Genomic DNA, 144,179 nt, shown 5'->3' on the forward strand with positions numbered 1-144,179 from the left:
TTTACTACAGTGATGTATGTGGAAATAAAACTGTAAAAGTGCAGAGATATTAATGTAATTAGCTATAAAAAGAATTATACTGTAATACTGTTTTTCTATTTGGGTTTACTATACAAGTGTATTATGTCACTGTTTCTGTAATGCAGAGAAAGTTAGTCAGTACCTGGTGGAGCAGTTAGCAGATAACACACCTAGTAGCTCTTGTAACCTGCTGTTTCTGTGTTTTGCAGTGCATACACAAAAATAAATATGTTGCACCGGAGATGAGTTGGCCCATCATTTTCAGCAGTGTAACACTTTCCCATCTACCTTGTTTGGGCTGGACTTTTAGGGCGTTTGAAACTGACTCTGGTTTGTTTGTTTGATTGAGAAGGTGTGAAAAGCGGTTTGCTTGTGGCGAGAGTGTGATGTGGTCTTGATCTGAACCAGCTATCAGATAAAATCCTTTCTTTTCAGCGAAACTGCTGATAAGGTGCAGCTAATTCTGACATATTAGCCAGATAATGCTAATGACCGCAGATATGAAGTAATGCTGTCTCTGCTGCTCCATGCTGTTTACACGCGAGGTGTGTGCTGCATTCACCACTTGCAGCTGTACATGTGCGCTGCATGTCCTAATGCATCACACAGATGTATGGATGTATGGACACAAATGCTCAGACTGGGAATTAATTTATAACTATAACAGTAGATTAACCCTTATTTATAAACAGAAATAAAACAAATCTGAGGAGAATCTTCTACACTTATTCGGTTGTGTGATGCTCATGCCGGCGAAGGGGACAGACAGAGAGCTAGGATTTGCCACAACACCTGGCAAAGCAACATGCCAAACACATAATACTTTACAAACCAATTAATGTGAAGCCTAAAGAGACGCATTCTATGTAGCTGATGATGACTGAATGTAATAAAGTTATGTAGTCCACTCACTAAACTGCAGTGTGAAACCAAAACTAAATGGACCAAATATACTTACCTTGGTGCGGACTCTGGACCAGACGCCCTAAGACATTACTATACCAGTCCTACATCCAGTAGCCCTTCATTTTCTAAATGCACACTCTGGTGGGTTATTCCAGCAGGACATTGCATGTCCACATTCTCCTGCTGTCGTAAGAGCTTGCCTTGAAGACGCTATGATAGATAGATGGACAGACCTATATTTGAAAATGTGTCGGATGCTATTTGACACACTATCAACTATCAATCATTGCCACAAAATCTGCAGAGATATTCAAGGTGCATGGTTTTATTAGGAACCTCATCATTACACATTATTTCCATATGTGTAGCTTAATAAACATAAACAACATACCCATATTAGTCTAAATACAGTATTTAACCATTTATCATTCCTGTAAACATCTAGCTTTTTTCCGAATAGCACTGCAATCTGACTCTTCCTACTACATGCAAATATTTTATATACCTTTTTTTTTTTTACATAAATAACACCACAATAAAGTAGTCCACCGACCTGACCATACCCTACCATCCGTGAAGATATATACTATACCATTACATAATACCTCACTGAGCTGACATGCAGAGATGCATGTCTCAAAGAATCATTCCTCTTGAAGACAATGTTATAGCAACATCTACAGCAGCAGCCAAGAGATTCTAGAAGCAGCCGTCCAATGCAATGACTCATAAAAGTGGAGCGCTGTTTGTCATGGCAATCAAAGCTCAGAGGTGAAGAATGCGTACATTCTGGTCTACATGGACACTGACTACAGCCTTTTGAGTACGGAGAAAAGGTCTGTTTGGGGAAGGAAGTCAACAACCTGGATAATGATGCTCCAGGAAGTGAATTGGACAACTCTGACACATGAAGGATGGACCACTCATCGAATTTGGTACACATCTGTTCAGGTAATTACTAGTTTTCACAGTTCGCTCTCTAATTATTCACACTCTAGGCTACAAAAAAGGAATTTAATCTCAGACAGATGTAGGAACAGAGATAGAGACCGGAAAATCCAAAACAAAAAGTGTAATCAGCACAGTAACAGCTGGAATCTAAGCCTCAAGCAATTCATGGATTTCATAATGGAATTCTTAACCCTGTTTACATCTTTATGTGACTAGTATTTGGGTTGTGTTCTGATAATATTACCTAGTCGTACTGAAATCCAGTTCATGTGTAGTATAAAATGTGCAAATTCTCTTAATGCACAGCTATTATTACTGGTGTTTTGTTTATACTGGGAGACTCTGGCAGATTCATGGTTAAAAAAGCATAGCAAGTGCAAGTGCCCTCTAGAGTGGCAAAAAAAGAGACAAAGTGCCCTCATTGGCTGCCTTCTCCCTGCCAAAATCAAGTGAACGTTAGGGTGCACATTCTTGCAAAAAATTGTGATGATGTGCCCTGTAGATTATGAATAATTTGATTCTGTGTGTTAATGAGTGCCCATATATGGGTGTCCTTCTGCCCTTCAAATAGAAAAGGCCCTTGACTCTGTCAAAGCTGATGATTAAGTGCCCAGTTAGTTGCTTCTCTCATGGTGAAGCGTAGTTTTTTAAAAGCTGGTAGAGCTCTAGTTGTTTATTTTTCACCCCTGCCCTTTAAACAATGCAACTCTGATACTAGTGGGATGGATTTTAGTAGTTGAATGTGTCTTGGAGACACGGATGTGTGTGTTTACACATCTATAACATTTGGCTCAAATGTGTTTCATACCACCTCCTGAAGTGGCTTGAAGTGATGGGATTTGTATCTGTTTTTAATGTGTCATGAGTATGTTTACACTTGCATGATAATGTGACTTGGCTTTATCCAGTTATAATTTATGAGATGCATAAAGTGATCAGGTGTAAATGGTTTAACTAATTTGCGTAAGATGTGCTCAGAAGCTACCAGTAAACCAAGAGATAACACATCATATAACAGAATCTCTTTGCAAAGCTGCCATATGTTTCAATAATATAACATAAATTGGAAATCAGATAAATAAGGTATATGTCCTTGACAAGTATGCTCTGAATAATTTAAAAACCCCTGTCATTATCAAATAAAAAATTACAATTCTAGTTTAAAAAACAATATACATTTAAATTTACATGAAAATTTATGTCATTATGTACTCTTGTTTGTGCCAACATGCCAGGCTAATGCTAAAGGTGGAAAAGAACAGAGAGTGAAATAATGTTCATGTCAATTCATGTGCTCTTTTCAAACTGCTCCATAAACTTGGGAAAGCCCTGCCTTCAATTCTAGCCAGATGCCACAAGTAACGATCATTACCACCCACTGCACTGTCCACTAAGTGCAGTAATGCCTTCTATAAAGTATTCACATTACACTGTGAAATGGAAGGTGCCATACATCTGGCACCCACGTTGCTTTGACATGATATGACAATATGCATACTGCTATCCCAGGACTTTTGGTATGTCAGTGTATTGTGATCAAATATATTTTTTCATATCACCCATTCATACAGTGCCTGGCCAAAAAAAGCAAATGATGTGGTGTTGCTGCAGTTGGTCAGGTCTAGGTTCAGTAACAGATTTGCTGAAAGAATGAGGTCAGCTGACTACCTGAATATACTAAATATAGACCAGGTTATTCCATTAAGGATTTTTTTCTTCCTTGATGGTACGGACATATTCCAAGATTCCAGGATTCATGGGGCTGGAATTGTGAGAGAGTGATTCAGGGAGCATGAGATCATCATTTTCACACATGGATTGTTTAGACCTTAACCTCATTGAGAATCATTGGGATGTGCTGGAGAAGGCTTTGTGCAGTGGTCAGACTCTACCATCAGTGTACACAGAGTACAATTTTATATGGCTTAAAGTACAATTGAATATAAAGTGAATAACGAGTTTATCATTAAACACAAATCAAATGTTGCCTCCTTTTCAGGCTATGGATTTATGGAACAGGCTTCATCACCACAGCCAGCACATTACTAAGAACAGTAATCCAAAGACATAGCATTTGTAATTCTGGATCTGTAAACGCTCAAGCACTCAAGTGATGTTTACAAGGCATGTGGGTGTGTTCCTGTATATTCCAGCTGCTGTGTATGTGTGTTGCGTCTCGGCTGGACGCTTCAATAATTCACACTTCTAAAGAGATCAGTCTTATTTCGCTGCGCTGCCGCTTCACGTGTCGCAGTTTAGTCGAGAACAAGATAACAAACCTAGAAATAGAGATACGGACTGTAAACATACATAAAGAGGATTGTTCACACTGCCGGAAGAGGAAACAAGTCTCCTGACTTGTGATAGACTGATAGTAACTGACAGTAGAAGAGTGAGTTTTGTTCTTTTTTTCTAGACCTAGGTCTTTAAAGGCTATTGGTTAACACCCTCAGGATTTTATACAAGGCCTGCAGGCTCTGTAAGTTGCGGAAGCTGTAACGAAAACTTCTGACATGGAAAGTGCTGTTGGGAACTAATAGGCAAACAGCACTGCACCATTTTCCTTGCTTCATTAAATCTATATCACTATAATGTGACACTTACAGTGGCTCAGGGAGTCCACTCCTCCATTTTGATTATGGTGGCAAACCACAAGAGACAATTTTTTACCTGCCTTACCTTGAATGAACCGGGTCGAACTCTTGCTGCTTGCGTCCTTGTTGTCACTTGACATTTACTGCATGTACAGACTCAGTTAAGATAAGCATTTAAGAGATGCTACTGTATTTCCACAGTGCTGTAACTCAATGCCTAAAATGCTAGGGAGGAAGAGCGAAGGCCTAATAAAGTTATCATTCAGGACATGGATCAATATGAGTCATTGCAAAACAAGACATGAGGCCATTACCTGAAAGAGGTAACTTGTGTGTTAGGGGACCGCGGTAATTAGAAAGACTGCTTATATGAGTAAGCAATATGCCTCTACGTCCTCTCTCACTTCAAACAGAGCCATCTGCTCTGCAGAAACATTAGTTTTAAAAAACCTAAAGAAAGGAAAGTTGCAAAGGTCTGTGGGTGATCAATGTGTCTACAAGAAATTTGATAAAGCTCTTTTTTGGTAAAACGTCTTTTGGAAACTGAACACAACTGCTTCAAAAGAAATGGGTCACATATAATATAATGGAGTAAAAGAACTGCATTAAAAATAAAGATATGTATCACTCTGTTTTTGGCTTCATCAAGGTCTTCTGTTCATTTAGGTATCTATCATCCATTTATCTTAAAATAATGAGAGGAACAAAACTCATGCTGAAAAGTGTATTTCATTTGCAGGAAGTAAATATGTTTTAAAAGATGCATTTGATAACATTTCACTACTAACGTCAACTGAGACAGTGGTGAGTATCTAGTCAGCAGTCTATATAGCAAACACTTGCATGATGGGTGGGTGAAGTTTGTCATTTGTTGCAGATTATGAATTTTGTTTTATGTCTTTACTATAGTTACTATTTGTAGGGTTTGTGTACTGCTTAATTTTGCATATGATAATAGAAATAAATCTTCTGCTATCTGCTATGTTGTGCTATGCTCTCTTCATGTTGGAAATGACCTCAGAGAAGCCCGCCAGGAGATGTCACTGTGGTGTGAGACCTTAGGCCATGGCACGTCTGAAGCGGCAGCGAAAGCACTCTGTTAAGTCGTGGATTTTCAGCAGTGGATCTTTTTCATTTTACAGCAAAAGCACCCTTAGATCTAAGAATAGGAAACCTGATATATTGTACGTAACAGTAGGAGAGTAAGAATACAGAATATTCTGTTCTATTGCTCAGTATGAGCCTCTCAATTTGATATACCCAAGCTGGACCAATTACCGATTATATTGCAAGGAATACAATATATCAGGGGTATTCAACTAGAATTCACTATGGTCCAGTTAGAGAAAATTTTGCCAGGCCAAGGTCCGGACCGTCGCTATTTTTAACTTTTAGTGTTATGATTCAGTATTATATACTGTATTATATACAGTATTATATACTGTATACTGAAAGACAAAACAAAATACACATACTAGTATATTTCAACAATATGTATTGTTTTAAAATTTAAATAAATTACATTATGAACCTATCATTAAATAAATGAACTTATCGAGTCTATTAATGTGAATCTGTATGTTAGCTTTGTTTCAAAATGCTTTATTTATTCTATTTAATTTTATTTATATTAGATTTGCGCCTGCCTGTCATGATTATTACATGAATGACAAATCATACAATGTGTGGAGAAATGTTTGTTGAACTTGACCAAAATATCAGCTTTTTTAAAAAAAAAACAGCAGTTTTATTTTATTTAATATTATTACTGTATCAGACTTTATTATGTAGTGTGTAAAACTAATGTGGGAAGTTGCCAATGCTTTTTGTCCCGTGGGGGTAGCCTTAGTTTTGAGGTAGGGTTGTTTTGGGATTAAAGAGAGCGCGTCTGCGAGCGAGGGAGGGAGGGTTTTTTTTTCTTGCTGAGTTCTGATCAGGTGGAGTAAAGTGGAATATTTTGCACTGTTGTCTCGGTTGTTTCTTTTTAATTCCTCCAAGTAACACCGCTAGGTTACATTACTGTTAATATGTTTTTATTAAGGTAGTATTTTTATTTATTTTTCTGGTGCGCACCATCTGTATTAGCTTTTCTCGCTTTATTCTCCGACTTCTCACCGCCTGTCTCAATGCCCGCGTGGCTCCGCGCGGCTCCTCGCGCTCGCATCTGCACAGCAGATGAGGGCGTTTGGTGATTTTACAGCACATGCGATTGGTCTGTGTGCTTACTGCGCTGCACGTAAACCATAAAGACAATAAACGTTCCGCCGCTTTAAATGAATACGGTCAGAATTAAATCCTTCTCTCTAGTTTCGGTTTGGGTCCGGATCGGACAACGTCTGGGTCCGGACACGGACCGCGGTCCGCCAGTTGGTGACCTCTGCAATATATAATAAAACGAGTAAGATCTCTGAAGTCCTCCCATTTCTTGTTTAGTGGAAAAAAACAACACAAAATCAAGAGCTGAATCTTTTTACCTCAGACTCAAGAGCAGAAAGAAAATATTATCAGCAAATATTATTCTGCTGCATCTCCCAAATAAAAATAGAAGAAACCTTCTTAACTTCCAATGAAAATGTGCTAAAAACAATATTCCATGTATTTTTAGAATTTTTTATGAGATTTTGACACAATGTGAAGAACAACTACCAGATTTACATTAAGTCAAAAACACAAAAACGTTGTGGAGATGTGGATCAAGTTTTAGTTAGACCTGGGCTCACATTTAAGCCTGTAGTTAGGGCATTTTTATAAAATATTTGATTTTTTCAAATGCTTTAATGAACTGAAAAATGTAAAATATGAACACTTTTTATAGAACTCTTTTATACTTTTTTACAAGAATAATTATTCAAACTATCATTTTGAGGATTATTACCCCCCTCCATTGTTTCTGCTACATAAATTTTGTATTGTATGAAATTTAACCGCAACTACACTGGTCTTGCATTGGTTTATGCAGATCCAATATTTTGACATTACTACATTTCATAAAAGACAAACAAAAGCTAAGGCTACATTACCTCAGCTAGCATTACTATACAAGCCTTTTTAGCTCGAAAACAGACAGTTTGTTAAGAGATAGTAAGTTGAGAAATTTGTTACCAAGCATGATAAATAATGCTGAACATTGACAAAAACTAGACAACATTTATGTAAATTGAGATGTATATGCTTATATTAAGCATACAAATCTGTCCAGCGGGCTAAGATTTTTTTGAAGAAGCAATAACAAAATTTAAAAATGCGTAAAATAAAAAACATATTTTTTTGGCTTAAACCCAAAACACCCATCTCAGTTGGGGTTAGGTCAGGGGATTGTGAAGGACAAACACTTTCTTACTTGCTTATTATGTAATTCCATATGTGTCTCTTAATTTTGATGACGTCTTTATAAAATATTATTTTGCAATGATGAAAGTAGCCTAAATTAAATAATGAAATTAAGAAAAACGTTGAATGTGAGAAGGTGTGTCAAAACTTTTGAGTGGTACTATACATCATGAGTTTTTGACTAAGATTAGACTAAAAGAATTCTGTACTGATGAAAATCTTCTTTAATAGAATAATCTATTTTAATATCTAAGCTTCTATAAAAGCAGCTTCTGTATCAGTGTTAGGAAACTGCAGGGGGTCTGGCTCTCGCGTTGTGGGCGTAATGAACGCCATAATCCACGCGTGGGCGTTCAAATTCGCCGAAATTAAAGACGTGATAAATGCCACAAAAACGCCAGGAAATAAACTTTTTTTTCCCTTTTTTTGTTTCTCTCTTGAATGAACGATGAGTGCGAGTGAGTGGACGCACGTCGGGCTGCGACTGATTCGAGTCGTTCGGGTCACGTGACCGAATCTCGGTCTCTCTTTCTCACGCGCGCGCTCTCTCTCTGCCTCTCTGAGGAGGAGGTCTGTCTGTGTGTGTGGAGAGCAGAGGGGTCTTCAGCCAGGACTCGGAGGACCGGGGAGGAACGTTCAGGAGTCACCCTGTTCAGCCTGGGCAGACAGACACTCTCAGCTCTGGCAGAAGAGCGGATGTGGGAAGACGGAGGCTTTTAAAACAACAGCGGTTTTTCGTTTTCATTTTGGAGAGCTCGGTTCCAAAGCGCTGGAAAGTGCTGCTTTTTTCACCTCTCTTTCTAACCAACACTCACACAACACAGTACAGCCCAACTGCTGCTGCTTTTTCTCCGCCTCCCTGTCTGGAACAGTTCGGCATAACAACAGCTTTCTTAATAGGTCTCCACATTTCCTGAAAAAAGTGGACTTTACACATGATGAAGAGGATGTTTGCTTCGTTTGAGTCTTGACGCTCTGTGAAGCCTGCTGAGGGGAAAAAGCTGACAGCTAGCTAGTTAAGCTAGGTTAACTAACCTAACTATAACCTAGCTAGCTAACACTGGTTAGTTGGGTTATTCTGGTGGGTTAGCTAGCTAGTTAGCTTGGTAAACTAGCTAGTTACTAGCTAACTAACCTAGCCATCTCAAATTCTATAGGATATTTCTGCTTTAAATTCGTGTAAAGCGGCGTTTGTGTTTCTACAGTGTCTACGCTCCTGGATTTTTGGCCAACTTTACACGGACTGTAACCTGACTAGCTGTAACTAATTAGTTTCTCTCTTTGTTTGGACATTTTTTCACCTTGGCTTTTCTCACAAAAATGATGACAATTTGCTGTGTTTTTCGTGACCACTTTGTACGACTTGGCTCGGTGGCGTTATAGAGGTTTTCTGAGCCTGGCTGCTCAAAAAAATAAAACAACACCATTACGATAGGTTAGTTAGCTAACCTAACGTTAGGTTATCGTAGCTAACTTACTAGCGCTAGCTTCGTTTACCTCAGGGCTGCTGCGCGGGAAAGCACCTACCGGTACGCGCGCGACCGAAACACGCGCATTGTTGATTTTTGAATTGTTTGGTGGCTGTAACGGTTTTTTTTGGCTCGCGGACGGACTCGTAGCCTTGCTTTACAGCGTACGAGTTCGCTGCTTCTCTCGTTTCTGTCGCTGGCCGGGTGAAGACGGGCATATCCAGCGATGTGTGGATTATGTGAAGCGGGCACATGGTTAGGAGACGCGTGGGTATCGAGTGCTCGTCGGTGCCTGTAACTTTTCTCCCCTGTAGGCACGCTCTCTGCTCGTGGGAGGAGGATATTTGGCAGCCGGCCTCTTTGTCCCGGTCGCCTCTCGCCGGATTGCTATAGCCAGCTATCCTCGTAATGAACGCGAAAGCCGCCGGCGAAGTTCCCCCGACTGTAATGTTGTGTTGAGGTGATTTGTGTTGCTCTGAATCCACCACGAGACTGAAGACACTGCTGCTATTCCCGCTGGATCGCCGGATAAAACAGTGTTGTGGAGCTGCTCACTATTAGCTGTTTCGAAAACGGGATTTAACTACTGGGGGACTTACGATGTCATTTGCACGCTCCTGCTTGGGAACTCTGCTGGTGCTGCTGCTGTGTGCATTCATTTCAGAGGGTAAGTAACGTTAGTTAACCTATTTAACATATTGGCTAAATAGCAAACTAGCCTCTATTACACTGTTTCACTTTTACCTCTTCTGTTTTGCCAGCCAACTAGCTCTGTGTGCCCAGTTCGTAAATGTGTATGTAGGGTGACAGATTTCCCATTTTGACTGCTGCAGTGCTTTTAATCCTGATTGGTACCACACAGACAGACCCACACACCAAATCACACACACGGAGAATCATACAGACACACACGCGAAAAGCTGATGAAGATGCTACTTAACTATAATGACAGCATGGCAGTTTTACACTTAAATACACGTAGAGCTCACTCTGGCTCACTCATGTTCATTCAGAAATGAACATGTGTGCATGCATCCTATAATATGTGTTGATCCAGCGTGATGACTGCGGTTGTGCTGTGGACGGACGCTGCGTGTACACTTCACATTTCAAGCACAGCAACTAACTCTCCCCACAAGGTGGGAGCACCACTGTGTGAAGGCTAAGGGCTGCTGCACTGTCATTAAGAATACAGAATACCTACCCTACAAGCAAAAAGTTTAAACTACATGCAGTACTATAAACAACATGCCCACATACAATAGTCAAAACTAGCTTAATGCAGTATTCTAAATTACATAGCTGTTACATGACTGCATGCAACAGACTAAATTTCATTACTACACAGTATTGCAATAGTAAAACAAAATAACTACATCTTTACTACATGACTAAATGCGCTAGTCTAAAGGACACAACTACATGCAGTAATCTAGACTATATGCAACAGTACAACCTGCATGCAATAGTCTGAATTACATGACATGCAATAAGCTAAATGACATGCTAGGTTAAACTACATGCAAATTGTCTAAACTTCATGTAATAGGCCATATTATGTGACTACATGCAAAAAAGTACATGCAATAGTACTTTAAATTAAATACTACATTATATTGTCCAAATAGCAAGCAGTAACCTAAGCTGTAACTACTTGCAAAAATCTAAACAGCCTGTATAAGTTAAACTACAGTTAATTTGTTTGAACTACATGCAATACTCTACATTACATGACAACATTCAATTGTGCAAACTGCATGCAGTGATGCTGGCAGTTATTGGATATTTGTCACAGTATGTTGGGTCTGTAATTAGAGATTGAGACAGTTATTTTAACCCACAATGTTGCCATCACAAATGTGCCAGGCAGCACAGTTTTCTTGCGTAGGGGAAAATCAATATAGACATACTCAAATTGTTTATTTCAATGCTTGAGATGCCTTTTTATCGATCAGGCTGGGTTTTAAGTCAAGATGAATTGATAATTGGGTCACTTCAGTTGTTTTCATGGAGGCACATTAATATACATTAATGTACTAACATGTCATTGGCGGTCTCCTATCTGAAACATGTTTATAACTCCATTATACACAAAACTATACATACATTTTAAATTCCTGTACACATTTTATGACCTCCAACCATTCAAGCTTATTGTTTGCAGCTTTTTAAAATAAAAAACACACTTGTCAGTGTTTGTCATACAAAAATAATCAGTATGGGTTTACTCAGATTTTCATTTACATGGTTGAGAGACCGTTTAAGCAATCAAGTTGGCTCTCAGTATGAAAGTAATCGATGCACACAACTTTTCACTTGTTTTCATGGAAGCAAAACCTAATCCCTTTAATGCACCAACATTTTATTGGTGATTTTACCTTTGAGACTTGTTTAGAAATGTGGAAGTATGTACTAATACTTGTAGCCTTACTTGGGAGAGTTTTACCATTAAGTGTTTATGTATATTTGAGGAGAGTACTTCTTGTTTGATTGAGAGGAGATGTTGCTTGCCTTAGTCACTCCTGAAACTTGCTCTGAACAAGGCTGCCAGACAGTTGACATCTCATTTACATTGCCATTTAGCGAAATGCGTTAAGAAATAAGATCTAAGCATACTCTTTGATATACTCTCTGATAAGGTCATTATAGCAAATATGCTGATACATCTGATACATGATCACCTTGGTACATTAAATGTGCTTAGTTTTATTTTGCACATGTAGAACAGGAGTAAGTGATATATGTTTATTTTGAATTCAATCTAGAAATTCAATGTCATTTCTGAAACATGATATGATGCTGTTACTGTTTCTAAAATGCTAGGCCTGTTCTTTTGGTTTCTTACTTGAACTGGCCTGCAGTTGTTTTTTTAGCTCACAATAACAATGAACTTATAAAATATGCCCTATCTTGTTACACTGACGGTCACTGGCACTGGGGATGATGTGGCTTTGAACTGTTCTCTTGAAGTCTCCTTCAATTCCATCCCTTGGCTGACATTTTTCTCTGAAATCATAAAAGAACAAAAGGGAGCTTTATTAGGGAGAACAACGTATCCCTTCTTTCCTAAAGGGAACTGTCAAATGACTTGACGGTTGTATATGTATCTGAGTATGGCTGATATGAAAGGCATAATAAACGATGCTTGTAAGAAGATTAAATATGAATCTGACATTGGACTGAGTTTCATTGAATGTATTGCAGAAAAAATCATATACTGTTCATCCCTTTTAGAGTTTTAGAGCTATTTAGAGTATTGTACCTTAAATATTATTTGAGGTCATATACTGCATCTAAATATTAGTAATAGTAGTAATTTTGGACACCTCAAAATTAATGTGGTTGTATGTGCTTTAAGTTATATAAAAAAAAGGCATTTGCTAAGATGACAATTATATAAACATTAGTGCTGATACAGTAAGATTTTATTTTCAATTGAGGAATTAGTTTATATTTATTTCCCAACCTTTTGGTTTACTGGCCAGAAAAAAGTGTACACACATTTGTACAATAATAGTTTGTTATATTGTGAGGCTATTGAGGCTAGTGTTTTTTTGTGCAGCTCAATCCGTATTCATATAATCAAAGGATCTGCTAATCTAGTCTTTGAGGTCCTGTGCTTTTAAGTGAGGGCAGTAGTCATTTACTGGTAACAACACACCATCATAGGTTTAGTCCTTTAGCAGTGCAGGCAGCAACCGTCTGGACTGACTCACTCATCATTCTAGTTTATATGTCACATGTCAGGTGCTGTCCAGTTAAGGCAAGCATGCTTTGACAAAGATGCTGCTCCTCTGGATCCACATTTGTAATCTAGGCAGCTTTTATAGGTGCTTGATGTTAATACACTGAGGCAGGAAATTGGGCTAGGACAAGTACAACTCCTCCACTTTCTGTAATGACAGCCTTTTGCGGTGACAGACAGGCACCAGCCGAAAAGATCAAGGCATGAGTAAACATTGAAACATCAACAAACCTGAGACGACTTGTGCTCTCTAGGGATGGCTTGTTTGTTAATCCGCATGCCGTTGCACCTGTGCAGAGCTCTCTGCTTTAGCATTCCGAGTTGCTTTTCCTCCTCCACAAAACCAAATCATCTGGAAAGGAGTAGCTTTGTTGTGTTCTTGTGTTTTATTTATTAGTCTTGCAACCTGCAGACACGGCTGGTATTTAGCATCAGCAAAGCTCTGCTGACTAGATAGTAGAACCCCTTTGGGTGGCCTGCTCCCAGTGACAACCAAGCCTGTAATTATATCTAGCAGCACTACTGATTGAGTTGTGAGATTTTATTTTTGTCAGTCTTATTGCTGGACAGGTAGGTAGATGCTCTCAGCCAAGTGTTATATATTGCAAGAGAGGTTGCCGGAGAATGCTTTTCAAAAAGGAATTTCTTGCTTACATGCAAAAAATGTTTTGTGTGTTAAAGTATCACTATTTTGCTTGCACAAATAGTTACATTATGTTTATTTAGATTTCACTGAATGGTGGCTCATCTTTCTTAAAGGACTCTGTTAACCATAAGCATAATTCAGTCCCTTAAATTAGGATAATGTACAAATTGGCATTTCTAGCTTCTGGACTCCCCCCTGCAGTCAGGAAATGCGAATTGTGATTTAAGCAAACACAAAATGTTGCGCAGTCCACATACATTTCCAGACAACTGAAGATACACAGCTGTAACAAACTGTGAAAGAACTGTGTTGTTACACTATCCTGCATGCTTTACTAGCATTACATATACATATAGATTACATAGGTTACATAGAGATAGATTCTTGTGCATTCAGAGCCCTGTGAAGCAATGGCAGATACTGTTCTCTCTATTTTAGTCTACCTAATGTAGCTGTAACTTATACTTAAACCCTCATTGTCCTGTTTTCAGTTGTTTAACTTTGATCAGTTTTGCCTACCTTCAATTGTTTACAGACACGTAAACAGATAGAGCAAAGACAGAGGCTTACAATCAAATACAACATTTAGTAGTGTTTTTAAGTAGATGGGGTGCAAGGTATTGTGTAATAATGATGCTTGCATGGTGCTGTTAATGATTTACAAGTAATGTCTAATAATGAATAGTGTATGAGCTGGAAGAACTCATTAGGCCATTTTCATTTTTATTTAGCTACAGTAACAGCAGCTCCATGCTGTGGAGCAAGCAGGAGATCATGAAGCAGTGATGTTAGCAGGCACTAGCTGTAGCCCTGTGCATGCTGCCCATGATTTGCATTGAAAGAAATCTTTGGAGTGCTGGTTCCCTCAGACATAGCGTGACTGGAGACCCCCCACTAAAGGCTCAAGGGCTTAATGGCCTTTCTTCTGAAAGTGTGCTCAGAAAGTTGTTTACATGCATTGCACATTGGCTTTTGAATAGGCGACCTTCTTATCACAATTGCTGCGATTCTTAAGTACACCAAGGATGAATGCATCTGCTAGTGTTCTTTTGCATCAGTAGAAATTGGGCCTAATGGCTTTCGATGGGTGTACTCTACCATCGTTAAAAATGCCCTCCTTTTGAGTTTTAAGTTGACCTCATGTCATGCAAGATAAATGGGCTCTCTGCAGGCAACTTGTCTGACCCATCTGTCTACACATCAAGCCTGTGAGAAGAGTAGGGAGCTGCTGTGCCCCTCATGCTGTTTTGTTTTTGGTACCCACCATGTGCATTGTAACTCAGTATTTCACAAAAAGCCATCCAGTTACTCCAGAATAACGCCAGGCATTGCAGTACACATCAGTCTGGATTCACTGACGGGAAGATTGTAGACGTCTAGCAGATTGTTTTTAGTTTGTTTGAACGTATTGTCTGCACCACTCTTTTAACGGTTTGGTGTACATTGCTCAAGCCATTGCTTGAGCTTTAATAAGACTAGCTATGATGAAATGGCTGACTCAGGAGGTTCTAACCTTAATTTTCCGCTCTTGTTTCTACTCTGCTGCTATATACCCTCCAGCAGCATGGGATTAGTATCTTGACAAAAGAGATGCTTATTAATAAGAAAATTGTCTTTAGCTGCAGGAAAATGATAAAAGCAGTTGAGAGATTTTTGTTAGTCTGCAAAAACTCTGTAAGGCTAGTAATTAGAAAGACCAGAAGAGTTTGCCGGAATAGGAATGCAAACAGATTAGCTTGAAAAAACGCCTCTTCCCTTTTTGGGTAGAACTATCATTATCCCCCTCAACATCAAAGGTGTAACTGCTTTTAACTCTTGAGTGTCTTAAGATAATAAGCAAAATGGAAAGTCGATAGTGATGGTCTCTGTAAGGGTCACTAAAGATTTGGAAATGTATTTTTTTTTTTTTTCTGAATGGCTTTAAATTTGCTTTGAATTACCATCGTCCACTGGATATGTTGCCTCTTCTTGAGAAACTGGCCTCTGTTTACTGCAGTGGAAGCTGAAGAAATATAGCCAGATTTTTGCCCCCAGCACTCTTTGGCTGTTCGTGCAGTGATGTCCATCTCTCCTGTTTCCATGTCTCATTTGACAAATCTATGTGTGGGGTGGTGGGTTTTAGATTTATTTAATTTCTTTCATTTCTAACATGAGTTTTTGTGTTTGCTGCACTGCAGTAGACCCCCTGCTTGGCATGTGCAGTTCATCACCCAAGTCAGCCCAGGCTTCTCATTAACATGGGAGATTGGTAGGGCCTGCAGTCCAGATATTCAAATCAGCTGTCTCTGCTCTACAGGAAGCAGGTAGGGTGCAAATAAGGCAAATGTGGTCCTCCTTTGCTATTATCCTTAATATTCGATAGGAGTTGATGGTGGCCACCAGAGTAGAGTGGGTCAGTGTGGCCTCAACAGTTGGCATGACTCATTAGTGAGGCTACTGGGCTCTCAGACAGTCTGCTTGGCTGCATTTGAAAATCCCCAAGCTCACACCAGTGACTGATAGTGTGGCGCTCGGTGCCAGTGAGTGCCAGGCCCACACAGGAAATGTGTGGAGTGTGACTGGGCGAGTGTATTGATGGCCACGCAACCTCATGCAACAGTATCTGTTGTGGGTTGGCGATATTATGCAATTCAGAAAAAGATTATTTCCTTTATAGATACAGAGCTAGTTTTTTTATATAACAAGCATGTGTTGCTTTTTTCTCACAAAATACTAGTGTTGCATGTGGGCTACGTAAACAGTTTACTGCTCTTCTTATGCAGAGGTGTGTAGAATTTTATAAGACTATATTAAACTGTTTTTTCAGTTGATTAGCTTCACAAGACAAACAATGACACTTTACAAGCTCATACAATGCCAAAGAAAGATCTTTATTCCAGCTGTGCTTTGCCATGATTGCAGTGCTTTCAGTGCAGGCAATATTTGTTTGCCTTTTTTATTCTTTATTTCACGCCACAATCCTAAAAGATATACAGTCATAAAAAACGCTTGATAAAGGCTACTCTTGACTGTCATTCACTGATAGCCGTGTTTGCATTTCTTTAAGACTATTTGTTTTGGAGTGGCCAAGATATACGAGAATTTGAAGCATGAAAATGGAATTGTTGCCTTGTAGGTAAAGCATAAGCTTATCCTTGTATGAGGAACACAGTTCTAGTCCACAATGACATTATGAGTTGGTTTCCTGGACAAGGATTAGGCCTAGTCTCAGACTATATTTTCTATATTTTCTAAAATGTTTATTCAGAGGACTAGGCCAAGACTAGACTTAATTCCTGTGTGGGAAATCGCCACTAAAAGTCTAACCCAGAGACAGTGGAGCATTACTTTAATCTGATGATTTGAGATTAAGATGCTTATGCACCTCAAACCCATCAAAGACACATTTTGACAAGTACGGTGCTACCCATCACATCATTCCAATTGTGTAAGTTCTTACATCCCTATTTAGGATAATTGCCTGTGATATGGCCATTCTCAGAGTTGAAAGATGAAGTACAGGGATTTGCTCATAGATTAACCCAGAGCTTTTTTGTACCTGAAGAAGTGCCTTAAAATCAATATTGTTCAAAGTAGGTGTCAGCAAACATGAAGCACATGACTTTGAATATGCATTTGAATGCAGTTTTTTAAAATGTCATAGTCTGTATTGGAATCCTTTAAATTCTTTAAACCAAGCAAAGTACTGACTTACACATTTTGATGCAAAACAACTTTTTTTAACCTGCTGCCGAGATGCTCTTTCCAGAGTACCTTTGCGACTTTGAACATTTCCCTCATCTTCGTGATGGTTCATCCTTAACTGTGACCCAACTAGTGTTCTCTCCCTATTTGTTGATGTACAAATGTATTCGCATTCTGTAACACTCCAGGTGCTTTGTATTGTGAAGCCAGAGCTCTGGATGGGCGATTTATCTGTTTATCCGAGTCATATTTCCCAGTGCCGGAGTGTCAGAATCTACCGTCTGCTTCACAGCGCCATTCAAAGCACTGCAGGAATGCCTGGCAACAGCGGGAGCTTGGGAAGCACAGAGATCTGTCAGCAGACAATACAGCTTGTGAAAACTCCTCTGATGCATTGCCATGCACATACTGGCAAGTGCAGCTGAAGACAAAAACTGGGGAAAATTAAGCTTGTACATTATTACCCAAGCTACTTGCTAAACCTTCTGCTGTATCTCATCTTCACCTATATATTGAGGTTGGAAATGCTTATGACTGTGATTTAATAAATAGACAGAACAATCCATGGACTTGTCTGCTGACAGGGTTGGGGGGATGGTGAAGAAAAGATGAAGCGCCTTCACGAAAAATGTCTTGCCAGGGAAGGACAGTCTTCAGCATTATGAGCCATTTTTATTGTTGAGTAAAGATGTGGCAGTTCCGAGATTGTGACACCTCCTCTGGTAGAAACGGATTAACCCGAGACAAGCATGTTGCTGGGGTGAGGGATGAGGAGTCCAAATCCCTGAAATAAGCACTAGCACCCCTGGGAAATCAAACTCACACAGCCACTGCAAGGGCACCACATGCCTACAACTCGGAACCACAGTAAATCACACATCATACTCTTTATCAGGAAATATTTTCTCCAAACCTGCCATCCAAATCACACTTACTTTTACCAAATGTAAACACACACACACGCAAACTCTCTTGCTTGCGCTCTTGCAGTTTGTCTCTTTTACACTTTTCATACGTATACTTGTATTAGTGTATGTGAGTTTCCTATTGAAATTTGTCAGATACTATGTTGGCTAGGTTGTGCTTTGATAACCTCTCTTGTTAGAAGTTAATATTTTACCCATTTAAAGTCTGTTTCAAGATAAAATTGCAGGTTTGGGTAAATTTATTTTCTTTTTTTCTTATTGTACAAATCTTTTTCCCCCTGAATTCAAAGATCCAACATGCCTTGATATTAATAATGCACTGTGTATCCAATTGGGGAGGGAAATAAATTATATTGGCCAGATATATTCCTTTGGTAGATATGTGATGAAACATAAGAACAGTGCATATTTTTCTTTTGCATCAGAAAGCTAACAACCTGCTTGGTCTGCAATTTGAACATTGCACACACACAGAAATATTGCAAATGCTGAAACTATAAATTGTGTAGCCCCAGCATGGATACTTCTGGGTAGGATTTGTGAAGCACACTGTCAGATTTATCATGAACAAATCTGTGCTCTGTATTTCACCAGTATTGCTGTCCTCTCAATGTAGAATGGGCGGTCCAAAAATGCTCCTGACCAATGCAAGGCTCAACCCTCTCTTTGAGTCTGAGCAACCTGCTCAGCTAAAACTTAACCTGAAGAGCTAATACTAATCTATGACCTGCTGCCCATGAGTACTCTGCCCTTTTGCCTCTGTGTGCTGCTACCCCACAACCAAATGCATCAATGTGCTACTCTAACAACTTGAGCTTGTCTTTATATTGACTGGCAACTTCATTGTAAATATCAGTAAAGCCTAACATTCAGAATTCTGGTTGTTAGTCTGCCAGTAACAAGCTGAGGAGGATTTTATTTTTCCCAAATGCTTTCATGCATACATGTTTAGTTTCACATGCAAGTCATGAAGCACACCAAGGTGATTAAACAATATAGTTAAAAATCTTAATATGATTTGCTTAGATTAAGCATTGTGACAAACGTCTGCCATTCAGACATACTTGACTTTCTTAAGAAGGGTTTTAGATTATGTTGACAGAGAATGGCTTTAAATAGGGCTCAGTCAGACAGTCAGAGAAGATGGTCATTCTGCAGGTTCAGTCAAAAACAACATATCACTGCTTTATTGTACAGTAATGAAGCTGCCTGTATTTCTTTTTATCCATGTGTTTGGTTTTTGTTTTGTGCTTTTGTGGTACTGTCACTTTTTTGTACATATTAGATTGATACTAAGACTAAATTTTATAGAATGCATGGCTCTGGTTTGGTCCATCTTGGAGGTTAAACAGATATATCATTGGTCTATATTATGCGTGCGCTCAGTAGCATGTTGATTTTGGTTGGTGTTACTCAGGCTATGTGTGAAAATACAGTGACTTAAGGATATGGAATTGATAATGATGCGTATCAGTGCAAATTTAGGCTATTTAGGCTTATATAAGAAAAACAATATATGGCTGTAAAGAAACAGAAAGCTGTTGATCTGTTGTTAGTGTACCATACACTTCAAACAAGACTGATACCCTCTGGGCAAAAGTGTGAGGCCAAACCTCACACTGTGTACTTGGCCTCCTGACCTTTACATCTCTGAAGATTCAGATTCACAGAGATGGGTTCTTTTTAGAACATTATTCCTCCTCCAAAATGTTAATTATTACTGGCTGTCCAAGGCTGTGCACTCGACCACTATGGAATTTATTGACATCCCATGCCAATTACTTAAATATGCACAAGTTAGATCCAGTGCTGCCAAACATCTTGTTTGGTAAAATAACATTTCCCTACCCCAATGTGTTGACCTTTTGTTTGTCCTGTACATTCATGAATTTTTAATCCTTTTTTTTTTTCTTAAGTCAGTCAGAACGCTGTGTGTTTTGTTTTATGTTCGTTTGAAGCTGTGCTTGGATCTTACAAGCCACAATGACTTTTTTCTCTTGTGTAGAAGCTTGGGTAGAAGGCATACAGCTAAACATAATCCGAAGTGATGTCTCCAGTCCATTTCTTGCCAAAAAGTCCCCTCAAAAAGGCACGCTTCACCCAGATGCAGCTAATGATGTGGAAAACATGGCTGAATTGATTGAGTTAAGGCTGGCAGTTGTGCTGGAGTGCTTTGTTTTACTTGCCAAAGCCTGAAAATCCTTGTGTGTTGTGAGACTATTTGAAGCAAGACATTTTTGGGTAGTTGTACTGTAATCATAAGGAAGCTTCAGGGGAGATGGACGTTATAAAACAAGCCGTGCATTGCAATAGTGCTAATGGTGGGCATGATCAGACATTAACAGGTACCTAAATTCTCTCTGACTCCACCTTCAGCACAAATTTGATAAATCAAAAAAAGTGGGAGGAGTAGTCATGGAGGGGCACTGGGTGATATATGGGTTTTACGGGTGGGGCAAAAAGAAGAGCTGGTTGTGCTGAGCACTGTGCCTCTGATAGGGGTGAGAAGCAGCTAGTTAGACCTCAAGATGAGGGGCAGAGTTATTGACTGGCTGATTTGCATGTTGTAAGTGTCTGTACCAAAGTACACAGAAACATCATCCTCCCATATAGCACAGCTAAATCTGTAAGGGCGCTGCAGAGGTGGAAATGACTGGCTCACCAATGTCTTTTGAAGTTGGACGTGCTTGTATGCACTCCCTCTGATAAGTGTTGTTTGCAGATGAGGTCTAATGTTCTGCTGACATATTATTGCACCCTGGCTCATGTAACAGCTCCTTGAAGTGGCTCACTCCATGGCGACTCCTGACACACGTATACACTCATGTACACTTTTTCCTTCTCTTTCTCCCTCCCTCTCTCTCGTAAGCCTTCCACCTCCGCATGTCTTAACTTGACAGCAGAAGGAGCAGTAGCAGCAGTAGCCTAACAGTTGAGTCTCAGAACTATCAAATCTGTTTTTATTTATTTATTTTTGGAACACTGTTGTGCCAGATATTACTGAAACCAAATCATCTCTCCCTTTGTCACCTGTGCACACACAGGCCTGTCATGATAATTACTTTATTGACTTACAGTAAACAGACATGACCATGACCATTTTTCCTGACCTCAGTGTTGCCCATTGGGTTTACTGGCGTATATTTTAGCCAGTTGGCCTGTTCTGTTGCCTGGTCTACTCTCTGTCAGAGGTGTGGACGCTCTGTGAGCAGACAGCAACATCTATCGAGTAGGAAGAGAGTGCAGTGCCCACAGGTACCTGGGCATTATTAATGGTGCCTCCATACACACAAAGTAGACTGTGATGGGTAGTGGTGAAATTTATGTTACCCCTGCCCTCCCACTGTATTTCAGTGCAAGACAAACAGAAACCACTTTTGCTTTATGGCGTGTGTGTGTGTGTTGCCTCCTAATCAAGCAGCATGAAAAGATTCTGGTCAGTCATGCAGAACTCGTGGCTTAGATTATAGCCAGTGTAACAGTCCGGTAGCATGCGAAACATGACGTAACAAGGCCATATTTTAGTTTAATTTAACAAAACTTGCCTATTGTGTGACACTTGTCAACATCCTTAACTGACTGGGCGCTACACTTCTGCACTTCTGAGTTCTGTCTTTTGTATTCTGCTATCATTAATTCTCAGTTATAGATAATGTCTAGAAAATGTAATTTCGTCATTTGCGATGCATTTAGGAATCGAAAATTTATATACAGATTATATACAGATTAAATACAGATTCTATAATTATAATAATGTGTTTTTCATGTCTTTTTTTCTGCATTTTTTATAGCTTTTGTTTACAGTATCACAATATATCACAACATATTGAATTACAACCACTGTATTGTGATACATCATATTGCCAAGTTCTTGCCAATACGCAGCCCTAGAAAATATGTTATAATCCTTTTAGCTAGTAGCTGTTTTTCCAAAAGACTTGAGCCTAATTGAGTCGAATGATTGTGGAGAACCCATTACCTCAGTATGTTGACATTATTTTTAAACAATGGTTTCATTGTATTGGTTTTATTTGTGTAGGACATTTTTAAAATTCTAATTCTACTGTCTGAATATGCTCTGTAATAGTATAAACCCATTACTTTGCTATTATATTATTAGTATATCAGTGACACAAAATGGTCTTAAAATGGGGCACCGAGTGGTACAGCGGTCTAAAGCGCTGCCGCTATGAGCAGGAGGTCGCAGGATTGAACCTCATGCAGCTTTGCCATCAGCTGCCGGTGCTCAGAGGGAGCAAAATACTAGTGATAGGGGGAGTCCTAATGATTGGTAGGTTATTTGCTGAGCAAATTTTGGGAGACAATTGGGTAAATAAAAAAAAAGGTCTTAAAATAACAATAAAAAGTTAATCACAAATATTTCTGGGACAATATATCATCGAACAAAATGTTCATGACAGGTCTGTGCACACCTCAACAATAATCTCTTTCTGTGTGTTTGTCCCCCAGTTTAATATAATTTTTACCCCTGCTGAGTAGTATTTTCAGCTGCTGTACTCCGTCATGACTTTATCAAACAGCTAGACATGAGAGGATAAGCAGCAAGGTACATTTATCATCCCGCACCTGGAAAGCCGAGCTTGGCCGATAATGTAATTTGTTAAGTTGTAATTGCTGCACCTGGGGACCGTTCTCCCTTATTAACATTGTCTTTCACAGGTGTTTCATCATTTTTTTTTCTCCTACGCAGGAAAAACCCAACGAGGCGCTGTCAAGCCCACACGAATCCCTCACTCGTGACCCTCCTGAAATTCAAGTAGTTTCACTGTCTGTGCTCTCCTGTAGACAAAATAGCTTTTATTTGAAGATAGAAGGTTGTGGGAAATGTTCTCCCGCCGAGTGCACGTAGCCATAGATACGGTACTGGAATGTCTCAAGTGTGTGGAGCAGAGGGGGAGCTGCCAAAAAAATTCTTTACACAGTGTTAATGAGCGAATAATGTTCAGCTCCTTTCAGATATACGCTTCCTTTGTCTTTAAGGCTTAAAAAGAGGGTAATATTGTTTACTGAATAGATTTAGTGATGCATTGTGCTTCTTCTATGCATGCCGAGGAAGAAATGAGGTGATGCATGCTGTATCATAGACACTGAATGGTTAAAGTATACTGGCATGCTCTAGCCTCTCTCATGGGGTCTGTGTTCAGCTGCCTCCGGGTCTATGGTAGCTAGCAGATGCATGAACTCATCTGTGCAGCTGGGATATCTTCAGAAGTGTGTTTAAAAAAAATAAAAAGTAATGTGTTCTACAAGTTGCCAGTAATTGCTTTCAAGCGGATGTCATCTGTAGCGCAAATCAAAGTTGGAAGCTGCACAGCCTGCAATTTAAATAGAAATGCATAGAAATGAAAGGTCTCCTTCCAGACAAAACTAATGCCTTGTCATCTGTAAGTTATTTTTCCTCTCTTGCACAAGGACTCTTTACCATTAGTATAATTATGAACCCCTTAATTGAAAGTGTAGGAGTTGCGTTATGCATATGAGTGATCAGTCAGGCACTTTCTTTTTGTTCTTTTTTGCTTAATTGGCTTCAAGTGTTTTGATGGTGCTATATAGAGTTTGTATTGATCTGACTTAAAGTTATAACTGTTATAACTGTATAATCAGAATGGTAGTGCTGCTGAAATCTTTCTCCCCACTGATGGTGTGAGCTATCAAAAGCAGCAACCTTGATCAGCTTGTTCATAACTTCTAGGTTGTAGCTGATGATTTGAGTCAATGTGTAAGAGATGGCTGAAGAACCAGATTGTACAATACTGTGGCTCTTCAGGACTGGAGCTGTCCATCACTTAGCATTCTGTATACATACACCAATTTAGTCATTGGGTAGAAGACATTTAGTACTATTTGATCATGCAAAAGGTGATGCGAACGTGAAATGAATGTTGTAATAATTTTAAACTAACAAATTATTAATATATCTTAAAAATAATTAAGGTAGATATTTGAACATTTTAGAACAAATGATTTGGACAGGTGTGAACTTGTTTCAAGATGTAAATATAAATAATAAATATAATAAAACTGAATAGGATCATTTGCAACAGGTAATTAATAACATTTTAACATTTTATAGGGTATTATATATATATATATATATATATATATATATATATATATTTTTTTTTTTTTTTTTTTTTTTTTTTGATGAGTAAATAGTTTGTAGGCTTGTCATGATAACTTTTTTTTTTTTTTGGTTTTGACAATGTATTGCCCCAATTCTTTTGGCAGTATATACCGCTAGTATAAAGATAATATTATAGCATAATAAAACAATCGCACCCTTTTAAAGACCAAACTTAATTCTAAAACCATTCATGCTAAAATAACCTATTGATATACAAATTAAACAAACATCAACATACTGGCTCATTTGTGTTTATGGTGTCCTCTTGCTAAAAAACAGAGTTACATACTAACAAACACAGTTGTTGTCTTCTCATGCTGACTGCATAAACAGTGTTGCAGTACACATACATGCAATTTGTAGATTGATTGGTAAAATTCACTTTGAAAGGTGTGCGATTTGTGATTTCATTTTGTAGTAACTGTCCAAACTCAGCTATCAGTAAACTGGGTAATTTAATTACATGAGAGTCTTTAATTCAAGCTGCGAGTTGTGACACCTATATTTAACCTGCAAAAAAAAACAAGACAGTTATGTATGAGACAATCTGAGAAGCTGCTTAGGCATTGATTGGTTGTACTAATAAATCAACATTATTTTGAACAGTAAGATTAGTTTTGAACCAGGAGAGTTGCATTAAAATGCTCATCACATAATCACCGGAATGTTTTTATTGAATAAGTCAAACTGTCAATCGTGTCAATTATTATGAAAATGAAAATTTAAAAAGTGAGTTTTTTTCCCCATCATCAAGACCTGCTGTTTTGTCTGTAATGCCTAGAATGCTAGAAGGTTGTTTATATTTTATCTTACTGGAGGTGACTTTGCTTGTTTTGTAGTTAGCATTCATCTGTACAGAGCGTAGTGGTGTATAAAATCCTGTTCTGATCATGTGTGATCTGTGTATAGGGATTAGCTGTGAGGTGTTTATTTCCTGAGCTCAGGCCACTCTTTCTCTTTTTTCTGCCCTACCGCTCTCTCTCCCTGTGTGAGGCACTCCGATCTCTTCCGCTGTTTACGGCTGTGCTTCAGAGGCAGTGTAAGCCCACCCTTCACCCTACAGTCACTGCTTGTCCTAGATTTATTGCTCACTCTCTCTACCTCTGTCTTCCTCGCTTTCTTGCTCTCCTTCTCAAATCCCACTCCTTTGCCCTCCCATAGCACTGCTTTTCTCATCTTCATTTGCTGCGTATTCACAGGCCTGCCATGATTTGTAAACAAAGTGATGTGATAAGGCTGAATGAAAACAGTCCCTCACTATGTATTTTAATGGCTGACTGTTTAAGACGTTTTAGTCTCATGGCACTTATTAAAACTGGCAAGATGCCTAGCTCTCACATCAGTTTCCCTTCTGCTTTGCTGTGTGACTGCAAAAGAGTATATATAAATATATATTTCTATATTAATGCCTGGTTACGCAAGCATGAATCTATATCTGAGATTTCATGCTGATGGTGAGATAGAGAGGAAATGGAAAAGGAGTGGAAATAAGAAGCACAGACTGCCTTCCAGCATGGGGGCTGGATTCTTTTTTCTTCCTCTTTTTGTGCAGTGCTTTCCAAACAGCCTGTTTACTGCATCGTAACGTCCCAGTGAACACGAGTACATCTTGAGCTCTTTACCAGCCAAAACTGTACATTTGTCATCACAAGGCAGTGACAGCCGAAAGGCTTTGACAAGGACGGGAGCAAATTCCAGCTGGAGAAAGCAGACACAGAAATAACCACTTTCCAAAAAATACCCACATCAGGTATTAAGGTCAAACTGCCTTTTGCAGTTCTTTTCTTAGTTGACTTCCCATTTATTCCTCATGCTTCCCTGCACTGCTTCCCAGAAGAGTCTACACATCATGAATGGGTTAGTCCTGGGAATAATATGTCAAAAAATTTGGTTGAATACTTTGTGTTGCTCACTACAAAGTGTGAAAATCCTTTCCCTCTTTTCTATCTTTTCTATTCACGAGGGAGGTTCATCACAAAGACAAATTTTCCAAACTCTAAAAATACCAGGAGTGCAATTTTTTTCTATTTTTCGTAGTAAAACACTTCATCTCAGATATTTTGATCGCAGCTTGAGTACTGTTACAGTTGTCAAAAGGAGAACATTAAGCAATTATGGTTTGTTTTAAAATAAAACAAAAGTGCCCCCTCTTTAGAGGTGCTGTAAAACATTGTTTCAGTTTAGTTTCTCCCAACAGAATATGAGCAACAAATCTGATACAACCAAATATCCTGTTCCACATTACTACACCAGTTTTTCTTTTTCCAGGTGGTGTTCCATTTTTAGTCAACTCTTAGGAAGTGGTTTTGCTTCATACAAAACACACGTTCAAGCCATCTTAATGCGTCCTAATGTGATGTCCTTTGTGATGCTTTTACTGTTGGTTTTCTTGTATAGTTGTTGGATGGATATTTTGTTATACCTCAAGATGGAACAGTTGAGAAAAGTCCCCTTGAGCTTTTCCCAGCCTTGCTCTAATGTCTTGCAACCATATAACTATCTAAGATTGTGAGAGACAGAAAAGTGTTAATGTTAAAAGTGGGTGAGCATTTTTAAGAATCTGTTACGATTCTGAAAATGTGAAGAATAGGTACACCATGAATCACTATGTTCAGTTCAGTGAGTTGAACTTCACACTGGATATGGTAACTTTATCAACAGCATACAGTTAACTTGCAGTTACAGGTTACTAGGGCTGGGGCGACGCGTCGACATAATCGACGTCATCGATTACGAAAATACATCGATTTGCATAACGTGCGTCGGCGCGTCGTAAATATGATCAGAACTATGTTAATTAACACGGTAACATAGAAGCATAGAACTATTATTTAATTAAAATGATTTTTAAGAACAGCTAAACACAGTTCTGCAAGTCAAACGCGGAGGAGATCACGTGCGAGAGAGAGAGACACACACACACACACACATAGAGAGAGAGAGAGAGAGAGAGAGAGAGAGAGAGAGAGAGAGAGAGAGAGAGAGATTCGCTTGTTCTGGTGAGAGCTCATATTCTAGTCCCATACATAATTCTGCAGCTCCCTCAGTGTTTTCTGCCGTATTTTGCGGCTAGCGCGAGCGCTTACAACTGACACAGCGGACCGCGAGGTGCCGCCGCGTTTGTGCCGAATCCGACTCTCTGCTGAATCTGACTCCCGCTTCGCGGACAGAATCGGCACAACACCCCCTCTGTAGAACTGCGGTAGTGAAAACAGCGCTTATAAATAAATTAGTTTAGTTTCACTTTCAGTTTTCGTTATTTTCGTTATTTTTTTTTTAAATAAAATATAATAAAAAAACAGACGCCTACATCTCGGACTATTTTCTGGAGCCCGGGTCGGATTTCGGGTCGGACCTCGGGTCATGTCGGGTTCGGGCAGAGAATCTAAGCTCTAGAGAGCATGGACTCCGGAGAGCAATCTCCAGCTACAAAAAAACGCCAGCGGGCATCTAAAGTTTGGGAGCATTTCACGCAAAAGGGCAACAATGTGGTCCTCTGCCATATGTGCAAAAGGAGCACTTGAAGCGCAAACATCCAGGAGCACTATGTCAACAGGGTCACACAGTAAGTTACCGTTTACATCAGGGTCTCCGCGGGTGTCCTTAAAAAGACTTAAGGCTGTCTACCAAAGGTTTTAAACCTGCCACAGGCAGAAATTATACATTTTTGGTTTATATTTGTGCATGGCATTTCGCAGTTTCCAGAAACAGTAGCATTATTCATAAGTTCAGGTGTTTAGCTAAGCTAGCTGCGCTGCGGTGTTACACCGTTTTCTGTCACCGTCGGAATTTTGTGACCAGTGCTCACGGTTATGAGCGTTCATTGGCAAAACGGAAGCTTTCTATACCTACACCTTACCCTCAGCCCTAAACTTAACCGTTTTGGCCAGTCGGGGTAAACATTAGAAACGAACACGTTTCGAATCGGCCAGTGCACCGGTCTGCTGAGAACTACTTGCCCGTGGTCACAAAATCTAGCGGTCACAGAAAACAGTGCAACACACGGTTGTGGTGTATGGGAGCTTATCCATTTTTAGCGTTATAGATCTAAACGTGTTGTACATGTAAGTGATTATAAGTGTGGGGTTTGGTTTAGTAGGCTTGTGTTGTTGTTGTTGTTGTTATTATATATAAATATAGTAATTTATCGTTTGCTTTAAAACGTAAAATAACAATTATTTAAATATGTTTCTCAATAAATAGATTAGTCGACTAATCGAAAAAAATAATCGTTAGAATAATCGTTTAAAAAATAATCGTTAGGGACAGCCCTACAGGTTACACAGTTATAAAAATATTGTAATGAGGTTATGTAGCTTTTATCCTGATGAAGTCAGATAAATGACTATAGTGAATAAAGTGAATATAACCTGATTAAGATGACGTAGATATGGAGTAAAAGTTAAAGAAGATAAAAGTGTTTAAAAAGTTTTAAAAGTGTTTTCACCACCAGTAGAAGTGTAAAGGCTATTTTATGTATTGATATACATCAAGGTAATGTTTATGATTATCATTTTACTTATATATGCTCTGTGATAAACTCACTCTGTGATAAACTGCCATCATTTGGACTAAGGATAGTTTTATAATCAGTTGTTATAGTATTGCAAGATTGCTGCATTAGAGCAGGCCTCCTGAAGTGTGTCTGTTAGGAAATTTGATTTGATCTGTTGGAAAGTAATCCCCCAATCCCAGTAGGAGAGCAAGCTTACTTATTGTACTCTGGGTTACAAAACGTAATGTTTGAAGTTATAAAATCAACAATCCTGACCGCTGATATAACATGATCTTCAGTGACTGCACGGTCACTGTGTCAAAGAACGTGTTTACCTAACATTCATTGTAGGAAAGATTACAAATGAATATAATACACTCAGAGCCCTACTAACTTGTTTATTTACACACTGTTTTATCTCTCTGACCCTCTGCCACGCACGAACATGTTGGTTCTCCAAGACAAAGTTCAGCAACCCTGCATTACAGCGGCATTACTAAGCTGCTCAGGATGTCTAATCTTGCATCTGGAGTAGGGATGATACAATATCAGAATTTTATTACCACTGAAATTCTACAAATAAACAACAATAAAACATTTAAGCAAGAACACTTATTTAATCTTCCCCAGTAAGGAGATTGAGATGGAGCCTTTGGCTAGTAAATATATAATTGTCAGGTGCGGGTGCAGGGAGGACGCGGAGGCGGACGCAAATGCAAACAAAATGGGATTTATTAACGAAAAACAAATACAAAATACACAGGGAACTACCGCAAACAGGACTGAGGAAACTGGGGAAAACATGGAGCACTGACAGACGATAAACGTACAAGGATCGACACCGGGGAAATGGAACACGGACCTTAAATAGAGGTGCACACACACAGGAAACACCTGGGACGAAGGGGCGGAGCTACAAATGAACACAGGTGAGTGGAAAAACACTGGGAATGAAACACAGACCTGAGAATAACACAGACATGAGAAGCAGACAGACAAAAGACCTGACAATAATCTCCTGTTTAAGTTATAAAAGACAGGATTTATTTAAAACTAAATAAAGTTGCCCCTTACCAAAAAAACCAAACTAAAGGAACAAAAAAGCACATAGCACATGATACCAAAACAAAAAATTAGTATTATAAAAACAGTAGCATTTAGCCATTTAACTTGTTTGGCACAACATTTGTCACAACAGTGGTACACAGTCTGGACATTTAAAATAACCTGAATTAATAAGAAAAAGAGTACTACTCAACACAACATGATAATATCATTGGTTATGAGCCATTGCAGCATTTGTCCAAATAATCTGTTTGCCTTTCAAACTCAATTTACAAACGATTACGGTAACACTTCAGTTTTGACAATTTTGATGAAATTTGCTCACCTTGAAATCTGTGTACGGATCTGGCTGTCATTAGATAAGTTTGAAGCATTTCTTATCTTCGTTCTAAATGCTCTGTAACACCATTTGGATACTGATCACTTGTCATCCATCTCAGCTCCAGATGCTATTTCGCATGTTGTTGTTGGTCACTGGCCTTCTTCTTCTTCTTGACACTACACATGTAGATTTTTTATGATGCCCCAGTCTAGAAATATCCTGTCACATTTTTCCAATGTTATAAACTTGGTACCAATTTATCATTTCATATGATGTCCCAAATCTGAAGCAAAACATTTACACTAATTTTGATTTGCTTTCTCACTGTTGGACCTCCTACATTTCATTGTTTGCATGCCCAGAATTGAAAGTTCTTCTCTAGAGTGTGCCCTGGAGTGGAGACTGTAGTTACACTGGCCATGATCAGAGAGGGAATGACAGCAATAATTACTAAGGTTTACTACCACCCAGGGGTGAATGGGAGGGGACTGCTGTTAACAAGCCTCCTCCAAGCCCCTTTTTCTTGCAGTCTGAGTGAAAATGCTGTGGAACCCACATGGAGGACTTTCCATTTATCTGTGCAGGCTAGACTTCATGCTCTTTTTGAAGCAGGAAAGAGTCAGAAGTGATGTGCCCCCTCCACAACCTTCTCCTTTCTCTCTCTCTCAGCCCGGGCCTAATTGGATTGTAAAACAAAGGCTGAAGGAATAAAACAATGTGCCGCTCATGGTCACAGCTCCTCTGAACCTATAAACCTCAAAGACCAATGAGTTGTTTTAAGGTAGCTGTGAAATATTATCGTTGAGAAGATTAGATAGTATCTGCAGTACAAGTAACGTGCTGATAATGACAGAGTATGGAGTGATGTCTTCCATGAAGAAGTTCTTTGAATCAGCCCGAGATCCACTTAGGATTTTTCAGTGTTTTTTTTATTCTTGTTATAAATGAACCATTCGCCATATAGTGCACTACATAAGTCATGAAAGGATAGATTCTACACTGACATGCAACTTGTTAATGGGACAGAAATTAAAAAGCTATTGTTTCCCATAGCTTTTGCAATGGGTCTCCTGCCTCCTACATTGAATGTGGATGTGATTCTGCCATTTTTTAATCACATACTATTTTAGCCATGCTAGACTGCTGTCTGTTATTGTCATTACCACCCACAGCACTGTCCACTGTGGAAGGTTACACCTTCTACTATGTACAGAAGTTGTCCTGGTTCTACATAGGACCCTAACCTTGAAGAACCCCCTGTCAAATGCTTTTTGTACCATGTGAAAATCATATAATGCCAATCTGGAGCCCTAGATGTGCGCTGATGTAACCTAAACATGTCAGGTGGAATCAAGGAGCCTGGCTAATGTTTACTGTGCGAGTCTGTCGACGGAAGCCACTGCCGTTGCAGCAGAGCAAATTTATTCCTGCAGTTACCCCAGAGCAGCTGCATGACGCGAGCTTTCTGCTGCACATAGAGGAAAAAAAAAACCTCTGCTGAGATTGTTGTTGCTGATGTGCTTGTCTCTTGGTAGTTTAGTATACGCCACGACTGTTGACATGTTTTTTTTCTTCTGACAGCCCTTGCTTGGAAGAAAGTGCTTTTATTGAACTTGGCGACTCTTTGTCACCCTCATGAGCCTTCATTCTTGCTGTTGAAACTGTCCAGTAGGGGTGGGAATCGTTTACTATCTCACGATTCGATTCGATTCCGATTTTGGGGGCCACGATTCGATTCAAAATCGATTTTTGATTCAAAACGATTTGAATTATAAAAATTTCTGCTTCTGGCTTATGAATCTTATTGAAAAAAAACCCTCCATAATATACACTGGTCCTGGAGCAGGTAATGTGTTACAAAAACAATAAAATGTGCAGGAATGTGGGTCCTCAGTGACAGAGGAATCACTGGGATATCACAATGACGTTAATGAACAATAAATAAATAATAAATAACACTGCTTTATTACCAGGCTACTAGCGGTGGTGTGTAGGTGACGCTGCTGGGCTGATGTGATGATAGCAGTGGAGCGCTAAAGTTCAGGAGCAGCTGCTGATTAACTAGTTAATTTAAGGTGGTTGTATTTCTTCAGAAAGGGGGCAGGAGGTGGAGAAATTAATTCATATTGTCCATTCCTTAATTCCTCTGTGATGGGGAGCTGAAATTAGCTCTGATTAGCTTATTGTATTTTTCCGTTCCGCCTTAAATGCTGCAGCCCGCTGCCACCTGTAGCGTTATTTAAGGTGGAACTGGAAAGTTAGCTAGTTAGCTAGCTAACAGTTACTGAAACTAACTACTAGCGATCTTTTTTATGCTTGTTATGAAGCATTCTGCCATAAAACATTGAAACTACACGTTAATCTAATGTAATATAGTGCTTGTTCTGCCATCTTACCGGTGATTCTCAAACACCTACGCTCTGTGTGTGTCTGGAAGATCTCCGTTTGAAAGGACAAGCGCTATCCCCAGGGTTGCCAGGTCCAACAAAAATACCCAGCCCAAAATCAGTCTAAAACCCGCCCCTCAGAATCGATTTTGGGACATTTTAAATCGATTCTGAATCGTAGTAAATGAGAATCAAGATTCTTATGTGAATCGATTTTTTGGCACACCTCTACTGTCCAGGTAACACGAGTCACCCCACGCCACCCCCCTTTTCTCCTGTTCCCCGCGCTCTGACTGGGACACATCCCACGCTGCCTTTTTCACAGGTGAAATAAAGATGTGAACGCACTATAAGCAAAGCTTCTTGTTTTAGCGGCTACAAAAATTCTGAAAATGTTTTTTTCTGTTATGTTTGTTTATTATAGATTCCACATTAGCTAATGAGTTCAGCTTCTGATTTGCATGGTTTTAGGTGAGCTTTACATTTTAATTTGGCCGTTCATTACATTTTATTACATCATATATACAGCAGGGAAAAAATAGGGCCATCCTGAGGTTGTTAAAACTGCCTGTATTGTTCTAATTAACATGCATACATACATAAGCACAAAAACATGTACACAACATTATTGTCTAATCCACCATGAGTTCATGATTTTAAATAAGATCTTAACAACAGAATATCTATGACATATTGTTTATTTTCAGACGTTTAAATTAAATCAAAGGGGGAGAGGACAGTGAGAGAGAAAATAAACAGGATTAAAAAGAGAAAAAAACGAGTGAAGGAATCACTCCCTGCACATGAAGCACTAGGGCTGTGTCAAAAATTAATAACATGATGTAACAATTAATACCACTTCATGTAACAAGCAAAAGGATGTTCTTATAGTTGGTTATATTTTTTATTTTATTGCGAAACTTGCAAAGTGTTCCTTAAACATAAAATATAAAGTAGTAATATACTTTTTCCTTTACTTTTTAACTGAACTTATATTGTGCAAGTTAGGGCAACAACTTTTATATCAGTGGGTCTTAATCCTGGTCCTGTGTCTACCTGACACCCTGCACATTTTCCAGACTTCCTCTGCTTTAACTCAGCCCTGCTACTCTGACAGGATTTATTAATTAATTAACGAATTAATTAATCAGTACATCTTGATGCATCTTTTCCTTCTATAGAGGATTTAATTTTCCTTATTGCAAGATTACTTGGTACTTTTAAAGTAAAGTATGTGTAAGGATCTATAATAAAGTATGCTATTTAATAGGCTCTTTATCTAATTCTGTTTACTAAAAAATACAGTTATTTCAATTAATTAAATGATTAATACAAAAACCTAGGATTTATGTTGTTAGGGAAATATTAAAATGAGCTACAAGGAAAGCAAAATCAAGAAGGTGATTAGCATAGCCGTTATGCCAAAAGCATACTTGTTAGCAGGTCTAAATTGATTCAAAAATCAAAAATTGCCCCCCACCCCTAACGCTAACGCTTAGCAGTGTTTGCAGATTAAAAACATGTTGTGTCTCGTAAGGAGTTAAGTTATGAAAACTTAAAGTGGTATTCACAACGAAACTCATCCTGCTTTTAACATGGAGTTCAAAGCAGTAAATGCTATGATGTGGCACATCAGTTGTCTTGTTTTGAGTGTGTGTGTGTGTGTGTGTGAAAGAGTATGCTATAGACCAGTGTGGAGACTGTTGTTGGAGACTTTGCTCTCCTTGCACAATGTGTTCACTTTTCTACCTTTGCATGTCACCCAGGCAACAAAACAGCTGTTGTACTTTGCAACGGTATAGACGATAGAGCGCAATACTAAACAATAGACATTTTCTATCGTTATAATGAAATATTTTATGATATCAGACAGCCCTACGCAGCATTGAGAGAAAGCGAGTTGAAAAAAAGAAGGAGGCGGGGTGACGGAAACAGACACGACAACTACATAGGAATACACTTAAACCCAAACTCAACTTCCCAAAATGCCTTGCAAATGCAAAGGCTTACATCTTAATGTTTCTGGAAAGCACACATACTAATGCGATTAGCAAGTTTACCCTAATGACATGTACTGTGTGTTCTTTGTGTGCACTAGTACATTCATAATGAAATATATAGAGATTGTAAATGAGTGGAATATTTACTGCTTTGGGTGTTTAAACCTGGATCCTCTGTTTTGTTGTTATGCATGTTTTTCTCTCTGCTGTGAACTCTAATCAGTCCAAGTCTCTTTGAAGTCAGTAGATTTTGGAATTGTGTATTGCTGCTGTTTGAAAACCAAGCACATATGTAAATATTTTGGGGCTTTTTTGTTTGTTTTGTAATCTGTTTTTTAATGATATACAGAATTTAATATTTGTGAGAAAAACAAACGCAGTGTTTTGCTGTTTGTTACAGCAGCACTGAGGTGTTGCAACACAAAACCTCACGAGGGGAAATCACTTTCAAAGCAGCACAGTTGTGTTTAGTTTAGTATGCCGTTTTGTGCCAAAAAAGCCAGTATCATGGCAGCATGTCATGGTGGCAGATGTGTTGTGAATTCTGACATATCAAAGATGCAACTGGTTTTGACTGGGCCGAGTCTAATTATATACCCTGTACAAAAAGCAAACAAGAAAAGCATTACAAATCTTTTATGCAGCAGCAAATATGAGATACTTTTATATGCAATGTTTCAAGCTTATGACGTATACTTTTATACCCTAAAAAGTTAACCTGGAAAAACACAAAATGCATTTTGTCGCTGTCCATTGAAAAAAGTATCTGCCTTTTTGTTCATTTTTAGTTTTCTAAACTAGACAGACTGTTTCAAAATTTCTTGATGAGTGTATCAATATAAACTCTCCAAAATAACCTGAAATAAACTATTTTTGTATTGATTTCCACTGAAATTCAGGAAGGTTTTTATCTCTCTCCGGAAACATTTTGGTCTGTGTATTAGTATCGATAATATCCACTTTATGCACAGAAAAATCACATTTTATGCAGTTTAAAATTAGTAGACTCCCCTTCAAATGAATGTATTCAGCTGGAGCAGAGGAACATGAACCTGTTGGCACAGTGCCTAATGCCAGGTGTGGATTAGAAGTGTTTATAGACCCCATTTTTTGAGCTGTGGAACAGTGGATATGTATTCTGTGGAATGATGGGCTTGGGATGGGTTGTTTAGTTTGGGATGAGATGGGACATGAGTGCTCTTGTTGCTGACTGGAATCAAATCCTCACAGCAATGCTCCAAAGTCTACCCCAAAGTAGAAAGCCTTTTCTGAATAGTAGAGAAATCAAATGATTTTTAGTCGTTCAGTCGAAAGAACTAATGCATGAGCAAGTGTTCCAATACCTTTGTCCATATATTGTATGCACATGCATACCTTATTGAATACTAGAAGTAATAAAACCAGTAAAGCCAAATTGCAATTCAATAAGACTTGGGTAAGTTCATAGATTTGAAGTCACAATAATTCATAGTCTAATGTGCTTTTCCCCCGTACATCCCCGTGCCCTTTATGTCAAACCCCTCAGACTCTCTGCCCACCTGTATGACCCTGCTCCCCTCAGTGAACTGCTTGTTGTCTCATTACACCAAACCTATCGTTAGCATGTTCTGTCTTCCTCTGCATTGTAAATGAGTAAACCAGTTCTTGTTATGGGTACGCTCTCTAGGAGGCCCTCCTTGAAGGTCTAGGATACACACCAGCTACAATGTTCCTGCTGTGCTCAGTCTACTCAGTTTTGATGACCCCTCCGACCTGTCTGCTCAACCAGCAATTATTTCATCTCAAATAATGAACTTGTGACCCTACAGGCCTTGTTTTGTACACATCCTACCCTTGCACAGTTTCAGCTTAATGTATTCAGACCAGTAGTTTGCAGCTGGAGTTTCCTTAAATTTAAATTGTGTTCTCAAACTTTTACTACACGTTGTGAATAGGGGGATCTTTATTTTCTCCCAGAACTGTAGTATGCTCTCACAAACTTTTTTTGTGTAGTTGTAAGTTTTAAGATTTGCTTTGGAGATTGTGGTCAATGTAGCTAACAGTTAATGCAGGATTATACCAAGCAATTACAGTCATTACAAACTATACCTTTATTTTGTCAACGTTGTGATATACTATGTTACACTGTGTTTAAAATGGTAAAAAACAACACATTTATTATAATATAAAATTTAATTATTGACTTATTGATCAATAAATGAACATGACTTCTATCATTTTTAAGGACTTCATTATTGTCCACAATGTTTTTCCTAGCAAGGAGAGCCTATTAACATAAATGATCTGGTATACTGACTGAGTTTAAAAACAGCGGTTAAATTTTATGTTTTTTTTTTTTTATTAATTTAGGATTTTTTCCAAAATATAATCCAATTCCAATCCAATTCTAAAAATTCCAGTGTCAAAAAGACTTGGGGTGCAGTGACACATGATAACGAGTATGATTTTTTTTAGAGATGGGACCGATCCGATACAATATCGGTATCGGGGCCGATATTGACGTAATCCGACGAATCGGATATCAGGCGGGCGCTGCCGATCCACTTACCGATCCATATTCCAGTCCAAAGCTTGAGCTGAACAATAAACCCGCCATAACGTTAACACAAAACGCATCCCTGATCAGGATTCCAGTTTAACAGTTTACCCTGAACCCCCAGCAGCTTCAGTCTGCGGCTGACTGAGTAACTTTAGCTGTTTATCTACAAAAAAAGTCCATTATCTGGAGAGTTTTCACTTTGGAAACGCTGTACAGCAGAACGGTACACGTAAAGTCAGCGTCTGAGAGGTAAACAGATTAACACCAGCAGTCTGTTAGCCTAGCTAGCAGCAGCTGCATTCAGGTGTTGTGAAGGTATGAACTACAGACTGGAGTAAACTATATTCATAATCCACATATCCTATAAAACCACAGCATCTACAAACACTAACCAGCACAAACACACCATCTGTTATTAAAAAACAGTCATTAATTTAGTTCGGAAATACAGTTAGCATTGCCACTTAGCCGTTAGCCATCTCCATTAAGATCTGCAGTCTGTTAGCCTAGCTAGCAAAATCATTCCGGCATTGTGAATGTAATAAATAACTATCTTAAGTGAACAACAGCCATAATCCACATCTAATATCAAACCACAGATCCTACCAACCCTAACCAGCACTAAGAAATCAATCTGTTATTAAAAAACAGTGATTAATTTAGCTCGGAAATACAGTTAGCATCGCCAGTTAGCCGTTAGCTATTGCAGCTAATGCTCTACGCTACCTGTCAAAATAAAAGTCTCCTGCACAACCGTTGCAACAAATGCCCTGAATTTAATATTTAACGTATTTAATATTTTACTTTTTTTATATTTAATAAAAATTCAAACATTTTATTTGAAAGGAAACTATTGTGTAATTGCATATGAAGTGTGTCAAATAAATGACTTTTGAATGCATTTACATTAAATGCACCTGTGGATACTCTTAAAAGGGCTTTGTGGTCTGTTTCAGCCTCATTATTTAACCTTAATCATAGTACTATTAATAAACTAAAAGTATCGGTATTTGTATCGGTATCAGCAATCTTATATCAGTTTTATATCGGTATCGGATCGGAGCTGAAAAAAGTGTATCGTCCCATCACTAATTTTTTTTCTAACCTACCTCTGTATATGAGTTTTATAGAGATATTTTCAGCATCTGCCAGAATTCATGCCTTTCCACTGAATTCGTTTTGCAATCTGTTCCCCTATCCTACCGATTTATTTGTCTTGTCAGTTGGTTTATCGTTAATTCATTTCAAGATGGCTCCGCCTGGAAAACTATCTCAAGGTACTATGTGTATAAACAGTGTTTTTCAGTAAAGTACCTGTTTACTTTTAAAATTCTCAGTGTCTCGTTTCCAATGTCAAGACTCTCAACATTCTACCAAAGAAGTGGAAAGCTATCTTAAACTTGGTAATGTGTAAAATAAGTAATTTTACATGCAAAAGCCATATACAATTATAGATATTTATATTAGTGATCACTAAAAAATTATTGCATTAATCACAACAATAATCTGTGATTAACTATAATTAAAATCATGAATTATTGTGGCAGTAAGGTGAAAATAAAGCATTCTGATTGGCCAAAAGCACTGTGCTTACGCATCAGCAGAGGAATGAACTTCAGTGACTTGACTCAACTTGACTGAAACTTGCGAAATGCGAGATGACATGATATGCTTAGTTTAGAACATAGAACCATACAAGTGGACTAGGGCGTCAACATATGTGTCTGGTATGCAAAAAGCATACATGTTGGCAGGTCTGCTTTAGTTGACCTTTACTGTACTTTTGATCTCACATTTTTCAGCAAATTACAGGTAACAGGGCTTGCCAACACGCAGCAGCAACTGCACAGAAATATTTCTTTAACTAACCCTAAGTATCAAAAACTTAAAATGATTATAATGAAGATAAACTTTGTGTGATCTAAGCATGCAATTTGTTCTGGACTAAAGAGGATCTTTTGACACCAAGCATGACTTGGCTGTTTGATTATGTTTGGGAGACATGCAAATTGCATAATTAGATTTTTTGCCAAATTGCCGCTTCAAAATGTTTTTTTCCCTGCAAGCTGTGGAATTTAAGAACTCTGCCTCTGCTGCGTTTTGTAAGTGGAGAAGGAGTAGAGTGAATCTTTAAGGGCAGTGTTCTGACCCTAACTGGACAGACAAAATCAATTAGCTATTTGAATCCTGACTGTTTAGAGGATGGTGCGCACGTACATGTAGTGATATAGTTAATATTTGCTAATAAACATTCTTTTAAGTCAAACAGCCCTGTGTCCGTCATCCAGTTCAGTTGAGCAGTTCTTTTTTTTCTGACTATCTAATGAAACATGACTGTTGAGGAATGAAGCTTATCCACTAGTTGATCTTCTGTGGGGGTCAGCAACAAAATAAACTGAAACCATTCCACAAAAATGCAATTCATAGTAGAGCCTATAAAATTACCATCTTTCCATAGGATGCCATGTTGCCATGTTGAGCCAAATACACTCCACCACCTTAATGCAGTTTTACAAAGGTGAGTCACCTAGTATACCAATTTGTCTTTTACATTTTGTATCCAACTTGATATTGCTCCTCTTTGAGTCTCGAAAGTATATTCTTCAGTCTCCCTGCTTGCCACTTTTACGCTCAGATGACTCACTGGAGATGTCTGTATGGCTATAAAGTTGCTCTACAACCATTTCTCTTGTGAAAAGGCGCTATATAAATAAAATGAAATTGAACTGGACACAGCTGCCATTTTGCCCTGATAGTTCAATTATTTTCAGCCCTCTTGTCTCTTGTTGTTGAAGTAGATTGCTACTTCTCACCACGTTAAAGCTATGAGCTCTCACTGAAGATGAAGATAAGAGCATGGCAAAGATTTAATGAATATTTCCACTAGTGATGCCAGTGTTTGTCAAAATGAAAGAAACATATCCTTGTCAGGTTGCTTTTATGTGCTTTTATTGATGCCAAGAGCTTGTGCGGGTTTGTCATTTTAATTGATTTCAATTGTATTCAGAAATTTTCGTCGTTGGATTCACAAACTGTCACATATTATTATGTGGAGGTTCTACAGGCTGTAAAAAGTTTTTCCTACATCTACATCTATAAATGTTTTGTTTTTAAGGATCATCCATTTGAAAGATTCCTCTGGGATCCACAGCGATGCCTTGCTTGTACTAAGGCATCACTCCAAAGAACCCTTTGTGGCCCCTTCATGTTTAGGAGTGTATTGTGCCACCCCTAGCAGTGATGCTGGGGTTTGATCATAGCATGTAAGAGTGTTTTTAGTTTTTTTTTTTCCTTCTTCTTTGAGGCCGACACGCTGGAAGAGTTTGTTGCATATGTATGTGCATGTTCTGCTTTTCTATTCCCTCACCCCTGCAGCGTGTAGCCTAGTGTTTGGAGAAATGTACAAGCACGAACAGGGGCCCTGACAAATGAAGGGGCAAGACACACTGTAGGGGATTAGGGAGTGACACTACTGTGTAAGAGAGACTGATAACTCAAGGCACTCGAGTAATTTGATTTTGCCAGACTCCTACTGCACCTGTCACTGACTTCAAGCTTTAACAGTGAAAGATAGAACTTACCTGTCTTCTGTACAAAGATGACACAGTCAGAACTTTATTGTCTGTGGGGCCGGATTGTCAACAGCTGTATGGCGTCGGTGTGTCTGAAAACAGTCGGACATGAGTAACTTTGTGAGCTGTCTTTGCGTTCTCTTCTGTTCTCTTCTGATCTTTGTTGTATTTCTGTTTTTTAAAAGAACGGCAGGCCTATTTTCATCCATGACTGAATGCGGCTACTGCTGCTTCAACAGTGACACACCGTTTGTCATAATTGTCAAACCCTTGCGTCTTCAGTTTGAAGTGGAAGTCACCCACAGATGCTTTAAAAGCAGTTAATGCCTTTGCCTTTGGGCCTGTGGTGTGTGTACCAGCAATCTTTTTTCATCCTGTTTGAGCAAAAGTGGACCCTTACTGTTTATGGAGCTGAGCAGCGAGTTCTGCACGTAAATGCACTGCTGTTTGACCAGAAGCCACTACAGATTTGTGCTCTCTACATTCCCTTCTGCCTTTATTAGTGCTCGTCCCATAAAGCTGCAGGTGGTCCATATGTCTGCCGGTGCCACAGGCTCCCCCTGTGGCTGTGTCAAATGACGGAGGGCCAGGCCTATTAGCTTGTCATTGACTGGGCTGTTTTAGTCAGGGAGAGCAATTGCTGACCACATGCATCATGGCTTCACTGCGTGGGACGGCTCCTCTGTACCTGATGCCAAGAACAGTGGGATGATTGCAGTAGACAAGATGTTTATGAAGAGCAGCATGTCCGTTTTCCCCCGCTGAATCTGTGATGCAAATTAAAATTACCTTTAATATTAGGCATAAAAAGCCTTCAAATATGTGTATAATATGCATGTTTTCTGTATTTATTATTTTGTAAAAATTTGGTCTTTTTAGTTTTGGTTTCACTCTGCAGTTTAATGAGCAGATTAAAGAACTTTACTACATGCTGTCATCAGCAATATTGCCAGATTTCATTTATCTCTGTTTATAAATAAGGGTTCTACTCTTACAGTAAATACATTTATTTCCGGTCTAAATGTTTGTGTCTGTACTTCTGCGTGATGCACCTATCAGATTCCAGCACAACACATATATTTTTTTCCTCTGGTTTGTTTAAAGCCTACTTCAGCTTCCTATAGTTGTTTTGAAAAACCGAACCATCAAGAAAAGTGCTTTCATACTGCAGGGAACTGGACCATGGTTCAGTAGATCCAGTCCAAAACCACCTGTTTAGGTAGGACCTAATAGATCATGGTTCGCAGCCCCTTTCATACCTGCTACTTTGGTTCAGACCAAACTGAGAAGTCCAAAACTCTGGACTAAACAAGGTAGGTGTGAAAATGCCCTTACTAATTTATTTATAGTAGTTACTAAGGCTGTAATAGAACTTCTTGTATGGCTGAGCTGAAACTAAATCATAAAAACTCTTTGATGAGCTGTTGAGACATTCGCTGTGTCAGACAGTGACTGAAACCATCTATTTGGAAAGCACAAAATTAATCAATAATCTTCAATTCATAACAAGATTTAGAATTAAACATTTAAAAGTATCTTCAATCTTTACTTTGATGTATTGTTGCAACCATGCATCTGATATTTATGTAATGTTTTACTAAGGTGTCAAATATTGTGCATCTTTTTTTGTGAATATATATTTTTATGTTTTCAAACATATTTTGCGTACACACAATGATGCACCACAACAAAGTAAATAATAAAAAAGATATTGAAAATAATAACACAGTGAATGCATATACAATAAGGTAGATATAGTAAAGTATGTTAGATAGTTAGTATGAAAATAGGACAATGTAGTATAATGTGATTATAATAATAATAATAATTATAATAACAGATACAATAAACATACATCTGCTTTTCACACAACTACCATGACTGATTAGACAAATCCTTGACAAAACCAATAGCATCGGACCACTGTCGAATAGTGGCTGCTTTTGCGTTATGAAATCTGGCAGTGATTTGCTCCTCTATAAGAACATGCAGGAAAAAACGTGTGCATCTTTTAATCTAGGGTTACATTTACATCATAAACAAAAGGGATCCAAATCTGATTTACTGCTAATGTTGAATGCAAAGAGAAAAAACAGCAGACTGACCTCCTAAATATCTTTTACATACTGAATCTGCAAGTAACAAATCAAAGGGGGGCAAAATCTAACAGCATGGTTCAGCTCTTGTGGCTTCCTCAGTGTGCTCACAGTACACCAAGCAGGAGTTAAGCATCCTCTTATATTGAGAAACATTAGGACAAAATATCTAAATCATTTTTATATACTTCATGACCACTTGATAGCCGTTTGTAAACCCATAGGTTTCACACTACTAAACTAAAAAAAAAAGATATTTGGTTCCCTGTATTTAACTATAATATACCAAGCCTTTTACCCAAAAACTAAAATGACTAATTATTTTAAGCTTTTTTTCACCCAGATTTTTGTGCTTTTAACCGATTCTGCTTCCGAATGTCAGCTCCTCCCAGCTGGTTTGCTCCCATCTGCTGTCTGAGGTTTCTGCAGTAGGATTTTGGCGGCACTGTGCCCTTAAGACAAGGGGAATTAGTCACCTCTTATCTTCAATGAGCAGCCATATTCCCCTTTAATCTTATCTCCAAGGCGCTGCGTTTTAAAGACGGGGCACACTGCCTGGGTGCCTCCACCGTGAAGCAGAGTGAACACTGTTCAGCACCTGCCACTGTCTTCAGTGTTCTGCAGCTCACACCCAGAAAAAGCGATTAGGATCTGAAGCATCTCATGAAATCAAGTGCGGGTTGTTCTGGGGAAAAGTAAAAAAAAAAAAAAAACTATACAACAAATTTTTTAAGTGGAAATTTTTGCATGGTCACGGTCGACCCTGGTACTTTACTCTAACTGCTGCTAATCAAGACTAATGAGACTTCAGATTGCTTCATTACTTTTCAAAATTACAGAGTTAGATGTGTATTTCAGATGTATGAGTAACTGGTCAACTGTGGATAAAAACAGTGGGCAAAATTGAACCTTTACCACCTGGGTCTTACTTTTGAAGCTGGTGATAAACTGGTGTTACACGTTAAACACAATCAGTATTAGTATTTTAAATATAGTTTTAGTATATAGCCTGAAATATTCCTCCAAGATAAATCATATTTAATTGTTATCGCAATAGGAGTGTTCACAATAAATACACCAAAAAGCTGTGATAACATGGTGAACAGCAAACTCCAACTGCATTACCAACAGGGAGCAACAGAAGGAGCTCTTCACACTGCAGACTATACTCAAGTGACTTTATAAAACTGGAGGCAGAGCAAGGTAGAGGTCCACAGTACACACACACACACACATAAACCAAACTTATTCATATCCTGGGAGTGCGACCAAGGCAAGTTCTGAAAAATCTTTCAGGAGCTTAAATAAATTTAGAATCTCTATTTATTGTGTTCCATATCGATATTGGGCTATCCCGCAGCATTGTGGCACATTTTTGTTTGTATTGGACACACTTTGCCTGAATCATTGTAGACATACAGTACATTTCTAGGTTGTTGAATGTAAGAAGTAATGAATGTAAATGCTATTAAGAGCATGTATGGGAAACTTGCACTGGTTATAAAATGTGATTGTATATACTCATTATCATAATGTAGCATAATGTACTGCGCATTTGATTAAGTAAGCTGCAGTGCAATGGAAAAAACTGAACTCACCTAAAGAACCCTGCTGATGAGTTTCCTGTCCGCTGCACTGTCTTTTACTAAAGCACAATATGTTTGTTTGAACAGAAAAGAAGCAATATTAAGGTTAATAATAATGTGATCGCTTGTGTACTGTTGCGGTTAGATGATGTAGTTTAATCAGTTTCTGTAGCCGTGGTGCACCTGGGTTTAACTCATACTTTTCATTATTCAGCCAGATTGTTCTCCACAGTAGGTCTTTGGGCATTAGGCCCAAATTTGTTCTATAATTGAAATAAAAGACCTGTCCCATTGGAGCATTTGGCGTCCTGTGTCTAAGATAGATTTAGCGTATCTGTGAAAGCTTGAGGAGTGATGAAGGCGTGTTTGCTATTGGTGTTGCTCATCTAGCTTACTAAGAGTTTAATCAGTTTTGCTGTGTTTAGACAGACCTCCTGTTGCGTCTCCGGTCTCTTTTTTAGAAATGTCATCTTTCGTCTCAGCCAGCAGGAATCTTTTTTTACAGGCTCTCGCTTAAGGATGGACCAATATGGTAGTTCTGGGTCCATAGGGATATTCAGTACTTTAAGCAAGCTATTAATACTAGAGGTGTGCCAAAAAATCGATTCACATAAGAATCTTGATTCTCATTTACTACGATTCAGAATCGATTTAAAATGTCCCAAAATCGATTCTGAGGGGCGGGTTTTAGACTGATTTTGGGCTGGGTATTTTTGTTGGACCTGGCAACCCTGGGGATAGCGCTTGTCCCTTTGGAGATCTTCCAGACACACACAGAGCGTAGGTGTTTGAGAATCACCGGTAAGATGGCAGAACAAGCACTATATTACCTTAGATTAACGTGTAGTTTCAATGTTTTATGGCAGAATGCTTCATAACAAGCATAAAAAAGATCGCTAGTAGTTAGTTTCAGTAACTGTTAGCTAGCTAACTAGCTAACTTTCCAGTTCCACCTTAAATAACGCTACAGGTGGCAGCGGGCTGCAGCATTTAAGGCGGAACGGAAAAATAACAATAAGCTAATCAGAGCTAATTTCAGCTCCTCATCACAGAGGAATTAAGGAATGGACAATATGAATTAATTTCTCCACCTCCTGCCCCCTTTCTGAAGAAATACAACCACCTTAAATTAACTAGTTAATCAGCAGCTGCTCCTGAACTTTAGCGCTCCACTGCTATCATCACATCAGCCCAGCAGCGTCACCTACACACCACCGCTAGTAGCCTGGTAATAAAGCAGTGTTATTTATTATTTATTTATTGTTCATTAACGTCATTGTGATATCCCAGTGATTCCTCTGTCACTGAGGACCCACATTCCTGCACATTTTATTGTTTTTGTAACACATTACTTGCTCCAGGACCAGTGTATATTATGGAGGGTTTTTTTTCAATACGATTCATAAGCCAGAAGCAGAAATATTTATAATTCAAATCGTTTTGAATCAAAAATCGATTTTGAATCGAATCGTGGCCCCCAAAATCGGAATCGAATCGAATCGTGAGATAGTAATCGATTCCCACCCCTAATTAATACTGATCTACACTATGTGGACAAAAGTATTAGAACAACAGAACATTCATTCTTTCAAATAAACAAGAAATCATTTTTAAAACGAAAAATAGGTCTTCAAAGAGGTCTTCTTAGGATAATCTGTTTTAAGCCTGCAAGATGTTCTATCAATCCTACAAAAAGATGTCTGAGGCGTCACCCAAAAAAGAAAAAGGTTCCTTAAGGGTTCTTGAGCTAAAGCATGGTGCCATCACAAAACCCTGTGAGGTAGTTACAGCTTTCTGTAAGAGCTTATAGATCACCAGGGGATCCCACTGTAGGCTTACGTTAAGTGGGAAGGTTCTTTGAGGCACCTAAAATGTACAGTATGTTCAACTTCTTGAAGGTCTATATTAGATATAAGTGTTTCTTCCAGGAATTTTGCATCTGCACTAGCAGGTCCATTTTCTGTGGTCTTAAACTATGGCTTTAATTTAATGTAGTACTATCAAAATTCTGTCTATTGGTGTGTCCTTTATTTCTCTCTCCCCCTTGTTGCTCTTGATGTATCTGTTGTTTCAAAAAAAAAAAAAAAAACATTGACATTTGACATTTCTGTAATTCTGAAGTAGCAATCATTTTAAATATAAAATATATATGGCTGAAACATTGGCAATGCAAGGCAACTTTAGTTTTTATAATGTTCACTAAATTCTTTATTTTTGCCATTTAATCTCTTCAGGTCCGGTCCCTGGAAATGATATAAAATCCAGTGTACAATATTTTACTGCCAGGATGTTTAGGGAAAACAAATGAACTAAAAACAGAAAATAAAGTAATTTTGGATTGTAAAAAAAAAAAAATCCTTTAGAGAAATTACAAATACATTTTTTGGAAGTTAGACGAGCAAGTGTTTCTCATTTGAAAAGACACTGTGTGACACTGAAGGTTATCCTTTCAGTTTCTGTCCATTTTCAAATTCGCCAAGATCTATTGAGTAAATTTAGGAAAGAAGAGAGGATAATCTGTATAATTTTACTGTTCATTCCTGCATGTCCCTTTCAGATCAAAGGGTTCATAGCTGGAGCATGTGGCTTAATTTCAAATTAAGCTGAAAGCTCAAACGTTGATATTTTTTGATCCGAATCTGGTGTAGCAGATGCTCTGCTGCGATCGGTTCCATAGCTCTTTCCCCAGAAGATCAAGGCTCTCTCATTGTTGTCAAGGCAGGGGTGATGAGGGGGGCTGTCTGTGTTTGATTTGGATTTGCTGACAGTGGCCATTACAAAGAACTGGCTCAGCAAGGGAAGATTAACCTTAGATTGGTGGAGCTTTGTGGCTGGAAGTATTGTGTTGCCTGCCAGTGGCCTCTCATCTGATATAGGATAAGGCTCAGCTTGGCAGCGGGTCGAGTCCTTTACATTTAGCAGTCATTAGGTTCATATTGGTCGAGTCCAAGAGTTGGGATTCTACTGGTGATTATTGCAATTATTATAGATGCTTGAATACCAATACTGGTATCTGTCCTTTTTTACTTGTACTCATAATCTGAAACAAGTGAAACTTGCTTCAAAACGCTGCTCACTGCTCTCAGCTCTTTTCCCCCAATCCCCTTTACTTCCTTTTTTTCTAGTAAAGTAAAAATGTTTATATAGTGGGATTTTCACCACAAAACTCAAATTAACAGATTAACTGTTACAGCTCCTGACTGCTTTATATATAAGTAGGTATGCTTGTGTTTGTGAAAAAATGATAGAACTGCATCACCATTTAATAATTAAGCTTAATTACACATGTTAAAGCAAAAAAAAGAAACACTAAGCTAAGCTGTGCTGAGCTTTGCTCTTACATTATCCTGCTGTAGCTTTACAAAGAGCATAAAGTTATTATTTAACAAATGTTAAAGTCAGTTTAAAGAAAGTGTTTTGATCAATGGTAAACAATAGTTATATCTTTATTTCTCTTCAGGATCAATAAACTATTATATTCTATCCTATTGTGTAATACTAATTAGTAGAAGGTGAATCTGTAGAAGGTGGCCAGAATCTAAAGTAACGTCAGCTTGGTTTAGGCACCTTAAATTGTGGCTTGCAATGCAACCTTTACCCCTGTACCTTCTGTAATTTAATCATCTCAATACTTATTGAAATATGTCTCTTCTTATTACATATTTATAGCTGCTATAACTTGGCAACGCAAAGCCTGGGCAGTTATTAAGAAGTGGTTTCTCACGCCAAGTGAACAGCCCCAAACTGATGGATCCAGGTGGATATGGAGAAGGACAGAGCTGCAGAGAAGAAAGAAAAGAAACCTGACTCAGCTCTCAAACTCGTACCATTCACCGTGTAGCTGGAACAGGAGATGCTGTGACTTCCTGCCTCATTAGTGGCAAGTGCAGTCACTGGTATACAAAACAATACTCCCATCTCTGAAGTTGTATATACGCTCACTATTTTGCAATGTTTTTTTTTTTTTCATAGTCGTTGCAAGACTACTCTATGATTTAAAAGTTGAATACATAACTGATTGATTTTCCATCTCTATTTTTTACCTCTATATCAAAGTCCTGCCGTAGAATGCTTTACAAATCACAATACATTTTGAATACATCAAGACATTATATGCAGTATAAAGTATGAAATTGTAAGCAAAAGGGCTGTGTTGTTAGTATCTCTGTGCTTGAGCAATTGATCAGCTTTTTTTGGTAAAATTGCACTCTTCTTGTGTTCATGTGTGGTTTGTGGTGTTTGATCTAACAAGCCCTGGGGTGATGTGTAGGAGTCATGTTTTGGCTCTCTTGCATTGTGTTGTCTTGTTAATACAGTACGTTAACCTTGGCTTTTAAAAACTGTGGGCTTGTTTAAGAGAAGACAGGAAATGAAAAAAAGGAGCATAGTCTTTGATGATCACCTGCCTGCAGTAAAATTAGCCATCAGGATGGGCGATTAAAGCAAACAAACAGAAAGCGGAGAGGGCAGTTGTGGAATCTTTGCCCGTGGCCTTTTGCTTTTTATATGTACGAGCATCTGGCAGCTTGTGCGTGAGTGTGTGTTGTTTGTTGTTTACTGACATGCTGCAGCACATCCACATCCTGCCTAGTGGGTGTTTGTTTACGGATGTTTTTTTTCCACATCTCATCCTCCGCTTCTTACATTGTCATTTGACCAGGGGCAGTTAAACTTTTGCATACGATTTTAAAAATGAATCTTAATTAAATACCTCATTTTTGTCATTACTATTACTAATTAGGCCTTGCATTGGCAATTAATAGGCGATGCATTATACAGCTCTGAAAAAAAAGAGACCACTTAAAATTTTTTTAGTTTTGCACCAGGAGTGGCATAAAGTTACCCGAAAGCAGTGTGTAAGACTAGTGGAGGAGAACATGCTGAAATGCATGAAAACTGTGATTAAAAACAGTTATTCCACCAAATATTGATTATTGAACTTTTAAAACGTTATGAATATGAACTTGTTTTCTTTGCATTATTTGAGGTCTGAAAGCTCTGCATCTTTTTTGTTATTTCAGCCATTTCTCATTTTCTGCAAAAAATGCTCTAAATGACAATATTTTTGTTTGGAATGTGGGAGAAATGTCTGTAGTTTATAGAATAAAACAATGTTCATTTTACTCAAACATATACCTATAAATAGCAAAATCAAGAGAAGAGAAATTGATTCAAAAACTGAAGGTTTTCCAAAGCTGCTTTTCACAATACAAAGGTTATGACTCTGTATATTGTGATATACTGTGATAATGTAAGCAAGCCTGTTTAAATCATTTTTTTTTATCTTGCAGTATGCCTTGGGTCAAACATTTTTGGAAATCCTTCCACAAGCTTCTCACAATAGTTGGCAGGAATTTGGGCCCATTCCTCCAGATAGAACTGGTGTAACTGAGCCATGTTTGTAGGTCGCCTTGCTCACACCTGCCTTTTCAGCTTTGCCCATTAATTTTCAATAGGACTGAGTTTAAAGTTTTGTGATGGCCACGCCAAAACTTTGACTTTGCTATACTTAAACCACTTTGTAACCAGTTTGGCAGTATGCTTTGTAGGGGTGGGTGGTATGGCCCTAAAATAATATCACAGTATTTCATGGTATTTTCGCGATAACAGTACTCTTGGCTTTCAAGAATACACTACTGCAACAAAATGAAAATTTTATTGAATAATTATTGCATATGATTTATGTCACACTCCTACCTTGAGATATTGAAAAGTACAATAATTTAATCAGACTTGTAATAGAGGTCAATGATGCAGAATGTCATGATACTAATAATGCACTCCAAATATCTCCATATATCCAGGATTAAAGTAAAATAAATGATACTGGACAGATATAATCTGTCTCTAGTAGATATATAATGAAAATGAGAACAGTGTGAATTTTTCTTTTGCTAAAAACAGCAAAAAAAAGTAGTACCCTGATGTGATAATCAGGGTGGGTGATATGGCACGATATTTTTAGGGTATAATATCGTTCACGATATTTAAAAATGTTGGCGATATTATCGCGTACTTTACGATATGGCACACCCCTAATGCTTTGAGTCATTGTCTGTTTGGAAGACCCATTTGAGCCCAAGCTTTAACATCCTGGCTCATATCTTGAGATGTTGTTTCAGTATTGCCACATAATGTTTTTCTTATGATGTCATCTATTTTGTGAAGTTCACCAGTCCCTCCTGCAGCAAAACAACCCTAAAACATGATGCTGCCACCCTCGTGTTTCACAGTTGGGATGGTATTCTAAGGCTTGCAAGCTTCTAGTTTTTTCCCTCAAACATAATGGTGGTCATTATGGCCAAACAGTTACATTAAATTTTCGTCAGACCACATGACATGTCTCCACAAATTAAGGTCTTTGTTCCTGTGTGCATTTACAAACATTACTCTTGCTTTTTTATGTTTCTTTTGGAGTAATTGCTTCTTCCTGGCAGAGTGGCCTTTTAGCCCATCAATACAGTACTCTTAACACTCTTACCAGCTTAAAAAATAAATCAGCTGTTAACAAAGTTGACATACCAGCTCACACTTTTCTTTCGCCTTTCTTCGCTAAAAACAATAATGGGCAATATTAAGGTAATGTCTATATGTTGTACGATAAATCGATAATGCGCGCAGTAATGCATAGTTGTACTCAGACATAAATGTACAAAAAAAAAAGAAAATATAGGGTTGTTGTTTCTTTGGGCTTGCTCTCCTACGAAGATGAGAACTAAATTTAAAACTGGATGGTGCTGAACAAGCACTTCAGACAAAACTATGCTTGATATTTTTGTATCACTTCTTCAGTTATGCTTGCTTGACCTGTTTTCCAGCTCACTTTTAATAGATTTATGCCTTTAATGTGTGTTTTTGTTTTGAAGTAGAACATGCTTTCTAATTGCAGAAACTTCAAGGTGGAAGTGATTTGCAGATAACGCTGTGCAATCACAAGCACTGGAGCCAGTGTCCGCCCACTGGTGGCTCCAACGGTGGTGTCTGGGCCAATAAAGTGGCCCTTAAGTTCTCTAGAAGAAAACAAATCTGATGTCAACATGTTTTCTTCTTCTCTTTTTTCATTGGCATTACTCAACATAAAACCTCTCACGGCACACTGCACAGCAGTAAAAGCCTTTTCATTCAGTGCTTTATGAGTGGGCCCTGCCACTATTGGACTAGTGGACTATATCGGCTTTTATCCCCCCTCCGCCGTTTTTCATATCACTGTAGTAATGGACCAACAGAAAGGCCGTTACTGACGTTTTGCAACTTTAAGCTTTTAGACTGACCCTTTTGATGCATTCTCTTTTCTCTGATCCCAGTCAAGCTTGTGGGGGACTGGAGAAGTGGACAGTACATCCCCCGGGGTGGTCAGACTTCATTGAAGCACAGTTATCACCACAATATAGAAATGTATTGTATGGTGACCTCAAATCCACAGACAAAAGCTATTGCAGCAGTGCATTCAGGAGTGATGAATAGCAGTGGGTTTAATGATTGTAGGTAAACTGCATGCACTTTATCTGTGTATTTCTATAGACAGTAGATTTAGTAGGGTTAGAGTGTAGTAAAGAAAATAACCATTTCAGACCATGTTTTCGATTGGATGAACACCATGTTGTGGACAGTTTCATCAGTTTAAAGGGGATCGCCGTGTTTTAGATGGAGTTATCCGTTGAGGATAACGTCCTTGCCTCCCAGCCTCTCCAGATTGAGCTGAGAATTTAAGGGCCTGAGTCAGAAGCAGTGTTATTTTGAAACAATAAAACCTCCACCAAACTCCTTGGACACTCGTCTCGCAGCTGTGTGACATGTATAGGAGTTGTCAAAACTTTTTTTGATATAAGCCTTCTTGTCAGTTTATCCCTCTTCTCATCACTGTTATGGAACGACGTGTGCGATCCAGTGGACCCCTGCTTCCCTGCAGTATTTATTGAGATGTCAGTTAGAGAGTCTTTGAAATAGCAACATCATGTGGATTTACCTTCACCAGAGAGACACGAATGGAATGATGCAACAAATGCTATGCCAGACAATAAAATAATAGCTAAGTTGCACATACAATAAAATTAGGTATTGATTTGTTGCATGTTTTATTACATTTTCTTCCTACCCTTCCACCTCATTACAGCTGACATTAGCTCTGCCTCCCCGCAACACAAAATGGATTAAGCTGTTGACGATAAATGAATGTTCACAAATTATTTAAAAAGTTCCATATTTCATAGCAACCATAGTTGTGGTTAACCTTTAATAATAAAAGGGATTTTACAGTTAAAATTGAAGATGAGTGACTGTTGATGGAGTAATTACTTCCTAATGCAGTAGGTTCTTTTCGAAAAGTTAGAATTAAGTTCATTTTTAAATATATAAATTGTTTAAAAAGATACTGAAACAAACTTTCAATTTTGGAATGAGAAACCTGCCTAAATCCCCTTCTCCCAATGTAACTTCCTATAAATATGATGTCTACCTTGTTGTGCTCACAATAAGAACTAGCTACCCTCCACTGCCCTGTCCTCCACTTTAACTATGTTATATCTTCTTCCACTTATTAAAGACATCTGAACTCCATATGTTTAACAGACTGTATTTTGCAGATCGCCTTTATTGAAGAAAAAAAAAAACAATCTTTCTGAATCCTAAACTTAAAAACTAATTCCAGCGAACTAAGGCCACTGTGATCAGGAGATCCCTTGTTTGAATCCTACTCATGCAGCTCACCATCAGCAGCAGAAGTCTGAGAGAGCACAATTGGCCTCGCTCTCTTGGGGTAGGTAGCTGGTGCTCTCTCTCTCTCTCCACATCACTCTTTAGGTAATGTTGGTCAGCACAGCCTTCTGTTAGCTGATGCATCAGAGCCGATGTTGATGCCCAAGGAATAAATATCTAATTAATATCAGAATATTCAAATTTTGTGTATGATGTAGTTTTGAAATGCCGTCTTTACATTGATAATCCATATTACTGTTTTAACTCCGAACTTAATGAATGGCTTTTGAAGTAATTTTTGGGAAAAATGTAATGGCTAAGTAATGAGATGGATTAGCCACGACTGCAGCCTTCTTTACTGTATTTCGGTGTAGCATGGAAGGCTACAACGCCCACTTTCAAAATAACCCCATCTTGTTTCCACTGGTAAATTACAACTTGTTTCCTTCATCCTTTCTTTCACCCCTTTAAATAACTTGCCTTGGGGGGATCCTCTAAGGAACCGAAGTGTAGCCACCCACAGCATTAAATTAGCATGTAAGCGAGAGCGACAACAAGGTACCTTGTGGCAGGCAGGCATGAGGCGCCATGCTGCGTGTGCACCAGGCGTGCTCTTCTTTGGGATTGGAAGTGTTGGGGACACTCAGCAGTGGGTTTTTAAGCAAAATCTCCATACTTCCTGTATCGTGGTGAGCCAGGCGCTTTAACCCTGTGGGCTTGGAAACCATGATTCACTGCGCTGTGAATTTTGCTCAGAATTATTTGTAGTGATGCTGTATAAATATATGCATGATTACACAATTTGTTATAGAAATAATTATATATGTATGTAGCAAAACTGCTTTTGATGCAGTGTTTTAGTAGTTGACTAATCTGATGATGATTTTTTTTCGATTAGTTGATTTATCATGATTATTTTTTATCATGCCCACCATTTGTGTTTCCTATTGGTGAGGTTGGTGAATTCAATGCATGTTTTACTACATCTTGACAGGTAACGTTTTAGGGCCCTAAACAGATTTTGCAGGACGTTTTGATAGTTGACGTACTTATATAAGATTACAACGCATATAATAGACATTCATTTAAATGAACAGACAAGATTATTTTAAAATTGGAAATTTTTTGATCAAAAATGTGTTCAGTCTCTTATATTGTGAGGAAGTTTTTTGTAATTATTTTACTGAGAGGGAAATGTATGAGTACTGAATGTTTTTTTTTTTTTTTTGTGTGTGTGTAAATTACCGTTGAATCTATTTATTATTTCTGTATAAATCTTGTATTTATTAGTAGTTTCTCTCATTATTAATATTTCCTTTTGTATTGCACTCCTGTATTGCCTTTTTAAACCGAGTTTTAAAACCGAGATTTTTATGCCAATCTGGGGTTGTATGTTAGGTTGGGGGGTGAGTTCAAAATGAAAATGGGTTGTATTCAAAATGTAAATTTACTGTATTGTGAACATCTGTGGCAACCTTAGATATTGGTCTACTTTAAGCTTCTGACTGGCGGGTTTTAGACAGACTTTGGGCAGGATTGTTGCTGGACCTGGCAACCTCTCTATCGCTCCAAAGACTACAGAAGCACTATACATGGGATTTAAATGTTTAAATATTTTTAAATGTGTAATGTGCTGATATACGGTGAGTATGAATGTTGTCTTGTCCCTTGTCTGGTGTGTTCACATTTTGGAGACACGGAGCCCATCATCCTTTCCAAGAGGTGTACTGCGCTCTACATCACATTTATTGTATGACGCAACATCTTTTTTTAGTCGACATTGTTCATTATGTCGGCTAATAATTGCAGCCTTAGTACAGGCTCCTGCAATGACCAACAATACACTCAGGAGTAATGTATTAGGGAGAGATCTCAATCTACCCACCCAGAGAGAGCAAGGCCAGATGTTCTCGCTCTCGTGACTCTGGCTGCTGATGGCAAGCAGTGCGACTTGAAAGCCCCTAATGTTTTGTCTTGTTTGAGGTCAAAAGGCCAAACATGCAAAAGTGTTTGAGTGATTAAAAAACTAGGGGAAGATGATCCCCTTACAGGTTCCTGGGTGTAGATAATTAATACTAAAGTGTTTGACAAGTGTGAAATTTATGCTTTACTTTAATGATAGCAGCACGTTAATAACAGAAGCTTTTTTGTTATGCTTCAGAATGATCTTATCTCTTTTTTATCTAGTGAAATGCTTGTCATCAGCAGGAAACAGTTGCTGCTCTGCTTTCATTTAGCCTTTTAAAACCGTAGTCACTAGAGTTAAAAGAGTTGAAAAGTTGAAGCATACAGCATTAGACCAAATTTATAAAAAAAAAAGTCCAGTAGCAGTGCTATGCTATATAAAATGTGTACCAACCTATTTAAATCATATTCATAAAGTTACAGTGTTGTTTGCTCTCTATTTACTGCTGCAGTATAATTATGCATGACCTCAGTAAAAGCCAGTCAAAATCTGCATGATAATAGGTTTATGCATTTTACGGATCAGGGATTAACACCTGTGTGGATGCCAAAATGGGCTGAATAATATGACATCTATTATTCAATTCCAGTCTTAGTAAAACACTGTAAACCTTGCACGCACATGCATGTTGATTGACAGTGTCTGATGTCCAAATCTTCACATCGGACAAAGATTCTCCCATGTTTTTTTTTTTTTTTTTTTTTTAAGATGGAAGTGAGAAATAAATAAGATCAAATTACACAGTGTGCTTGTGATGTTGCTGCTGATAACTGAGGCTTCTGTGAATAAAAGTGCATTACATGTTACCCACCATGACAGATTATGTGCATTTTGTGTTGGACTAGAGAATCGGAAAAGTGATTCAGCTTGACCTGAAAGAAAGGTCTTTAAGGTGAGATGCTGACCCCACCGTTGACAAATCTACCCCTCTCTCTTTCTGATGCTAAAATAGCAGTTGGAGCCAAAGGCAGCAATGCATTTTATGTAGGGCTGTAACAAAGCATCATCACAGGATGAATTACGATAGAAAAATTTGATGATGTGCATCGTGGGAACATACGATTTCATGTTCTGTTTATGAAATGGCGTGCAGTTGCTTTGTCACAATCCTGCTAGTCTAGGGCGAAGAACCAGTGGGCGAAAGCAAAGGGCAAAGTGTATGTCAATCTTTTTTGACTGCAGCCAATCACACAAGTGTTTTTCTCCGCTATGTTGGGGGTGGGGAGCTCACCATGGTCACTGCACAAGTTTTGGCTCTCCAGGCTTTGACTCTCATGGGCCAGCAGAGAGGACAGATCCTCCATCGAGCCCCACACGCCAAAAGTAACGGCAGATAATGCAGTGTAGTGTAGCCAAAATAAAGTCACCAAAAACTTACATAATGATACACAAAAACATGTTTAAGTAGAGCAATCAATTATATTTCCTTTGCTACTTTGTTTCATCACTAAGACAGTGATGCGATTACTGAATAATGCCTGCATAAACTAGTTTTTAATTGAGAAATAAAACAGCACAGCACAGTAGTTTGTTTATGCTTAGAACAGTACAGGGAGCATTTACACAAGGTGAATTTTTCATTGTTTATACACTTAAGAAATAAAAAGAAGAAAAGGCCACCCTTTTTTTGTCAGTCAAAATTGGTTTTAAATATTGTGGAAAAAATCCAATAATTCGAGAATCATGAATCAAACCAAATCTCGATCAGAGTGCATACACCCCTAGTTTTGTGAGCCGTATGTTTGTCCGTTGCACAGATGAACTAAATGAACTGTTATTAGCATATCTTTACTAGTTAGTAATGGCAGTCAATGGCATTAATACCCACAGTGAACCTGGGCTGGTCGATTTTCCTTCTAAATTGCCCAAATGTAGGCTTTCACACACTCTTTTCTCCTTTCTTTCAGTTCCATCTCTTTGTTTTGAGGTGGCCTGCAGTGTGCCATGAGCCATTATGCAAGGCCTCAGTAACCAGACTAATGTACTATTTCGCCGTTTGCTGTTCTATAATCCCTCATAACGGGCTGTTGAGTTGATTCCAGTATGTTAGAACAGGGAAAACCTAAACCTGAGCAGGATGTTGAGCTGGAAAAACTACAACCATATAAAAAATTGTATAGTTATTCCATAGTGTCCTGAGACCTATTTGAATCAAGTTTGTTTCTTAATGTCTTCTCAATAATAAAGCTACCATGAGCCTCATTACTGTCAGAAGACAAGAAAAACTCCATGGTCACTTGTTGAGATGGGTATCCTAAATTGTAGAAAGTATTGTGAATTAATTTCCTTTCGGGGTGTATGTGATGTGTACTCATACCCTTCATTATGACAGTATGAGAATGAGATTACTTACATCAGCTGTAACATAAATATGTTGTGTTTTTAGTGTTTTTTGTCACATGTAAGAAAGCAGTATTGAAAAAAGTATCCTTTGGGTATTGGTATCGAATTAAAGATATCGAAATAAATAAATAAAAACCCAGCCCTAATCACTTGATTACACTCCATTCACAGTATCATGTCAATATGTGCATGTGCATATACATATAGTCAGATGGGACTTACATTTCCAGAGCATCACTCAGTTCAGTGAAACACAGCAGGTTATCCAGTCTGTAATTTTCTCAGTGGGGGAGGGAGAAAAACATGGTCTGTCAAGAGGGGAATAAAATTACTGAGAAAATTACAATTGCGTGCCATATGTACCATATTAATCTCATCTAAACATCATTTAGCTATTTTTGATGTTACCCACAAGCATTATACTGCTGTAAAATCCTGGATAAAAACATAGAAGGAGGAGATGTAATCAGCTGTCTGCAATCAAAAGCAGAATGTTTAGATATATATTTTTCATCTTAAAATGAGTTATATATATGGGGCTTCTCAGACATGATTCAATAATAAAATAATAATAATAATAATAATAATAATAATAATAATAATAAAAAACGTTCAGTGTGAAATATGTTTGTATTGCCGGTACCCTATGAAAGTCTAGGCATTGCAGGAAAGATTCTGCTGTAAAAGGATTCTGAAGAGTGAAGTGATTTTTAGCATGTTGTTTACATCAGTCTCTGTACTTCTTTGGGCAGACTGCCTGAGGCTCAAATACTGAAATACAAGAAAGAAAAAAAAAAACTTTTCTGCAGTGCACACCACCCACGTCAAACTTCTGTCTTCAATCTTGTGTTAGATTCTATTTTGTGAAAAATATGTTTCACAGACACTTCTTAAATGTAGCAAGGGGAAAAATAGTTTTCTTTATAACTGACTAGTCACATATTACATACAATAAAGATGCAAAGGTTTTGTCACGCCAGGTAAAAGTAAATAATTAGTTAATAATATTAATAATGAGGAAGAACTTGGCAGTACAATGCATATCAAGGGGTTACGAGTTAATATGGGGATGAGGGGATATATTGCATTTGTGTTTTTGAAGAAAACTGTCATAGTATAAAAACACAGTATTATATAAATGAAATTAACATAAAGAAAGCTTTACTTTTACTTTTATTTTAAGGTATTCATATTTTATTTCACCCTTATAAAAAAATTACATTATTAAAAGTCTGAAGTGATGCACCAATTATGCCTAATGCCTACTGTACACACCTGCGGGGACAGATCTGTGATCTTGGTTTGCTGCGTTGTTATGTGCTCAAATAACGAGGTCAGCTTACTACTTGAATATACTGAACCATCAGGTTATTATTCTATCAATGGATTTTTCTTACCTGATGGAACTGGCATATTCCTAGATTACAGTTCCAGGATTCATGGGGCTCAGATTGTGAAAGAGCGCAGGGTTCAGGGAGCATGAGACCAAAGAAAAAATAATGCAACTCTGGACAGAAATAAATATTGTGGCATTGTAGAAGCTAACGTAGAAACCATAATGGCAGTAAAGGCAGTCCAACAAAATATTTGAGTGTGTGACCTTTTTTTGTCCAGGCAGTGTATATTTCCTTTCTATTCATTGTTTACTGAAAAAAAAAAAAAACAACTCTTCAGTCCAGACAGCCCCCCACTCCACCACAGCTGTAGTAATGTATCTACCTAGCTAAGCCTATAGCCTAATCTTGAGGCAGTATCGACATATTTTTTTTCCTCTATGAAATCCTGTAGCCTTCTGAGCAATAATGACATCAGACAGATTGGGTTCAGTGGAAAATGCATATCCCCCTCAGAGCTCTCTCTTTCCTCTCTGCGGTCCTGCTCATTTAATTCCCGCCGGCTTGATGCAGGCTGTATTACAACATTGATCAAAGTGCAGGATAACACTGCACGTCGCTAATGGTGTATCGGTCACAATTTTTGTTGGGTACAACATCATGTTATAGGGCCACGCTTACCTTCTAACTGTGTGCGACACCAATCCATTTGAGATCTACTGCTCTAAAGCTGGTTCCTTATAGCTGTTTCCTTGCAAGGGGTTGGAGACTCTGCCTAACCGGTGTTCTGAGGTAAATTAATTTCCCCTACAATTTGTCCCTTGTGCACCCTTGTGATTTATCTTTTTAATAATGTTTTTTGACTGCTGTTGTGTGTTGGGGGTTTTTGGGGGAGTTCTGTTGCTTCAAAATGACAGGCTTCAAAGCTTTCTAGGTCTTTCTGAATTGCATTCAGTTGCAAAGCAATTAAATAATTACTTAGGTTTGTTTGATTTGTTTAATTTGAAGTTAGTTTTTGAAGTCAAACTACTTTAAAGAAGCACTAAACCTTAAACCATATTTTTTTCATTAACAGCTGAAATGTGTTCCTTTAAAGTTATTAAACATACCAGTTACAAACATTTCCTTACCTTTAAAAAACGCTTTTATTGCAGTCATTTCCGCCTCTGCAGCACCCTCATAGGTTTAGCTGTGCTATAGGCGAGGATGATGTTTCTGTGTACTTCGATCTGTGAACGTCCAACCATCTGCGTTTCATTGCTATCAGAGGCACACTGCTCAGCCCAATCAGCTTCCCCTCCTGCCCAACTTCTAAACCCATACACAGGGTTCGTACGGTCATGAAAAACCTGGAAAAGTCATGGAATTTCAAAATGGCAATTTCCAGGCCTGGATAAGTTTTAGAAAAATATACCAAGAAAGTTTTGGAAAAGTCATGGAAAATTGCAACCTTGCAATCTACAATTATTATTTTTTTAATCTATCAACAGAGAAAAGCTATTTTGAGCTAACAAATACATCAGCTCAGAGTTAGTTCAGTAATTTAGCCCTACACGTGTCACGTCTGGTGCTGTTAGCTCCTCTGTCCCTTCCACACCCAGCTCTAACGGAGGTTCTCAGGTCAACAACTACATTACCCAGAATGCACCACCCGCTGACATCACGCACTCACCTGATCACGTGACACCTCACCTGATTCCTCCAGGAAGTCCTGAATACTGATTACTGGCACTATATAAGAGCACTCCACACAAACACCCACACCGCGTATTGTAGGTTCTCCTCTTTACAAAGCGTTCTATATCTCTTGTCTCAGTTTATCTTGTGTATGACCTTGCCTTTGTTTTCTCTACGCCGATTATTGCCTTTGCCTCTGATATTGGATTGCTTGTGTATTACCTGGACTGTGTTTTCACTACTTCCTCTTGGATTACCTCTGACATTGGATCTCTCGTGTATGAACTCTGGACTGTCTCTCGTTTATGGTATGGTTTTGCCTTCATTGCTCTGGTTTCTGGTGATTAACTGTTTTCTGTATCAACCACGTATTACATCTGTTTATTTTTATAATAAACATATATTTTTATCAGTATCTGCACGTGTCTGCAATTCTGTGCTCATCATGACAACACGATGGAGCTCTCAGCATCTGACACACATTTTATTATCAAAGATTGTGTGTCATCTAGGGGTGTTCCATATTGTATCGTATGCGATAATATCGCCAACATTTGGGAACTATTGTGATATTATTTTAGGGCCATATTGCCCACCCCTAGTATTATCATTGCTTAAAGAAATATTTTTTTGTGTTTCAATTTTAGGTCTACTGTAATCAATTTTGATTATAGTTTTAGTTGATATTTGGTTTTATTGTCCATGTCCTCCCTGATGTTTTAACAGTCCTAGGGTCATGAAAATTTGCCTTGAAGGCCTGGATAAGTCATGGAAAATTCCTGGATATTTCTTGGTTAAAAACATGTATGAACCCTGCATACGTCACCCAGTGCCCCTCCCAAACTACTCGTCCCATTTTTTTTTGCATTTTTTCAAATTTGAACTAAGGGTCGCTTTAGTTACCAATTAAAAGCCATACAATAATGCTTTGAAACAATTAAAAGGATATTATTCACAAAACTTTATCATGCAAAACAATAGACAATTTATTGTGTTTACTCTGTTATCACCGCATCAATACAGAAAACTACATTAAGGTCTGAGAGCAACAAATTCTGGTTCCAGAATGACATCTGTACATATTTCAACAAGTCAATTCAAACCCACATGCTGCACACACAATACAAAGGCACGGCTGCAGAGAAAATATCGGAACTAGACGGGACTGCAAGCATTTTTGACCTGTCTCAAGAATAGAAGAAAGAATATCTTGTTTTCAGGAAAATGGGACAAAATAACACCTGAAACATTCAAGTGCTTGGTACCTTCAGTGTCAAAATGTCTTTTAAGTGTTGGGAGAAAGAACGGCAGCTTTACAAACTGGTACATGCTTTATTTTACTAGCATCTCTGGAGGATGTTGCAGGCCATCACAGAGAATGTACCTGTGTATCTGTGTTGATTCAGTAAATTCTTAGCAAGATTTTGCTTCTCTTTTGAGAATTTGAAATGACTGACTGGCATTGGAGAGGGCACATTGACAGTGTAGGATTATGAAAAGCCGGATGTACTCCTGTGCACTCTGGATTGCGAGTTCAGCTTCTGGAGGCTTCCTTTTTATATTTTTCTTCTGTTTGGATGCTTGGTGAACAAGTTTCATCTGTTGGCATGAAAAGCCAGATGAGAACAAATCTAGAGTACATTGCGATCAAATTTCATAGTGATTGTTAAAACCACATTCGTATGCAGCCACAAGTGAATCCGGATTCAATGTGTGTGCTTTTCTGTAAATTAAGCTGAATGTCAGCTCTGATTTCCAAAAATAATGATAGCGCAACATATATATACACCTGGAAAAATGACTCTCACTGTTTTTTTTCTGTTGCATGACTGACTACTTGACACTTTTACAGAGAGAGAGAGAGGCTGAGAGTGTTCAGCACAGTGACTCTATTTTAACAGTTTGGAGGAAAATGAAGCGAAGGACAGGAAGCTTGCTGGATTGGGCTTTGCTGAAGACAAATTTAGGATATTATAAGGGAAGTTCGAGTGTGTTTTTTAGAACATGAAATCGTACTAGGGAGTCAAATTGTGTGCCTGTTTTGCAAAATGCATAAATGTGTGCAACCGTGTCAGAATCAATTCATAATCGCCCACTTCTGAAAATCAAAAATTTTCCCCGCCCCTAGAACTCAATCTACATATATCTAGATATGATCCAAACAGAACACACGTGTTGATGCAAGGCGTAAACATCCTCCATTGTCTTTTAAACACACTCACTTCTGCACTTTCTTTTTACATGCTTTAGAAGTTGAGTTTGAAAAAGTACAGTACAGTTTTGGGATGTGGTTTTAAAACGCTTCTACCACAAGCTGCACGTTATCTGGAGATTTAACAAAGTGTTTATGTTTTTAAGAGAACTGACTTCAGCATTTACTTCAGTTCGCTTTTCCCTTCGCTGTCAAGAAATTTCTGTGTTTTTAGGAGGAAGCTTGGAAAGTTCTAGAACTTTGCCGCTGGAGAGGCTTCTCACTTTACTGTGCTACGTGTCATTCCTCCCCCGACTGGCACAGCTCTTGGCAATTCAGCACTACTGAAACAATGAAGTTGACCACATGCACTACTACTAACTGTATCACATTTTGCTGCTTGTTGTTTGCTGCTCATTGTTTATTTATATTGTATATTGTCCTTAAACAGGTTTAGTAATTCCTTTTAAATTAGCACTATCTCTTTGTAAAGTACTTTTCTTTTTTTAGGGCTGTGTAGATCTGTTTTAGAGCTCTAAGGTCAATCATATTTTTATTGTTGTCATGAAGACAGCAAACTAACAGCTTGAGATAGAAAGAAGCAGCCAAAGCAAGTGGCGAAAAAACAAAACAAAAAAAATTGTGGAAATTAAACTGATTTAGGATCTTAATTTATTGTTGTTGTGTTTATCAATATTGGGAAATATGCATTATCTGCATCATCAGCATTAGTGCACATCATGTTTTCTGTACATATCGTACATCCATCATTTGTTCTGACATTTTGTCAGAAATTAAAATTTTTGAATAAAATCACTCAATTTTTTCAGAAAACACAAAAACGTGACAGTTGTTATTGCTATTTAAAAATGAGCAATTATTTAAGAACATAGTACAGATCATACAGTTAGAATGTGATAGAATCAACCCCAATCCTAATTCATTTTTTTTTTTAATATTGTTTGAAAAGACAGCTGATGGCAAGCTACATGACCGGGATTCGATCATAGTGGCACCACTTTAGACCGCTGAAGAAGTCAAACTTTTGACCATTATACCGGTAGAATGTGGTAGAATCAAATGATCTGATTGTAATAATCCAGAGGCAGGTTCCAATGAGACTCAAAAGGTTTAAAAACAAAAAGCATGACAGAGGAACACATGAGGTATATACACAAACTGGGAGACTGAAAACATCTGGGTTAGGAAACAAGGGGTGGGGTAACAAACAAGACAGGTGGGATTACTAATGACTGGGCGTGGCTAGGGCAGAGACAAGGGAGGGACAGGACAGAAACAAAACAGCCTCAGTTTTTAAACAGAACACAAACAGATCAGTTAAGGCATGTATGAGTCAGTCATGGTGATAAACCTTTGCCTGATTTCTACTTCTGCGCCGAGTCAAACAGAGTCCACGGCGTACGTGCGCATTTATACTTGTGCGTCACTCTGCAGTTTAATGTGTAGAAGGCAATATTCAGACTCAGACAAAGGCTCAGCGGACCAATCACAACTACATGCGTAGTTACGTTTCTGGGGAAGTGTGTGTCAGTTAGGCTACGCCGAAGGCTATGGCATAGGATGTGTGGCTACGCCTAGGGCAAGCGTAAATTTAACGCAGAAGCATAAATTGGCCTTTAATTTGTCTTGCCATTGAAACACACTGGAGTGTTATCAAGGTATACAGTGATGCAGTTAATAATGAGTGTTTCAAGAAAGTTTCAATATGAAAAGTATATGAAAAAGTGAAAAGTATAGAAACATTCCTTGAACAGTTTAATATACCAATTTGTCTGTGTGAAAATCCCAAAGATTTTCCTTTTGGCATTCACAAGAGGACATATGTTAACATAAATATGTTTGCATAAAGATACAATTGTCAATATAACTTTATGAAATTAAAAAGAAATTGAGTAGCATAGACCCTAACTACCTACTGTATACTCAACATATACAGGGGTTAGACAATGAAACTGAAACACCTGGTTTTAGACCACAATAATTTATTGTCTCGACGGACAGTTCTGGTGGAAACAGGAGAGTTGACATGTACACTGAATTCTGTCGTGATTTTGGCAGCCGTGGTTTTACAGTCCGAATAATTTAGCATCTGAACATCCCTTTCAGACAGCTTCCTCTTACAGCATCCACAGTTAATCCTGTTGGATGTGGTTCGTCCTTCTTGGTGGTATGCTGACATTACCCTGGATACCGTGGCTCTTGATACATCACAAAGACTTGCTGTCTTGGTCACAGATGCGCCAGCAAGACGTGAAACAACATTTTGTCCTCTTTTGAACTCTAATATGTCACACATAATGTTGTGTGCATTGCAATATTTTGAGCAAAACTGTGCTCTTACCCTGCTAATTGAACCTTCACACTCTGCTCTTACCGGTGCAATGTGCAATTAATGAAGATTGACCACCAGGCTGCTTCAATTTAGCCATGAAACCTCCCACACTAAAAAGACAGGTGTTTCAGTTTCATTGGCCAACCCCTGTATATCCTGCTCTTATGAATGATGTAGATTTAATTTTATGACCTTGAGAAGAATAATAGATTTTTTTTTTGTTGCTGTTAATATGAATCATTAGTCATTTGAAACCATGCATTACCACAAGGCCCTCTGAGCACTATTAATTATCTAACAACTCACACGTGCACTATTTTTGTGGTGAATTGCCTTTGATAGCCCCTCCTTGCTTGGTGCATGTGCGCATGCATGTTTCCAGAGCAAGTATGCTGCCGCTAATTAGGTGCAGCCTGACGTTGATTTGTTTGTTTTGTTTTTTTGTTTTGTATGCATTGTGTTTTTCCATTGGCTACAAGTGAGTCTCTCGCATGGTTCAGATATTTTCTGTCTGAATGTTTCAACACTGCAGCTATAAGGTTTCCCACGCCTGGAATCTACATCGCAGCTCAATTTTTCCGTGCCTCACCACTGGAATGACTACATTTCAGCTCGGATATTTTTGATGGCCTGCTGCCAGTATGACACTATCTAGCAGGTTGAATGCTTGAAAAGCCCACTGCTGGAGTTGGTGTACAGCATTTCATGCACTGTTCCTGAGGTGGTAATGTTCTGTAGCTTGGTTTTCAGAAAAAAAAAAACATGTGGACATTTTTTGAGACTTGGAAAAAAAGTCTCCTTCAGCCAGTGGTGAAACAATGCGAAATGTGAATTGTATATATGTGAAAAAAAAAGAAAAATTCAATATTAAACATAAACATATTCCAATAAACATATATAAACATGTGCACAATTGAGCTTTATTTCAACAGTATTGTGAAACTGAGCTTACATAATAAATCAAATAAAACAGAAGAATTTTCATTTTAAACATAAGTTGAAAAATGTAATGAACAAAAAGTAGGGCTCCAGACTAAGATGTTCCCACCATCCCGAGGGACGGTAAAAATAGCACATGGGACAAGATTAAAACTCTTTTGGGACCCTTTCAGGACAGCGAATTTGTACGCGTGAAACCAGTTATTATTTATTTATGGGGAGACCTGCTGGTTGAAATATGAGGACAGTTTTTTTCGCACTATAAGGTGCACTATCAATAAACTTTGATTTTCTGCTCTATTTCATATGTCATGTGTGTGTGTGTTCGTGTTATATGTGTGTTTTTGGAACAGATGATTTTTAGTTTGGGGTGTCTACTAAAATAGCTCTGGGGGACACTCCTGGGACAGCTGTAAAAAAAAAAAGTTAGTCTGGAGCCCAGAAAAGGATAAAAAAAAATGTGAGGAAAAATTTGCACACACTGTGCCCAAATATCTGCTATTTATCCCATTGGCTAAAATAGTCTCAATTACACATTTGACATTTACTATAACAGTTTACCAGTTTCTGATATTGAACGAGTTCATGTTTTTTTCCCACTCCTCCATGCAGAATTCTTTCAGCTGTGTGAAGTTGATTCTTGTATAAATAGCCAGTTTTTAATTACCCAACATCATTTCAACAGGAATAATGCATGATCCAGCCTCATAGTAGATTTGTGATGGAAGAGCTGTAGGCTCTCCTGTAGCAAAGCAAACAATGTGTGTATGGTTTTTTATTTGCTTTCACCAAACATGCCTTCTGTTACTGTGCCAAAATCATTTGGATATATTTGGAATTGTCTGTCTAAAGCATTTTGTATCTTGTCCTGATGACTTTTTTTGGCAGAAAGGGTTTCATGTTTGCACTAACTTTTTCTTCACAAGAAATGTACATATTGGTTTATTACATTTTACAACTTATGTTTAAAAGTAATTTCTACAGTTGTATTTGTTAAGTTATTAAAGTTCCATTTCTCAACACTGTTCAAATAAAGCTGAAATTTACATGTTTTTAATGTGAAAGCATTCATTTCAATTCATTATCAGCTGATATTTAAAGGAATGACTTTTTTAAAATGAAAAGTCTTAGATGAGCCAAATAAATCTGCCAGTTGCCGAAAGCATCCTGGGAGCAAATATCAGTTCCGATTCTGGTGGATTCCGGCTAGTGAGAATATTGATTGCTTTTGCCCGAATTGCGGAAAATCCTGTGATCTAAATTTGAGTTCATATCACTTGCTTCTACTACGGCAGTGAAATCTGACTCTGCGTGTGTCGCTCCTGTATGCATCAAAGGTGTCAGCTGATTTGATTCACAATTTCATGCTGCAATTTGCCCGGCCTGATTGATCTTGCTGAGTTCTAATGCATTTCCTCCGTCAGCACCAGAACTCTGCTCTGGAAGTTTGGGTGAGACTTGGCTGGGCACAGTTTGTGTGCACAGTTCTTTGTGTTAGTAGTGAGTAAGTTTCCTCAGTGTGACTGCAACCATATTTCATTGCCATGTTATTAAAACACAATAAGCAGATATATCTATCACACTTTCACTGTATTTTACATTAGAGGATCATTTCTGGAAAGGCCATAATTTTTCTTTCCCTCACACTACTTTCCGAAAGCCATGATAGCTCACTTCAGTAATTGTGTTAAGGCATAGAGCCTCAGTATTGCTCAGTAAAACTGTTGCGCTTTAGTGTTTTTCAGTATATTCTCTGTGGGCTCCATTTATAATATGCTGACAGTTATCACTGACTTTAATTTCCCTGTATTTAAGAAAGAACAAAAAAACAAACTGATGCAGAAAGAACTGGCCGTTAGTTATTTTTTAAATGTATAAACAGTAAGAGTTATACGATTAGACACCTTACATTTACTGTTTTTTTTTTTTCATTATTTTAAAATGTTTTGCATTGTAGATTAATACTAAAATGCAACTATGATGGAAAAAATATGGAATTATTTATTAAACAAGAACTTGAATGCGTTTTATATTTTAGATTCCTCGAAAGTAGCACATCTTGCTTAGATGACAGCTTTGCACATCTTGGCTGGATTTTCTCAGTCAGCTTTATGAGGTAGAGTCTCCTGGAATGGCTTTCAGTTAACAGCTGTGCTCATTACTCAAATTTCTTGCTTCTTAATGTGCTTGAGAGCATCAGTTGTAAAGTTGTGAAGAGGTAGAGTTACAGGTATACAGTGAAAACCACTATTTTAGTAATGTTCTAATCCATATTATGACAATATTTTCTCAACTAAGTAAAGAAAAAAAATGACTAAGAAATAAAGGTCAACGTTATGATGAAACTGGCTCTCATCAGGACCGCCCCAGATTACCAGATTACCAGCCTCACAAACTGCAAGTTAACAACACCACAGATAAGTTCGCAGAGTATTTTGGTTTGTTTAACACTTTTACATTGACTACATGATTCCCTATGTGTTTCTAATAGTTTGGATAGCTTCAGTATAGATCATGTAGGAAAATAAAGATGTAGGAAAATAAAGAAAAAAGAGAAAAAAAACTTTAAATGAGAAGGTGTGTCCAAACCTTTGACTTGTATTGTAATATCATGTATTTATTAAGTTAAAAACCAAATTAACTAACATTGGAACTTGGTATGCATATCACTGTTGAGCTGACAAATTTGTATAATGTTTTATAACACATGTGATTGAATTGACAAGAGACCTTATGCCATAAATTTCACTGTTCTTCCACCACTATTAGCATTAAGCTAAATCCTATTTGTATCATTACTGGGATATGAGGGAGCTCATCAGGCTGCAGACTGTGATCACATGACCTGATGAAGCTGGAGGCAGAGTGAGGTAGAGTCACACAGTGAACACACACAACAAACAACTTCTTAGCCGTCGCCATGAGCTGTGAAACCTTAGAGGAGCTTAAACTAATTAAGAACCTTAACTTGTTTGTTTCACAACGATATCCACATTGTGATATCCAACAGTGTTTTCGCACTTCATATTTTGGTCGATATATTGCACCACAAGAATGAAGTGAACAAAATGCATAATTTTAGTACTCGTCATGTCTTTCTTCTGGAGAGAGATTTAATAAATATGTCCTCTAAAATCAGTTTGATCTGCCTGCAGTGCTTCGCTTCTTAGTGGCTGAACACCTCTGAATGTCTGTCTTAATTAACGTGTCCTTTACCAATATTAATATTTGATGCCAGGCTCATTCCTTCGTTCTCAGTGAAGCCAACTGACCTTATGCAGCAAATGGAGAAGATACTTAGGAGGTTGAAAAATGCTTGCAAAAAAAATGTTCTGTCTTTTTCGCCTCTCTGCTTCAACTCCTTTTCTCTAATCCCAGAGACATTTCATTTCATATTTTCACGGTGTTCATCAAATTTAATTCCTGCACACGTCAGCAAGGACATACAAAATTCAGAGTGTAGAAGGCCAGGGCTGTGAAGTCTTGAACCTTGTATTGAGCCTTTAAATAGCATTCACTTAATAGAATACAATAGAACTGAATCCACCAAACGTAGAACTCTCCGGGGTATTTGCTGCTCATTTTTTCCCCCTTTCCCCTGCGATCGATGTTTTTCCAACCTAATCCGATTGGTTTGTTACTTTTTACTTATGTATAGATCTGGTTCTCCCTTGTCTCCAGAAAGGGGGTTTGCAGTATTCTTGCATTTATGTTTTCAACCCAGTGGATGCTCTTACCTTACAGGCAGCTAAACTAAAAACAATGCAACACAATTGATCTTGTCATAATAAACTATTTTAATCTGTATTGGAGAACATCTTCTTTCAGGCATTGTGCTGCCATTGCAGTAACAATTCAACAAAAGACTATTAGCTGGTCTGTTTAAAACTGTATCTAAATGTTTCATGATAAATAGCTCATGCCATTTTAAACTCAAAACATGCCATTGGCCGTGTAGTGATTATCTTTGCTGCATTTTTATAAATGCTTTTCGGACTGTAGAGCACACTTTAATTTTCCCAAAAATCGAAAGTGTGTCTTATAAGCCGTCAGGTATTAAAAAGCAGTAAAGCCACTCGGCTGAAGTACAGTGTTATAGGGGTGAGTGTTCAGAAGGGAGTATATCTGACTGTAGTCTGACTTTTAACAAGCTACGTGGGATTATTTGCTAGCTGATAGCGCCCTGAGTTACCGGAACACTAAGGGTTCCTCAGTATAATGCTATCAGGCAGTGTTTACTAGCACTAACTGGTAAGCGGCTAATGCTTAGTGCTGGACAAAGTATACTGAAACTCACCCTTAGACAAAATATTGGAAATCTAAGCTTACAGGTGAATAAATGAAAGAGCTTTACTTAACCAAATAACCTGTTTTCAGGAGAGAAATCTGTGTAGATTAATATCCAGTGCTCGTTTGACTTTGAAAAAAAAATCAGTTTGTTTACTTACCACCCCCAAGTGGCAAGACAAGCTGAATTAGAAGGGAAACGTGGCAACAACATTGTTAACCTTGATGAAGGAATCCTTACTAGTGGCGCTTAATGCACCTTATAATCCGGTGCACCTTATATAGTTATACAAATAATTAGTGGTGTGACGAGACAATAATATCACAAGACGAGACGAGACACGATAATGGGTTCATGAGAACGAGACGAGATTTAAAAATAATTTTTTTAAGAAAACGTCAAAAAATGAAATATGGCTTGAAAACTAGAGTTTTATTTGACAAAATCATATAACACAAACTTAACAGACTGGTTTCTCTCACACATTGATTCTATAAGAAATAGAAATAAGAATAAAAAATTTAAATAAAACTTTTCTAGGACTTACATAGTGCAAACAATAAGTGCAAACCACAACCAGTCATATTAAGACTATGGTTTGTGTTTTTTTTCTCCTAAATCTCCTAAAATACAGTTTATTGTTTCCACAGGAAAGCCAAACATACAACTTAAAAAGGGGGTATGCAGCCTATGCGACGCATATGGGCGCTGCACTAAAGGGGGCGCCAAATGAAAGCCCCAAAAAAATTTTCTCTCAGGAGAGCAGCCAATCAGCTTGCTGGTTTTGCGGAGCACGGTGGGCTTGTATTGACAGAACGTATCTCCTCCACCCCGCCCTGATTCTCCTCCACGGGGGCGCTGATTCTACGTGTGTTGCCAGATACCGCTTAAAAAGTCCACACTAACCTATTTTTGTCCTGCGAGACAGGTTAAAGCTTGACGAGAAATATCGTCACCATTAATCTCGTCACACCCCTACAAATAATAAATTATATAAATTAGCCATCCTGGCATCTTCAATAGCTCTATTAACTGACAATGTTTACTTGCATTTTACTTTGTCTGTGGTCATGGAGCTTGTTAGATGGATGTTAAAGCTGTAGTGCACTGTGTTTGCCTGCCGCTGTGTTCAATACCTGCCAACTGTGGGTGTGATAATAAGACTGGGGAATGGGCGGTGGGTGCGATCCGGAGCTAAAACATATTACCAAAAAAAAAAAAAAGCTTTTTCTGCCTTAACAAACATTTAATGAACATGCTCTCTTAAGTACTGCTGTTAAAAAAGATGCCAGTGCTTAAACTAATCATGCTTTCTTAATATCTGGTGACACATGCTGAACATTTTATAAGTTAGTACAAAATAAAACATATTGGTGCTTCAAGCATTGCCTTATATACATATAAATGTAAATTTCTTTGTTACACTGGCAGTTTTTTTTTTTTTATCATTTTTCAATTTCTAAAAGTCAGGAATGTAAGTTAATTGAGGTCCTCTTCTTTGTGAGTAAATGTACTACAGTTCGTTTTGATAAGAATTCATTTTTAATCAGTATGTCTGTCTTGTGGCTTGTTTAAAAAGCAGTCTGGGTGGAAGCACTTCTTTTCATTTGGGTCGCATGTAGATCAGATGTGTTTCTCAGACCACTTGTAGCTGTTTAATATTCAGTTCACAAACGATGCTGTGCCGAGGACAGCGCAGCTATACTTGAAGCAGCTCCATTCTGTGAGGCTTGATGACTTTAGCCGGCTGTTTCCCCTGATTGGCTCCATAGGGTAAAGCAATAGCGCTGAACCGCAGAGATGAGTTCATGGGACACTCATCCATCAAGCAGCTGGGCAAGTTCGGGGTGAGGTTTAAAGATGACTCTTCCCTCGCCAGCGGAGATTGACAGGGCAATAAAGCAAAGTGTGTCTCAGAGGTGAAAAGTCAAGACTGGCCTTAATTTATGAGGAGAGAAAAAGTCAATAGCCACTATGTAGATAGAAGAAGGGGTTAGCCTGAAGTGTTCAAGCTCACTCTACACTAAATAGCTGGTAATTGTCAATAGGTTATGCTGTCTTCACGAATATTGTGTATTTTTAAGAAACTCTCTTTCTTTTAAAAAATACCTTTTTTTCCAAATAATGAATTGGCATGAACTCTCTACTTTTGTCTGCAGCCTTATTGCATGTTATTGCATGTAGTATGATTTTGAACTAGCTAATGCTCAATGATGTATTTTAATGTTTGTCCAGTGTATTTTCTTTTTGACCAAGGCTGTTTGAATAAACAGCATTCTCCAGATTGTGAATATGATGTACTGATATACTTTTATACTGATATATTTATATTTTCTCACAGCCTAGCCTGTAAGAGTAACAGACAATAGTATAGTTTATTGCAATTAAAGATAGTAAGTAATGCAAAGTCTCTAATTTGTAAAGGACTTTGGAAATATGTTTTACAATTTTCTATTAAAGCAACGTGTAGTAGACTGACTTGATTAACATGGCAGTAGTTTTTTTTTTTTTATGAGCAAATATATCCAATAAAGACTAGAAGTGAGTAAAATTGATTTTTTTGTATCATGACATATTTTTTGTGAAGTATAATCAATCAATCAATCAATCAATCAATCAATCAAGCTTTATTGTCACACAGCCACAGTACAAGTACAGAGACTGGTCAAATTAACCATCAACCTGTCCACAAAAAGGGGGGGGTTACATGACAGGAAGACAGAGAATAGGAAATTAAGAGGGGTACAATGGGAAAGGAGAGGAGAAAAAAACAGCATACCCCATACTGTGCTCCTAAGGAAGCACAGTATGGGACCATAAAAAAAAAAACCTCAGCACATATGCAATACACAGACAATAGACAGTTCTGGCAACATGTGGGTTAAGGGGTGGTAGAGATAGAGTCCAGTCCAGACAAGCAGCCATCCGGCAACCCGCCATTAATCCGGCGCGCTCACGGACCCGTCTTGCCGCACCTGGGGGGTTCCAAGCAACGAAGGCGTGGGACAGGGAACGGGAGGAGGGGGGGCTGAAAGATCCTCTGCCGTTCCCAGTCAGAGTCAACATCCAGCAATTTTAGGTAAACAGTAATCAAAAAATAAAAAAAGTTTGTTCTCCTGAGAGCCACTCATTCTTCTTTCACTAGTGTTTGTAGAAGCAGTCTGCGTGGCTAGGTGCTTGATTTTACTGGAGTTTAATGATGTATATACTGTAGCTGTATAGCAATTTTATCCAATAATGTGTCTATAAATTACATTATTGCTTTCCTAAAGCCCTAATTGACAACACTTTAGGAAAGTGCAATGGCTGCTATATCATTTTGCCTCATAAGTGATCTTTGAATTCCATCACAGGTCACAAGGCATGGTTTTCTTTGATTTAAACTCAAGTTCTAACTGTAATTCATTGTATCCATGCCCTTTTCTGCACTGGCATTGATTTTTTTTATCAGATTCTGTCAGGCCTTAAAGGGAAAGGCTCATTTTCTCCACATGCTAAACTCTTGCAGAATGTGAATTAGTATTAGTAAGTTGATTTCTGTTACCACTACAGGAACAATGCAGTTTTTGTTTATGTATTTTCATAAAGCCACCAATACCTTTGGTAGCATGCATTAATGGCAAATAGTGAAGACGTGAAGGACAGTCATTGAGCAAAAATGGAGGAAAATTAATAATTTAGGTATATCCAGCTTATCTTGTGCCTTGTTTTAGTGCCTAATAAAGGTAAAAAGAAGAAGATGAAGGAGACTGATTGGATTTGGATTTGTTGGTAAAATAATATAACTTGGCAGTAGCTAATGAAGGCGTTTTACTGGTGTTCAACACAGCAGGCTGTTGTCAGGCTGAGGACTCTCCCTGCTGTACTGTCAAAGTGAGTGAAAGAAAGAGAGAACAAGCGAGAGAGAGAGAGAACGAGCGAGAGAACAGTGCAGAAATGGAGAGCTATGAACAAGAGTTAGCAGACACGAGGGAATCTTAACCATGTCCCACTCTCGAGAAGACTGAGAAGCTTCTCCATCACAGCTCCTTGTGGTAATGTTCAGTCTGCCGGCATTGTGTTCTATTTCTCTTCGCTCGTTCTGGGGCCTGCTGGCTTGAAGAGGCTCATTAGTTGCCAGATTTTTGGCAAAGTCCCCAAGTTTTTGATTGTGTTTCTTGTTGAAGGAGCTGTGTAATAAAAATTAGATCTGTAATAAGAGGAAACAGAATGTTCTTGTTATCTTTGAATGCTTTAGAGGTGGCAATGAGGCCTACAAACTCTCTCTATTGCATCTGCCAGGTGATAAGCACTAAATTAGGGCTGGCCAGTGAAAGTCGATGTGTGAAATCGTCAGTCATAGACCCGTCAGTCAACTGAGATTCTTTGGTTTGCGCAGTACAGGGATTTTTTTTCCTAAAACAGAGACAAAAAAACACAAAAGTGCCAAAGTGTCAAAGTGTCAGTCCTGACGCAGTCAGTCTACCTGTTCCGGACTCTGAACTTTCTAAACTCCACTTCCCAGCATGCACTCACACCGGACTTTCCTGACTTTTGCTGAGCATGTAACGCTACACCGTTCCCGCTCTCCGAGCTTCTGATTGTTCCCATCTGACATCCTGTGTATATATATATATATATATATATATATATATATATATATATATATATATATATATATACCCCTTTGTTTGCTCTTCTCATTGGCGAGTATTGAATCTAGTTTACTCTAGGTTAATCTCTTCTATACAACGTGTTTTTGCCTTTTTGTTACCGACCTGTTTTTGTATTACAGACTGTCATGTTTTTGCTTTGCCCAGTTTATTGTTTGTTTAGTTTCCGACCTATTTCTGTATTTTTTAAAGAATACTCTCTTGCCTCTCCCCTTTGCTGTGTTGGATTCCCTGTGTTTGACCCTGGCTTGCTTCACTACTCTCTCTGGTATGATGTTTATACTTGCTGCCCTGTTGTTAGTGACCTTGCCCGTCCCTCATTACTCTTATAAGATTATCCCCTTCATTAATAAACTTTGTGTAGTCTATCTGTGTGTCTGACACAAAGTCCTCAAGTTTTTGGTTTTATTTTTTTATTGACTATACAAACTCATTTTAAACAGTAATACATACTATCTGTCTCTTTATTCAACAAATATATTCATATGATGGTCCAATGTTATATGCTGGTATTTAAATTAGGCTGCAATTCAGATTATCATGCCGTGTCTCTTTGACTGATTTTTTAATGCTCAAAAATACATTCCTGTATTGCTGTGACTCTGGTTGGCTTTTCTGATGCTAGATAATTATATAAAAGTAAAAACATGAAAAACTAATTGTAAAATATTCATATTGAATATCTGGCATAGTTCTGAGACACACACAGCCCTACTCTGCCTCCGAAGATAATGATTCAGAGTTCTTGAGGTCAACAAAGCTGCCTGTGATTGAGCAGAGATTGAACAAGTGCCTCTATAGAACCGAACTCTATAGAACTTGATTTGACCTTGGCATAAATCTATCTTTCTTTGTGGTTCAGATGAAAGCAATCTGTTTCTGAGGAGATGTCTGCCGTGGCTTGATAACTTTTAAATGTTATGCATTTATCTTTTTGAGAAGTGCTCGTCTTTGCGTGGTGCTCCAACGTTCATATTTCTGAATGCCCGCATTTCCAGAGAGTCAAGTGTCATCCAGCCCCTAGAGCTATGCCCACAGTATTACTGGAGCTCAGTGCATCATTAATTCAGAGGTAAGCTGAGCCACCCAGGAGGCGGGTGAATGGTTGCTACACTAGCAGTAATTAAAGCCCGGGATTGGCCGGGCTGCAATGCAATACTCCAGGGCTTTTACCACTTGCCTCCCATCACTCCCCAACACGCCGCTACCCCCTACATCCAGCTCCACCACTCTCGCAAACAGTTGCTCTGATTGTATCTCTCGCTGCGCGCCGGTAAAAGACAAACAACACTTACTTTGACTGATTACCCTCTTCAGCCCAGGCAGCAGATTTGACTTTGTCTGAGTTTCAGTGTTGTCCTCTTTTCATCCTCTCCTAATAGCCCTCACTTCCAAAAGGTATTGTCACTTGTCGGTGATGGACTGAAGCGTCTCATAGTCACTCTCGCGCTCTCCCGCTCTCGCTTCGCCCTCTTCCTTGCACTTGAAATCGGACATGAAAAAGCAACGATGAATATGCAAATGCAAACTTCACTCCGCTTGCTTTGCTGCAATGCATCAAAAGCATTGGTGTGTTTTCATGAGACACCCTATTAAACAAATGTGAAGAAGCACGCAGGGAGACATTACTCGCAAAGCAAATGCACAGCGAACGTTAAGCCGTCACATTTCTAGTGATGAAGTGTTGCGGTAAAAAAAAAAAAAGAGAAAGAGCATCTTTTAAAGCATCATTTAAAGCCGGGGTGTGAATAACGCGAGGCGATGTCGGCCCTCATATTTTTCCAGCCAGATTTGTCATCGCAGAATTGTGGCCAATGAGCTTTCCTCCAAATGGGACTTTCTACATATGGAAATGTCCCCGGCGTGGAGAGACAAGCGTTGTTGTCATTACCCAAAGAAAGAGCTTGGGTCATTAATTTTTCTCTTTTTTTTTCTTTCCACAGGAGCATATTTAGTTTTCTCTCTCGGCTTTGATTGATTGCTGGCTGCCTGATATGCTTGCGGTAGAGAGCTTGAACCGAGTCCACGGTCTGAATATTAAGAAACCCTGGCTGCTGGGGCTCTGCCATTTGAGCACTTCCATTCTCTCAGGAGGGGTGTCTGGTGCCAGGAGCAGTATGATGTCATAGCTCTGAACTCCATGTTGCAAAGAGCTCCTCTTTGCTTTCCCAATGCCGATCTTTTTAGGTCTCGCTGTAAAGGAGAATTTCAAAGCTTTGCCTAAAGTAGATCCTTTTTCATTTTTAAAGTCATGTGTGACTCTGGGCTGTAGCTCTCTAATGTTGTTATTATTTCCTGAAAACACAGGAATAGGAATAGATGTGCACGGAACATAGGATAGAGGAGACGGCCTACTAATATAGGTCCTATTAAAAATGCCCATCATTGTGTTGGTGCCCCGCAGGACTTTTATCACTCTCTAGTTACCTAATGATGTGATTTGTGAAGTGGGATGAGTGTGTCCTCTAAACAATTATGGCAATTGCCATTCTCTCACATTTTATAATTGTCATGCCTCTTGTTTATGATCTGTAGAGCTGTCATAGACGACCAGCGCTGCGATTGTTCCGTAAATCCATTTGCACGGTGATGTAAATGCATGCATTAACACTTAAGACAAAGGCTGCACACAAAGGTACTTTGACAGTGCCTGCTTTCCTTCACCCTGGCGATAATCCAGATCTCATTTGGGCCTTCAGTCTGCTTTATTTTGTTGGGTAATGCATTGTCATGCAATGCACAAATTCATCCAGGAACCTTAACTGAACCTACGGAGCACTCTGGTTCAAATACTTTCATCCCACTAGTTATTCCCTGACTTCTTGTTTGGATCATATTCCTCTTATCCATATTTGATAAAGCTACTTAGCAGCGCGCACCGGGAGATGAGGTCACGAACATACTGTAGCCTTAGCAGAGCGCACTCTTTGACCTGAACGCTGAACGTGCCATCTACTGTGTCATCGTTTTTAGATAATAGGCAACCTAGGCAAGCTTTCAGGTTCTTGAGTTGGCTACCTTGACCTTTTCACATCCAGGAACGCGCAGCTGGCCGAGCTAGGCACCGCTGAACTTTGTACCGGCCACTCCATCAAGATAGAGTCAGGGAAATTTCTCAAATGCGTTGACCTTTTAAGGCCAAGAACAACCTGCTGTTCTGATGCAAATTGCGATAATTTATGAGTCCTGACCCCTGACGCCCTTTGTCTTCCACTTAAGCGTGTCTGCACAGAGAGTTTTGTCGTTTGTCTTCATTTTCCAGCCTGATTAGAGCTGGGCTTTGCCGTTGGAACTGCTGCTTTAGGAATGTGAGCCTCGGTAAATAAGTTACAGTTTTGTTAGCGGGTGAATTGGGCACTTGTAGCCTTTATCTGACTTGTCTGATTATCTTCTCCAGAGAGATTCTAGAAAAGTCAGTCTACATTTTGGGTGCAGTCTACATTTTGTTATTTTCTGCATTGTATTCAGTGAACTCAGCTAAAGTATCTGGGAATGTGATTGGCACATAAATGCACAGCTTGTGATTCACAATCAGGCTTCACTGGTGCTTCTGTCTATAAAACAGATATCTGTCCTAGATCTGTTATCTCTGTGAGCTCAGCCTTTGGGCTCAAAATGAGTAGTTCTTGCTTGGATTGTGTTGAAACATTTTCAATGTTGAACAGATTTGCTATTTCTCTTAACATTCTGAGAGGGTTTTAAATCTGAATTTCTTGGTTCAGCAGTATATTTGAACTAAAAAATTAACACATGACTAGACCAGAGTATGTGAAAATAAACTCTTTAGCTACTGACTTTGGTATACTAATGTGGCTATGCAGATTGTGTGGATTTTGTCCATTATTGTTTATCTTTAAATAATTTCTATATAGTATATTCTGGAGTGTCTCTTAAACAAATCTCTTATATTTAAAAACAAGGTGTCTGGTAGGTCCCCAGGACATCTTCTTGCAATTTTCTGCTATTTGCATGTTACCTGAGCAACCGCAGTGCTGCTAATGACACTGATAAAAGAGTGTGAGCAGCAAACATGCAGTCATCAGAACAGTCATTTGGAACAGGTTTGGTTCACACTGTTTTGGACCTCATAGTACTGTACAATCAATTTAAACAGTTGTGAAATTGACAGTTGTTTTGTGCCTTAAAAGCCCCCACAAGGTGGTTAATACAGCCTGATGTGTGTTAATTAAGCAGCAATGTGTGATCATTAGCATGTTCACTGTTAGAACTGGGAATTCTCACATAATTTTAAGTTTTATCATAGTTGTGCTGAGGCAAATTAAGCAATACACACTTAACTCACGCACCTAAAACTGCATCCCAGAATATCAGGGAAATAATAATAATAAGTGAAAGGTGAGAACAGTGAGAGTGTCATGTCTAAAACGGACACTGTAGTTCCTAACTCTGCTTCTCTCCTTTCAGTCAATGGACATGGGCCTCTCCAGAACTACAATCCCCAGCATGCATCTGACAACATCATGTGTTCGGACAGCCAATCGCTGCTCTCATGCTGGTCATCTCTAGAATTCTAGAATTGTTTTAAGCTGTTAGTAATTTTACATGTATATAAACCTGTTTGTTTGCATTATTTTTTGTGACGTATTGCCATTGTTTATTCAGAAACATACCGAGCTTTTACTTTCTGACTGTATTCTATTTTTCTTGTTTTTTAGCTGTTTTGCTATGTTTGTACTCTGTTTTCTGGTTGATTGGACTGTATGTTAGGCTCAGGGTTTCTCTTTTTTCTATAGTTTTTGGCTCTTATGTATCGTTTTATTCTTTCTCTGGTTTTGACCACTGCTTGTATCACGACTATGCTCTCGTTTTTTGACCTTAGTATTATGCCCTCATCTACTTTTTACCGTTAGTGTCTGAGTTCAGTCTGTAGCGTTACAGAAAGAGTTAAAGAATACAGAAAGAGAGGAAAGTAGAACAAATACAAGTTGCTCTTTCTGAGAGAAAGAAAAGAAAGAGGGGCAAAGGGGGACAAACACAACTACAGTTACTGTGCACTACTCCTAAACTACTTTAGTTCCCACAGTGCCGTGCAAATCCTATGGCATACTGCTTAACATCTCTCCAATTGACACACTAGTGAAATTACACTTGTGTATTTGTCCTATATTAATAGCTAGTACTGTGTATTCTCTTTGCGACTGTGTGCACTGAACTGTTACCCCAGAGCTGTTTATTAGATGCCTCTGTTATTAATGTGTTTGCTGATATTGACCTTGTGTCGGTATGTGAGAAGATCCCCTCAGATTATAGGCTGCACGTTTGTGATCATTGCCAACAGCTCCTCTGGATTAACTCATAAACTGAAAGCAATGCTGAAGGCTCAATTAATGCGTGAAACAATGCGCTACCTGCATCATCAATTGAGGACTGCACTTGACATATGCACCGTTAATGCCCTTCATGTGATGTGTGATATATATAGAGATTATTACAGTGTTTTTAATCTTTTAATAACTTGTGTTTGTTGCCAGAATACAAATGATTACAGTGATTACATAGTTTTATATAGTGCTTAATTGGAAAAAAAGATTGTTACTAATGTGTGTTCTCTCTCTCTCTCTCTCTCTCTCTCTCTCTCTCTTTCTTTCTGTCCTCTCTTTTGTCTCCTCTGCTGCTCCTGGCTTGGCCTCTGCACAGGTAAGTCGACACCAATGATTTGTGTTTGATGAAACGTGGGTGGAGGAGATGGATGTGAAACACAGTTCAAGTGTCATTTGCAGAAGGTTTTTCAGTGTGGTGGTGTGAGGTTATCCACTCGAAGCCTTTGTGCCAGAGCCAGTGCAATGCTCGACAGACAGATGAATGTCAAGTCAACGCTTATAGCAGGCTCGACCTTGACCCAGCCATAAGAAGTGTGTTGAAGAGAAGTGTGTAGAAACGAATCTGCCATTAGAAAACAATGCATTAGAGGCTTATTAAACACACACATCCCTCTTTTTTGGTTTATGTAATGATCATACCGTATTTAAAATGCTTTTAAACACCTGCGAACTCTTGAAACTCACCTTCTGTGAAGAGCTTTTGAAATAATTACCTTGACATTTTTTAATTAGGCTAAGTATGGAAAGGTGCTTTCTGATAATTAGCTTAGTCTCTTTTTGGTGTTGGCCACTCGTGCTCTCACACTTCATTTTCCTCCAAACTGTCGACACACCGCTGCTGTGCTGAAGACTCTCTCTTTCAAATGCTCTCTCTCTCTCTCTCTCTCTCTCTCTCTCTCTCTCTCTCTTCAACACACACACACACACACACACGTTTACGTCTAAGTTTAAAGTTTAAATATGCCAAAAAAGCTCTGTTAAACACAGTAAATCAGCACATTAAAATATGTTAATTTAAAAATATTTTATAATATAGATATTATAATACAGTAAAAAAAGTCTACTCTATTATTACTCTCTCCCTCCCCCCCCCCAAAAAAAAAACAGAACTACCAGCATTAAAAAAAAAAAAAACAAATCATGACTTTAATTATGATTAATCACAGAATTGTTGTTGTGTGACATTTTTTAGTTAGTTTATTTAAGAAAAGATGCCATTTATATGAAAATCATTTATATGGCTATGTAGTACTTGTTTATTTTGTGCTAATTCTTTATATCTTTGGTTTAATAATGATTAAACATTTAAAACCAAAAAAAAAACATTAAAGGACAATTTTTATTATAAAGGACAGTTTTTTTCTTCTGTTTTTGTTTTATTGCACTGCCAAATTGTCAAAACAGGACTCGTCAGTATCTGCAAATACTCAAAATCAAATGACTCGGATTCGGACTTGGCAGCAAATGAATGCAATCAGCACATCCTGACTATTTTCACCGGCTTCAAATTCTGCGAATTCTCATCTTTTTCCTTTCGAAATCCGTTCCAATTATCATGGCAGATCTACATTAGTAGCTGTCAGCGCCACTTCTCAGAAACCTTAGTTGCAGTGTTATCATCGCAGCCCATCAATCTGCAGGCGTTTTTGCACAACAGATACTTTCCACATCTATTTTCTGCAGCATTCGTCTTCCCTGCGCGCTGTCCCGTTTTTTACACGCGTCTGACTCTGAAGTGATATATTTTAATGAGAGAAAACTGAGCGATCATAGTGCATGTTTATGACCAGAACAGTCTGCTGTGCACTTCATCAACGTGACATGACGTGCTCTGCTGAGCAAGATAGGTGTTGATTGCCGGTTCACAATGGTGATTTAATCAAGAGCTCCTCGTTGTTTCCCCTTGGGAATGCCCTCTCGTTTCTGTTTAATCGCAGAACGGACTGCGCCGTTGTCAATTTAGACCTCTTTTCACGCTACGCGGCGCAGGACTGCTTACCGCAGACCTTTCACACTGCGCAGCTCGCCGCGGTGTCCTAGAACGTCATTCATATACAGCGCGGCGCTCTTGACATTTCCCGAGATTTCCCCTGATATGTCATGACCTGCTTGTTTAGTACATTGGGACCTTGCTTGAACATGAAAATCATGTCTCAATCAGTGTAACAGGGGGACCTTATATTACAATGCAGCTCCTTTTTTTAGGATTTAAACCACTGCTAAAATGGGTGTGCAATTTAAATTCCCCTCTAACAGATTGGCAGAAATTGCGATATATTTGCACAAAGAATTAAAAGCATTAAAATTATTTCCTCTATGCTACCTGGCTGATGATGTGAGCATTACTGTTCTCATCGTCTGGAGCAGACGAGGTCAAAGTCACACAACAGCTTAGGAGAGAAAGATTTGCAGTCTAATCGCGTGCACTTTACAGATTGTCTGACATCAGGACACTGTGTGCTCGTCACTGTAAGCTATGGCCTGTGGAGAATGCTGATCTTCGCTGAGCATCACTCAGTAACTAGAGAGAAGCAGAGAACAATAGACAGGGCTCTAAACATAATGATTATCACATTAGTGCTTAACCAACATGAAACTGTCATTAGTTCTGGGAAGAAAAAAAAGACGAATACAAATAAAATCATTGAAAACTGAAATTCCAATAGAGTAGATTAGGATTGCACTGATATAGGCTTTTTTGGCCTGATGCTATCTGTTGTAACCTTTAGTCAATATTTTTAGTTTACTACAAAATTCTGTGTGTTTCCATATATATTTTGATGTATCCAGTAGGGGTGGGCAATATTATATCGTATACAATATATCGTGACACAGAAATATCATGATATTAAAAATCCATATCGTGATAATAGGGCTGTTCTGTCTTAAAAATAGTCTATTATTTACTGTGAAGCTTTAAGTGTATTTATTGTATAATTGTTTTAGTTTGCAGTTTATATGCATGCACTAAATATTGTGCAATATTATTTGCTGCATTATATTATTTTATGCTATATTATTTATTTTGCCACATTACGATTATACTGTTATACTATTATACTATATTCCTGAAATGAATGAATTATTTTAGTTCTCCTATATTGCCAAGTATATCGTTATCGCAAAAATCCCCTTAAATATCGTGATATTATTTTAGAGCCATATCGCCCACCCCTAGTATCCAGTATTAATCTACGATGTAGAAATATTTGAAGATTGAGATTGATGATATGTAGTGCTTGGCAATAACACCAAATATGTATCGCCTTTTTTATTGTTTTAATGTGTATCACAGTATTTTTTTATTAATGAATTAATTTATTTATTAATAGGTTTGTGGCTCATTCTAATCTAAGTAGTTTGTATAATACAAAACATTAGGGATACTTAAATGAAGGCTTTGAATACTATAGCATTTACTTTGTCCCACAAAATTACACAGTGAATAAAGGAATCTGTTTGCATTTGCAGGGAAACAGTTGCAGGATGTAAACATATTACATATTATATGTTAACATAAACATATTAAATGTAGAACTTAATGAAAAATATGCCAACAACTTTAACACTGCTTGCTTTTTCGAAAAAGAAAAAAAAAACATTTTAAGATTTTATAATATCATGTGTTCTATAAACACTATAACATAGCTGTAAAGTATTTAAAGTGTAAGACACTTTTAAAATGTTTAAAATCAATTTACAGTATGTTATCTTGGCTTGAAGCCAAGACATTAAATTACAGTACCCTTACTCCAATGCAGTGAAAATGTGTTTTTAAAAAGTGTATGTTTACAAAATGGCAGAACATGCGATAAGTTGGAGCAGTCAACAGCAGACTAAAGTAAGTATGCTAAACTGAGGGTGTTCATTATTGATGGCTAATTTAGGTACATTTAGTACTCGCTTAAATCTAGTTGAGACATTACTATTCTGTATTTTTTCATTGTATGAATAGTTGCTATTTAGTTTGGGCCCTAATATTGATTTATGTTTGTTTAAAAAATAGTTTTGTCAGAAAATACACGATTAACAGGATTTTGTTCAAGTTTATAAACTTAATATTGGTGTTGTGTGCATTTGCTTAAAACATCTTAAATTTAATTTCATCCTACCTGTGGACACCCAGACAATATCAGCTTCCTTAACTTCTAAATTGTGTGTGTATAATATTGGTCACAATTGTATCGGTTAGGACCTTCTCCATATGGACATGTTCAGGCTCAAGGACAAGGGCAAAAATGTTGACAGGCGCAGGAAAAGCTCTGTTATTCTGGATTTCTGTGTCACTGTCAGCCCTCCACCTTCCAGCTCTCCATGTGTCTGCTGTCTGCCTCACGATTTTGATCTCTGCATCCCTGAAAACACGGTAGATGTGTGTGTCTGGCATGATGGGGGCCTCAGGTCTCCATCTGCGACTGGGAGTGAAGACGAAGAGGACAGAAAGATTGACTGGATCTGAAGATTAATCTGCCCAAACGTGGTAGGCAGCTGCCTAGCAAGAGCCCTTGGAGTCATTTTGCAGATTGATACAGCGCACATGGCCTGCCTGCCTTCATGCAGCTTTCCCTGCTTGGTGTTTCTCAGTGGCTTGAACCATAAAACCTCACATTCATCAATGAGATGACTAAGGACCGAGCCCATTTGTGCTTCAATTGCTCCAAATCAGGTTTGCTGTGGTGCAGATAAATAATGCATAGCCTGTAGCATCCTCATACAGACATTGTCAGATAGAGTATGCAGAAATAGATACGTTCCATATTCAAGTGTGTCTCAACTTTTCAAGGCCTGATGCCGCCATCCCTACCAAACAATGGAAGACAGGGTTTAATACATACATTATATGTGAAAACACATTAAAGGGTGAGTTAAAAGTTGCAAGAAATCCTTTTATTCCAGTAACAAAAGGGAAATTAAATGTAGGTGAATGACATATGCCAGAATATCCCAGTAAGTATGTCTGGAACATGGTAGCCACCTTGCAAGCCCCTATATTTAATTTCTGAGGTAAAAGGGTATACTTTTAACTTATTCTGTATATTAAGCCATACATTTCACCTCCATCCATCCATCCATCCATCCATCCATCCATCCATCCATCAACCACCGCTTATCCGAGGAGGGTTTGCAGGGGTAGCAGTTCTAGCAGGGAGCCCCAAACTTCCATGTCCCAGGTTACATCGTCTAACTCTGACCTGGAACCTGGGATTCCCAGGCCTTCCCATGCCAAAGTGGAGATATAATCACTCCACCTGGTTCTAGGTCTGCCCCGTAGTCTCAATGTGACAGGGACAGCTCCTTAAAGAGGGTCCCAGATGCCCGAGCACCTCAACTGGCTCCTTTTAACACAAAGAATCATTGGTTCTACTTCAAGTCCCTTATGGATGACTGAGCTTCTCACCTTATCTCTAAGGGAGACCCCAGTCACCCTTCTGAGGAAACCCATTTCGTCCGCCCGTATGTGTGACCTCGTTTTCTCATAGATGAGAGTAGGAACGAAGATAGACTCAAGGCGCTCACGCAGCACCTTGAGTATACAGTCTAAAACACACAACAGCTACGTTCTTTATGGTACCTTGAGTACCCTGTGCTGTTATTTGCAAATTTTTGAAATTACTATCTTGCTTTTAGTTAGCGCCCTTTCAGGCATACACAGGCTGCCAAATGTTTTTAGTGGAAAGCGCTGTATCCCCAGCTTTGACATATCGGCCAAAAGATGCCAGTGCCAGCCAGCTTCACAATAGGAGCGATAAGGGAAAGAGTGCCATCTTCTCATACAGAGAGAGCATGACCCAGGATTCAAACTTGTGATCCTAAGCAACAACCCTCATTTGCCAGTCCTGAAGATGTCAGCCTGCCTAATTCGGACTCTGAGTTTTCCCATATGGACTCCATTTCCCAACATGCACCCACACAAGAACTCTCACACCCTACTGATCACGTAAAGCTACGGTGTTCCCGCTCACCAAGCTACTTATTGCACACACCTGGCTTCCTCAGTATTTATGCCCCTCACTTTCACCCTGTCCTTAATCTAGTTTTCCTTCTACAACATGTTCCATTGTTTTTGTCTCCTGTTACCGACCCCTTTTGTTTTCTATTTTTTTCTCTTTGCCTTGCCTGTAATATTGATCGCCTTGTTGCCAACCCTTTTTGTACCCTTGTAAGTGTAGTCATGTTATTAGTAACATTTGTGATTTGTCTCTGCAAGTGTCTGTCTGGTATCTTGCCAGTGTGACACATTAAATTGGGCAAAAGTGTTTTTTTTGTTATTTATGGGCTGTTTTTGCTTTAATTTTAGAATCAGTGTAGTTGTTTCTGGTCTAAATGTTGCTTTCACTAGTCAGGGTACAGTTCATGCCTTGAATTAGATGCCACTTTGTTTGTAATGAAGATGTGGTGTCATTTATGAGTGGATTCAATAGACATGGCACTCACAAAGATCAAACCCATCTCAAACATATCCTCCCCTTAATTATCTTGTAAACCCTAGATAAAGAAAGTCCATCCTATATGGAGTTCAAACAGAGAGTTGAATTGAGGCTGTATCCTAGCTAAATGCACACAGAGTAATCTCTTGCAGATGTAATGCGGTGCAGTGGCGCACTATCCTTTGAAATGATAATAGCTCCAAAAGATTCTTCACCAGCCTGAAGAAGTGCAATTAGATCAGCTTTTGGGGGGAAAAAAGCCGGAGCCGCTCAAGAATTGTGGTAAGATGTGTATTGAAGAGATCATCTAGCGTGCATTACCTTTTAGCTTTATGTTAAGTGCTCCACTGTTGAGGTAGCAGGCAGATAATTCAGCGTGAATGTTGAGGGCAGGCTTGTGAATTGACCTGCTGGCTTTTTTGGGAGAAGTGCTGTTTTAATGGAGGATTTAACATTAGCGATTAGCGGCTCGTCCTTATCCATTCCGCCGTGACCCCCCCTGAGGCTGCCCTTCTCTAAGATGTGCTGTGCTGCCATTTCAGGACCTGGGCGTATAAATGGAGGTGGTTGAGCATCCATATCCTTCTTTAATTAACTGCACAAGTGTCCTCGGAGACTCCGACGTTCCGTGGGAGGATCATGCTCAATCCCTCCCTCTTGGTTGTTTGCCCTTTCCTGCAAAGGGTCAAGCACTGGGTTTGGGTCAGTTCTGATTCCATTCTTTTTTTTATGAGTCTGAATTAGCATTACCCTACTAGAATACCCTACTAGAGGGGGTGTGGAAGACCCCCACAGCTGTCTTAGGAGAATATTGTATTTTAAGGAATATAAGGCGCACTGTTTTGTAAGGTGCACTATCAGTGAATGTCAATTTTCTGGTCTATTTTTATATATAAGGAAATAGTAAGGAACCGGGATCACCATGTTTCATCTCTAATGGGGAAACTGGAGAAGTGCCTAAGTAAACAAAACTGTAATTCTAAACAAAAAACATTTTCCTTCAAAGTCAAACGAGCTTTGCAGCAGCGCTAGCCGTGGTGAGTAGCAGAGCTAGCCACGGTTAGCAACGCTTAGCGTTAATAAATGGCACTCAGCAGCACTACACTGAGAGTTCTGGTAAGCCAGGGCGCTATCAGCGAGCGGTTCGTCCTACGTAGCTTGTTTTAACATAGTAAACTCTCAGGCTACAGTCTGATATACTCACCTCTAAACAGCGAAAGAACTAGCGCTGTGGTTAGCGGCTAATGCTAATACTGCTCCAGCCTCGGTGCTGGAGAAACTTCACTAAAACACGTTTATAACGCTGTACTTCAGCAAACTGGCTTTACTGCTGTTTACAACCTGACTGGTAAAAATCATACATAAGGGGTGCACTGTCGATTTTTGGGGAAAATTAAAAGATTTTATGCGCAGCTTATAGTGTGGAAAATACAGTAGTTTAGGTCTGCAAGACTGTGTGAACTTGTTCTCTTATATAAGTCACCCAAGCTGCGTTTTTTCATCTTTGTAAAATTGTTAAATTCAGCCATTACTAATTGTGATGCCTTAATTAACTTTATTATTAATTGCCCATTTTAAAAAGTTTCATAAATAACAGATTTTTTTATGTAAAGAACCAGTTTTGGCAGATGAACACATTTAAGCGTTTTACACAGCGTTCCATGTAGATTCATTGCTTGAATAGAGAACTTTTGAATAAAAAAACCCTCTTTAAGAATGTTCTCCAGACTCTCCCAATGGATGGCAGATCTTTCAGTGCTCCTAATCAGTGAAATTCCCTCCTCATTTCTTTGCTCTTTGAATGATTCTATTCCTTTAAGTCTCTTCTAAAGAAATTCCTCTTTAAACAGTACTTCTGTTCTCCTCTGTCTCATCTCTGTCTCCATCCCTTTCACTTCTGTGTTAAGATACTGTGCTTTACTCAAAGTGACCTTGTGGTTGTGGACGGCACTGTACAAATAAAGCTTTTTTCTACCCAAACATATATTTTTGAGTGACCAAAACACAACACACATTAATGTGAGACACTGGTTTACAAATCATTAAAACATCTAATCTACAGAATTGTTTTTAATCCTAGATTGGGTTTCAATGTTTGGGTCTTAAATTTTGAACTGGAGCTAAAAGGCTAACATCCACAAATTAGCAGTGTCTGATTCCTAGTTATCTTAGTGTCTTAATCATTACACAGTTGCTTTGAGTAGCTTTGAACTGCATCTACAGCTATCTCCAATTAACTGATGAACAATAAGTAAACCATTTATTTGAATGAACATTAGATTCCAAAAGTTTGATTATGATTTTTAAACGAGGCCTTGCTAAAGAAAACAAATGCAGTTTCTATGTATTACAATGATACTTGTTCAGATATTGCATGTTTGTGTCAAAATCTGACAGGGCTCAGACACACGCAGATGCCAATAAAAATATACTTTATTAGATAAAGGATCAGACAAAAGGGAAGTCAAAACGAGGAAGGTCAAATACCGGTAAACAGCAGCAGTGAAGGTTAAACATACCAGAAACAAAGCACAGTTCAAAGGTCATACACAGCATGGCAGTATCAGAGGGCAGGCTAAAAATCAGGGTCGGTAAAAATTAACAAGGTAAAAATCGAGAGAGCTAACACAGACAATGGGTAAAGCTTTGTACGAGGATAAATCTGTCAATACTTGGCAAAGAGCGTGTGGGCTATTTATACTAAGTATTCTGTTATTAGTATTCTAATAAACTTCCTGGTGGTGCCTTGTGCAGTGTCATGTGATCAGGTGAGTGTGGTGCATTCTGGGCAATGTAGGCTGGAGACCGGAGATCGCAGGCAGAGCTGAATGTGGGAGAGACGGGAGCGATTTTGACAGATGCAGAGATTCTTTGTCTGTTTAAGAAAAAATAAACAGACAAAAGCCCATTTGGGATAGGATGAGTATATTATTATCTCTTCAGTGATAAACTTCTAAAACACATCTAACTTATCTAGACAGTAAATCAACAGAGGTAAACTACAGAACCCCTACAATAACATCATGTAAAAAAAAAAAAGAATAGTGCGTGGCCATGACTTATTAAGATGTAGGAACGAGATAATTAAGTTACATGGCCAGAAATGAACTCTCATCTCATTCTCACACCTTAGTTGTAGTCATCCCTACAACTTAATTATCATGTTCCAAGGCCTAAATGCATTTATTTTTAAGGCGTCTCCATAGAGGCTACATAGTAAATAGTTTTTGCATGTCAGAGATGCTGATTTCAACAAGAATTGATTTCCTTTTTGTTTCCAAAAAATTCTTAGCCATTTGGAAAGTGTTTAATATCTACCAGAGGAGCTCTGATGCGTGTGCTTGGAGAATAAATATGGCATTCAGCAGCGGCCAAAAATCATGAGGTCACATCTGCCTGGAAGACACAAAGATGTGAATCCGAACAGGACAAAATGATCAGGCAATTGCTGAGTTCGGTGAAAATAGTAGGTTATTCTGCATGTAATTTTCTCGGAGGAGGAGAGAGAAAAACACAGGTAAGGCTGATCCAGACCAGGAGAAAATAACAGAGGAGCCCCTGTGAAGAAGCTTACCCCAGCACCCCATGTTAATTTAGTCCCAAATCCAAATGGGACTGAATCCCCTTCTGTTTGGACAGGCTGGCGACAGAGGGACAGGCGACCCAACAAATTCTTCAGACCAATCACTTTGAAGGGAATTTGAGGTCTGCAGCTTCTGCTCTGTGAACTTTTGATTTCTACAGTACTTTGCTCATATCCTCAGCAGTGTGGTTCTGAAGATGGCAGAAAAGCTTATAATCTTATAATCGTTTTATATTATGCAGTTTTTAACAAATTCAAGGGCAAATTTGTAGATAATTTGGAAATAAAGTTTGGACGAAAGTAGTGGAAATCTCAAAATGTAGCTTGGTAGCATGATAACCGGCTACATCACGGCCACATCGCACCCACCCCCGACAGCGTGAATAGCCTCAAAAACACCCACCAGAGACAAACGTGGGGCGACACAAGCAACTTGTCTCCTGCCAGTGTGAATGCAGGGTAGGCCAGAGGTAGTGAACACTGTCGCTGCTTCACAGCTAGAGGCAGAAATGCATGGATTTGCCCAAAATGTGAGAAATTATAATTTGAGGTTAAGCTCTACACCCACTTCTCTGTTTTAAACACTCATTTTTACCACTTTAATTCAGATTAAGAAGGCTACGTGCTAGATAGCTGCCATGCAATCGAAACAATTATTGTAGCAGGATCATGAGTTCATATGATGAGATGAAAAACTAGCATCTCCCTGGAGCAAAAATAGATGCAAATTCTCAACAGAATATTTCACTAATGACTCATGAAAGCTATCCATGCTAGCCTTTGACTTTGCTACCCTGAAGACATTTCAGCTTTTGTAGAAATCGAGTGCTCGTCAGCCAAATGCTTAGCCATGTTGTTTCTGTTGCAGTGTTGTTGTGTTTTCAGTGGAGGGCTTAATAGCATCTTTTGAATATTGGATTTGCTGTTTATGTTGGGTAAACATCTTTAATAGATGATGAAAAAAAAATACGCAGACAATTAGATTTCCATATTTTTCGCACTATGAAGCGCACTTAACATACTTCTTAAAATAACACAATTTTCCCAAAAACTGGCAATGCCAATAATCAATAATCCGGTGTGCCTTATGTATGAATTTTACCAGTCAGGTTGTAAGAAGCAGTAAAGCTGAAGTGCAGCGATTTACAGGAGTTTCAGTTTAGTTCTCCAGCACTGAGACTGGAGTAGTATTAGCATTAGCCGCTAACCCCACTTTTGCCTCTCAGAGGTGAGTATTATCAGCCTGCTGCTAAGCCCCAGTTGGCACTGCTGCGGCAGCATTAGCCGCTAACCACGCTAAGCACTAGCTCTTTCGCCGTTCAGAGGTGAGTATTATCAGCCTGCTGCTAAGCCCCTGTTAGCACTGCTGCGGCAGCATTAGCCGCTAACCATGCTAAGCTCTAGCTCTTTCGTGGTCCAGAGGCGAATATATTGGACTGTAGGCTGTGCATTTACCGTGTTAAAATAAGCTACGTGGGACTCACGCTGGCTTACCGGAACACTCAGTGTTCCTCAGTGTAGCACTGTCAGGTGGCATTTACTTGTGCTAACTGCTGCTTGTGCTAGTGGTTAGCCGCTTATGCTAATGCTGCTGCACCCAGCCTTAGTGGAAGTAAGTCTTACTGTAAATATATGGAAGCGCTATACTCACCCAAATAAACAGTTTTAGGAGAAAAATCTGTGTAGATAAAGATCCAGCGCTAGTTTAACTTAAAAATATATGTATTTTTTAAGAATTACAGTTTTGTTTAATCAGCTTAGCTTTACTTAAATTAGTTACCTGCTCACCACCACCCAGAGTGGAGACCTGCTGAATTAGAAGAAAAATATGGCGACACCCCTGTTCCTTACTAGTGTCCAATAATGTGCATTATAATCTGGTGCGCTTTATGTATGAAAATAGACCAGAAAATAGACATTCATTGAGAGTGCACCTTATAGTCTGAAACAGTAGTGAAAGCATCATATTGTGCAGAATCAAATTGTTTACTACATTGGTGTTGTTTTGAGAAAGTATCGAACTTTCCATGCCTTGCAGGAACTCAATGTTCAAAGCCACACTCAAAGCCACACTAGTAGGGATTATTCTCCTGCAAACACTCCTGCAGTAGAGGCATGTTTTTGAAAAGTGCAACAGATTTGTTGATCTCTCTGTTTCTGACTTTCTCTTTATCTCTTTATCTCTCACACACTCTTATTGTCAGAGCCATCAGGCAGAGGCACTTCCCTTCCCTCCTGCCTGTGTGCCAGCGCTGGGAAATGGCTGTGAAGTGCTGAAGCAGCTATTCTCTTTGTTGTTGGGATGTATAAGCTTGAAGCTTGGTGGACAGATGCTTTTCTAGGGTTAGAGGTAGAGAGTTTAGTGGCATATTGAAGGCCCTGTGATTTTCATAATACGTTCCATTCCATTGTGTAAAGGTATAATTAGATTATAATTAGTTTTCAGATCAGACTCATTGAAATTCAATTATAAAAATCAATGGACAGGAACTAGTATTGTGTTTTATGACTTTTGCTATGTCCTATGGAAGCTAAATAATGTAGTCTTTTTACAATTTGAGCCAGATGCTGCCAGTCTCGATCATTACCATCAATGGCGCTGTCCACTGTGGGTGATAATGCCTTCTATAATGTATTTCTGATACACATGTGACTGTAGGGTTTGAGAAACTTTGGAAATAAAGTGTCATATTCATCTTGCACCCACAATCAGGCCATGCTAATACTTAATTATTAGTAATTCTAATTGCATTTAAATTCTAATACTGCTGGCCAGTAGGGGTGGGCGATATGACCCTACAATATTATCACGATATTTCAGATATTCTTGGCGATATCACAAAATATTGTCATTTTTCAAGAATATATACTACTGCAGCAAAACAAATATTAAAAATAATAAAATAATAGTAGATCTATAATAGTCTCTTTTATAAACTTGTCAAGACCCTGATTTTTTTTTGTATTAAACACAAAAATTCATACAAAAATCTAAATTGTATCAAAAATAAAGTAATGTAAAAACAAACTAAAAAAATCTACCAAACTAAAGTGCACCATATTTATTGACTGCAAACGAAAAACAAACTATAAAAAGTAAATTAATAAAAAATAGACTTTAATGCTTTCAGGAATATTGCAATATCATGATATGGATTTTTTAAAATCTTGTTATATCGTCTCAGTCTACTGGCCTTGCCTTTCTATGGAGATGATTATCTATACACAGTATAAACTCTATATCTAAATATCCATTTATGGGTTCTTCATGTTTCTTCTATTGAAAAGTAAGGGCCTTTTATGGAGCTAATTTGACTGGATCAGATGAGATGGTAAGAGCAAAATAAACTAAAAAAAAAAAAAAGTGCAGCTCAGGGGGGTATTCCAGGACAAACGCTGGGCTTGTTCTTTCTTTATTACATTACTCCTGTTTTTCCTTCTTTATTTTTTAGAGTGTATGAAGCTGTCTTATCCATGTAGCGCTGGGAAATGAAGTGTGCTTATGCACTGAGGTTTTAATTCCTTGCGACTTCCTGAGCTGCAGTTGCAGTAGGGCTGCTCCTGCCAAATTTATGCAGTGTTTTTTTGCCAAAGAATACTGATGATCAAACAAAACCTGCGCCCCCTCCTTCATCCCTGCCTGGGTCTCTAACGGTAACGGTGTTCTTTTATTTCTGAGCTTGCCTTCTTTTTTCTCTTTTTTGTCTTTGCCTCTAACCCATGCTAAAGGTTAAAGGGGGCATTTTTGTTGAGTTTTAAGTCGTCTTTTTTGTTAGCTGTTGTCTGGGTGCCCGAAGGAATCTTGCTTTGCTTAAGGCCAGAGTAACTTTGCTCTGTTGGGTGACCAGTGCACACAGTGTAAACGTGGATCATTGATCGTAGTGGTAGGTTCATCCGTACTGCCAGCGAGGGTGCTTAACTCGAACCTCCAGCACCATGCAGATCCACTGAGCTGAGATAGTGCAGGGAAATCGAGCCCGATTTAGTCTGGTTACACAACGCATGCTAATAGTGTATGCACTGTCGCTTCACATTGCTCCATGTGAACTGCTGAAAGCTGTCCTAATATGATCCCCGGCAAGACAAAAAAAAAAAAAAAAAAAAAAAGCAAAACTAGCTGATTAACTAGCCAGTCTGATCAAAGCATGAGCCAGCAATGCCTTTCATATCGTATCCCTTGTTTTGGCGAGGCCAGAGGCAGCAGAAATTTCGGGATGATCAGAAGATGGGTTTGTGATCTGTGGAGCGATGTGTGGTGGAGCGAGGCTGCAACCTTAGCAACTGTGTGGCACTTGGTCCTGTTTTTGACTCTGAGCATAAGCTAATGGAAGCAGCATCACGCCCACATTGTGTAATTGCATACGGTGATTAAAAGTGACAGGCAATGAAAGTGAATAATGTTGTATTTGGGGTGTCACATGCTAATGAGTGTGGTTGATGAACAAGGTATGGAATGTGTGTAGGCCTGTGTGTGCATATGTCATATAATTAGCCTAGTGGAATATTAATAACACCAGAATATCAGAATATTATAAGAACAAAACACGCAATATGTGATTACACTGTTGGATATCTCGATATTGGTGTGAAATATGATTAATTAGTTTAAGTTCCTGTAAAAGGCTTTTTGGCACATGGCTTGACTGCACTCCATTATTACTATAAATTACTAAGAGTTACTGTAGCTTGGTGTATATGCTCCCTGTGGATGTCACCTTCATTCTACCTCGCTCTACCTCGCTCTGCCTCCAGTCTTGTCATGTCATGTAAGCACAATCTGCAGTGTAAAAAACTGTAAAAAAAAAATAATAATAAAAATAATTTGCTGCACTCAGGAAGTGCAGTTTGAGTTTGCCGTTAATTACAATGGTATTACAGCTATTATATATTGTTTTTTACTGTGAAAACTTGCAATGAGAATAAAAATATAATTCATCTCAAAGCATGTTAACACTCCATGGGCCCTATTTTAGCCATCTATAGCGCACCAGTCAATTGCGCATCGTGCAACTTTATTTGGGGCGTGTCAGTGCGTCTTTGGTATCATGAGGGCACTAAAAATAAACAGTGCACGGCTCGAAATACGCAAAAGGCATTCTCTTTATCAAACATAATTATCTTAACTAGTAATGAGTGTGTTGTAGGTGTAACGTGAAATAAGCCATCAAATCAGTGTGTCAGTTGTCATTCCCTTTAAGATCCAGGTGTGCTCTGACTTTGGCACGCTGATATCTTAACAGCGTAGTGCTTTTGCGCGTCACAGCAGGTTAGCAAGCAGTTAATTTACGGTAAAAAAGCAATGTTATCAGGGATTAAATCGGTCAGTGGAGCACCTGTGTTTTCTGCCGCCAAAATAGCAACAGGCCAAAAATTTACCTTGAACACTCATTAATTCCAGACCACTAGACCCATCAGTGTTGATTTTCCATATTTTTCACACTATTTTCCCCAAAAAGCGTTGGTGCGCCTTTTAACCTGGTGCACCTTATGAATAAACTTGACCAGTCAGGTTGTAAGGAGCAGTAAAGCCACTCAGTGGCTAAAGTACAGTGTTATACAGGAGTTTCAGTTTAGTTCTCCAGCACCGAGGCTGGAGTAGCATTAGCCGCTAACCGCTGTTTCCTATTATCGGCCTGTAGCCTGCTGCTAACCCTGGCTAGTACTGCTGGAGCAGCATTAGCATTACCCGCTAACCGCACTAGCCCTTTAGCAGTTCAGAGGGGAATATATTGGACTGTAGCCTAGGCGTTTACGTGTTAAAACAAGCTACATTGGACAAACCGCTGGCTAATATCACCCTGGCTTACTGGAGCACTCAGGGTTCCTCAGTGTAGAGCTGTCAGGCGCCCATGGCTGCTAACCGCTAGTCGTTAGCCCTTTATACTAATGCCCCAGCTTTAGTGCTGGAGAAATTTGGGAATCTAAGCTCGCTGTAAATAAACGGAAATGATTTACTCACCAAAATAAACAGTTTTCAGGAGAGAATTCTGTGTTGGTTAACATCTAGTGCTCATTTGACTTTAAAAGAAAGTCTTTTTTTAATTACTTTATTATTATTTTTTATTACTTTACTTAACTTAGTTAGCTACCCCCCCACCACCACTCAGCAGCCAGACCTGCTTAATTAGAAGTTCCTTAATGAAGTGTCTCTTAACGACATAGGCACAAGGCCTGAAAATAGACTGTTGGCAGGGTGTAAGGTAGCAAAGAGCATAGCAACATGCCTCGCGCAGGGTGAACGATAGAGCCCCATATCACAATACAACAGATGGACGTAAACAAATACAGTTAAAAGTAAGAATTTCTCATTTAACGTCATTAAACAAAGTAAGGGATGTTTTATATAGGATCTTGTTTGAGGAACAAAGCTTGATTCACATGGACGTGCCCAGCCAGGGCTTGAATTTGTTCAATTCCATCACCAGCTCACCTAAAGCTTTGTAAACTCTGCTTCATATTTGTGTATTTTGCCGTCACGTCTTAACAGCTTTTATGATTCTCGCTCTTCTAGAAGGCTGCTCTACAAGGTTTCCAAGATTAGTTTAGAATTTGGCAGAAAAGTTTTTTTCCCATTCTGCACCACGGTCTTGGAATAACCTTCAAAACAAATTACAGCTTGAAGATTTGGTCCCCTTGAGTGAGTTCAAAACTTTGTTAAAAAGTTTTGTGATGGAAGCATGCAAATGCTATTCCTGAGCTGCATTCTGTGACTATATTGTGCATTTTCGTTTTTGTTCTGTGGTTATTTTGAATGTGTTTGTGTGTATTGTCTGATGTGGTGTGTCGACTTGGCCAGGTCTCCCTTGAAAACAGGATTTCAATCTTAAGGGACCTGGTTAAGGAAGCGTTAAATAAATATAATAAAAAAAAAAAAATAAGCTGTCAGTGAATAAAATAATTTGGCCTTTTTTGGCAGATTTTACTAACCTATTTTTTTATTTCGGGTTTTTTCTGTTAGAATAAAGTTGGGTGGGCATTTAGCCTCCTTTAAAGCTAAGCTTCAAATGTAATTCAGCAATCAGCTTTTACTCCATTATTTAATCTAATCAGCTTCCCCAGCACACAATGTACAGCTAAAACACATCACAACACCTAATCAATATGAGTTTGCCAGACATATACAACATAGAGTTGTTTGTTAACTCTGTGGGCTCATTTTAAACTTCGTTCTAGCAGAGCTTCTGTGAATCAGCACATCATCTCTGTATACTTTTCTATGTTTTATATGCTGTAAACGAACATGGCTGCACTAAAAATGCCAGCTTCTTAGTGAATTTTTTTTAGTTCCACCTTACAGAATGTGATTTCAAAGAGGAGCTTCATGCTAAAAGATTAGCACATCCTTATTCCTCTGTGTACATTTCTATAAAACTAATGTTATAGTACTTATGTATCAGTCAAATCTAGTGAATACAATAACTGAAGTTTATGAAGTGTCACTGCTTAATAATTTGCAAAAAAATGCTATAGTAATAAAAATACAATCAGATACATTATCTGTCTTATCTGCACAGTTCTTACCCGTTCTAAACCTGGTAGCTTCACAGGTGACAAAATAACTAATAATAAAATAATAACTTTTTTAAATTTTAGGCAGCCTTTTACAGAACGCCGGAACCCACTTGCAAAAATATTAAGTAAATAGTATTTATTTGTGTTAAAATGGTAATGCCACTGTCTATTGTTCTGTAATCTAATCTTATAGGCTTTTCAGATAACAGCAGGCTGCAACCGTTTTTTGTTTCATATAAATACATACTGAATATACCAAATTGTTATTTGTTTATTTATTTAACAGCAGAAGACAATGGCTTCATGATGTAATAATATAATAGTGACATAATACCACTACTTTTTTTGTATATATTCTAATGTACGTGTTTTACTGAGCCCAAAAAATGTTCAGATAAGGAGCTTTTTCATTCAGTTTTTTTTTTAACTGTAGAAGGAAAAAATCCTTCATAACTTTCAGTAAAACTTTCAGCAGTGTTTTATTCCAAGTTTTTGCTGTTTCTGAGCATTTCTGTTGGTCCCTGCATTATGAAATTATAACACATTATAAAGAACGTTATGTAGAGGGTTTATTGCTGCAGTGGCAAAGCTGTTAGCATGGAGCTGGCAGCCGTGTGCCACTCACGACCTCTGTTCAACTTTTGAAATGACCAGCCGCATAAATGCTTTCTTTTAAGCCCATTGATCCGTGCCAGAATGAAACCATTACATTTTCATCGATTTTCATTCTCCATTCCTAGCATTTCACTTTCCAGAGTCTCTCTTATTTAAATGCAATGTTCTCTTCCTCTTTTTGTGAAATAAAAAATCAGGATGGATTCTCCAAATGGAATTTCCAAAAGTAAGTGAACCCCTCCATGTCATTGACACTGTTCTGAACTTTAAGTGCACTGAACTTGGCCTCGTATTTGTGGAGAGTTAATGCCTTCACAAGCGCATTCCTTCAGAATCTTTTCAGAACTGTAGAAGGCATCATGGAATGTACAGCTCGCAACAGCTATAAGCTTTGTATTATCAAGTTAAAATGTGTGGGATTTTTCTGTATCATAAAAAAATGGTCAGTCTGTTTTATTGATTACTTTATTTTTTGGGCTGTGGGGGTAAATAAATAGGCATGCTTGTGAACTCATTTAAGTAGGTGAGGCATTTTTAATGCATTAAAAGAAATCTAACTAATTACATTCTCTGTGATAAATTAATCTAAATTAATTTCTTTAATTACATTAATTAATATTTGGCATAGATTTAAAGCTCATTGTAATGATTAGTCAAGTAGCAGATGCTGTAAATCCAAAATACTGTATATCCAAAAATGACAAAACAAAAAAATATATATATTGAAGACGCTAGAGATAATTTTCAGAAGATTCTAGACTATCAATGTATGTCTTAACTACACACAGCAAAAAGGCAAGTGTAAATTAACTTCCACAGAGTTGATTTTAACTCTTTTTCAGGGTTTATATAGGCCCACACTCTTTGGAGTTAAATCAACACTTTCAAAATAGTTAAACATTTAACACCTTGCCAGAGTTCCTTTTTAGCTCACATTTGTATTTCTTTAACTTCCTAAATTGTTACACTAACACTGGAAAGAGTTTAAAAATATATATAAATGAGAAGAAGATTAGTCAATTGATATGACTTTTTATTATTTAATTATTAATCAGGACAGGTTAGCGTGTAAATTTCCATTGTATTTCTTAGTGCATTACCAACACTTTATCACAATTTACTGTACAAAGGATGGTAACTTGCTCTTAAAGCCTACAATATATTGGCTAGACAAACAACCATTAAACAAAATATAACACAATACCCAATGGAAGGTGGCCCTGGTGGGCAAGATTTCACACTGATGGTAAGTTAGGATCTGGGGACACACCCATTATGCAAATAACGTGTTTAACTGGGCGGAGTTTCATTAAATCTCTGTGGAGTTGGCCAGTATTTATCGGGTTTAGTGGGATTAACACTGAAATACCTAAAATCAACTCTCAGCTGTTTAAGTCTGAAATTTCAACTCTCCTGTTTTTGCTGTGCACTCTAAGGCATTTTTACAATAATATCTGACATATATTGCTCTGTTATAATAAAATATACCAGCCCTGCTTAACATGCTTTAGAATGAGATGCAAATGTTAACAGAATTTAGATATTTGACCATATTTTAAACAAAAGTGCAAATGAAATAAATCACCGGCATATTGAACACACCTGCTCTCACCCACATAAATACACCCCTATGTCAATCAGTCCTTGCCAAGTATTGATGGATTTGTTTGATTGGAGTTGTTTTTAAACTCTTTTTTTCGTAGTTTTTGGACTGAGAAAATTAAACTAGTCAGCTTATCAATTTCATTTTTAAAAAATCCTGATACGTGTGGATGGGCCTTTAGTCTTTTAGTTTTTTTAATGTGAGCTCCTGCTTGGTTTGAATGAAATCCTGCAGCTACACTGGCCTTTTGCTGATAAGATTCTCAACATATGCTCTAAACAGACGTTTTGTGGAGATGATGGCTATAATTTAGTCATTGACTTTGCCAGCAAGAGGTTTGTAAGTTATATTATATCCCATGGGTGCTAACATTCTGTTCGTCTGCTTGCCCAACCTCACAACGGTTGTTATAAAAACACATTCACGGCCAGAGCAATTGTTTAATTGGCACATTACACTGCTGTCAAACAGCTTCGTGGTGTATGCTTCTATCTGACACCAGTCTTTTATGTGTGCGATGTGATATTTGTACTGTACACAAGAGCATATAGAATCCACGCCATGTGAAGACATAGAGAAAAAAAAAAAATCTAGCGGTGTTAAAAATGCTAATTGCCAGGTCAGCAAAAGAACGACTGGTGTAATTAGGCCTCTCCGACAGGCTTGTTTGATTGGCATCTCATAATTATTAGCACAAGCTGCCGGTGCAGTATGGTGGTCCCAAGCCTCGCTTTCTCCAGGCCTGGGTTAATGGTGGTCTGAACCTTTTGCTGCTCACCTGTGCAAGCAAATACACACAGTTAATGATCAGCCCCGCACACACACACACCAGTTAATGATCACACACACAATTAACGATCTTCTGCAGTAGAGGACCGTTGCAGGGAAGGAAGGAAGATGGTGGGTAACCTCATTGCCTCTTTGCTCTCATATTTCTCTGGTGGGGCTAAAATAACTAATCAGCAGGCTGTAGCTCGTGGGCTAGCAAATACTCTGCTTATTTCTGCCCTGCGGTAAAATGATTTTAAGATTCTACAGTTTTGTTTTAATGCAAAACAATCATATGTTTGTTTTATTTCAGATTGTGCATGTGCAAGATTGTGTAACTTGAAAAGTTATCTTTTAAGCCTTTGTTTTGAGCATAAATAGCAAGTTATTTCTCAGTTTTGAGTTAGTTAAAATCCCCACCACACGTTAAAGCTCTCTCCACCACTTTGAGCTACACTGTAGGGAAAGTTTTCAGTCTGAAAACAATAATTTTTCTCTCCTCACACTACTTATAAATTATTGATTAAAAGTCAATATAAAGCCACAGGGGTCTAATATGTTCAGGTGTACATATATCGCATCGTATTAGTGGTGATGTAAATTAATAAAATTGCAGTTATGTTTAATGGTAATAAAATAAGTGTCTGGCCCATAGTTGACAGGTTCACAGTTTTCCCGCCAAATTGGGCTTGTTTGAAAATTCAAAGGTTTTACTTTAAAAAAATTACTGCTGCCGGCAAAACAAAAAAATGTGTGTGTTGCTTTGGAAGTTGCATCAGCATGGTGTGCAAACGTGTACAAGTCGACACTAAAATCAGTCTTTTTTGGAAGATTACAACAGTAAGAACCAGTAGAACATAACGAGATATGGGAGAACTGTGTAAAAAGGAGAGAGAGAGAGAAATCACGTTGTAACCAGAAATCAAACCATAAAGAGGAGAGACGAGAGTTCAGAAAGGGCAAGAACAGAAAAGAGTAAGTAAAAGTCAGTTCTTTTTTAGTTAATTATCTTACTATTAAATGTTCTTGACTGGGATATAAAACTGTTATAAAAGAACCAACAAAACACTAATATTACAATAGTATTAATGCCTTTGGGATAAATAGCAATACTGATAATAAATACCTTTAAAAAACAGAATACTGTGACGATCGTCACGAGGTGTTTGTGTGTGTGTGCTTATGTGTGTCTGTAGGGGTGGGGTTATGTTAATCGGGGGCAAGCAGGGCATTGAGGGGGTGTGTTTTGGGTGGTTTAGGGGGACCTACCATGGCCATGTAGGATAGCCAGTTTGGCCACCTGGGGGTATTTTTGGGTTATTGTTTGTTCGGGTTTTACTCTCCCAGCACTTTTTAGTTTAAGCTTATGAAGGGCGGGTTTTAGACTGACTTTGGGCTGGATATTTTAGTTGGACCTGGCAACCCTGCCCTGGCCAGACAGGTCACAGAAGAACCTTTAGGTTGGACATGCATCAGTGTCCTGCCACAAAGAGAGAAACTAATGGGAGAGAGCCAGAAGGTAGCATAGACACGGAAGCACCCTGAGACAATTTTGGGATATTCAGAATTTCTCGATTATTGAATTCAGGTGTTTCAGGTGTTGCACCTACTCTATGAATATAGCCTACCTTCATACACATTTCTACATTTCTACACAGGGTGTGATGTTATTGGAAAGCGAATGTGTTTAGGAGCCAAAGCAACTTGCCACAATGTTGTAGACAGAGGAGGTTCCTCAAGTGCTGAGACATAGAATGTAAAAAAAGGTGGCCATCGCTTTGCTGACTCAATAACTGCGGATTCCCAGATCTCCTCTAGTATTAACATTAGTACAAAAAGTGCACTTTGAGTGCTTAATGTAATGGGTTTCTTTGGCTGAGCAGCACAAGCACCAGATAGAGTAGTGTAAAGCACACAGACACAAGACTGACCACTGGAACAGTGGAAAGGTGTTCTGTGGATTGGTAATTCCTTCTGCCAGGAGAATTTTGGCTGCCCTAACTGCACTGTGCCAGCTGTAAAGTTTGGAGGAGGAGGGATAATGCTATTAGGTGTTATTTAGGGCTTGGCCTAGGCCATTTATTTCCAAAGAAGGGAAATCTTAATGAGTCAGCATATCAAGATATTTCAGATAATCCTATTGTTTCAACTTTGTCTGAAAAAAAAAGTTCAGCAAAGGCTCTTTCTGTTCCAGCATGACTGTGCCTCAGTGCACAAAGCAAGGACCATAAATAACGTCATGGTTGGCTGAGTTTCGTGTGTAAGAATTTGAACCTGGCCCCACTGGAGCCCTGACCTCAACCTCATCAAACACCTTTGGGATAAACAAGAACAGAGACTCTGAGTCAGTCCTTCTAATACAACATCAGTGTCTGACCTCACAAATGCTCTTCTGGATGAATGCCTTCCTAAAAAAGTGCAACTGTTATAGCGACAAACAGGGACAACTACAGTAATAATGCCTATGGATTTATAATGGGATGTCATAAAAGCTTCTGTAGTTGTTATATATAAGTGCCCTGTTACTTTTGTCCCTACAGTGTACCGGTAACAGAAGGGGCAAGGCTACTAAAAGTCCGGTTTACGTGATACAGCTCTGGAAAAAAAAAATAAGAGACCACTTAAAAATGATGAGTTTCTTTGATTTTACTAAATTGAAAACCTCTGGAATATAATCAAGAGGAAGATGGATGATCACAAGCCATCAAACCAAGCTGAACTGCTTGAATTCTTGCACCAGGAGTAAAGACATAAAGTTATCCAAAAGCAGTGTGTAAGACTGGTGGAGGAGAACATGCCAAGATGCATGAAAACTGTGATTAAAAACCAGGGTTATTCCACCAAATATTGACCTGTGAATTTTATGAATATGAACTTGTTTTATTTGCATTATTTGAGGTCTAAAAGCTCTGCATCTTTTTTTGTTATTTCAGCTCTAAATTCTGTTCTGCAGTTATATTCTGCTCTAAATGACAATATTTTTATTTGGAATTTGGAAGAAATGTTGTTAGTGGTTTATAGAAGAAAACAATGTAAATTTTACTCAAACATAAACCTATAAATAGCAAAATCACAGAAACTGATTCAGAAACTAATTCAGTTTTTCTCAAAACAATTATTTCTTAATTATTGAATTCATCCTATTATCTCAGGTGTATAAAAAGAGTGTTTCAGAGAGCCAATCAGAGCAGATATAATTTATATACACTTAAACTCTTAAAAGCTAGCGACAAATACAGCCAGAAGTTAACATAGACATGGAGATGTTCGAGAATATAATACTACAACAGTTTCATGCATTCAGTACAATCAAAACAAATCTATGAACCTTATTTTGTAAACAGTAACTTATCAAGACCCAGGATTTGTTATATTTTCTACCACAATTCTGAGAGATTTAGATATTTAAAATATAGGTTGGAAAATAGCAATATTCTGCTACTACATAAAAAAAAAAAAGATAATTTAAATTAAAACAGAAAACAAACACGGGTAACTCAAAAAAACTAAGAAAACAAAACTTGGAAGACAAACAAACAAAGACAAGAACTAAACAAAGCTTAACTAACCAAATAAGAAGTAGATAGCTAGAATAACACTAAGAATACAAACTTAACAGACTTGGCACACTTACTTAACAAAACAGATCTGGATTCAAGAAACAGAGGTTCAACAAACACAAACTACAAAGCCGATACATATAAGTACATACAGAGGCCAAAGATACAAAAGCCTCAACAAGAAACACACATACAATGGGCTATATATACACAAGGACGGTGAGGAACGGTAATGAGGGGGCGGGGTTACAAACAAGACACAAGGTGACAACACTAATGGCTAGGGCAGGGCTAGGGCGGAGACAGGGACCAAAACACAACAGTAGCACATGGCTGGGAACACATGACAGGAGCACAAGGGACCAAATGAGGAAAAAACACAAGACGGACATGGGCTAAGGTGTGACAGTATGAAAATGTAGACCTTTTAATGTCTGCCAAAATGCCGTGGTTAGTTTGGTTGAAGCACCTGTTTATCAAAAGAGAATTTTCCATACTCAAATTAAATGAAGATTTTATTATTATTCCGCTCACTCGTCTTGCCTTTGCCGCATTGTTCCAGCTTGTTGTTCTGTTCTCTGGGGGAAGCCAACAAGTCCTAGAACAGTGGAACGCCTCGGGTGCAGCCTAACTAGCCGCGCGCCGTTGCTCTTTCAGTATGAATAGGAGTTGGCGAAGGGGAAAAGGAGTGTGATGGTATTGAAGGCTCGGAGTGTTTTGACAGCCGCACTGGACGGCGAGCTGAATTATACATGTGCCGGAGGAGTGCGGCGTGCGGCTTGGCTGAGTACAGGTACACCTTGGCCAGGAGCGCTACCGGTGTATCCTGGCTCCCCCACACTGCACCACAGCTGCAGTCATGTCAGGAAATCTCCTTAGTCTCTCCAGCCAGAAAACCCAGGAGCACCAAGAAAATTGGACGGAGAAGACTCCAGCAGTGGAGTAGGGTGGGTGTCCAGACTGAGCAGGGTTAAGTAGCATCGGATCAGATCTTGGAGTCTTTTTTTTTTCAGCCCTTTTAAATGAACTGTTAGCATATATGAATCCCAGTGGCGTCGCCTTCTCTAACCCTGAAGCTCTGTTGCAGTGGCCCTGATGCAGGTTGGATCCCTGGTGGTCAGAGCCATCAATAACTGCGTGTCCCAAGGAGCAAAATTGGCCTCACTTACTAAGTTTTAGGTCCCTCTCTCCCATCGCTCAGCAGGATGCCAGATCTGTCTGCTTTAAGCTGTATGTCTTTTTTTTTTCTTTTTTTTGGTTATTCATCTGCTGCTACATAAATTTTAATTGAATTAAAAACACCATTAAAAAAAGATCAGTGTGTGAGTGAAAGAAAATATTGGTAACACTTTCTATGAATGTCATCTCTATAAGACTCTATAAACATATTCATAACACATTATAATGCATTCATAAGGCATTATAAACATGGCTATACATATTTATAAAACTCTATACTTCATCATAGCCATGTTTATTATGCATCATGAACTGTGATTATAATGCATTAATAGCTGTGTTTATAACATGTTATACGTCAATACCCAGAAACTCAGTCCCAGCTTGTAGACTTGTATCATGACTAAAAAAGCTTCCATCTTATAAACACACCCTCACTAGTCCTATAAATATATTTTTAACCACTCATAAACTATACTTGTCTTAAATATAATATTAGTTATAGTCAGTTATAATGTATTATAACAGGTCTTTGTGTGCTCTAAGTAAAGTGACAGACTTTCATTGTGGGACTAGATTTATTTATTTTGTTTTAACGATAGATATATACTATTTTAACATGTATATCATAAGCACAGCTTATAATATATTATGATCACAAGTCATAATGCTTAATAAACATGGCTATAGTGGGTTATGCATTTTTAGAAATATTTATAGCCATGTTTTTAATGCCTTATGAATGCATTATAATATATTATGAATGTAGTTATAGAGTCTAATAAAGATGACATTCATAAAAAGTGTTCCCAAAATATTTTTTATTAGCATTACCTTCACTATATTTGTTATAGTTGTTATAGCTTAGATTTTGAGACTTATTTTTTACAAACAGACATAACTGTTGTCTTCTGAAAGAAATAAAAAGACAACGTTTTTAGTGCATTACTAATAACTTTTTCTCTAAATAACAAACAAAAAAAAACTGATAAGGCCTGAAAGGTTGAGTAACGTTTCGATTCAGCCAGTCATGATAATTACATTATTAACTTATTGTAGAATAAATAAACATGGCCTCAATAATATTTGAAAATCGTGATATCGTCTATTGTGTTTATTTGTATGTTTGTTCACATACATAACATTAAACAGTATTTTATCCAGTCATGCAATGACCAGTAACTGATTCAATAACTGCGACTCCATACACACAGTGTGAACTGCATTAGGTGAGGAAAAAAAGCATATTTTTTCCCAAACTATGATTAATTCAAATTGTGTTGTCTTTAAAAGGATATAATTATGTTATTATGCTATTTTATTATCATAATGTCAGGGGCATTTATCGGACTTAAAATGACAATAATATATAGTTTCTGGGATGAACTGTGTGATTGAGCCTATTAACCACCCCCCACTGTGTTTTTCTCCCCAGCACTTTTTGTAGTGTGGTGCAGTTACATATTAACACTTGGTTGATGCTGTCATTTTGAGTCAACAAATATTTATAATGAACAATGTTGAACTAATTGTTGTAGCCCTATGCTGAGGTACCGTATTCTTGTGGATTTGTGTGTGAACGCAGCATAGATGTCTTCTTTACTGCCTTACATATCCCATGACATGGTAAAAGCAAACTATTTATAATTTTTCCTACTATAAATTAAATTTTTGACCAGAAACTGTCAATGTGATCAAGAAAAATTCTGAATTGCCTACGCAGTACAGTACAGTAATTGCCAAGACCCTGGCAACATCATGATCATGTGTTTGCTGCATTTAAAGTGCATCTCCATTACAATGTGTCTACTGCATTATGTTTCAGACTCAGCCTATGAGTATGATTGAGTATAGAGCCAAATGTCCCACAATGCATTGCGAAACGAAAAGAGGGGATATAAATATAAAAATAGCGGACAACAATGCAAGTGCAGCAATAATGACAACAGAAGAACAATGTATTTCATCACTTACGGTTGGATTAATTCATTAATATATCGTATGCTTTACTGCTAAACCTGCACTATTAAGATGAGTATATAGCTTAAACTTGTATGATTGTGTAATTGTAGATATGTAGTAGGGGTGTCACAATTTTGATATTTTATCGAAATCAATCAAAATTATGTCATGGTCTCGAGTCTCAAAGTCAAAAAGAGGATCGACGATCCTTCCCTAAAGCTATGCAAGCGTGCGTAGTGGTGCAGCACGCTACGCAAATGGCGCAGCACGCTACGCAAATGGCGCAGCACGCTACGCAAATGGAGCAGCACGCTACGCAAATGGAGCAGCACGCTACGCAAATGGCGCAGCACGCTACGCAAATGGCGCAGCACGCTACGCAAATGGAGCAGCACGCTACGCAAATGGAGCAGCACGCTACGCAAATGGAGCAGCACGCTACGCAAATGGCGCAGCACACTGTAGCTCAAAGAGCAGCCCTTTCTCCAGAGAATATGAACATTCTCATCTTCTTAAAGAAAAACTTGAAAATATAAAAATAACAGTTATTTTGTCTAGCCTCAAATATGTTAATAGTTTTGGTACCTTAAGGAGCATCTTTCTCTCAGATAAAGTTAATAATATATCTTTGTTAAAGAAAAAAACTTGTCATTCTCAGGGACCGAGTCTTATTTTTCATGTTTAACTGTTATAGTAGGATAGAGTTCAGTTTGTTAAGGCTCTAATTGTTCTATTATTATGTACATAACTGTTCCTGTATTTTTTTATTATTTATTTTATGTTGCTACCAAAAAAAGCCATTATATATATCTTAATTAAATTATTTAAATTTGACCATTAGTGCCTAATGTGGTGTATTACAGATCACTTGTATCACTTTGCATCACTTATATCAAGCCCACCTTTTGAAAGAAGATATTGTACATTTGATGAATCAAACCAATGACTGACCATAGACTAATCTAAAACTGGCAGAGGCCTCTCTGCTGTAAAATCGAGAATCGAATCGAATCGTGACCCTAAAATCGGAAATAAAATCGAATCGAGGATTTAGAGAATTGTGACACCCCTAATATGTAGTATGTCGTATGTAATTGGGACACAGCCTGTGCTTGCTTACTGTGATAACTTCACTGTCTCAGACTTGAGAAAGCTTATAAAGTAACTTGTCTTTTACTTTATAGACTTTGAAATAAATACAGTTTCGCCTCTCTACTGGTCCTGCTCAAAAATAAACAATAAAATAAATGAATGTAAATATATTTTTAAACACACATCACGCATTGCATTGCCCCCACTCACAGTTCTCCCAGTGCAGACACCTTTAACACAGCCTCCTTCTCCGTTCCAGTAAGTAGTTGAACGATTTGATAATTCCATCATCCGCTTCACAGCCAAAGACTTCCAGGCGTCTAAACAGCTTAAACTCAGACTCGCTTCCCTTCCAGGTCCAGAGATGCATAATCTCAGCGAAGAAAGCCAGAGCGAAGAAGAGCGTAGTGAAAAATTTATCTCCTAAACACCTCCCCCTTCTTCAGCAGCGCACTGGCAATACAGCACTGCTTACGTGCCCCAGGACCGAATTATCACTCGCTATGCAGTCTCAGCCTGGGAGAAGCCGGAGCGTGTCCAGAGCGATACAGCCCAACTTCCTTTACCTAAATATATGTGGAATATATGTTTAAGAGGGGGTGTAGGAGCTGATGTAACCTTCTGATTAGAGGTAGACATGTTCATCAGAAGAAAGAGTGCAACTTTACATGCATTTTATATATAGGTATATGTATAATTATTTGTTTATTTGATTAACTATTTATAAATATGCTTTAATATCATTTATATTGTCATTTCTTTCTTTCATCTCTTTCTCTCAAAAGAGACTAAAAATGGGTGGAAAGAAAAAGTCTTAAAAGATGGAGAACAAAGGAAATGCCGCTCTTGGAATATACAAACAAAAAAAAACGCATTCTCAACAAGAAAATGAAATTAAAACACAACACAAAACAGCATGAGTACAGCACAGATCTCTCTCTCTCTCTTTCTTCACTTTGCCAAGTCAAAGTCGAAAAAAATAAATTAAATTACTTATTTTTTTGCTTTCTTTTCAAATATCTCTTTTTTTTCTTCTTCTTTTCTTTTTTAGTACCCTCTTTTACGGGTCACCCCTCTACAAAGGTGCGACTGGAATGTGTGCTTTGACTGGGGTTTATACAGAGTGCTGCCTAGGTGTGGCTTGTCGCCACTGATCACCACCAGGGATTATGGGAATTGACGTTTCGGGACCCAACTCCCTCCAATTCCCAGCTTCCTTTGCTGTTGGCCAGTGGTGCAGCACCGCCCATCAAAATATATATTTGTAGCCGGTGGTTAGTGTTATAGGCCAAAGTGCCATGAAGTGAACATGGCCCATGACCAGTGTTTTTTCAGTGTGTCATGCATATTTTTGTGTGCATCTTAAAACGTAACACCAGAGCAACACAATAACAGCCATTTGGAACACCTTAGCATCACCACAGCAGCATTGTCCTTATATGTCTTGAACTCTAAAAATGTTATCTACAATATGCATATTTTGCCATTTTTTTGTTTTTAGCTGTCTGCATTGGAATAAGGATGAAATGTACACTCAAACCTGTTTGTTAATAATTTTAAATCAATGGAAATGTAATTAATTGTCACACCATCTACTTTTGTAACTTATATAATTAGATTAGATTTAAAAACTATATAAGTAAATGAAATTTGTTGCAAACTGGCAAGTAAGTCTTATCTTCCAGTGGCTCATCTCTGTGTCTGTTCTTCCAAAACTAACATTGTCCTTCAGTTGTCTTTCTCCTCACGCATCCTGCCCACGAAACAACCAGATCGAAATGAAATTGCCCGTTGCAGGAACACAGGTGTTTACCTGCCCCACCCCGATCTACATGAAGCCAAATTTTCCTCGGCTCACCTGGTGAGATAACAGCGTGGGTTCCCATTCATTCGCCCTGCGCTGTGTTGGCTGTTGTATCGCTTCCAGATAAAGGATGAGCAGCCTCACCTGTAGTGAAGGACTGAATGTTAAAGCACCAATAACGGCAGGGAGATTCCCATTGCGCTGGTTTCAAACACTGCACACTCAGCAGCAACTGTAGCAGTTACCCGTTTGCACACATCAGCACCCTTACTTGATCACCTGCGACTGACTTTCCAAGAGAAATGGGGTCAAAGAAAATAGTGGGCGGAGGGCCAGTGGACGCCATTAGCCGCTTTGTTTGCTCTACTTGATGGTTCAGCGGAAAATCAAATTTATGCGGTCGGTCAACCAAGACATGTATGTAGAGGATGAGTGTGCTTCTTTAGTTTAACACTGAGGGCCCTATTTTAGCATTATATATATATATATATATATTATAGGTGAGTCGTCAACCGTGCACTGTGCAGCTTGATTTAAGGCACGTCAATGTGTCTTTGCTATCAAAACGACGGGAAAAGTATGCCATACAAGACTCAAAACATGTGCAAAAGGGATGTACTAATTCTCTTTTTAATTAATCATGGGTGTGTTTTGTGTGGAACGCGAAATAGAACTCAGTGTTTCACCTACCATTCGCTTGATAAGCCAGGTGTGCTCGGACTTTGGCACATTGCTATTTCAATGGAGCAGCTGCCTGTTTGTGTCAAACGGTTCTCAGCAGAGTAAGCTGACCTGCTCGTTCATGCTGTAAAGGCAATTTACTGCCAAGATAGCAATGAACATCTGACTGCTGACATCTACATAGGACGTTTTTAGTCAGTAGCGCACCTGTGTTTTCAGTTTATAAGACACCAATATGCCAGAATTTAACCTGAACACACCTCAACTCCAAACCAACACTGTAGATATACTCACTGTAGATATGTCGCTGTAGATATATTCACAAGCACTGATGCTATTTAAAGTACGAAAGATAGCAATGAGCATTGTGAAGTACTCCTTAGCTCCTTAGCTTTTTGTACCTTCTGTCAAACTATATTATTAACATAATCTCAATATAATCTCAACATAATATAAACATAATCTCAGGGTAAATTAATCCTGTGCTAATTGTCACATGGGTAAATATTTCAGCAAACACTGTGGAAAAGGAGTTTTTGATTGTAATGCGCTGTTTATTTTCGCTTTGCACTATGCAGATACATTGGATCATTCGAACCTGTGGTAAACCTTAACACTAAAACACAGAGAAATATCAAAGAACTTCTCATAGGTGCTTTCTACACTTCTGCAGCTTTAGCTTTAGTTGCCATGTAGCGTAGCCTAAAGCCAACACATGTGTTCTGCTATAACATTTGGCTGCTATTTGTGTACCTTAAATGTAATTATTAAAGGTACATTCTGTAGGAACTGAGAGCGAGTGTGTGAAATGGCTACAGCGGCCCAATTTCAAAACACCACAGAGAATAGTCTGCCCCGCCCACCCTTCCCCAGCCACGAAACTACCTCGGGTTGCCAAATTCAGCAGGCTGAATCTACACAATCTATACAAAGTTTAGACTAGTAGGAGAGGCAGAGAACTTAGAGTACATGCGAGAGGATAGGAGAAATACAGCAATTCTAAACTCTTCTATCACCCGTATTTAGGGTTATATTGACTGTATTTTACACGATGGAGCGCCACGGTCAGTATGCTTTCTTAATATCTGATGATACATCCTGATCATTTTATCAATTACTACTGAAAATTAGTTACATATTGGTCCTTTAATATAAGTGAGTGACAGCAGTACATAAATCAAGTAGTCACTCCCATTTCTGTCATTTAATCCGAGATTTCTTATCCTGTTTTGTAGTAATAATAATAATCCTGTCAGAAAGTTGCAAGCAATATGTAGGTGTTCCCTAAAGAAAATCTTTCTTTGGATTCAGAGAAGACGAATGATGAAGGCTTGTTGTTTTTTGCCACCTCGTCGTCTTCGTTGAGTAGAATCTGATGTTTTTCTGGCTCCGTCACGAGGCTGGCGGGGATCCGATGGAGCCAGTGAAATAAGACTGATGTTGAAAAGTGTAGGGGATTTCAATTTCAAGGATCCGAGGGGTCTGAAGTGCAGTGCTTGACTTGGCACCATCATCTCTGTTGTTTTCCCCGTATAACAGGAGGACTAACTCAGCCAGAGGATTGAGTGGTGGTGCTGTCAGGGCCACCACCCAGTGCACCCAGCGCCGTTTTGCGGCCGTGTGCGTAAACGGGTCCATTAATATAGAGAGAAAAAACACCTGCATGTCTTTGGCGGATGGCAGAAAATACTGGGGGGCTTTTGTGAGGAGGAGTGTGATATGATCGGCGCTTTATTGGATTTCAGAGCAGCCTCTGAAACGGGAACGGAGACAAACAGGTGCTCGAGGTTTTATCTCTCCAGCCAACTACAGCTCCAGCAACAGGCTGCGTGGGTAGTCACCCTTTTTTAAGCTTGCTTTAATGAGTTTTCTGCAGGAGGTTATAGTAAGTAGTTGGAAATACAAGGTTATGTATATTGAAGTGACATTTTCATGCACGTCGCATTTTCTATAAATGTGCTTTTCTTTCTTTTAAATTAACATTTAAAAGAAACACACATAAATGAAGGATCTGGCCTACATCTACGGTTCAAAGAGGAAAAAAAAAAAAAAAAAACTTTAGTTGACCTGCCCATGCTCTCTTCAAGAATCTGTTCTTTCATATCAATTTTTAAAAGACAGAACATTGCCAAAAGTACTGTACTGCCAAATTAAATTAGATTGGAGTTTAGATTTGAGTGTACTATGTTGAGAGAGACCATCCACTGGGCATTAAATCTTAATTGCACTAAATTTTGATGTTTTCTTGGTAAAATGCACCTTCAATACTTCTTTGGTCTGAGTACAAGTAAACAGTGCAATTCATAAATGATGTTTCTCCGTATAAATACAGCAGACAAGAGACAGTTTAACAGACAGGACAGTGCAGTACTGATACGGTACAAACTAAATGTGCGTGGTGAAGATAAGGTGCAGAGATATGTAACATACTGTAACGTATAGAACATATATGATCATAGCATTACTGACGTAGAGAACATACAGTACTCTACAATACTGTAAGGGATAGAGACATTTTCAGTCTTTTTGTGTTGTGTGTGTAGGTAGAGGGGGGGGGGGTCAGTACAGTCATGTGTAGTGTGTGAGGAGTGATTAGAGTTTCAGTTCAGCCTCTGTGTGAGTGTGTTGGGTGTGTGGTGGTGGTGGTCAGCTCCATTTCTATGAGTTGAGGATTCTGACTACCTGGTGGAAGAAGCTGATGCAGTTGGATGTATATGGTTTGTTATGGCTAAGAGTTTTCACATTCTACTTAATAATTTTTCATTACCTCTTGGTTCCATTCAGTTGGGGTTGTTGGCCCAGTATACAAAATACTAAGTTATATCTAGAATAGAGATAAAAAAAAAAACAGTGCTTGATGTATACCCTTGACTTTGACTGCCCAAAAATTCAGCAAAAGGGCTTTTTACCATTATGTGAATTTTTAGCGTATTTGTCAGACTAAAAAGCACACATGAAACCCTTTAATTTTCCTAACCTTATGATCCAGTGCGCCTTATGTATGAATTCTACCGGTCAGGTTGTGAGGATCAGTAAAGCCACTCTGCTGAAGTACAGCATTATACAGGAGTTTCAGTAAAGTTTGTCCAGCACTGAGGCACTAGCTCTTTCATCAATCAGCTGCTAAACTGTTTTTTAAAAATGAAGAATTACAGTGTTGTTTACTGAGACCTGCTGAATTAGAAGAGAAAACATGGCGACACCCTTTGTTCACTTTAAGTAAGCATTCTTACTAGTGTCGCTTAATAGTCTGGTTCCCCTTATGTATGAAAATAGAACAGAAAACAGAAGTTCTATGATATACCTCATAATCTGAGAAATACGGTAGTTTATCTGAGTCAGAATTGTGTGAAGAATGGACGAATAGAAAGGCTTTACACATCCATTAAAAGTTTGGAAATTGTAGATGGAAGTTGTAGATTTTGATGCTATAAAAATGTATTTCCAAGCAACTTTAAAGAATTGCTTTTACAATGTTTGTCATTAAATATAGTATTTGCTAAAACACTCTACTTACTAAGAACCCTCTTTTAAGACTTTAGATCAGATCCATCATACAGAAGACAAGCAGAAGAGATGCTGCCACATCCTTAAAGAAAATTTTCACATCTGCACTTTTTTAGTCTGGTTAAATTGGTCTTGAATTTTGATGTAACTCAATTAAGCTGGTGTGAACACAGTAATTCCACACAGATGCAAACCAAAGCGACACATTTGTGAGGAGAACGTGAGCTGAGCTAAATTGCTCTGCGGGTGGTGAAAATGCTTCAAATTTACAAACTTATTAACTGAATCAGGCAGGAGCAAACAAACTATATTTGTGAAAATGGTCTGAAGGTTCTGGCTTTTTTTGTGAGGATTTGGAAAAGTCAAAAATCAAAAAACTTAAAAAATCTATTGGGTGTTAATCCTCATAGCCTTGTGTTAATATGCCGCCTTAAATAATATCACAATATTTCATGGTATTATCGTGATAACGATACTCTTGGTGATATCACAAAACACTGAATGAAAAATATATATATATTTCCAGAATACACTAACGCAACAAAATGAAAATTCTATTTTTATTATTGCATACAATATGATGTGGCACACCCCTGTGACACTGAGATATTAAAAATACAAGAATTTTATCAGATTAAATTCAGACACTAATTATGCACTCCATATATATCTCCATATATCCAGGACTGAGGTAAAATAAATTATATTCAACCAATATAATCTGTCTCTAGTAGATATATAATGTGAAATTAGAACAGTATGATTTTTTCTTTTTGCTAAAAATAGCAAAAAAAAGTAGTACCCTGATGTGATAATTATGGCTAGGTGATTTAGCACAATATTTCAGGGTAAAATATCGTTCACGATAGGGGTGGGCAATATTATATCGTATGCAATATATCGTGATACAGAAATATCATGATATTAAAAATCCATATCGTGATAATAGGGCTGTTCTGTCTTAAAAGTAGTCTATTATTTACTGTGAAGCTTTAGATGTATTTATTGTATAACTGTTTTAGTTTGCAGTTTAGATGCATGCACTAAATATTCTGCAATATTATTTGCTGCATTACATTATTTTATGCTATATTATTTATTTTGCCACATTATGATTATTCTGTTATACTATTATACTATATTCCTGAAATGAATTAATTATTTTAGTTTTCCTATATCGCCAAGTAAATAGTTATAGCAAAAATACCCTGAAATATCGTGGTATTAATTTAGAGCCATATCGCCCACCCCTAGTTCATGATATTCAAAAAAATATAACGTGCAACATTATTGCGTACGATACGATATGGCACACCCTAATGGCGTCTGTCTTCAGTCTACAGACATATATCAGATAGAACAGATTTCACTTGAATAACGCTTATAATGCTTATAATGCTTATAATGCCTATATTGCTTACAGAATACTTCAGTTCATACTGATAGAGTGTATTTATAACCTATAGAACTGCTTTGTATTGCAGCGTGTTACGCCCGAGCCCTCAACAGTGTTTGCATTTGCATGATTCTTTTGTTCTCTGCTCTGAATGAAAGAATAACCCGACCGCAGACATCATTTTACTAAATTACCGTATGCCGAATAATGTGGAGAATGTAATAATGGGAAATGGAATAGCAATCCGGCTCTCTGCGAGCAGAAAACGCCCCCGAGGACTGCGGTAGTAACGTTATCTTATTGCCGGCAGAGGTTCTTTTTTAGCCCCCTTTTTTTTTTTACTGCGGCTAATAAATGTTGCATAAAATAATCAAAGAAGACATCACATTCTTTCCAGGCAATTAAACCCCGTTTGAGCAAACAAATCGGAATGGGGGTCGTGGCAGCGGGTAATTACAGGGGACATACTGTATGTAATCGGTGGCCACAAACAATGAGGAAAGGACCAGAAGCTTCTGGTAATTGACAGGCCACGTTAAACAGGGGGACGCTGTATGTAATTTAGATTAACAGTGTGGAGTATGGTGTAGTATAGCCGTTTTTCCCGCTTCGCGGCTTCCGATGGCTCCGGACGGCTCGGGTATTGTATTATCTGTAGGAACAGGATTATAAGCCTAATTGGTTCCCTTGTCTTGTGGTAAGTGTCAGGAACTTGCTTCCATTATGGTGCTATTAGCTTTTACTTTAATAATGCAGAACTGCTCCACAACAATGGAGCTTCATTACAGTTCTGATTCTCTTGATATCCCGGGGAACCCTGCGATTCGGAGCTCAGCGTGAGACACAGTACAGCAGGGGTGTCAAACTCATTTTGGCCGAGGGCCACATTGGCATATTGGCTGTCCTCCGAGGGCCAGATGTAACTTATAAATGTAATAAAATGTAACCAAATGTAATATGTAAATGAATGTAATTACTCCTTAATGTTAAATAACTCTCAATATATTATTTATTCAATCAAATATTACAGTTGCATGGAAAAAATGTTTGCTTGTTGCTCTATTAACATAAATCCTTTTAATTTGTCATGTCATGAAATCCAAAAACTCCATCAATCAAGAACCAAAATATTCAAGTGAATAGAAATGACATCAAGTTATATTAATTTTGAAATTATTAACTGAAATAAGGCTTAATAACTATAAAATCAAAAATTGTGAGCTGTTAAGAACATAGCATTTCCTCAGATTTAGCAGTTCCTCATCCAACCACTAGTGGGAGCTGCAGCAGCAGCACCACAAGTCCGCAGTCTTTACTGAGTCAGAGCTACAGCCCAGCCACGGGCTACAGGGCTCAGCTCAGCCAGTCTGGAGCGTTTTTACAATTTTTAAGTTCTTCTGTGTATGAAATAAAGATTTTTGTAACCGAATAATACAGCTCTCTACAGTTCATCTTTCAGCCCAATCAGCTAACAGCAGCCGTTTAGAGCATGAGTCACTGCTGGGATTACATTATAAACAGGTCAGTTATCGCGCTGCTAACCTCAGGAGTTTAGTGGACACACCACGGCTGCAAGGTTAGACTGTTGAAGGCTACTGAAGACTATTAAAGGCTATTGGAGGTTATTGAAAGGGTTATTGAGGGCAGAAATCAGTAAAGGCTGGTTAGATAAGTGATTCACGTCCTCGTACTTTGCTGCGGTGAAACTGCGACTAGCGCTGTCCCAGTGATGTTTATTAACGTCATTAAAACAGATTTTGTCAGCTATTGTCTTATAAATATTTACACAGAACTTATATCTCTCCTAAAAAGCGTTTATTTTGGTCAGTAACACTCTTCGTAACACAAAAGGCATACCGGTCTTTCGCCTTGAAGCACAGCCGTCCGTCTGCATCAACTTCTCTTTTTCTGGACATTATGGGATAAACATTTATATGTCTCAATTCCACCCGCGAAGTTACACCTTCCCTCCGGCAGGGTTTCCACATCAATGACTACACTGCCGTGTAGTGGCAGTAAGCCGTAACTTTGCGGGTAATACAATCGACAAGCATTGTGGGAAATGTATTTTTTTGGTCAAAGAACGCTTCTGACTTATTTATTATAGACACTAAGATCTTACAAGCTCTCGCGGGCCACATAAAAAGACGTGGCGGGCCACATTTGGCCCGCGGGCCTTGTGTTTGACACATGTGCAGTACAGTGTAGCAGGACGCTGACGGGAATTCTGCTGACTAAAGCCGGTATTTCCGTTTTGCATTATTGAATCTCACATTTACTGTGAAGTAGTGATGCATCCCAGCCCTGCTGGCTCATGTTTTAAGCTGAGCACTGTGAACTGCTTTGGTTGTGCCATATTAGCATAAAACAGATTTTTAGCAATAGTAGCAAAATAGCCTATTTTTTTGACTCCACGGTTTATTACTTTGATTCGTTGCTACCAATAGCTTATTTAGCAGCTCTGACATTTCTCCCCACACCTTAAAGCTGAAGTCAAGCTTGTACAGCAGAGGGAGGGAGAGAGTAAGGGAGAGAAGGGGGTTTAAACATCCTGTTCACACTCAAGTCCATTAAATCCAGTTTAAAATCCAGCGAAAAAAAAAAAAAAATAAAAAAAAAAATAAATCTATTTGAATCTATTATGGTTTTGATGTCACAATCATTAACACATTTATATGTAGTCATCTGTTTATCACGCATCCTGACGTTACTGTAGGCAGTGCGCAGCAGAGATAATGGAGACTACAGGAAGAAGATTAAACGATGTGCTATTTCAGGCTGTCAGGAATCTAACGTTTCATCCGTCTTTATTATCTGCACATCGCAAAGGTGTGGCTGAAGTTTGTTAATTAAGAGATAATTTAGTATTTCAGTATTTCAGACCTCCCTGTGTACCGTGCACTTTATATTAGTGCTGTCAACCATAACATGTTAACACATGTGATTCATCTGGAAACCTTTTTACGCATTATAATAATGAATCATTTTTGCCAAATTTGACCTCCGCTCCATCCCATAATTCACACATAATTAACACAGAGCCTGGTGATATATTTAGCAATGTCAACACGGTGTAGTTCAGAAGGTAGATGACTTTATATTTATGCTTTCTTGTCTTTGATGCTGAAGCTCTCAACACATTAAAATATTATAATTTATAAATTATAATCAAAACTACCCCGAGATATTTTAATATAGTAAACAAAAAAGGCTCCACTTTTTTTGCCAGGCATATCACACTACATTCCAAAAAATACAGCAAGGGGAAGTACCAGCACCAGTACCAGCTAAATTATCTTATGTTCATTATTTTATTGTTTATTTATGCTTAAATAATAATAATACAAAACATTAAAAGCCTTAATCATAAAAGCCTCAAGCATTAATTGTCATTAATCATGTTTAATCATTGTGATTAACCAAATTTTTTCCCCCATTTTTTAAAAATAAAATAAAAAAAATGTTTTTTTTGCTTTCCTGCATAGTGTTTGTTAATGCGCGGGTTGGTGTCAGATTAGCAGCAAGGAGATGCGGAGACAGACACAAATTGTGAGTATTTTATTAACAAAAATAAGAAAACAAAACAAAGCATAGGAACGTGAAAACACTGAAACAGAAAATAAAGAAATAGCAACCTGAACTGACAAGAAAACATACAAGAATCGACAAACAAACGCTGTAACAAAGGGACCATATACATGAAAGAGGACAGGAAACATCTGGGCACAGGTAACGAGGGGGCGGAGCTACAAATAATATACTTGGGAGCAAAGAAGACAAAGGTGAAGACAAGGAGAACACAGAGCCACATGCAAGAAAGCACATGGCTAGGAAAACAGACAGGCATGGGAAAAGATTAGAGAACAGAACAGACAAAAAACAGAATGTGAGCATGACAGTTGGATGAAGCTCTCTTTGCTCTACTGTTTTTGAGGCCACTTGAAGTTTGGAGGATTTTTAAATTTGATGGGTAAGTGAATACTTTTTGGTAATATAGCATATATACAGCTCTAGAAAAAATAATAAGAGATCACTTATAAATGATGAGCTTCTTTGATTTTACCAAATTGAACCCTCTGGAATATAATCAAAAGTAAGATCACAAGCCAACAAATTAAGCTGAACTGCTTGAACTTTTGCACCAGGAGTGACATAAAGGTATCCAAAAGCAGTGTGTAAGACTGGTGGAGGAGAACATGCCAAGATGCATAAAAACACTGATTAAAAACAGGGTTATTCCACCAAATATTGATTTCTGAACTCTTAAAACTTTATGAATATGAACTTGTTTTTTTTTTTTTTTTTTCATTATTTGAGGTCTAAAAGCTTTGAATCTTTTTAGACATTTCTCATTTTCTGTGGATAAATGCTCTAAATGACAATATTTATATTTAGAATTTTGTGTATTTTATAATGTTTTTCATAGTTTATAGAATAAAACAACAATTTTAACTCAAACGTAAACCTATAAATAGCAAAATCAGAGAAACTGATTCAGAAACTGAAATGGTCTGTTAATTCTTTCCAGAGCTGTATATGTATGTATCTATATATGCTGCTTCTCTTGCCACTAGAGAGAAAAAGGAGTCTCCCACTTTGCTCATTCATATGGGAAGCATGTCTGGCAAACAGTGCTTATTGAATGAAGCCTGGGCATATGTTTCACCCAGATTTCAGGCTGGTGGGTGATGTGGGTTAGGGGATGAGACTAATCTTCTAAATGGAGGGCCATGTTTGTTCCATTTAATGTTCTTTGCAGAGTCGTTCTCCTTGGAGACTGCCATCAGGGAAAGTAGGTGAAGTATGTTCTTAAGGTAAAAAACACGCAGAAGAATGAGTTTTGTTTCTTTTCTTGTTGACACATCCGCCAATATGCGTTATCTGCTGTACAATTAAACTAAATTGAAAGACACTTAAAGATACTTATTTTAGACAGGATTAGTAAAGATTAGTGAAGAATACACCACTGGCTACAGAACGATTGTTGTAGCGTCTGTATATTTTCTATTTGTGAAGATCTGATCTGACTGACAGCTGTAAAGGAATTACACCCAGTAGCTGTTTTTACTTTGTTTTGTTTTTGAAGTTGTAATGGCTTCTGCTGTCCATCACTGCACTGACTTGACAAGAGAGAATAACGTCTTGAAGAACTGAATGCTTTCCGAATCGAGGCCATTTAGTTCATGTTTTTCAGCAGCTGGGTGATGTAAAAAGAAGACACATTCCATGAGCTTTGGAAAACTGTAGGTAAGCAGATGGTATCTTGAGGAATATGTTGAAATACCCTCTTTCTTTACAGCAAACAGAGAACCAAAGTGTGGAAAAATGCCTTGGGAAAAACTTTTTTTTAAACCAGGGGTGTCCAAACTTTTTTTGTTGGGGGCCAGAAGGAGAAATATATTTGAAGTCACGGGCCACACTCAGTAATAAAACAAATAATGAAATATACCACTTTAAATAATACATTTTTCCTGATATATTTCATTTGCACACCATTTTACTTGACTTACTATCTTTATCTTTGACAGTGTTGTGTAAACTAAGATTTTTCAAATTGATGTATAATTTCATGATGTCTCTGAATATTAAACTCCTTAATTACGGCAACTTTTAGATTTTTTAGACTTAGTTTTTCTGCGCTAGAAATGCGCACTCTCTCCGCTTTTAGACTTTTTGCCCCGTTTTTCTGCGCTAGAAATGCGCACTCTCTCCGCTTTTAGACTTTTTGCCCCGTTTTTCTGCACTAGAAATACGCACCCTCTCCGCTTTTAGACTCTTTTGGCCCGTTTCTGACACCTAGCGTTCAAACTTTGAATCTCACGTTATAAAAACCTGCTTAACAGCGGGCCAACTTTCATTCTATTTCTAAAATACCTCGCCCAAAAAAGAAAACGGGCCGCAAATGGCCCGCGGGCCGTAGTTTGGACACCCCTGTTTTAAACCATGTGCTTCATGGTTTTTAAAACATTCAAAGTTGGCAGAGACTTTAGCTTTGCTTTACTTTTTAGATCTAATTATGTAATAACGTTGATAAGAATTACTAATGGTCACGCCCTTGCCCTGTTTTTCCTGTGTTTCTGGTCTCCCTGTTTTTTTTCCCCTGCAATTTTCCATCACGTGTGTCTATTTCTCCACCCCCTCGTTACCTGTTTTCCCAGGTGTGTGCTTCCTGTGTGTATTTATAGTCCCCTTGTGTCTGTGTTTCTTCTTCGGTCTTTGCACCTTCCTCTGTTGTTTGTCTTTACACATTTTTTCCGAGTTCGTTGCCATAGTTCATAGTTCCGTGTTTATCTTCTTGTTTATTTCTTGTTTATCCTAGTTTATTTTCCTTGTTTATATATTGTTTATTCATTTGTTTTCCTTGCCCAGTTTAGTTTATTTCAGTCTTGTTTCATTTACTTGTTTTTTTTTTTTTTCTTTGTTAGGCCTCCCTGTTTGTTTATGTTATCGTTACCCCTCGTTTGTTTTAGTTTATTTCTTTGTTTATTTATTTAATAAATACCCTTACCTGTGTTTACGTCCGCCTCCTTGTCTTCCTGCCAGAAACCCTGACAATAATTCTTTTGGAGATTTGCAATAAGATTTTTTTTTTCTTTCTTTAAATCAACTGAAAACAAAGGAATGTGTAAAACTAACGTAACCCTCTTAGGACCACAAGCTCACCAATCATTTTTGTATTTCTGTTAAAATCTTTGGGATAATACAGTTGTCATGGCTGGAATTTTTTTTTTGCTTTTTTTTTTTTTTTACTTGTCAATATCAATGCATAATGTACGTCTGGGGCTTGTGGGAATCCCTGCTAGACTCTTTGCTTTGAGAACCACGTCACCAAGCCACTGCTTTACAAATAACCATGGCAATGATTGAGTAATAACTATTAATAAAAAAATACACTTCTTCTGTTAATGCAGCTAGACTAGCCTGTACAGTGGTGCTGATATATATACACACACAGTTTAGACCAGTTAAACCAGAGAATCAAATGCACACACACACACACACACAGAGAGAGACCTAACATGTGCCCTATGATGGATTACCAAATGAGTGCAATTTAAGCGATGGTGAAGTGCTGCGCAGATGAAATGGAAAGCCCTCGCGTCCTCCGAGCATCCAGAGAGCAGTGAAGGTCAGCCATAATCCCCAGGCATAACATGCAAAGCATGAATGAATATTGATTTTGATTTTGGAGATAAACTCACTTGCTTTGCGTTTCGCCAAGAGAGCCCATCATTTAAATAACGGAAACAGCTGGTGCGCGTAACCCAGTGGGCCTTTCACTTTTGCATCAGAAGTAACTATTAAGTAAGTAAATAGGTATAGATTACTGATTAAATTCCAGCCAGTTTTGATTCCAATGAATGAGTTCTTAGCATAGACTGTGTGTAGCTGGACAGAGCATCGTCTCTCAGAAGTGAAGCCACCACAGGTCGGGCGCCCCCTGCTGTTCGGTTTCAGAAAGCTGTATAACCCCACCCACCCCCATAGGTGAACTTTCAATAACGTTTTTTTCTAATATACTGTAATTCTACCTCCATTATTTAAATGCAACAGCTAGTGTAACCTCTGCTTATATTGTCCAATTTTTATATCCCCACAGAATTCATTTTTAAAAAGGTTATTCAGCTCTATTCAAAAAAGGTGTGGTTATTGTAAAAGGGCTGGTTATGGGCGGGACCAATAACAGACCGTCAGCTCCGCTCCGCTCCGCTCTACAGCCTGTGACCTCGAGGCAGCCCTCAGGGGCGGGGTTATTTAAATGAGTAGGCTGTCTCTCCGCAGTCTTTCTCCCGCCTCTGGTCTCTACTGTGCAGACTCGGGTTTCAGGATCGCCAACATGGCGGAAGATTTTGGCTTCATTTTCATTGAATGAACGGAAACGGCGACACAGTGTCCACCTTTGTTTTACAGTCTCTGGTTCTTAGTATCAGACGGAGACAATGGATTAGGTATCCAGGAAAGAACTAGTCGGCTAAGTTGCTTAAATTAAAAGTATATCTCATTTCAAAGCACATACTTTTTTCAAGTAACAGTTTTTGTACTATTTGAATTATACACTTTAGATGTTTAGTAGACACACTGACACACCACAGTGTCTAATAAGGTGGGAAAATATTTCAATATCAATATATTGTATGTTGGGCCTGGGCAATATTGTACAAAAATAAAATATTGATATTCTGCAAATATATGAGAAATTCTTCATTACAGTTTCAATATATTTGTACATATTTGTATATATTTGTACAGTTAGAGTTCTCTATCAAATATACAAACATTTATGTGCAAGGGAGCACAGTAATGTCCAAGCACAAGAAACCAATATAAAAATTATATTAAATAATCTAAAAACCTAACCTCCTTACATTTTAGTAATTTTAGAACCCTGAAATATACATAAAAAATCACTGTTCTTTACAGGTTTCCTCACAGAAACACTCACCTATCCACTGAGATTCCATCTTGCAGGTTTTAAACATAAAGATCTACACTCCTGAGTACTTCATTTTGAAAATTGCATTAAAATAATAATTCAGGCCTTTTCCTCCAGAGAGAAATTAAATAAATTCTGCAAGGGTTTGGATTTCATTACTCTCCTGTCTTAGTTTTAATAATTTTGGCGAGAGTGGCTTGTCTGTTCTCATGGACAACTCAAGCCAGACACCACCGGTCACAATCATCATCACTCAATGCACTGGCTGCTAAATTGACAGTGTCTTGTATGACACATTCCAGGTACACATGTGACACTGTGGTTCATGAAATCTTACACCCACTCTCAGGCCTCAGATGAAAAAAACTCACTTTGGCTTGCCATAAGTACGATGGCCAGTGTCCAGCTTCGCTCACAAGATAACACCACATAACTTACATGGGTATGGGCGTTTCCAAGCCATCCCCTGAGGTAACATTTTATGATCTGTTCACACATTGCTATCCCATGATTTTGTGTCATGTCACTCAGTGTACATAGCTTGACAAATGAATAAAACTGACCATAATCCTAACTTTAACTGCAACCTAAAAATCTAAAAAGCTGAAATCTAAGCTTCTTTGAGTCTATAGGATCACCAGATTAGATGAACAGTTTGAACACCTGTATATAATCCAAAGGCTGGCATTATTGTACGTTCCAAAGAAAAGAGAGATCCTTATTTATTTCAGCGACTAGTAAAAGATATTCAGACGCAGAATTGGGGGGAAAAAAAAATCATTATTATTTCATCTCTAGCTTAAAAGTCTTTTCCAGTCAATGTCATCTTTTTCACAGATTTTTTTTTTTTTGCACTTTTATTTGAACCATGATCAAAGACTGTCGCAGCCCTCTTTTTTTAAAAGTGTTGGTGGAACATCATCTATAACAGAAAATGAAATTCAGCATGTTCAGAATGGTATGATTTCACTCTTGGTTCCATCCGAGCAGGCTAGCTTAATGCCAACGCCAGCCAGCTGAGATGATTTGTAGAGTAATGCGAAATTCATCACGGTCATCAACGGCAGGCGACTCGCGCCTTTTCCCCCGGAGAGAAATGAAATTAATTCTGCGAGGGTTTGGGTTTCATTTCTCTCTTGTCTTATACACAGAATGATTAACTGGAGATAAATATAATTCCCGTTTGGTCTGCTTCTGCTAAACTTTGTGGAATAATCACATTAAAAAGTAGAAAGAATTAATTATGCGCTACAATAAAAGAAATTGCTAACTGATGATTCGGAGGAAAAAGTTTGCCTTGCATCTCCCTCCCCCCATCCCCTGAGGGACCCCACGCTTCTTTAAATTACAAACCCATGAAGCTAATGATGGGGAGCGCTAATGTGCCCAGATGCTAGTGTGCTGAGGCTCGAGGGTTTTTATATATACAGTCTCGTTTTGTCTTATTACCCAAACCTCCATCCATTATGCTGTAAGTGGGCAAGACTCTACGCTTACTCTAACGGTTCCAACCACCATGAACACATTTAGCACACAGCTGCATCATTACAAGGATTCTTAAGTAATAGAATGTAGCACAGAATCCGTTAGCATTATGCTAGCAGGATGCTCATAATGCAAAACATCACACACTTGCCACAAATCATGTCAAATTAATTTTTTACAGTATGTAGGAACAAAAACAGTAGTAGCAGCAAATATTATTATTAGGAACCTGAATTGTCACTCTACTTTTGTCCATTTTTGTAAATCATTTAATAAAGCGCTATTTTAATATTTTGTACAACCACAGATGACACACTTTGCTCTCCTCTCATGAGGCTGATTGAAAAGCAATGTACTCGGGCTGTTCTGGAACAAGGCCGATTTCAAAATCATCCCTGCTCGCAATAACATCATAATTATGCTGTGAAGAAGCTCCAGCGAGTTTCCTGAAACTGTCACTGTCACTCATCTTCACACAGAATTAGAGGCATCAAAGCTAAATTGGGAAATAAAGCTTTGCAGATGTGTACGTCCCAAGCAGCAACCGAGATGCGCCAAAATAAGGTAAAAGCCAATGTAGAGCCAGTATATTATAGAAAAACACATTTTAATCAGATACAGTGAAGTGGAAAAGGTTTGTTTTGTTTTTGCTTTGTTGTTATACATTTTTCATCAAACAAACTGTAATATCAAACAAAGATAACCTGAGTAAATGATGATTTAAATGATGCAAAAAAAAAAGCAATCCAAACCATCCTGGCCATCAGTTTGTGACCATAGGTTCAGGCGTACTTGGGTTCTGCAGCAGGGCAATGACCCGAAGCACACCAGCAAGTCCACCTTTAAGTGTTTAAAAAAAGTGTCTGATTAAAATGCTGTGGCATGATCTTAAAAAAAAAACCTTCCTGATTGGCTGAATTAATCCAATTCTGCAAAGAAGAGTGGGCCAAAATTCCTGCACAGAGATGTGAAAGACTCCAGAAAGATTGCCAGTTATAGCTTGATTGCCGATAACCAAGTTGTTCGGTTTAAATTCGGGGCAAATACACAGAACTCGATTGTTTGTATAGATTTTTTCCTTTAATAAAATTAAGTTAAAAATTAAGTTAGCTTTAAGAGAGCTAAATGTTGCTCTCTTGTTGTGTCCTCTTAATGCTGTGTGTGAAAGCTAGCATGGCCACTCCCTGAATATCGCCTTGAACATTGTTTCATTACAATATAACACATTCAAGCTGCTCTTCTGTGGACATTGAAACAGAGAATGCTACAATCACAAGGCTTGATTCACCTTGCAATCCATATATTCCTAAATATGGAAAGTATTCCTTTATATACTTTGCACAGTCTGGTGATGTGCTGCTCTTCAGTATCAACAACACAATTATTTCTCCCTAATCACAGTCACATTTTACTGCCTTGCTTTACCATATTTATCTACAGCTTTTGCTCGGAACCACATGTTGAAAAACAGTTTCAGGGGTTGGAATTGTTCCCGCATTTTCTTTAAGAGGTCTCCAAACTGGATTGGCAATTTAAAAATATGAAATTACTGATATTACTAAAGGTAACCATGATTTACATGTTCCTGGGCACTTTAGGATCATCTACAGTGCTGTTTATCATTCTGCACATATTTATCATACCTCAAAGTTTTGTTCAAATGTTGCATTGTTGACCGCTTGCTGATAGATCACTAGAATAAAGTCCAGAGTGTTTAATATTTGTATACCTTAAAAACACTGAAACCAAACTTTTGAATGGCAGCATAGCCTGTGTGTAAGCGTCTCAGTCTAGCTGTCAGGCAGCCTGTGGGACCGTAGACCGCCTGCTGTTTTCCTTCACCCTCGCACTCTTTTCCCCCCATGGCGAAAGAGATTATTGCTTTCCCCTTACGTACTGTAGGTCAGACGCGATGCCTGCCGGAGCGACGGAGCCGAGAACATGAGAGGCTTCTTTGGGGCTGTCAAGCCAGGAGGAGCCTCTTGAGGGCTGGAGAGATGGAGGATTGACGGGAGGCTGCGCCCTTTGACCCAGTCGGCGGTGATTAAAAGAGCCCCCGTGCTGCGGCCTCGGAAAAAAACAAACAGCACAATGTCACAAGTGAAATGAGGAGCGACGGGTGCGCCCCGAGCTGTCCGTTAAAAAGCCAGAGGAGGGCATGAGGTCCCTTTGCCCAAGGCAAATATCTCCCCTGCCTCAGGTGACCCCCATGCAAAGGCAATCGGAGAGTGCTTCTGTACCTATTTATGAAGTGAAACGTCCATCAGCATCAGAAACATGCTACTGTTCAGGTTTTCAGCACTAAAAGGATTTAAACTCATTGATTTTACAATGTTATTGCCTGTAACTGAGCCAGTAGATAAACTTCTTCAAATCCAATCAGCGAAACACATGGTGTAACTTAAATAAGCATTGATTAACCAGAGCAGGTATGGGATGTTAACAGCAAGTTGTAAACAGCAGCCTCTTGCGTAAGACAGAAAATCAGTGTTTATTACTGTAATGTTACTGGTTTTTTACATTTACTTTGACTTTTAATTAATTGCAGACAGTGTGAACCCAATATATTCAATGTTTCGTCCGGCCAACTTAATTTCTTCCATTAATGTACGTATATTTCTGCATTTTCAGACCATTTCAGGCTTGCAACTAGGGCTGCAGCTATCAGTTATTTTAATAATCGAGTACTCTACTGAAAAATCGATATGATTAATTGAGTAATCGGATAAAACGTATTTGTTTGCTTAAAGAGTAATTAGAAATACACAAGAGAAAACAAGACATTTACAAGTTATATTTTTAAATTTACAACATACATTTCCAAACTGGAAACACAAATAGAAATAAATAAAGGAATATTAATAATTTAATAATTAGTACTTTAATAAATTAAGTTAAATTATTTTTTCAACAAGGATTTCTTGTAAGTATCAAAACTATAGGGAATTATTCATTAAAAAAGGCATAAACATTTGCATTATGTTTTGCATCTTAGCTTCTGAACAGCAGAGATGTTGCCAGTTCCTCTCACCAAGCCGGTGATTAGTAGCCGGTGTATTAGTTTATAAACTCCTCAGCGCTGTGTTCACTTACATAAAGCCTGTATTAAGTCCAAAATTGTCTGTTTTTATAAACTAACCACACATTAGACAGTATTCCTAATAATTAAATGACTTCAAATATATTTTGTCTCAAATGTTTGAATTGTTTTTTTCCAGTGTCTTATTCTTCTTGCAAACATATCTTATGCAACCATGCAGAGTCATTGTTGCATTTTTTATTTCAAAATTTCTCACATATTTTCCAATGAGGCTAGGGTAGATGTTCATAATGCAAAGATGCTTTTAGGAAACTGGGCCCAGTTCTTATTCTGCAGCCATTCTACAGGTTTCATAGACAAACTCTGGTCCTTTGGTCTGGATTGTCACTCGCAGCCCCTTTTACATCTTCTACTTTGGTTCAGACCAAACTGAAAAGTTTGAAAGTCCAGATCAAACAAAGCTGGTGTGAAAGCATCCTGAGAGCTGGTTCATTTTATTCTTAAAGTGTCTTGTCAGGGTCAGACTCTCTCACCTCATCTCCATTGTGGCATGTAGTGTTATTATTGCTTCACCTTAATTAGTCGTTTGCCCTAAAATAATAAGCCCCAAGCCGTATGTTACAGGAGGAAAGACCTTGAGCATTTTTGCTTGACTGCAGTAAATAGTCCATTTAGCTTGTTGCTAGCTTTGATACTAATCATCAGTCATTCTGGTCCCCAAAAACCTAAATATATATATATAAACCTAAGTATAAATGACACCTCTAAAATCCATTAATATTTGTTGCTTATATAGTTAAAACCAGAGACTGTAAAAAAGATGGACGCCGTGTCGCCGTTCCCATTCATTCAATGAAAATGAAGCCAAAATCTTCCTCCATGTTGGCGATCCTGATACCCGAGTCTGCGCAGTAGAGACCAGAGGAGGGAGAAAGACTGTGGAGAGACAGCCTACTCATTTAAATAACCCCGCCCCTGAGGGCTGCCTCGAGGTCACATTTAAATAATTAAATAATAATTAAATAATGGATGTAGAATTACAGTATATTATAAAAAAACGTGATTGAAAGTTGTCTGTTTTGCCATTGAAACCTGTGGGGATGGGTGGGGTTACACAGCTTTCTGAAACCGAACAGCAGGGGGTGCCCGACCTGTGGTGGCTTCACTTTTGAGAGACGTCTATGGTTAAAACACAAAACCTACCACTTTTAATCTATAAGTTGTTGTTTTAAGAACTTAAGCATAGGCTGTACCAGTCCTCTGAGCAGACACGTGAGAGTGATTTCTCTAATGTAATCAATCAGAAAAGGTGAGGGACTGGATTTTATGACATCAAGGTCAGTGCTCCCATCCCATTATTTCACACGGCTGTGAAACGCTCAGTATGGGAAACGTGTAATGGCAGACCCAAAAGGGCTTGTCCGTATTTACGTCTAGCTCTAAATCTGACTGACGGGCAGGTTTAGATGACAATGAAAAACAAATAAAAATATACTCATTACTCAATGGAGATTAACCCTTATGTCGTCTCACGGATAGAAATTATCCACTAGTCATTTTTAACACCTGAGGACAGAGAAAATTAAACAACACCTTTGTTCATATCTTGCTGAATGCTGGATCTCCATATTTAGGCCTCTTTTTTACTGTAGAGCTTATGGTTATTATTTTGGTTTGCATTTTACCATCCCACATCATGTGGACCTGTTAGATCAGTTACAGTTTCTTTTTCACTTTGCTATGTTGAGTCAGATTTTTTTTATATCAGATGTGTCTTGTCTCGTACTTCCTTCCTGATTTCACAGCGTTAGCGAGTTAGTCTGCAAACTTGCGATATAGAGCCAACTAACAATTGCGATATGGCAGATCACAAGTTAGCAATTTTCCTCAGCTACTGTCGCACGGAGCTTTTTACCTGTACTGCAGAGCTCTTTAACTGTCCTGCAGAGCTCTTTAACTGTCCTGCGGAGGTCAGCTACTGTCCTGCGGAGCTCTTTAACTGTTAAAGAGCTCCGCAGGACAGTAGATAAACTCCGCAAGACAGTTAAAAAGCTCTGTGCGACAGTAGCTGAGCTCCGTGGGACAGTAGGTGAGTGTCGCGAGACAGCAGCAACAGGACAGGGAAAGTTGTTGCTCTTACTGCCTCTCCCTATAAGGCTACAGAGAGGCGTGTAGTGTCGGGTTACGGTGTTTGTTGTTGCGCCGCTTAAGTATGGAGGATGAAGAAAAAGAAATCCAACCTATTTGAAAGAATCGGAAGAAAATCGAACCGTGACCCGAAGAATCGATTCTAAATCGAATTGTGGGATTCCCAAAGATTCACAGCCCTAATCCCTACATCCCTTGATCACAAGAATGCTTGTGACTGTGCTGAATAAACCAGTCTGGAAGCATTTAACACCAAACTGTTTTACTGTGGAAATGCCAGAAATGGCTGTGCGTTCAAAAAGCAGCCTTAGTCTTAATTTTCCATCTTTGAAAAGGATTACAATAAGTTGTAGCTTTACTAGCTTTAACAAATAGAAAGCAGGGTTGAAATCTGCACTGGCGGCTAAATATCACTACCTGACTCAATTTCATGTACCTGTAGAATGTGTAAAACTAGCACGTCTCATTGGGGAAGCAGACTAAAGACTTTCAACACCACTAACTAGATACCCTTTGTTGTCCATCTTTGAAGAGGCTTAAAATAAGTTGTAAATGTAAATGGTAGCTTTCACCAAGATTTCTTAATCTACTTGAAAGGCTGTTACAAATGATTTTATTGCATATGAGGACAGTGTATTATATAATTCACATTGTCTTACCTGGCAAATTCTAGCTTTCATTCAGTTCTCGCCCACAGAACTGAGAGCAGCAAAGGTCCTAAATTTAAACCCTGATTCAGCTTAGTCTCCTTTTTTTGTCAACAACTACTGTTCTCAAGGGCAAACGGTAAACACAGAGCAACACTTAAGAAGTAATAGCCTTTAAATGGCCGTGCTGGCGGCTGGATTGATGATGACTCTTAGTGGTAACTTAGAATTGAAAATTTGTTCGTGGAAAGTTCTTGGAGCAGGGCAGCGAGTGCACATAGATGATTTCACAGTTCGTTAAGTGCATCTTATTCCTTTACCAAGGGCTTGAGACGGTGTTAAGCAAGCACAGTTAAAGGTATAACGACAAAAGGAAACACCTATTCCTCTTCCAAATGAGGATCCAATCCTTTGGATTCTCTAGAATTGGTAACAACTGATGTTCTTTTCAAGTGAACTATCACTTTTTCTAAGAATGCCTCTGGTGCACACATTTTGTGACAGCCCTGGTTGCCCTTTTCTCTGTTTTGTGTCCCTATTTTTGTTACGGTGTAGAGTTGGAACAGAAATCTGGACCACTGCCCTGGAAACTTAATCACTTTCTTAGAATTAACATTCAGTTTCTGTTGCTTTAAACCTGAGATATGCATACAAGTTCTGCTGTAGGTACTGGATGTACATAAGTGGATATGCTGTATATTGATTATAAATTGAAGAATGGATTGGTTACGTATGATTTTTCAAGTAGATCTTGGGCACTGTTGTAATATTGTGCGAATTACTCCTGACATTACTCATGCATGCAAAAATTTATAGAGCACAGGGATGAAATCTTGTTCAAAAGGCTGAATGTCGCTACCCGATTCAAATGTATGTATCTGTAGAATGTGTAAAACTAGTACTAGCACGGACTAAATACTTCTAACACCACTAACAGGATACCCATCTTCAGGGTACATCATTCAGCACGGTACCGTGAGTATCGGAACGCAGCAGAGCTATGGCAAACACCTTTAGTGACACTGAACTCCACAGTGATGCTAGAAGTTTCGGGAGTGCAGAACTGCAAAGGAATTCACAGAATCAAAACAATTTGGTGCCAAGATAGCAAAATACATTTAATTTGGACGGACGTTACAGAAGTTCTGTGCACGATGATGCATCACCAACTTGTATAGGTTAATGTAACATCCTATTGGTGATGGGCTGATCAAGATGAACAATTAATACAAATGTAAAACAGCTAATACAAATTCTGCCGGTGGTTTTGGTCCATTTCATCTCACTCGAGGCCTTAAAAAAATGGAATATCAAGCATATTGTGCATTGCAAAAATGTCAGGATGTTAATTTTGCCATATTGCGTGCCCTTACTTCAGAGCAGCTATTAACTTGTCCTCAAACGAGCATTCACTGACTAATGCGAGGGTATTGACTGGCAGAGTGGAGTGGATAGTGAGTCACTCTGCAGCTCTGCTGGGCACTTTTAACAGAAATAGCCCGTAACGCCGGACTCCCGCTCCAAGCCAGCGCCTGTTCTGCTGCATAATATTTTTGTACGGGTAACATTTAATGAGTGCTAAATCACATTGCTGTGTGCTAGATTGGATTTGATGGCAGGGATTGCTTTTCGCGCCGAACAATGATGGAATGTGTAAGTGAGTTAATTACGGCCCGCAGATAAGAGATTATGATCTACCTGTGTTATCCTCTGCGTTCAGGGCCTTCATCAGTTTAGACAATGGCGATGCCCATCATCAGGTTTTTTTTTTTTCAGTGACCTCAATGATAATAACTGCTGTCATGTTTTAAAAGAACCCTAATGAGGAACGATGAGGGAAAACGACGAGCAGAAAACTTAGTTAACTCATTTCCATTTTTATCGCTTTTTCAGATTGAGTCTTAACACGGTGCTATTATATTCATTATGGTCACACATGACTCGATAGCACACGGAGTGTCAGATAATATTTTATGAGTCCGTACGTGTGTGTATGTGTGTGTGAGAATTGGGGACAGCTGTGTTGACAGACTGCACAGCGGAATTTGCTCAAACAGGATTATACACTGCTGGATTAGCCGTCTATTGGAACTGGTGAAAGGAAGAAATTAAAATGCCAGCAGAACCAATCCAAGAAATCAGCAGGCTTAGCTTAAACAAACACAATTATTAAGGCAATTACCGAACGCGCCTCTTTTCACCGCTCCCCTCGCCTACCTGTTGCCGTTTTTTTGTGTGGCGTGGTGTTTGTACAGAGTCCTCCAGGTGTGATCTCTGATTGAGTGCCGCTGTAGATCCGGTAGCTATTTAGCAGTATTAATATCTCTTGCCCTCCCTCAACCTCTTTGATTTCATTTATTTATAAATTTGAATTCCTTTGTGTTTTTAGGGGGACGTATTTGTTTGTGGGATTGCAGTAATCTGGTGCAATGATGTCGCAGTTTGTCTAAGATACTGTCGCAATCGCTGACACTGATTAGTCACATTCCCTAACTAGTGCAGGAGTCTGGGAAATATGCAAATCCACAGGACTGATCGCTCTGTTGGCTGACCTTGTTACAGCTCGACAGATCTGGGCTGAGATTGTGATAACGGGGATGGTGCAGAGTGGATAACACCATGATTACTCTCTCTGCTGGTTAACTGAACTCTCTTGAAGGGACTTTATTCCACTTGTATTGCTATATTTTACTTTTTTCCATTAAAGTCTGCTTTGTAAAGTATGTTTGTGAGGTTTTATGTACAAGAAAGTTTTAAGAAAATACATATTTTTTAATTACCATTCTTTAACCATTCTTTAAAGTTAGTTGCCCTTACTTTGTTAAACTAATGTATGTATATTGTCATTGTCCATTGAAAAACATGCATCTCCTAAACAACAACTTTACAGGAGAGAGAAAACCCTTCCTAACTTGCAATGGAAATCAATGCGAAAAAAAAAAAGATAATTTTGGAGAAATTTGTTTGTCTAAAGTTTGTCTTTTCAATTTCACGTCGTAAAATAAAAATACAAAAAGCAAAAAGACAAAAATGGACATACTTGTTTTTAATTGGACATCCGCAATATTTGCTCTCTTATGATTGGCTTTCTAGCATTGTATCCAAATTGCCACAACCACATTGACAAACTGGCTTTAATTGCCAATTCAATTGAGATGAAGGATGCTGTTCTTATTTAGAAAGTTGTACTTCTGACCGGTAGTGTAACACCTCACAACTTATAAAGGTGTGGCTGGTTCCCAAGCAGTCCTCTGGGGTAACATGTAGCCAACCTAAGTGACAAGCTAACTAACAAACTAATGTTACTAAGAACTAAAGCTAGTGACAAGCTAGCTAACTTTAGTGACAAGCTAGCTAACCTTAGCGATAAGCTAGCTAACCTTAGCGATGAGCTAGCTAACAGTAGCAACAAGCTAGATAACAAACTAATGTTACCAGGGAGAGAATTGAGGGTATAGCTAGCTAACCTTAGCAACGAGCTAGCTAAAAGACTAATGTTACTGGAGAGAGAACTAAAGCTAGCATCGAGCTAGCTAACCGTACCAAAAAAACTACCTAACATTTTAATGTTAACAGGGAAAGAACTAATTTTTAGGGGAGCATGGTGGAGCTCAAATTAAAGCTAGCTAACCTTAGCGACAAACTAGCTAACACAGTAATGTTACCAGGGAGAGAACTAAAGCTAGCTAACCTTAGTGATGAGCTACCTAACTTAGCTATGAGCTAGCTAACCCAGTAATGTTACTGGGAAGAGAACTAGGCCTAGCGATGAGCTAGCTAACCTTAGCAACAAGCTCAGAAGTTAGTTTGCTGCTGGCTGCGAATCAAAATGTTCCTTTCCATATATTTTTTGTATTGTTTTTGTTTAAGAGAAAATTGTGATTTTTTTTATATTTATTTTTATATTTTATAATAAAAATTAATGGAATTTGATTGAGTTGACTTCATGTGGTGGATTATGACTAAGTGAAAAAGTCACAGATTAAGCATAATTTTGATAAATAGAGAAGATACTTTAATGTATTTTTAAACTTAATTTGCTCTTGTTTTTTTTCCGGTCTCAGTCTAGACTTTGACTCTGGGGGTCTTAACTACAACACTTGTGTGTAGTGTCCTGCACATGGGATAAATCCTGCCCTGTACCCAGTGATTACAGGATAACTCTAAACCCACCATGACCCTTACCAGGAAGAACCATATAAGAAGATGAATGGACGGATGATATTAAAGCTCTTATTCTGTGGGCTGGTTTAAGACAATGCATATATATTTGAAGAGTATTTGATGCGTAAATCTCCTTTTATCCCCACTCTTAATTTCTGTGGTGCGTTTGTCGTGTTCTGACTCTCACCTACTGCATGCCTTTCAACTGTAATTTCCATATCAAAGTGTGCCAAGGATTTGGTTCAGTCCCTCAACAATGGAACATGACCGACTAACGAATCCCGCTGCAGCTTCCCAACCTCCAAGGATATTTCCTCTATCTAGCTGACCTCCTATTTCTTAATGGTCTGCAAGGATTATGAATGGTTTACAGGAAGCTCAGTGCTATTTTTTTTTTTTTACGTCACGCCAGATTCCGCATATGTCAAAACAAGTTTAAGCTTCTTATATTTTCAATCCCTATTGTGTCATAGCAAAGCCATGTACATGTTTTATTGCGAATTTCACTGAAATGATGCTTTCAGGCGCAGCTATGACCTGCTGTTATCTTGATGTGTTCTAATGCACTTCCGAGTGGGAATTTAGAGCCGACTGTCAGGTTGAGAACACCTGTTTGACAAAACTGAGTTTATGTTGAGACACCAGTAATTACATTCTCGCCGTCTTGGATCCGGTTGTGCTGTGAAATGCTTTCCATTCATTAACTTGCAAGCCTATGATATCTTCCTTTGTGTGTAATTACCAATGTGCTGTTTCCTTCCTGGACTGTTTTTTTTCAGGGTTCTACTAGCAGAAGCAGTCTTGAAATGTTGATGCAGAACATTTGATGCTGTGGTTTCTGTTGCTTTCACTGTTTTGAGGTCTCTGATAATTTTTTAGACTTTCTGAATTCTTCTATAAGGAACTTCAGACTATTAAAACTTGGGCTAGTGTTATAACAGATATATACACTGTTTAACACGTCTGTCTGAATGAGTTCAGAGGTGTCAAGTAGAAAAGTATATCTATACTTCACTGAAGTACTCCTTCTTTACTTCTACTGGTACCACTTTAAAATAAGACTACCTTTATAACGGGTTTATAAATGGTTTACAATTAGTTTATTAATGGTTACTAATTAGGTTGTAAATGCAATTACAAATCATTAATAATTAGTTATAACATATACGTAGATAGGGCAACAATGACCTGTTGTTTGCCAAATAGTGAACCCACAGCCATCTAAATTGTTGCCCTTTTTATGTATGTGTTATAAATGATTATTAATGATTTTAAGGCATTTACAACCTTATTAGTAACCATTAATAAACTAATTGTAAATCTTTATAAAGGTAGTCTTATTTTAAAGTGGTACCCTTCTACTTATTACATTTTCACACAATTATCTAAAGTTTCTACTCCTTACATTTTAAAAAATAGTCACTCTTATTTCATTTCAGCTTGTTTTTTTTATTTTGGTGTTGTGTCAAATTTAGTACCTCCGCCAGGAAAAGCACCCCCTTTTGGAGCATATTTCTAAGTAAAGTTAAAGCGCCTTTATCAAGAAGACAGTGCGTACATGCCTGCGAGATGGGTTGCTTTCCATGACGGGGTGCACTACTATGGTGCCAAATTCAGCACCCCCGCCAAGAGTCAGAGTAGCATAGAACAGCCTCTCGGATATTTTCATTTTCTAAAAAAGTAAAAGCCATGAAGATGCATATGTGCGCTCCCGAGAGGGGGTGCTTTTCCTGGCGGGGGTGCTGAATTTGGCACAACACCGGCTTCTCATAGTTTAAAAAACAAAAAAAAAACAAAATCCAAATAAATCTCTCCGTCAGGATAGAATAAATTTGATTGTGATTGGATGAGAAGTATAAACATATACCATTCCAACACCCTATTGGTTTATAAGCGTTCCATCACACCTGCGCTCGCCATGCCCACACTCCAGCGAGAACACAGCAGACATATGTAGCCTCCTCCCAACAAAATGTCCCTTTATAAAATGTAAGCTTCTGTAATATATTTGCATTGTACTAAAATGCATTAATTTAATGAACATATACATATGACACTGAAACGGGCAGACTAGTGACTCCCAAATTTGCATTAGGGAGTATTTAAATGCTTTAACATTAAATCGTTGTGATAAAAATCACTGATTGTGAAATTATCTTTTTAATATTGTGATATAATTTTTTTACGGTATTGCCGAGCGCTTCTGTGGCAAAGTCAGTATTTGACGATGTACACCACAGGCAATGGCTTTAAATTTATTTTGATATTGGAATTATACTGTATTGACAAAAATATACATTTTGGCCATATCGTTAAGCCATCTTAAAAAAACTATATTCAATATTCAAGGTTTTATGATAGGATACTTTCATGTACAATTGTTTTACCTTATAAAATTTTAATTTACTCTATTTCTATCAATTCTATCAAATCTAAGGGTGGTCCAACCCAACGGGGTGGTCTCAGTTCATGGTATGTTTTGTTTGTAGTGTGAAAAAACTTTTTTTGATATAGTTGAGGTTTTTGGACAGAAAGTCATAGCCAAATAAAAGTGTTTAATTGCCATATTTTTCAGACTATAAGGTGCACCAGATTATAGGGCGCACTGTCAATGAATGTCTATTTTCTGGTCTATTTTCATATATAAGGCGCACCGGATTATAAGGCACATTTAAACGACACAAGTAAGAATCAGTAAACAAAACTGGAATTGTTGAAAATAATAATAATAGTTTTAAGTCAAACTAGCGCTGGATATTACTCTACACAGATTTCCTGAAAACTGTTTATTGGGGTGAGTAAAGCACTTCCGCTTATTTACAGTAAGCTTAGAATTCCAGTATGTTGTCCAAGGGTGAGCGCTAGCCGTGGTTAGCGATGGCTTAGCCAGCCCTGGTTAGCAGCTTTAGTAAATGCTGCCCGATAACGGTAGACTGAGGAGCCCTGAGTGTTTTCCGGTAACTCAGAGTGCTATCAGCTAATGCTTTGTCTCATGTAGCTTGTTTTAACACAGTAAACACACAGACTACAGTCTGATATACTCACCTCTAAACAGCGAAAGAGCTAGCACTGCGGCGAGCAGCTAATACTAAGGCCGCTGCACTTAAAGGATTAAAAAATACGGGAATAACTGCTTAGAAGTACAGTAATAACTGTGCCATATCAGTAGTGTTTAGTATTATATTATTCACAGCCTGAATTAAGCTATAAAAAGTGAGGTTTATATTGTTTACCTTGTGTATCATGTCTCTAAAACAGTGATGCACATTATTCTAGAGAAAAAAAAATCTTCGATTTAAAAAAAAAAATGTGATTTTCGATTTAAATCGATTTTTTTCCTCAACTAAAATCTCCTAAAAGTTGCTAAATGACGTCATCGCCTAATTTGCTGTAAAGGATTAATATTGTGAGAGAGAAAGGAGGGAGGGAGGGAGAGGGGCGGGGCTAAACTCAGGAGAGCGTCGGTGGTAAAAATTTAAACTGAGAAAATCGATTTTCATAAAAACACATAGTCCTTAAGTGTAAATTTTTTAATTAATCGATAAAATTGATTAATCCTCCAGCTCTACCTTACTCTTTAGTAGTAACAGTAGTAGTAATACGTGTGGTGGTGTCTGTTTGCATCTGTTTTAATTATTACATCTTTGAATCGTATTTAAAAGGCGTCAATTATTTTCATTTTATGTTTTAAAGCTATTTTATCTCTATATTTTAGTACTGTTAAAATGAAGATTAAACGACTTTATATTTGAAATACTATATAGTGTTTAAAGACAAAGGTTTGCATGGGTGTTCTGTCTTGTTCATGTCTGTATATATAGATTGAAGAAGACCTCTAAGAATATATTTTCTCTCTATATATAGAGGAGCATGATGTGTCAGAGTGCAGTGAAGTGTCTCAGATCCTCATTAAAGTAATCCAGAGGGCTCCAGGTTCAGCTGGAGCCATGGCAGCAGGGATGCTGAGCTGGTAGCGGAGGTTAAAGTTCAGGTTCAGGTTCAGGTTATACTCTGCATGGCCTTTCTCTAACAGCTGCTACTGTGCCAGAGAAGGAGCCACTTAAATCCAGCAGCTCTAAATGAGCTCCACCATGCTCCCTTCTCTTATCTTTAATCTTTCCTGCTTAATGGCACAACTCTATCAGAAATTCAGTTCAAGATGATTAGTATAAATAATCAGTACTTGTCTTTTCTCATAGACATGCTCAGATACAATACGTGGGGGTTACGCCTCCCATTGTTTAGATATTTTAATTACAATAACCTGGGAGGTCTTTTATTGTTCAGGGATAGGATTCTCAAAAGGTTTTCGGGAGACTGGGCACAGTTCATTTGTATTAAATACACTGATGATCATATTTACAGTCAATAATTCACTCGGATTCATTTGTTCATTTGTGATCAGAAATAAAAGAGTAAAAAATCTTCTAATGAATTAATTCAGCAGTTTTAAGTTGCACCAGTTGCAAATATACACAGATATACAAATGCACACACAGCCTGTATTGTCCTTGTAGAAAAGAACTGCCAATAGAATAGTACTCTTACGAGCAGATGATCATGAACCCATTGGCATCATGCCCAATGCCAGGAGTGTGCCAGTGAGGTATTAACTTTAGTGGGGTTTAAACTACCTTCATTCTTGTAAATATTACAGTAGTCTGATATTGTTTTATTTTAAGGAGATTCTAGACTACTTAAATATGTCTTCATTTACATATAGTGTCTCCCATTCTTTATATTATATATCCATTTTCACCCCCCATCACTATTGAACTATTGTCTTCTGTCTTACGTATGTCTATGTGTCTTTGTTGTGCTGTACATATTGTGTCTCCCATTCTTTTATATTTTAAATCTATTTTCTGTACTTGCTGTAATTTTTGGGAAGGAGGGTAACGAAATTTCAATTCTCTGTATGTCCTGTACATATGCAGTATTGACAATAAAACTACTTGACTTGACTTGATCTTATTAACAATTTAACTCTACCAGAGAGAATGTTAGGAAGATGAAAATTGAAAGACTGACATGTTTTACAATACAGACACTTACTCCAACAAAAGAAGGAAAACACCTTGTTTTTTAATATATCATATACGTTTTGTGTGTGTCTGTGTGAATACTAAAGCAGCTCACTCACTCACTCGCTCGCTCACTCACTCACTCACTCACTCACTCTTCATACTCAGATAGTTTATGTCTGGACCCGAACACCCAGATTTATTACTCCCAGCGTTGCTACTGATGTTAGCATGCGAGACCACACTCACCGGGTCAGTATTAACATTGTGTGTTAGATGTGACCGCGCAGCTATTCAGTGCTTTTGTTTGTCCGTGCAATCTCTCTCAGTCCTGCCCTCCTGCTGTTTTCTCTCATTCAATGCCCAGATACTCCACACTTAATCAGAATCAAATCTCCTACACATTCATTGGAGACCGGTTAGAATGGTGGGGGTGGTTAGATTGCAGAGGGGAAAGAGGGCTTAGATGGGTGGTGTTGATTTGTTTGGACCTTCAGCCCTGGTGCCTGATGTTAAATCCTCTCGGATCTCAGTGAGTCATGAAAGCGGCCGCCTAAGAACCTCCTTTTCCTCCCCGTGATCCGAGTCTGCCCCTGTGTTTAATAGGACTTAATTACTCGACGTTTTGTGCTTGCTGTCACGTTGCGTTAGCTTTGTTTAAAGCCTGCGTCTCCTGTGGTTATCGTTAGTCCCCTTTAGCACGTCTGCTGAGTCTCAGAAGTTCTAGTAGTCACTCTTATCTTAAGGGGGGGGGGGGGGGGTGGGGTGGGGAGGAAGTGTTGCATTTAGAGCAGAAAACAGATGTCTGTTCTTTGGCCTAACTTGGTTTAGGATTGCTTTAATATGTTGTGTTCTTGACAGCTCAGTGGGATACTGATCGGCTTTTAGGAATGGCAACCGGTTAATTGTCATCTTCTGGACTGGAGCTGTTTTTTTTTTGTCTTGACATTTATTATTTAAAAAATCTTATATTGTTTAATGCTTTACCAATGTTTTAACGCAATGCTTTAACGCAACGCTTTAACTCAATGCTACAGCAATGCTTTAACTCAATACTACACAATGCTTTAACCCAATACTACAGCTAAGTTTTACACCCATGCTTTCACAATACTTTGACCTAATGCTTCACCAATGCTTCAACCCAATGCCACACCAATGCTTTAACCCACTGCTACAGCAATACTTTTACCCAATGCTTCCACAATGTTTTAACTCAATGCTTCCACAATACTTTAAACCAATGCTTCAACCCAATTCTTCACTAATGCTTTAACACAATTCTTCACCAATGCTTTAACTCAATGCTTTTACAATATTTTAACCCAATGCTACAGCAATGCTTCAACAAAATGCTTCAGCAATGCTTCAACCCAATTCTTCACCAATGCTTCAACCCAATTCTTTACCAATGCTTCAACCCAATTCTTCACCAGTGCTTTAACCCAATGCTTTACCAATACTTTAACCCAATGCTTCCACAATACAATAAACCAATTCTTCACCAATGCTTCAACCCAATGCTTCAACCCAATTCTTCACCAATGCTTCAACCCAATTCTTTACCAATGCTTTAACCCAATGCTTCCACAATACATTAACCCAATGCTTCAACCCAGTGCTTCACCAATGCTTCAACCCAATTCTTCACCAATGCTTCAACCCAATTCTTTACCAATGCTTCAACCCAATTCTTCACCAGTGCTTTAACCCAATGCTTTACCAATACTTTAACCCAATGCTACAGCAATGCTTTAACCAAATGCTTTACCAATGCTTTATCCCATTGCTATAACAATGGGACAAAGGGGAAATATTATGCAAAACTCACTTTTTGCATGCTTTTGTGTTTCTACTTGGGTCTCGACTGCCCCATAAACAAATCAAGTGCAATAAAACAGTCCGTCCATCCGTTTTCTGTGAATCAGTTAAAAGAGTTTGAAGATTTTAGGAATCATATGCTTCTATGGGCCGTTTGGATGTCTTGTAGATTTTCTTATCCTGATTTCACCCCTCAACCACTCAAAGAGCCCTACTACTAAATCAGCTAGGGAAACAGCATTTCTGTTATTTTGGTTGAGAAGCTCAGACAGTACACAGCAGGATTATCCAGCAGACTTTGCCTGAGGGAGGGATCTGTACCTACTGTCTGTGGCAAGTGAGCAGATGAGTTATGTTTGTGTTTCAATTTCAGTTAATCATGAACTAGCTTGTTTGTGTTTTACCATTTACCACAAACTAACATGTGGTTAAGGCTCAGTGTATACATGGCGTGGCCAGCAGCAGCTTATTTGAATAAAAGTGACAGAGCCCTTAAATGGCCTATTCAGAAAGGGACTGCGACGGACATGAATATAGCTCATAGACCTATTCTAACTTACTCTAACTAGTGTTATAATATGTCCTCTTTAATATAATGCTACAACGACGCTACAGTCATAGTTAGAATAGAGATATACTTGCTGGTAATTGTGCATTTATATAAATATAAATTTATATAGTTTATTTTAGAAAAGATCATGCATTTTCTCAGACAAATTTAGCCAAATTAGACATGGATTTACTACTATAGGCATCAGACAATGTATACATTGCTGCTTAAGTATCCATTATGATCACGTATTTCCCATTTTATTAACATCCACACAAAGTGCTAGAGCTTTATAAAGGATGTATAGATATATAGTGGCCCAGTTTCTCTGACCTAGGTTATGTATACTCCTCCAAATATACTCCAAAATACAGCAAAAAAATACATAAATTCTGAGCCTGTACCCAGTAAAATATCTAATGGGGTTGAGTACTGTGCCTCCATTGCTATCTTAATTATATCTTAATTTAAGGTAAGCACATGTGAAATGGATTATTAGTGTTTTTTTTTCTCTCCATTTGGGTGGTGTGTTTGGAAGCTGATAAGCTCCAGCGCTGTTAGCATGCAGCATTGCATCATTCAGGCACTGCTACTAGCATGCTAACCTTCTCAGCTCCACTCAGAATAATTGGAAAAATTCTAATTGTTAGCTTGTTGACCTTAGCGGTGAGGATGGCATTCCGTGGCTTTTTTTACTGCTTTTCCTTTAATATTTGCAGCAAGTATAAAGCTCTGTGGGGGTTCATCTGAGTGAACTGCTAAATAAAAGGCCCTTTTATCTATAGCACGCTGATCGCTCCCTTTAGAGAGATGCTTCAAGCACCAGAGGATTAACCTTTGTTGACCTTTGTGTGTGTGTATATGTACATACTGTGTGTATTAATGTTTTTTTTTTCCTTCCAATCTTAATGCCTGTTA

General features: G+C 38.3%; 1 long non-coding RNA gene across 1 annotated transcript; it reads left to right on the forward strand.

The window, feature by feature from the left end:
- Nucleotides 1-8,345: 8,345 nt before the first annotated feature.
- Nucleotides 8,346-80,873, forward strand: LOC111194589 (uncharacterized). Its single transcript, XR_002651187.2, has 2 exons — nt 8,346-9,938; nt 80,575-80,873. It is a non-coding gene; the product is annotated as an uncharacterized LOC111194589 (long non-coding RNA).
- The last annotated feature ends 63,306 nt before the right edge of the window (nt 80,874-144,179 follow it).

The sequence above is a fragment of the Astyanax mexicanus genome, chromosome 1 (assembly GCF_023375975.1).
Source record: "Astyanax mexicanus isolate ESR-SI-001 chromosome 1, AstMex3_surface, whole genome shotgun sequence".
NCBI classification, from domain to species: Eukaryota; Metazoa; Chordata; class Actinopteri; order Characiformes; family Acestrorhamphidae; genus Astyanax; species Astyanax mexicanus.